The 120832-nt window shown below is 43.7% G+C and overlaps 1 pseudogene; it reads left to right on the top strand.

Moving 5' to 3' along the window:
- Window positions 1-17737: 17737 nt before the first annotated feature.
- Window positions 17738-73562, top strand: LOC115475745 (annotated as a pseudogene).
- The last annotated feature ends 47270 nt before the right edge of the window (window positions 73563-120832 follow it).

Raw genomic sequence — 120832 nt, 5'->3', positions numbered from 1 at the left:
CTTCTGTGTTTATTGCGCTGTGGGTGTTCAGCCCTTCTGTGGTTATCGCTTTGTGGGTTTCCAGCCCTTCTGTGTTTATTGCGCTGTGGGTTTTCAGCCCTTCTGTGTTTATCGCTTTGTGGGTTTCCAGCCCTTCTGTGTTTATTGCTCTGTAGGTTCCCTGCCCTTCTGTGTTCTTGCTTTGTGGGTTTCCAGCCCTTCTGTGACCATAGCTTTGAACCTGCCTACTGCCAGAACCCGGACTTTCCCTGCCTGTCTGCCTTGCCTGCGCCTAGGGGCCAGGGGGCACTCCTGGACCTTCATTCCTGCGGTTCCTGTAAGTCCTACCGGCTGCCAGAACCTGAGGGCTCAACCCGAGGGGGAAGGCAGTCAAGTGTAGGTGAAGCCTAGGTCCAGTCCGGGTTCCAGTCCAGTGTGTTCCGGTCCGGTGTGTGTTCCAGTCTGGTGTGCTCCAGTCCAGTGTTCCAGTCCTGTGTCCTCCAGTCCGGGGGATTCCAGTCCAGGTGTTCCGGTTCGCTGGGCAGTGCCTGCAGTCCCTGCCGTTGTGCTTACCCAGTGTTGGTTGGTGGGTTTTGCCTGCTGCTGTCGCTCCTCGTCAGCAGCCCAAGGGCTCACGTTTGCTCCAGAGCCCGGTCCCGCGGGCTCAGAACCTGACAGAACCTGACAGAATCTATTAATTTACACACCACTGAGGTCAGACTAACTGGCCTGAAGCTCCCAGCTTTCTCCTTGCATCCCGTTTTGTGAAGAAGAACTATATCCACATCTGTAAACCTGTAAGACAACTCAAAATGCTAAAAGAATGTTGTAAAGGTCAGAATCACCAAATTTCCTCAAGTTCCTTTAATACCCTCAGATGTATCCCCTCTGGTCCCATCACCTTGTCTAATTTTAGTTTAGCAGCTCCTCACAGTCTTCTGAACATAGAGGGACATAGTCGAACGGGGCACCCAAGTTTTCCTGAGGACGTCCTCGCAGGACGTCACGGCGAAGGGGTAGGGAAACCCGTATTATCAAAACAATATGGGCGGTCATCTTTCGTTTCGATAATACAGTCGGGAACGCCCAAATCTCAACATTTAGGTTGTCCTTAGAGATGGTCATCCCCAGTTTTCGGCAATAATGGAAACAGAGGACGACCATCTCAGAAACGACCAAATCCAAGGACCAGCATTCATAGTGCACTGGTCTCCCTCACATGCCAGGACCAACCGGGCACCCTAGGGGGCATTGCAGTGGACTTCAGAAATTGCTCCCAGGTGCATAGCTCCCTTAACTTGGGTGCTGAGCCCCCCAACCCCCCCCCCAAACCCACTCCCCACAACTGTACAACACTACCATAGCCCTAAGGGGTGAAGGGGGGCACCTACATGTGGGTACAGTGGGTTTCTGGTGGGTTTTGAAGGGCTCACATTTACCACCACAAGTGTAACAGGTAGGGGGGATGGGCCTGGTTCCACCTGCCTGAAGTGCACTGCACCCACTAAAACTGCTCCAGGGACCTGCATACTGCTGTCAGGGAGCTGGGAATGACATTTGAGGCTGGCATAGAGGCTGGCAAAAACTATTTTTAAAGGGTTTTTTTGAGGGTGGAAGGGAGTTAGTGACCACTAGGGGAGTAAGGGGAGGTCATCCCCGATTCCCTCCGGTGGTCATCTGGTCAGTGTGGGCACCTTTTTGAGGCTTGGTCGTGAAAAAAAAGGGACCAAGTCGGCCAAATGCTCATCAGAGACGCCCTTCTTTTTTCCATTATCGGCCGAGGACACCCATCTCTTAACCACGCCCCCGTCCCGCCTTCAGTACACTGCTGATAGGTCCCCGTGAACTTTGGTCGTCCCCGCGACGGAAAGCAGTTGAGGGTGCCCAAAATCGGCTTTCAATTATGCCGATTTGGGCGACCCTGGGAAAAGGATGCCCATCTCCCGATTTGTGTGGAAAGATGGGCGCCCTTCTCTTTTGAAAATGAGCCCAATAGTCATCTAAAAATCATTTGAGGTCTACCTCACTTCTGTTCTTACTTGTGTCTCTCTTCTGAAGTCCTAATCCCAGCTCTTCTTTAGTGAGAACTTGAACCAAAATATTTATTGAGCAATTCTGCTTACAACTCATCAGCATATTCCTGTCCTTCATCCTTGAGTTTCATAATGATGCTTTTTGTACTTCCTCCTGTCACTAAGATACTTTTTTAAAAAAGCCTTGTCCCCCCCCCCCCCCCCACCACCACCACCACCACCAATTTACTGTATTATAGCTATAGTATATTAGGTATTTGATATACAGCCATTACAAAAGAATCTAGTCATATCAGTTAAAAATAAAAAACAATCAGCAATATAAAAGAAAGCCATTTATAGACAGGAAAGCCAAGCAATCACACAGGAAGGTGGTGGGGGGGGGGGGGGGGGGGTTAACCAGAGGAATCTGTTAGCTAGGATCTTAATGTGGAGAGTAGCAAGGTCAGGAGTCTCCAAGCTCAGTACCAAAGGCCATTCGAAAGAAATGGGTCTTCATAAACACCTTAAATTTAGAGAAGACAACTGGGGGAAGGTCATTCCACAGTTTAGGGGCAAGGAAATAAAAAGCTGAGGAACGGGTAGCCTTGTATTAGCTATTTTCTCTTCCATTTGCATCTTCATTGTCCTACTTTCCCAGCTTCTCTTATTTTTTCCAGATATTGTTGTCTTTTACTCTTTCTGGGATCTCTTGATTTTCTATTTTCGGCATTAATGGCCAGACAAAATGTTAAACCATACAAAAGAAAAGATCCTCTAAACTGTAAGCAATAGGAAAAAGTCTCAAAAACCAGTGAAAATAAAACAGGGAAGAAAAACCTTCAAGCAGCTCCCAGCTAATAGCTGACAGAACAGGACTTCTTCATCATTGGCAAAAAACCTTCCTGATCAACATGATCTCAAAATTAGGAGCTGAACAGACATTAACCCAAAAGCAAACAAACAGCTTAATTACTTAGCTGTGGAATCTCTTTCTCCCAACTATAGCACAGACCATGACCAACGATAGCCAGCGTCAGGGTCAATTGGTCAGAAAATTTAAACTCCATTCAAAAAACTGACGGAAGGATGCCATGAGTGCTTGGGCCCTTACCACCATCCATTTTGTAGGCAGTAAGGGCTCATGCACCAATCACGCGCTCATCAGTAAGCATGTGGCAATATGGCTGCGCTAACTGATTAGCACAGACATGCCTGCTCTCTAGCTCCAGCACATCCCCTCAGCCAAAAAATAAAATTTATTTTGTAGCACGTGCACATCAGGATTTTACCATGGGAATGGGGACACCTCGGCGCACCCCGCAATAAATTTGCGGTAAGCACATATTATTGCTTCCTACAGCTTGATAAAAGGACCCCATAGAAAATGATGGGAAATAAGACCTTGGAGCCTTTTTTCTTAACTGTGTTAGTGGTTCTTCTGCCCACAGAACATCAAGTAACCATAGATCAAAAACCTCCTATAAAACTTATATTGAGCAAAACCTTTTTTTATATATTTACATTTTAGAATTTTTATATTATGTTGTATTTTTCAACGACACCTCACAAGCACTACTCAACACTGCCACATTTCTTCCAGTGCTAACAATAGCACACAAAAATGATCAAAACTAGAAACATTTGAGTAGTGCAGTTTGTGTGATCAGTGTTTTATAGGAGGTTTTTGATCTATGATTACTTCTACTGTGGGCAGAAGAACAGCTAAAAAGAGCGGTGTTTTTATTTGATTGCCACAGCTTTATGAGATCTTTTTTCCTCCTTGAAACATTAGTTCTTCACTGGTTTTGTTTGGTATTGTAATGTAGCATACTATCAGGCTCATTTTCAAAGCACTTATGCCATACTTGTATTGTTGTTTGAATAATTTACTGCTGTAATTGTCTATTGCTTATGTTTGACTTATTCTTGCTATACACCGCCTTGACTGAATTCCTTCAAAACGGTGGTAAATAAATCATAATAAATAAATTTCTATTACTGAACTTCAGCCAGATTTTATGTCCTACCCAGAATTTCTTTTACTAAAAATGTGCCTACCCATACCTTTTCAAATTCTTCCCATTTATTTTCCTCCTTCTTTCAACTATGATTTCTGGTCCAGCCTTACTCAGTCCTTATCGGAAACAGTAACCAGGTTCTCTAATCTTATTGTTTTGGAAGATTTTAACTTTCACATCAACAATCCCTCATGATATTATGATAAAGCATTTATCTCTCTTTTATTAGACCTTAGTCTTAATCAACATACATGCTTTCCTACTCATATCGCAAGGCACACTTTGGACTTCATACACTCTTCTTTTTCAGATCCTCAGTTCTTATTACACAATTTCTCCTCTATTGATGTACCTTGGTCCGACCATTTTCTCATACTTTTCAATATTATCTGTCCCTCTTCTATTTCTGAGCCTTTACCCGGTCCCTTTGCTCCCTCTCTTTATACTGACCCTGTACGACTAACTCCACTTTGTTTCAAGTTCCATCGTAACTTTGGTACTTTGCATATTGAAGACTAAGCTTTGGGACATTTACAAGTGCCAAATGCAAACGTTTGATGCTCCACTAATTGTTCGTCCTCTCACAAAAAGAAACCCTGGTTCTCTACTCACTTTTTACTCTGCTATCAAACCCCGCAGTCTGAATGAAAATGGAGGAAACATTGTACCCCCCCCCCCACCTTCTTGTTCTTTACAAATCTCATTACACTTATTACCATCAACAAATATTACACTACCTTGGTAAATAATGCGGCCAACAGACTGCAGAAATTGTTCTGTGTCCTATCAGACCTTTCCAATACTAGATTGAAAAAAGCCCCTCCTACTAGTATTACTGCTACTGATTTATCAAATTTCTTTATGACCAACGTGACCAAATCACACCATTTTTGCAAAAACGTCATTGTCTACCAGTACAATACAGGGCTAAATTTAAAACTCCATGTCTGATCTTCGAGGCCCTGAAAGGAAATGGCCCCGAGTATCTGAAGAATAGGATGATCCGCCACACATCGCCAAGGACACTAAGGTCCTTCCAAGGACTTTCACTAACTACACCCTCTTCAAAAGACATTACACGATGTGATCTCCAATTCGACATGTCGCGCGGATTCGATATGATAAAACCACAGTATACTCTTACGTTTACTTGATCACCTTGGGACTGGAGGTAAAATACTTAAGTGGATCAAAGGTTTCTTAACCACAAGAACATACCAAGTTATATTTAAGTCATTTTTATTGATGTGACAAGTAGTTATAAACAAAATTGTACAACATTTACAACTGTTCACCATCCATTTTCTTTTTATCCCCTCAACAAAACCCTCCCCCCAACTCCCTTCCCTCCCCTTTCCCTTGTTCTTGACAGTCTGCCTTCTGAGTTTATGTGTTCATTAAAAGTTTAAAAGATGACTACGTGCTTGAGGAGTTAGAGTGTTCCAAAAGGGGGTCCACCGTTGTTGTAATTGTTCTCCAATTTGTGAATTGATGTCTGTTACTCCCGTCCTTTCTGTGCGTAGTGTTTGTAGCATTTGCGTCCTCCACTATTGCAATGTCAGACCCCCCGTTGACAACCATTCTGTCAATATAACATGTTTGCCCACAATTACTGCGCGCTGGGTAAATGCTGTAAAGCCTTTTACTGTGGGTCGACTATTTATTAGTTGTCCAAACAGAAGGGACGAGTGATAAGTCCAGCCCTGCTTCCAGATTGAGTTTACGTATTGGATTATTTCTTTCCAGAATTTCTCCACTGCTTTGCATAGCCAGAACATATGTCCCAAATCTGCTCCTTCTGCTCTACACTTCGGGCACTCTCCCCAGGGGGAAAGGCCCATGTAGAATGCTCTTTTGGGGGGTACATGTAAGCGCAGTGCAAATTTATATTGTAATTCCCAGTGCTTGGATTGATATGTAATTCGTCTGATTGCCAACACATGGGTCTTGATCTGGCCTGCACTAATCTCCGTGTGCAAGTCTGTTGTCCATTGCCTGGATAAACGTACATAGTCCGGTTCCTCCACTGTGTCTTTTATATGACGGTGATGATAAGATAAAGGCACTTTTTGTTGAGCCCCCAGGGAGAATGCCGCAGACAGCTCTTCCTGGACATCCTCCGCCAAGGACTCCCAGGGCAACAAGGTCACATAATGTTTCAATTGTTCATAAAAGAACTGCTCTTTTTGGGGTATCCCATATTCTGCCTGCAAATCAGGAAAGGATTTTATACGCCCCTCATTGTTAAGTACTTGCAATAAATACACTATTCCACGTCTCTTCCACCTGTGGAACACTGCATACATCTGTCCTGGGACAAAAGTTATGTTATCACATATCGAAAGGTATGGAGTTACTTTTGAAGAAAAGTGGTGTAGTCGGCAAATCCATTTCCAGACCAACACTGCATATGGCATGATTTTTGTGGTTTTCAAAATGTTAGGCATCGGGGTCCCTGCAGAATGCAAGTAATTGCTAAAGTGTATCTCCCCAGTGAGTTCTAACTCCGTTGAAGTGTCTGTGAAGTCTTGCGTGCCTCGAAACCAATCACTAATGGTTCTCATCCCGCTTGCAATATTTAGGTATCGTATATTCAATAGTCCCAGTCCACCATGTTCCACTGGTATACTGAGCGTAGCAAAAGCAAGGCGGGCTTTCTTACCCCGCCAGAGGAATTTCTGTATCATGGACTGCAGCTTTTGCATAGTATTACTTTTCAAATATAAGGGGAGCATTTGTAAAACATACAGCCATTTAGGTGCTACAAACATATTAAATAAGGCAATACGGCCTAGTAATGAAAGAGGGAGACCGGCCCATGCTTCTAAAGTATGCTTTGTCTCTCGCAAAAGTTTATGAACATTGCGGTCATATAAATTATCTAGATCTGCTGTAATTTCAACTCCCAGGTATCTGATATGCTCTTCAGCTCTCTGAAAGGGGAACCTTTCTCCCCATTTTCCCCCTCTGCTTGGGCCAATCTCCATCACAGTAGATTTAGTCAAATTTAATTTAAAACCCGAGAGCTGTCCAAATTCTTTAATTCTTTCTAACAGTACCTTTATGGACCGCTCTGGATTCGTCAGGGTTAACAGGAGGTCATCTGCGTACGACAGCACCTTGATATTTCGGGCCCCCAGGAGAATGCCACTAATTTCGTTCTCTTTCTTCAACTTTCGCAGCAATGGCTCTAAGGATAGTACAAAAAGCAGAGGGGAGAGAGGGCAGCCCTGTCTTGTGCCTCTCTCTATCACGAACCTTCTCTCTCGGACTCCATTAACTAATACACTTGCCTCAGGGCGACAATATAATGTTTTAAGTGCTTGTAGATACCATCCTGAAAAGCCCACGTATTCTAGAGTACCAAATAGATAATCCCACCGTACTTGGTCAAACGCTTTCTCTGCATCTAGTGCTACTACCACAGCGGGATACATGTTTTCTGAACAGGTTGCCATGGCCATTAATAACCTCCGTACGTTTTGTGTTGCCTGTCTATGTCGCACAAATCCTACTTGCTCCTGCCCTATCAAGTTAGGTAAAATACCTGCTAAACGTTCTGCAAGTATTTTAGCTAGCAGCTTGGTGTCTACATTTAGTAACAATATTGGCCGGTAAGACTCTACTTTATCTGGTGCCTTCCCAGGCTTAGGGATCAGTGTAATCAATGCCTCATTGGCGTATTTAGGGAACTGGCCCTGGTTAATCACGTCTTCATAGTAGTCTAATAGTGCCAGTAATGCGTTTGGTGGTAATAGTTTATAGTATTCCCCTGTAAACCCATCCGGGCCAGGCGCTGATCTGAGTTTTTGGGTTTTGATGGCCTGTTGTAACTCTAGCACAGTTATTGGGGCGTTTAGCTTTTCCATCTCCACCTCTTTTAATTTGTCTAAACCTAGTCCCTCTAAGTATGTGTGTATTTGTTGTTTAGTCACCTGTGGCTGGGCTGCATATAATCTAGCAAAATATTCAGTGAACAGATGTCCTATGTCCTCTCCACAGTTAGTTAGTCTTCCTTGTGTGTCCTGTAAAATAGGTATCACCCGGGGTCCTCCCCAGTTTTAATGACTTTGGCCAGTAGAGCTCCCGTTTTATTTCCAAATCTCTGCAGTCGGTATTTATAATACAGAGAGGACCGGGTTTCTCGCTCATGTAATAACGTGTTTAGTGTGGTCTGGATCGCTTTCAACTCATCCAGCGTTGTTTGGCCAGGTCTACTTGCATACTTCCTTTTTGCTTTTTGCATCTGCTTCTCTAAGTTTATGATACTTAACATTCTGTGTTTGTTCCTCATATTGTTGTATGCAATAATGTCTCCTCTTATCACTGCCTTTGAGGCCGCCCAAAATAAACTGGGTTGGTTCTCTGCATGTTCTTTGTTATTTTCAGTGTACTCCTCCCATTTGCTACACAGGTATGCCCTGAAATGGTGGTCATTGTATAGATATGTCGGAAATCTCCAGCCCCCTCCGCTTTGCCTATCTGCCGGTATCTCCAGGTCCAGCCAGATTATGGTGTGGTCCGAGATCTCCTCAGGTCCTACCTCTGCTGTTTTAACCTTATCTATTAAAGAACTTTCTACCAATGTGTAGTCTAAACGGGCTAGTGTCCCGTGGGCTCTAGATCTGTGGGTATATTCGCGTTCGCTTGGGTGTAAGACTCTCCATGCGTCAACAAGGTTTAACATTCTTTGGAATGCAATAAATTCTTTATGTCTCTGCCCTGTATAGTGAGGGGAGGCCGTACTCGTGGTATCCTGTCTTGGGTCAGAGACTAAATTGAAATCTCCCACCACTGTTACTTTTAAGGCCTTGTATTGCAAGCAAATATTAACTAGTTCATTAAAGAAACCTGGGATATGCTCATTTGGGCCATATAAATTTACTATCATGAATTCTAGGCCCTGCAACCATATTTTTGCGATGATATATCTTCCCTGCGTTCCTTGCGCGAGCACTTTAACGTTACATGACAGCCCTTTCCTTACTAGTATTGCTAGGCCCCCTCTCCGCCCCCGTGCTGCTATTGAGTGGCATTCCCCTACCCAGTTCCTACACAATTTGGCATGTTCAATATCATTCAGGCGTGTTTCCTGCAAGCAGGCAACGTCCGCTTTGTGCCTTTTTAAAGCTCTCAGTATCTTTGCCCTTTTTATGGGAGTACTAATACCTCCCACATTCCATGATATTATCCGGGCTGGCATGTTACAATCTCATCGCTATCACCCGAACCTCCCAGAACCATCTGTACCAATTAGTATGCGGGGCACCTGAATCTTCCCCCTGGGCACTCCACTCCTCAATTCTAGTCTGTCCTCATTTGCATATCGTGAAACTCCCCACAACTTATATAAAATTATTGAACTTTGGGATTCCCTTACCCCACCCCAACTTTCCCCCCCTTCTTATTAACCCACTCCGTCCCCTTGGTCCTCAGGGGAAGGAGTAAGGCCACCCGTCGTGCCTGGGGTCCCCATCCCGCCTGTAAACATTAACAGTTATCTACCTAGGAAATTACATTCATATACCAAACCTCTTGGCGTTTCGCTTAATTCACTGGTCACAAACAGGAGGTTTCTATAAGTCAATTATCTTATGTTCCAATAAATGGTGCTTAGCTTCCGCCATCGTGTTGAATGTCTGCCAAGTGTCTTGTATCTGTACTCTCAGCTTTGCTGGGTATTGCATTGCGAAGTGTATCTTCTTTGCAACTAAAGCTGCACAAAGTGGATGATATTGTCTCTGCCGCTCCTGCACTTCAGTTGAGAAGTCCTGAAAAATTAAAATGTTTTTCCCATTGTATTTGAGTGAGTCTCTCTTGAGTCTAAATCCTTGCAATACTTCTACTTTATGTCTGTAATTTAGAATTTTCGCCACCACAACGCGCGGTCTGTTTTGATTCTCCATTTTCCGACCTACGCGGTGAGCCCTTTCTATTATCAAGGCGCCCATGGTATCCGTTGTAGCTAGTTCTTTAGATAGCCAATTTTCCAGCCATATTTCCAAGTTTCGTTCGGGAAGGGATTCATCCAAACCCACAATGCGTATGTTGTTCCGGCGAGCGCGGTTTTCAAGATCTTCTAACTTGCTCGCCTGCTCGTTTAACTGTTGTTTTGTTGCGGCGATGTCTGGGCCATAACTTTGGGTATCATCCTCTAATGCTGATATTCGGACCTCTGCATCCGCCACTCGCGTTTGTAATCCTTCGAGCCGCGAGTTAAAGCCCTCCAGTTTGCGGTCTAAAGCCGCCCACTTGGGTTCCCAGGCCTTTGCGATGGCTGAGGTTAGTTGGTCTAGCTGTGCGTCAGTGAATTCTTTTGGCGCCGTCTCCCCCTCGTCGGCCATCTTGGGCTCACCTCCACTCGATTTTGTTTTGTCTTTTTTAGCGGTTCTCTGCGCCATTCCTGTTGGGGTACTTCTCAAATATTTGTCCATATGGGTGAGTTAATTTGAGCCAGCGATAAAGTAAGGTAGATTTCAAAGTTTTCCCCATGTGGCGGGATGGGGGCTCCGGAGCTCTCGCCAGCTGCTGCTATCTAGCTCATGGCACCCACGTGACCCCTCAGAACATACCAAGTTAAATCAAATACAAATATTTTATCACCGTGGAATGCACATTGTGGAGTACCCCAAGGTTCCCCATTATCACCAATTCTTTTCAATATAATGATGTCCCCATTGGCCAACTTTTTATCCAGACAGTGCTTCCAATCGTTCATTTATGCTAATGATGTACAATTTATATCCCCTTCAGACATGATCTCTCTGATATATCCAATGACATCGCTCATTGCGTGAACATCATGGATTCATGGGCTAACTCATTTCAACTGAAATTAAACACTGAAAAAACACATTGTCTTATCCTCTCATCCCCATACAATAATTACAAGCCTACAACCCTAATCACTCCTGCTTATTCTCTCCCTATTTCTGATAGCCTTAAAATCTTAGGAGTTATTATTGATAGCCATCTTACACTAGAGAGCCAAGTTAATGCCATTATAAAGAAGATGTTTTATTCTATGTGGAAACTTAAACGTATAAGACCTTACTTTCCGAGGGAAATATTCCGTAACTTGACACAATCAATGGTATTGAGCCAAACAGATTATTGTAATGGAATATATGCGGGTTGTAAAGTACAGCTTATGAAAAAACTTCAGACAGCCCAAAACACAGCTGCCAGACTGATATTCAACAAAAAAAAGATTTGATAGCGCTAAACCTCTTCGATTGAAACTACACTGGCTCCCTATCAAGGACCGCATTACCTTCAAAATTTGCTCTCTGGTCCACAAGATAATCTACGGTGATGCCTCAAGATATATGATTGATTTAATAGATCTTCCAGCCAGAAACAGAATCAGTTCATCACATACCCATCTGAACCTTCACTATCCAAGCTGCATTGGACTCAGATACAAATCAACCTATGCATCCAATTTTTCTTACTTAAGTACGCAAATGTGGAATGCGCTACCAAAGAGTGTGAAAATGATACATGACCATCAAAACTTCAGGCGATCTTTAAAGACCTATCTGTTTTGCAAGGCCTACCCTACAGATTCTACTTATTTGCCTCAACTCTACAATGCATCTATACATACATTGCAATGGGTAGTTTTATTTATTATTTCCTTGACCCTTATTGTACCCATTTACCCCTACCTTACCTGACCCTTTTTCTAATTGTATTTAATACCTACCGTAGTTGGCATTCACCATTACGGTATTTTGTAAGCCACATTGAGCCTGCTAATATGTGGGAAAATGTGGGATACAAATGTTATAAATAAATAAATACCTGCAAGCGAGCCTTCTCCGGAGTAGCCCCCACACTCTGGAATGAATTGCCTGAAAGGCTCCACTTAACACAAGACTACCTCTACTTCAGGAAGCAAGTGAAAGCTTGGCTCTTCAACCAAGCCTTTAATGGAAGAAGTAACTAACTTAGTCTCACTCACACACAAGGATTGACTCGGGCTGCACATACTGCAGCGGGACATGTTTATCCACTCCTACCCTAGCTGAAATAATATTTAACCATCTCTCTGACCTCACGTGCAACTTTCTTCAAATCAATCACCTTACTTTCTTACTCATCTACATGTTACAACTTTGCCTTACCCTTCACTACTAATTATAATGTTCTAGTACATATTGTGTTGTCATTGCAAGTAGTATACCATGCCATATTTTGTATTGTTGTTCGAATATTTTTACTGCTGTAATTGCCTCCTACTCATGTTTGATCTATTCTTACTGTACACCGCCTTGAGTGAATTCCTTCAAAAAGGCGGTAAATAAATCCTAATAAATAAATAAATAAAATACACAGTTCTGTGTTTCGCTCTGTGCATCTTCAGGGGTTTAACTTATAGTTCTGAAACCTATTCTCGGCCACGATACCGGATCGAACCTCTATCAGGTAGCAGGAATAATGGCGCCACTTCACTCCAAAACAACCTCACTTGGAGAGAAATTTGATCTGGTATAAATATCCCAGTCCTGTCTTTAGCTAAAGCTGCCATGTACCACAAGGGAGGAGTAAAGGTCATAGGCTAACCCAGCCTTTGAACCAGCACAGCAGGTAGTGATCGGGCAGTTTAGGCCACTGCTCTATAGAAATACGTAGAAGAACTTAAGAAGTTGCTCAACAAAACAGAGCCTCTGAAGGTCAAGAAAGAAAAGGATGCCACTGTTCCTGGACCCAGTAGAGGACTCTTGAGACTGAGGCAAGGAAGTCCAGGTTCCACAGGAGTGCATTGTGCCTGCGATTACATCTGAATCCAGGCTCCAGTTCCTAAAGGTCTTCATGGGGTAAACGAGAAAAGGGGCTTCCCAATACAAGAGAGAATCCCGAACTTGTCTGTACATTCTTATACTCTGCAGAATCACTGAATTTTTTTTTATTTAGTCCACTGCATGTTAAACATACAGTCCAACAATGAATAACAGTTCGCTCCTCAATCCTAAAATCCCCCCATGCCCCTCCTCCCCAGCCTCCTCAACTCCTCCTCTCCTTGCCCCAGCAACAACTTACTCAACTACTTGTTCAAGCAAGTAGCAATTCATCTGCAGTCATTTAGGGGTTAATATTCAAAGCAATTTAATGAGAAGCTCCTGCCTAGTTAAATTGCTTTTGTGGGGCTATCCCCTGATATTCAGCGGCACTTAACCTGATAGTGCCACTGAATACCAGAACTAACCGCTAAACTCTTAGCCAGCGATATTGTGGGCAGTCGGGGGGGTGGGGGTGGAGTCAGCACTTATGCTGATAAGGGCCAATATTCAACACTTAACCTCATAAGTTAACCGAACAAATAGGACCGTATAAACATAAGGGCCGATATTCAAACCACGGGAGTTAGACCAAATATTCAATGACAGGCTGTTTCCAGTAACCGGCATTGAATATCCAGTTTATTTTTGGCTGGTTTAAAGATAACCAACTAAATCGATATTCAGACTTAGCCGGTTACCTTTAAATCAGCCAGTTATATCGGGCAATATAACTGGCTAGCTGCTAACAGGGGATATTCAGCGGGGGATAACCAATTATCCCCCAGCTAATATCGGCCAATTAAACACTAATTAACTGGTCAGCAGCCGTTCTGGCCGGTTAAATAGCGTTGAATATTGGAGGGATGGTCCTATCTTTGTCCGGTTTCACTTATGCAGTTAAATGCTGAATATTGCCCTTAGGGGTCCTTTTATTAAGGTGCACTGAAAAACGGCCTGTGGTAGTGTAGGTTTTGGGTGTGCGCCGATCCATTTTTAAGCATGCCTGTAAAAAAAGGCCTTTTTGATAAAATTTTTGCCGAAAATGGATGTGCGGCAAAATCAAAATTGCCGCGCGTCCATTTTGGGTCTGAAACCTTACTGCCAGCCATTGACCTAGCGGTAAAGATTCACGCAGTAACCGGGCGGTAATGACCTACGCGCAAGTGCCATGCGGTAACTCCATTTTGACACGTAGACGCATACGCAGCTTAGTAAAAGGGCCCCCAAGCCAGGTAAGTTTTAGCCAGTTGCATATTCCCAGATATTCCAACCCCCAAAATAGCTGACTTCTACCCCAAGAAACCCTAATCCACTCTGATAAAATACAATCCATTCTGTATGCTCTAGCACTATTATGATTTTTAAATCGGTGGATGAGTAATAAGTCGTTGACAATCTCAGGATGCAGTCTAGCTCTCTCGTCTTCCACAGTCCTTCCTGCAATAGAAACTGTCTTCTCAGAACATGTGCTGGTAACAGAAATGCCCAAGATCCCCTGTGCAAATTTTGTCAGTTTTGGCCAGCACTTTTGCTTGTTTCTCCAAAAAATGAAAACATCGTCGTCTGCATCACTCAAACATAAATGTCTAATTCATTAGCAACCTTCAAAGTAGACAAAGTTTGTCCCTCCCCCGTGTCATTTTCTAGTCTAAAGATCATATAATCAACAGGAAAATGTGGATATCATTCACATCGTTATATGTGAGACAGGGGCGTAGCCAGACAACAGATTTTGGGTGGGCCTAGGCAAGAATTGGGTGGGCACCAAGTGTTCCCCCCCCCCCCCCAAAAAAAATCTCAGCTGCTGGGAAAACGCTTCTTTCCACCTTGGCAGCAGGAATGCACTGAAAACTGAGCATGCGCAGGTGCTGGTGTTGTGAAGAGTAGCGTTTTCATTAGCATCAGGGGAAATATTCAGCTGGCAGAGCATGGGACTCCCACCAGTTACCACTAAACATGTGCTACTGTTGGGTGGGCCTGAGCCATAAATCAAGCCCACCTGTGGCTACGCCACTGATGTGAGAACCCAAGATTTCCAATGATGGTCCCCAAAGGTAAAGGCAGATATTAAACAGGATTATAGTGTCCTATTAAGGAACATATTTTTTGAAGATGTATATAGAATGATGAATTATATTGTACAACCTATCCTTTGAAATCTCCTTTCCTGTGTCCCTCTTTCTCTTTCCATCGCTCTTCCTTTTTACTCTCCGTGGCTCCTTGTCTTTTTCTCTTCCTGTTATTATCTCTCCATAACCCCCTCCTATCTTGTTCTCGCTCTCTCATTTTTATCATCTTCCAGCGATCTGTCTTCCTCTCATTCTCTTTATGGGGCTCATTATCAAAAGAGAAAAACATCCAAAAAGTATCATAAAGCACCAATTGGATGGGTTTCTTCTCTAAATGTCCAAATCGGTATTTTCAAAACCTGTTTTACAGACGTTTATCTGGGGCAGACTGACCATTCGAGCAATAAGGCAGTGCTCAAGGGACCAGAGGCTCTGCCCAGATGCCCCGAGTGCTGCTGGTGATCTAGTGGCCTCAGCAGGGGGGAAACATGTCGTTTTCTGCCCGGCCCGCTGGGCTGCCACTATTCTCCCCCCCCCCCTCCCGCCACCACCGTATTTTAAAAATTGCGGCTGAGACTCCATGTGGAAGTCTCGCGAGACTGTCGAGACCCATGAGACTACCGCAGAAAGTCTCGGCTGACATTTTGAAAACATGGCGGCACCGGCAGGCAGGGGAATAGTGGTAGCACAGCGGGCAGGAAAGCACATGCCCCCCTCCCCACAGAGGCCACCAGACTACCAGGACCCCTCAAATAGACTGGGGCAGCGGGAGCGGCGGCTGTGGTGGCAGGGGTGGTGTTGGGCAGCAGCCGGGCAGGGGGCCTGACCACCCTCAGTCCCCGGGGGCCCAGACCACCCTCAGTCCCCAGGGGCCCAGACCACCCTTAGTCCACCCCTGCATCTATCTAAGCATTTTGTCTGCAGTGCATCCAAATCACAAGGGGGGTGTCAGGGGCATTTCGAAGGGTGGGCTTAGGGCGTGTCTAACACCTGGGCGTTTTACAGCCATAATGGAACAAAACAAAAATGACGAACGAAAACAACATTTTGGTCTGGACCTGTTTTCAGAATGAATAAGGCACAAAAAGGTGCCTTCAAAGACCAGACCATTGGAAGGAATCGGGGATGACCCCCCTTATTCCCCCAGTGGTCACTGACCCCCTCCTACCCCCCACAAAATGTGAATAAAAATATTACTCACCAACCTCTATGAAAGCCTCAGATGTTATAGCCAGGTCCATTACAGCAACATGCAGGTCCCCTCTAAAACTCATCAGAAATCCACTGTACCCACATATAGGTGCCCCCTTCATCCATAAGGGCTGTTGTGGTGTACAGTTGGGGGTAGTGGATTTTGTAGGGCTCAGCAGACAAGATAAGGGAGCAACAGTGAGATGTGTACCTCACAGCATCTATATGAAGTCACAGCAGTGCCCCCTAGTGTGCCCCATTGCTCTCCTGGGATGTCTGGGGGACCAGTCTGCTAACAATGTTGGCCCCTCCTACATCCTAATGGCTTGATTTTCTACATTTTCACTTGTGTAGCTTTTTTTTTTTTTTTTTTTTTTTTCAAAAATGGCCTGAAAAGATAAATGCACAGAGCACAAAAATCTTGTTACAAACAGTATTTTTTGAAAAAAAGGAAAACAAGATAGTTTGCTTTTTCAAAAATGGTTACATTCGCTATTCGGATTTGGGACATTTAGCACAAAACGTCCAAAGTCCAACTTAGATATCATATCGAAAATGCCCCTCCATGTATTTATTTATTTATTTTGATTTATGAACTACCTTTTTGGAGAAACTCACCCAAGGCAGTGAACAGCAAGAATAAACCAAACACAGGCAATAGACAATTACAGCAATCAAAATCTTCAAATAACAGTACGTCTGTGGCATAGTATGAGGAAAGGCTAAAGAGGTTAGGGCTCTTCAGCTTGGAAAAGAGGCGGATGAGGGGAGATATGATTAGGGTCTACAAAATCCTAAGTGGTGTAGAACGCGTAGAAGTAAATCGATTTTTTTACTCGTTCCAAAAGTACAAAGACTAGGGGATACTCGAGAATGTTACATGGAAATACTTTTAAAACAAATAGGAGGAAATATTCTTTCACTCACCGAATAGTTAAGCTCTGGAACTCTTTGCCGGAGGATGTGGTAACAGTAGTTAGTGTATCTGGGTTTAAAAAAAGGTTTGGACAGATTCCTGGAGGAAAAGTCCATAGCCTGCTATTGAGACAGACATGGGAAGCAACTGCTTGCCCTGGGATTTGTAGTATGGAGTGTTGCCACGATTTGGGTTTCTGCCAGGTACTTGTAACCTGGCTTGTCCACTGTTTGGAAAACAGGATACTGGGCTAGATGGACTATTGGTCTGACCCAGTATGGCTACTCTTATGTTTTTATGTTACATAAAAATTGTTTAATTTTTGCAAGGAATTTCTGTTTAAAGTATGGACATAATGCATTTACTCTTAATTGGTTATGGACTGGATGATTGGTGTTTGTTTCAATTGTATGTTTTTATTATAATCTGCTGTGGTTTTATGTAGAATATAAAAGATGAAAACTAAATAAATAAATACCCATTAGAATATCATAACAGACACCATGTTAAGCGGAGGTGGAACATATAGACACTTTCAGTCTGCTAGTGTCGGAAAATAAGGATGACTAATCCAAGGAAAAAATTGAAAAAGTACATTAAACTGATCTCAGCTAGAGAAGGAAGGAGTGGATAAGCAAGTCTTGCTACAGTCTGTGTAGCTGTGTCTCCTCCTGTCTCTCTCTCTCTCTCAAATGACCTCACCCTGTTGCCCGCAGGCTCAGCCATTCAATCAGGAAGTGGTTTGGTAGCACTGACTGTCAGTATGGCCTCAGCAGGTAGACAGCAGCCACGGATCTCTCAGGTGAGAAAGGTTTCAATAACCCCCACGCCCATGGTGGACAGGAGGCCCCTGGAGAAGGCCCTCAAACAGATGGACAAACTGAAGAAGCTGTGTCTGAATCAAAGGCTTCAGCTGCGGAACAGTCCTCCTTACCTGCTAGAGCTGATGCCTGAGACCTACCATAAGCTGCGCCTTATTCAGAGCTGCCATGAACCTTACCTGGACTGCCTGTTGGAGAATGACTACTTCAAAATCTTCTTAGAAAACGTGCTGGCTAAAACCAAGCAAGCCACTGGGCTCTTCAAAGAAGCCAGAGAGAAAATCTATGAAGAAAGCTCCATAGCCAGGTAAAAAAAAAAAAGGGGGGGGGGGGTGGATAAGTGAATGCTGAAGAAACTGAAGCTCAGGAGGGAAAAGGGAAGAGAGGAAGGTAGACGGAAGAGACAGAGCAGGGGGTCTTGGTTGTGAAGGATCTCTAATTCCCCTCCCTTGTCTCAGGTGAGGAGCCGGGATACAGGAAGTAGGAAGAACTGAGAGCAAGTAAACACTGCAGGCATGAGACAGGTTCTGTTCTGCAAACCCTCCCGAGTCAAAGCTGAAGTTACTTGATTGTAAAATGAAAACACAACACAGTAGCTGCCTGCCTGCCCATGTCTTGGTTCTCTGGATCTTTGTCTTTTTTTTTTCATGTTTACTGGAGATTTTATTGTTAGTGTAGTAGTGTTCACAGCATTCATTATGGCACTTTCCTGTCTGTTCACCCTCATTGGGGTCCCTTTCCAGTTCATGCTGAATTCATGCTTTACATGCATGGGGTCATGAGAAAGCTCTGCCGTCCAGCTGCCTGTGCTGTACTCATGCTTTAGTAACTTAGTAGATGACGGCAGAGAAAGGCCTGGATGGTCCATCCAGTCTGCCCAAGAAGATAAACTCATATGTGCTACTTTTTGTGTATACCTGACCATGATTTGCATCTGCCATTTTCAGGGCACAGACCATAGAAGTCTGCCCAACCATTAGCCCCGCCTCCCACCACCGGCTTTGCCACCCAATCTCCGCTAAGCTTTTGAGGATCCATTTCTTCTGAACAGGATTCCTTTATGTTTATCCCACGCATTTTTTGATTCTGTTACCGTTTTCATCTCCACCACCTTCCGCGGGAGGGCATTCCAAGTAGCCACCACTCTCTCCGTGAAAAAATACTTCCTAACATTTTTCTTGAGTCTGTCCCCCTTCAATCTCATTTCATGTCCTCTAGTTTTACCGCCTTTACTTATCTTAATGTGTTTGCCTGCATGGGGTGCCTATGAATGTTTGGTTTTCCACTGTCCGTGCTGTATTCATGCTTTATATATTTCAATATGACCATCTCTATAAGCCTGTCTGTAAATCCACTCTAAAGCTGTCTGTGCTGTACTCATGCCTTACTTATATTAATGTGTGCCTGCATGGGGCACTGATGAACATTTGGTCTTCTGCTGTCTGTGCTTTATTTGTGCTATATATGTATCAGTGTAACATCTCTATAAGCCTCATGTAAATCCACTTTCAGCTGCCTGTGCTGTATTCGTGCTATATATGTATGTGTGACATCTCTATAAGCCTCATGTAAATCCACTTTCAGCTGCCTGTGCTGTATTCGTGCTTTATATGTATCAGTGTGATATTTCTATAAGTTGTTGATATAGATCCACTCTTCAGCTGTCTGTGCTGTATTCACACTTTATATGTATCAGTGTGACCATCTCTGTGAACCTCTCATGTAAATCTATTCTGCTGTCTGTGCTGTATTCACACTTTATATGTATCAGTGTGACCATCTCTGTGAACCTCTCATGTAAATCTATTCTGCTGTCTGTGCTGTATTCACGCTTTATATGTATCAGTGTGACCACCTCTGTGAACCTCTCATGTAAATCTGTTCTGCTGTCTGTGTTGTATTCATGCTTTTAATGCATCAGTGTAACGAATGTCTGCGGGTTCTGTTCTGATAACCAGCACAGAAACAAAATGGATACACCCTATGTTTTTTTATTAAGATACTGTAATGTATATTTTGTTAACGCTGTAGGTAGCATACTATGCTATCGTGTACTGTTGTTTGAATAGTTTTACTTCTGCTGCCTGTACCTGACTTATTCTTGCTGTACACTGCCTTGGGTGAATTTCTTGGGTGAAAAGGCAGTGAGTATATAGTAATAAATAAATATATTTCATCCCATAATGTTGGCAGTAGTAGGTAAGCCCTTCAAACACTTTTAAACAAGGCTCTTTGCTAGGATGAGTTAAAATTAGGAGAATAAACTGGATGTTAATAATTTATTGGGTTCGTATTCCAGATTATTCCTAATTAACTCTGCTACATGTGGTAGGGGAGTGCAACAGCAGTTTTTTTCAATCTAAGCTATCATTTGGGATCTAGCTACTGAGCTTGAGCTTTGATCTGGGTGTGTTAGAGACCAAGGCCAGAGGGCTAGGAAATTTCTCCCTGAATGAGAGGGTGGGTTAGCAAAAATTGGGTGGGTTTTGGGATGTAATATTCATGAGCCTTCTATGCTGTTTCATAAATCACTGGCAGCAGAATTGGGGGGGGGGGGGCACTGAAGCCACAGCCTGACTAATGCTTTGCCCAAAGAACCAAAAATTAGAGAGCTTAGGGGCAGGGAAGGAGATTGATTTGCTTAGGGGTGCCCCTCCAATGAAAAAGGTATTCTGCTGCCCCTGCTATATATGGCTGTCTTATTATGTATTTCTTACATTTTTATGTGATTTTTTTTTTTTAATTTATAATTCGAACATTTAAAAAAATGTAGGAAATAGATCAACAGTAAAAGTGACATAAAAAGGAATGAATATCAGTACTTAAATGAAAAACAGTTTACAATTGTTATTTGCAGTGTCTTATGGAGGAAGGATGTTTGTATAGAGTTTTTAATGCATTTTATTTTATTGTTGTATGCCACTTTGAGTAACCTTAAGAAAAGCTGTATATTAAAGAGAGAGAGGGAGAAAATGAATTAGACCAATAGTAAAGGTAACATGAGATTATCATGTATAAAATTTAAAAATATATTAATCACATTCGCCCACCACAGAACTGGTACAACGCAGGCAGCAACACTGCAAACTATCAACACATACACACACACTGCCCTACTAGAGACCAGGCAGTAGCAGTATAATCCTCCCTAATGCAATATGAGTGAGTCTGTGAACACATGATTTTGAGGTTATTTGGTAAATAAATTAAATAAATAAATTTGTGTTTAGTGCCCTGAGACTATGGAAACTTTACTAACCACAGAGCAGCTCGGACAAAAGGATGTAGTTAGAATTCACTTCCTACACTTTGCATTTCAGACTGCAGCTGTCAGCACTGCCAGAGTTCAGTTTTTTAGTAAATAATATAAATCAACTTTTGATTACTGGGCTTACAAGACTCAAATTCTGTGGTGTACTAATTTATTGCACTGCCAAATTGTATATCAAAAGAAGTGGAATGGGATGGGTTGCTTGGGCCATGGTCCAATCTTTATTTTGTCCCAGGGTCACCGAGAGACTGAGCTGGGCCCAGGGCAAGGTCGCCCCTGGGCCTCCCCCCGCCGCAGTCCCCAATCGCTACTGCTGTCTCCTCCCTCTCCTACTTCCAGGCCGCCAGTGCCGCAGTCCCAGGTCTCCACCTGCCTACCCTCAGCTCCCTCAACAGCCTCCTCCTGTCTGCCACCGGGCCCCCTGCATTAAAAAAAAAAAAATCTCTAAATTGGCAAAGCAGTGTCTCGTGTCTGTGTGAAAGCGGCAGATAGCTTTGGGCCTTCCTTCACTGTGTCCCGCCCTCATCTGATGTAACTTCCTATTTCCACGAGGGTGGAGCACAGTGAGGGAAGGCCCAAGGTGATGCTGCTTTTACACAGACGTGAGGTGCTTTTCACTGGCACTGCGCTTCCAATTTAGAGATTTTTTTTAATGCAGGGGGCCCAGTGGCAGACTGAAGGGGGCTATCAAGGGAGCTTGAGGATAGGCAGGTGGAGACTGGGGAATGCAGCGCCGGCGGCCTGGGTGCAGGAAAGGGAGAGAGACCCCAGTGCCAGGCCCCCCCTTGGAGGCCCAGGCCCGGGGAATATTGCCCTCCCTGCCCCCCTCTCGGCGGCCCTGTTTTGTCCAACACAGCATTAGGAATTAGCTTGGAGATGGGGCCAGAGAGATGTTACCTGCTCTGTGGTTCATTTCCAAAGTACACAGACTTTGGTATAAGTCTAAGGCCCCGATGCTCAGAAGCACTAATCACATGCAAATGTAGGCAATTGGATTTTAATGAGGTCATTTCGATTCCTTCTGATACATAGAAAACAGCACCCTGAAGGAGGGCGCCCTTACAGCACAAAACCCAGTGCCAGCTTGGAGCAGTGTTACTCACTTGTCCAGCAAGATGACGGGGTGGAGGTCCCCTTTCTTACCATGTAGCTAGTGTTTTTCTGCACAGAGGAACACGTGAGGCACAGATGCAGAGTTTTCGAGGAGTTTGAAGATGTTTCAGTTTTGAAGGAGGCAAGGGAATCCTCTTCCTCCATGGCAACCAGCCTGCGTGCACTGGGAATGTGAGGGAGCCACGGGGAGGATGTGCGAGAGGAGCGAGGACGCGCAGGCTGCTGCACTCTCCTTCACCCGTTCCACTACCCCCTCACTCTCGGGCTGGTTCCCTCTGCCTTTGCCGCAGTGCCTCTCCCCCTGTTGGGCTGGGCATGAGCACAGGAGTTTTGCTTATGCACAGCTCTCGTGTGCATGCCCCTGGCACAGTCCTGCCACTGCCAGCATGCATATCATTTGCATACTATTAGCATCAAGCATTAAGGAGTTATTTTTGGTCGCAGTTGTGGCAGTATTTTCCGGCGCTACTCTGTACGTTGCTGGAGTTTTGAGCATTGGGGCCTCGGTGCTTTGAAAATGAGCCCCATAGTAACCTATGTGTAAGTCTGTGTTCTTTGAAAATGAGCTTCTGTAGCACTAAGTAATTTATTATTGAATCTGTGTTGTAGTGTCTAGTTTTGAATTGTGTATTTTTACATTCTGGATCATATTTGATACTAAGCTGAACATTATTATATTGCTTATGAGTTTGCTGTTTAGGCAGCCAGTAGTCATTACCATTACAAGACAGCTAGAACCGTTGCAGTGCCCCCTGCTGGCTTAAGGAACAGGTGCTAGGGTCTGGGACTCAATGCCAGATCTCGAGCATGGCAGCAAGGTATCCTGCCACTGGGATGTGTCACCAGCTTTATACAGTACCTGCCTTGGGTATCACAAGTCTAACAAGCCTGGACACAAGTCCTGTGAGCAGCGAGAGTAATCCACAAAATGTCTCTCTTCTTCTGCAGGAGGAACCTTACCAAGCTGTCTCTCATTCTTAGCCACATGCTGGCAGAATTAAAGGCCATTTATCCCAACGGTCAGTATCAGGGAGACACTTACCGCTTCACCAAGGTGGAGGCTGCAAACTTCTGGACACAAGCCTTTGGGAACCGGTAAGGAGACATTTGTTTGAATTCAGAGGAGCCCTTGTATGAATCCCAGAGAAGACTTCAACTGATTTACACATCTGGGAAGTTTGGAGTTTAGTGCACACTAAGGATGGCAGATAGGAAGATATTTATTCAGCATTTTCTGCAACTTATCCACTCCTACCCTAGCTAAGATAATGTTCAAGCACCTTTCTGACCTCATTTGCAACTTTCTTTAAATTAGTCCCTTATTTTCTTTCTCCTGTTACTCTATGTTATCTATCTATATGTTCCATCTTTGCTTACACCCTATGCTATCTATTAAAATGCTTTATTGTGTATTATGTTGGCATAGTAATGTAGCAAACTATATCATACTCTATTGTTTGAATAGTTTTACTGCTATAATTGTCTATTGTTTATGTTTGATTTCTTCTTACTGTACACCACCTTGAGTGAATTCCTTCAGAAAGGCAGTAAATAAATCCTAATAAATAAACATATGATAGAGGCCGAAATCACTATAGTGGTGCTAGCGCACAACTATGGAACGCACTACCAAAAGTAGTAAAAACTACGCTCAACCACACAAATTTCCGGAAAGTACTAAAGACAGACCTGTTCAGAAAAGCATACCCCATTGACCCAACATATAAACCTAGATACCTGCGACACAACGTAACCAAAGACCGTAATGGACATATCCTAACTCTTCCCCTCCCTCTCTAAGTTCCTCCAATTGTATTTACCATACATGTAACCCATTCTACCACAATTTCACCTTGTATTGTTCATACCTGTATTTGTTCAAACCGGAATCGGCTAACGCCGTTTACGGTACTATTTAAGCCACATTAAGCCTGCAAAAAGGTGGGGAAATGTGGGATACAAATGCAACAAATAAATAAATAATCTTCTTATCTTCCTTTGTCTCTTAATTTTTCTTCTGCTGCTCCCGTTCTACCTACTGTCTTTTTTATCTCAGTCAACTCTATACTCCTTTTCCCCCATTCCTTGTGCAGAACCACAACTTTCCTTCCCTTTGCTTCTCTATCCATCTCCCAGGGCCAGCCCAAGGGTACCTGATTCCCTAGGAGAATCTTCAGCTGCTTGCCACTCCTCTCTACCCCACTTCCTTCCTGCTTACTCTTCTGTCCTTCTACTCCTTCTCTTCTGATCTTCCTCCCCCCCCCAACTCCATGTTCCCTTGCAGAGCTGTGACTAGATGGAGATGACCATGGCTCCAATCTCAGGCTAAGTCTGATCTGATGGGAGATACAGAGCTGACCCACTGCTGCTACAGTCCCTCTCCTAAAGCAGCTGGTCCCTTGGATCTGCAAGACCAAACCTTACATCACTACATTAATGCACTGGGGGCACAAAAACACTATACTCACCCCTTCCACTACCAGTATCACTGTTTCTAGCCTTGAGTGTGGCATGTGAACAGAAGGGAGTACTATGAGGACAACAGGGAGATATGACAGGAATGGGGCAAGCAACTCCGTCAATATCCTCTTTGTGAGATTCAGCTTCTTTCAGTCTTTCAGAGGACTGAGACTCTCAGGAAGGCTAAAAGGGGATCTGGGAGATCCCAGATCGAGTAAGAGAGTCAGAAAGGAGGGGATGAAGGTCTGATAGAAAGGGGGAGTAGCCAGATGGGAAGAGGGTATCATTCATTCTGACTCCAGAGCTCAAGCTCCCATAGGCTTGACCGAGCTGTCAAGGATTCTACCCATCTATCTCCCTGTGGAAGTCTGAATCATTGACACTTCTTCAGGTTCTTCTATAACTGGGCATCTCCTTTTAAAGCACTCTGATGCCACACAGTGACAGCCTATCTTATAATGGCATTTGCCCCCTCCAGATCTGTCCCTCAGCTGCTCTGTCCCAGTTGATGACAGTTTCAAAGCTTGTGACCTGGCAGAGTGCAGAGAGTTGGCAGTGAGTCATCAGTAGTGGCAGGGATGTGTTTCCTTTGCTCTGGTGGGGGGGGGGGGGGGGCGGGGTGAGGGGAGAGATTTAGGAGAGCTCGCAGCACAAGTCTCCTTGTTCTTCTGAAAGGCTTCCAGATTGTCTTCTGTCCCTCCCAAATCCAGAAATAAGGCTCCTATCACAGGATCCCAGCAACCTGCCATGTCCCTTACCAAAGGTCACTACTCCATCCTCATCCTCCTTGACCTATCCGGTGCTTTTGACACTGTCAATCATAATTTACTTCTTGATACACTATCCTCATTTGGGTTCCAGGGCTCTGTCTTCTCCTGGTTCTCCTCTTATCTCTCCTACCGTACCTTCAGAGTACACTCTCATGGATCTTCCTCCACTCCCATCCCGCTCTCTGTTGGGGTTCCTCAGGGATCTGTCCTTGGACCCCTTCTTTCTCAATCTACACCTCTTCCCTGGGCTCACTGATCTCATCTCATGGTTTCCAATATCACCTTTATGCTGACGATTCCCAGCTCTATCTCTCTACACCAAACATCACTGCGGAAACCCAGGCCAAAGTATCGGCCTGCTTATCCGACATTGCTGCCTGGATGTCCAACCGCCACCTGAAACTGAACATGGCCAAGACTGAGCTCATTGTCTTTCCACCCAAACCCACTTCTCCTCTCCCTCCACTCTCTATCTCAGTTGATAACACCCTCATCCTCCCCGTCTCATCTGCCCGCAACCTCAGAGTCATCTTCGACTCCTCCCTCTCCTTCTCTGCCCATATCCAGCAGACAGCCAAGACCTGTCGCTTCTTTCTCTACAACATCAGCAAAATTCGCCCTTTCCTCTCTGAGCACACCACCCGAACTCTCGTCCACTCTCTCATTACCTCTCGCCTTGACTACTGCAACCTACTCCTCACTGGCCTCCCACGTAACCATCTATCCCCCCTTCAATCCGTTCAGAACTCGGCTGCGCATCTTATCTTTTGGCAAGACCGATAAGCTCATATCACCCCTCTCCTCAAGTCACTTCACTGGCTTCCGATCAGGTACCGCATACAATTCAAGCTTCTCCTACTAACCTACAAATGCACTAAATCTGCAGCCCCTCACTACCTCTCTCCCCTTACGCCCCTACCTGTAACTTCCGCTCACAGGACAAATCCCTCCTCTCAGTACCCTTCTCCTCCACCGCCAACTCCAGGCTCCGCCCTTTCTGCCTCGCCTCACCCTATCCCTTGAATAAACTCCCTGAGCCCATACGCCAAGCCCCCTCCCTATCCATCTTCAAATCCTTACTCAAAGCCCACCTCTTCAATGTCGCTTTCGGCACCTAACCATTGTACCTCTACCCAAGAAATCTAGACTATCCCAATTTTTGATTGACTGCACTTTTGTCCTTTTTGTCCTTCTTGTCCTTTAGATTATAAGCTCCTTTGAGCAGAGACTATCCTTCTTTGTTTTTTGTACAGCACTGCGTAACCCTGATAGTGCTCTAGAAATGTTAAATAGTAGTAGTAGTAGTTACTAAAGCCAAACCATTGCAGGAGCAGACTGGATAGGAGGGGAATAAAGAGAAGTACATAAGAATATAAGCATCACCATACTGGGACAGGCCAATGGTCCATCAAGCCCAGTATCCTTTTTCCAACAGTGGCCAATCCAGGTCACAAGTACCTGGCAAGTTCCCAAAAGAGAAAAACAGATTTTATGCTGTTTATCCCAGGAATAAGCAGATTTTCCCAAGCCCACCTTAATAACAATTTATGGACTTTTCTTTTAGGAATTTGTCCTAATATTTTTTAAACTTTGCTATGCTAACTGCTTTTACCACATTCAATGGCAGTGAATTCCAGAGCTTGATTACACATTGAGGAGCCGATGCATAAAAGCTCGCAGTAGAGCCATGTGCAGATGTCTGAGTGCCTGGCTTCTACTGCAAGTGTAATATTGCACCTTGCCAAAAGCTGATAGCATATAAATTTTATGTGTAGAAAACTTGCAAGTAATGGGGAGGAGCGCACCTGACACATGTGCACAAAGGTTTTGTGTTAAGTGCAACTTTTGTGCGATGTTCAAACAAAACAGAAAGTATCCTCACACATCAATGCCTGTTCTTCTGCACCTAAATATGTGTAGCAAAAATTACTCACACACAAAATTTTTGTGAAGCTCATATTTAGGCCAGAACAACAGACACCAATAGGTGCTTTCAAATTCAGTTTTGTTTAGACACACGCACCTGTTTGTTACCTCCCCTCTGTCTATGAACTTTGCAGGGGCTTCCTTCTGGTTGCAAAAGGATCCAAAACTGGCATGAAATCCTTTCCGCAAAACCGTGAACACTGCTCCAGTTCTAATGAAAAAATTGCACATTAAAGGCTCCTGTTTACCTTTCTGCACTGCCACGGACTTCTCAATGGTCTCATTAGCAATCCTTTTAATGCAATGAGCGGCCAAAGTTAACACCCATGGTCAATCCCTCTGAGCACTGTCACCTCTTGAACCCTTTTTATAAATTGGAGGGTAGCCAATGTAACACCAATCTTCCAGTACCTCACTTTAAAAAAATAAATAAATTTACAAATCAAGCATAACTACTATACTTGATTTTAAAGATAAATTACAGTGGTGGAAATAAGTATTTGATCCCTTGCTGATTTTGTAAGTTTGCCCACTGACAAAGACATGAGCAGCCCATAATTGAAGGGTAGGTTATTGGTAACAGTGAGAGATAGCACATCACAAATTAAATCCGGAAAATCACATTGTGGAAAGTATATGAATTTATTTGCATTCTGCAGAGGGAAATAAGTATTTAATCCCTCTGGCAAACAAGACCTAATACTTGGTGGCAAAACCCTTGTTGGCAAGCACAGCGGTCAGACGTCTTCTGTAGTTGATGATGAGGTTTGCACACATGTCAGGAGGAATTTTGGTCCACTCCTCTTTGCAGATCATCTCTAAATCATTAAGAGTTCTGGGCTGTCGCTTGGCAACTCGCAGCTTCAGCTCCCTCCATAAGTTTTCAATGGGATTAAGGTCTGGTGACTGGCTAGGCCACTCCATGACCCTAATGTGCTTCTTCCTGAGCCACTCCTTTGTTGCCTTGGCTGTATGTTTTGGGTCATTGTCGTGCTGGAAGACCCAGCCACGACCCATTTTTAAGGCCCTGGCGGAGGGAAGGAGGTTGTCACTCAGAATTGTACGGTACATGGCCCCATCCATTCTCCCATTGATGCGGTGAAGTAGTCCTGTGCCCTTAGCAGAGAAACACCCCCAAAACATAACATTTCCACCTCCATGCTTGACAGTGGGGACGGTGTTCTTTGGGTCATAGGCAGCATTTCTCTTCCTCCAAACACGGCGAGTTGAGTTCATGCCAAAGAGCTCAATTTTTGTCTCATCTGACCACAGCACCTTCTCCCAATCACTCTCGGCATCATCCAGGTGTTCACTGGCAAACTTCAGACGGGCCGTCACATGTGCCTTCCGGAGCAGGGGGACCTTGCGGGCACTGCAGGATTGCAATCCGTTATGTCGTAATGTGTTACCAATGGTTTTCGTGGTGACAGTGGTCCCAGCTGCCTTGAGATCATTGACAAGTTCCCCCCTTGTAGTTGTAGGCTGATTTCTAACCTTCCTCATGATCAAGGATACCCCACGAGGTGAGATTTTGCGTGGAGCCCCAGATCTTTGTCGATTGACAGTCATTTTGTACTTCTTCCATTTTCTTACTATGGCACCAACAGTTGTCTCCTTCTCGCCCAGCATCTTACTGATGGTTTTGTAGCCCATTCCAGCCTTGTGCAGGAGTATGATCTTGTCCCTGACATCCTTAGACAGCTCCTTGCTCTTGGCCATTTTGTAGAGGTTAGAGTCTGACTGATTCACTGAGTCTGTGGACAGGTGTCTTTCATACAGGTGACCATTGCCGACAGCTGTCTGTCATGCAGGTAACGAGTTGATTTGGAGCATCTACCTGGTCTGTAGGGGCCAGATCTCTTACTGGTTGGTGGGGGATCAAATACTTATTTCCCTCTGCAGAATGCAAATAAATTCATATACTTTCCACAATGTGATTTTCCGGATTTAATTTGTGATGTGCTATCTCTCACTGTTACCAATAACCTACCCTTCAATTATGGGCTGCTCATGTCTTTGTCAGTGGGCAAACTTACAAAATCAGCAAGGGATCAAATACTTATTTCCACCACTGTACATATTACTAATAAGAGGTCTGGATTAACAGTACAATAACATGCCTCAATGGTAGCCCATGTAGATAACTACTCCCCTTCGCTGGATAAATTGCTCTGAAAATTGCCTTAGAGCAGAACAATTTTCTAAGCAGCTCACCTGGGTAAAAAGTTTACCTTCCTAAATAGGTCATCTGAAAATTCCACCCACCCAGTGTAGCTAAAACTGCATGCACTCCTAGGGGTGTCCTTTGGTTGGAGGGAGGTGGACGGAAAATTAGTGCACATGATTGTATTTACAAAACTCTGCATGTTGGAGTAGATATTCAGCCAGCAGTGGTGAGCGTTTTATAGCTGCTGCTGTTATTCCCAGATATTCAATACTGAGCCATCTTCAGGCACCAGCATTGGATATTTGGGATTATGCAGCTGGTTATCTCTTATCTGGTGCAATATTCCACACTTAGCCGCCTAAGTGACACCTCATGAAGACAGGACTGACTTTTATGCGGTCTGATTTGGCCGCTTAACTTAGGCAGTTAAAGGGCCCTTTTACAATGCTGCGGTAGAGCTATCACAGCATTGTCGTATGCCAATCCGGCACTACCGCTGGTCTTCCGCAGGAGCCGGTGGTATTGCCACCCTCAGCGCACGCCATTTCTGGCACGACAGGAAGTTTTTCGTTTTTTTACCACCGGGTTAGTGCGGGAGCCCTTACTACCTCCTAAATAGGTGGTAGTAAGCACTCCCCCTGGAAATGGCCTCATGGGACGTCTGCACTTACTGCAGAGCCATTTCCTTTTTTTTTTTTAGCCTTTTACCCGTTGTGGTAAAAGAGGCCTCAGCACATGGCACATGTTGATGCTACCGCAGGGCCCCTTTTACCGCAGCTTGGTAAAAGGTGGCCTTAGTGCTGACTCTGCCCCAGATTACCCACAAAATAGCTGGCTCTCAGGTTAGCAGTTATAGAAAGTATATAAATTTTGAGAAAATAAAATACATTGTCTCACACAGGATCAGTAAAATTGGTCTCTTTATTAGAGTTTCTTTAAAACGAGGAAAAGACCTCAAAACACCCAAACGCTTACTTTAATTTCAACGTCTTTAGCTGGAGTTGTGGTATTCATCATTGGTCAGAAAAACCTTGTGACTTTTTCTTTATTTTAATTAATATAGTTTGTCATATTTTATTCATCCTTTGTTATAATATCTATTTCTTTTTTTTGTTTTTGAAAAAAAGGTCTAACTTATTTGACCATACATTCACAATTGTCTTACACAATAATTCATAAGACAATTCATAAAGCAGAAGAAGTCGAGCAATTAACTGACACCCGACGGCAGCTAGACCCATTTCACTCTGTTTTTGTCGAGCAAACCATCAGCAGGATAGAATGTGATCATTAAAGGAATAATACTGTCTTTTTTGTTATAAATGTCGATGCACAACCCCTGAAGAAGCCAACAGAGTTAAATGGGTCTGGCCGCCGTCGGGTGTCAGTTAAGTGCTCGACTTTCTTTTAACAAAGGATGAATAAAATATGACAAAACTAGTAAAAGAGGCCTGTTTCTGGAGCAAATGAAACGGGCGCTAGCAAGGTTTTCCTCCCCAACACCCCCCCTACCTACCTACCTGCCGACCCCTTCGTCATTCTGACGCCATTGCTCCACACCTCCTGAACGCACCATACGCCATTGCTCCGCCCTCGGTGTGTGACGTCATCACGTTTGATGCGAGGGCAGGGCCCCGAGACTTGTTGATTTCGGTGGCTTCACCACCATGAACCCTTCAAACCCGTCTTGAAGGAAGTGACGTCAGTGGCTTGGCTTCACTGATGTCAGTGTCTTCAGAACGTTGAGGATGAGTTTTATTATATAGGATATATTAATTAAAATAAAGAAAAAGTCATGAGGTTTTTCTGACCAATGATGAATACCACAACCCCAGTTAAAGACGCTGAAATTAAAGTAAGCGCTTGGGTGTTTTGAGGTCTTTTCCTTGTTTTTAAAGAAGTATTGTGTACTGTTAAAAAAATCACCACTGGACTCTTCATTATATTTTTTGGTTAATCATGGCTATAGAGTTTCAATTTGTTTCCACTTTTTGGATTTACACTTTATTAGAGCTGCATAATATATCTTATTGCAATAAGGAGGAAAAACTGAGAGAGAAGGCTCTCTCCTTCTAAGTCTCCCAGAAGTATGACAATCCAGTGCTTACATTTATACCCTTAAACACATATGAGGTAATTGTTTCATCTATACAGACTTCCATAGCATCAGCAAAACATCTTTTTAGAAGGCTGAACTTAATCTAAGCACTGGGCCGGTGCTAGGGTTTCTGGCACCCTCCTGCAGCCTATTAGTCGGCGCCCCCTACCCATCCAGGGGCGGGATCACTATGCCTCTGCCCCTACAGTAGTCACACCCACAGTAGCCACACCCCTTTTACCAGCCATGGCACATATAAACAGGCATCATTGAAAATATTACACCAGTATAGGAGAAGAAAAATAACTTGTGTTATTTGTTTCATTATAAATAATTTCTGTAAGCTGTTACAACTCCAGTATACCCAAAATGACACAAAACAAATTAGCAAACAGACCAGGAATTAGGAGAACAGTCTTGCCAAATCTGAAACAATATGTTACCAAAATCTCAGAACCTAACAAACAGATCCCTATTCAGACACTTGGCCTTGCAGTCACACATGCAAAACAGATATAGCCCCTCTTCAAATTCTTCAAAAAGTAACCTGAAAACCTAAGAAGTTAAACTCTGCATGCAGCACAATACCAGAAAAACAGAAAGAAACACATTGCTATACATTGAAAATAAGACAGCAGATGTAAATTCTCAAATTGGACATATTCCAAACACTAAAATGAAAATAAAATGATTTTTTTTTCTACTTTTATTGTCTGGTGACTTTGTTTTTTCTGATCATGTTGGTCCCAGTATCTTATGCTGCTGCTCTCTATCTGTTCTCTTAACTCTGTTTCCAGGGCTTCCTTTCCATTTATTTCTTTACTTTCCTCCTTTCTTCTTCATTTCTTGCCCTACATCCATAAGTAAAAGCTGGGTCCTTCGCAGACTTGACTAGAGGAGGTATAGAGTGGATCCAGCTTCTACCTATTTTCTCCATCCATGTGCAGTTTCTCTCCTCTCTTCCTTTTTCCCTCATCTTCATCAGTATGCATCTCTTTCCTCTCTCTTCCCTCCCCTTCATCCATATGCATCTCCTTCCTCTCTCTTCCCTCTCCTTCATGTCCATCATTTTCCTCTCCTCCTTCCATCCATGTCCAGCACTTCTCCTCTCTCCCCTCCATTCATGTTCATCTCACTTCCTCTGTCTTCCCTCCCCTCCATCTATGTCCAGCATTTCTCCTTTCTCCCCTCCCCTCCCCTCCCCTCCATGTGCATCTCCTTCCTGTCTTCCCTCCCTTCCATCCATGTCCAGAATTTCTCCTGCCCTCCCCTCCACCCATGTCCAGCAACTCTCCTCTCTCCCCTGCCCTCCCCTCCATCCATCCATGTCCAACAGCTCTCCTTTCTCCCCTGCCCTCCCCTCCATCCATCTATCCATCCACGTCCAGAGATTTTCTCTTCTATTCCCTGCCCTCCCCTCCCATCCATGTCCAACGATTCTCCTCTGCCCTCCCCTCCCATCGATGTCCAGTGTTTTCTCCTCTCTCCCCTGCCCTCGCCTCCCATCCATGTCCAGTTACTCACCCTAGCCCCCACCTGCTCCCCTTTTCAGCCCCTGAGTTCCGGTTACAACCCCAGCCCCACCTGCCCGCCCTCTTCTCTTGCAACATCCCCCTTTTCATTCCTGCCACCCTGGGGGGTTTAAATCTTTTATTTTTCCTCTAGTCACAGCGGCGGCAGTAAAAACAGCAGGCTCGTTTCCAGCCTTCCCTTTCCTTTTAGTGTCCCGCCCTCGCAGAAACAGGAAAATACATCACATGAAGGCGGGACACTGAGAGTCTGAGAGGGAAGGGAAGGCTAGAGGTGAGCCTGCTGGTTTCACTACCACCACACCGCTGCGACTTGAGGTAAAATAAAAGGTTTAAACCTCCCAGGGCGGCAGGACTGAAGGGAGGGCTGTCGGGGAGCTGAGGGCGGGCAGGTGGGATCCAAGAGCTACCTGCAGCTGGGCTGGAACTGTGAGCCGCCCAGGCGGCAGTAAGCATGACCTGTGGTGCCCTCCAGAGGTCGGCGCCCCCCTGCCATGCTTACCACGCTTACTGGGTTCGTCCAGCCCTGTCTAAGCAAGTATGCTAAAAGTCTAAAGTATAAGGGCATAGGTCAATGGAAAACCTATTGCATAGCATTTCTCAACTACCTTTAATTAGAATAACATTTATTACCTGTTTTTATACAGAATGTGCTTTACCTTTATCACAAATACTGGTCAGTTCAGACCTTCTTTTAATCTTATCAAATGACCTTTCTTTGTCAATATAGATAAAGAGGTCTGTGTTAAATATCTCTATTTGTGCTTATTTAGCCTTACCCTAGGTCTGCTAAGACAGCATTTGTAAATAACTCACAAGACAATTTCTTACATTAATTTTAAAGACATAAGTTTAACTTTCTTTCCCAGTTCCACAAAGTCTGTGGTAATGTTCAGAGGCATAACTGGTTAAGTGCCACTGAATATCAGCGGATAGCCCCAAACAAGGGATTTAATCAGCCAGGAGCCATTTCTAGCTGGTTAAATTTGCTTTGAATATCAACCCTGTTATTTTCATTCAGAATGTACTAGTACAGAATGCAAGTGAAGATTTCCACAATTTTCAATGTATAATTAGACACATACTCCAGGTAGTATTGGGGGGGGGAGGGGGATGTCTTTTTTTATTAAACTATTTTATGAAAAAATGTGACAAAATGTTAAGTTGCTGTCACAGGGGTGTGAGTAACAGTCACAAATTTAAGCTTGCCATGACACTGTTCCCATGTCCTTTGCCCAACTGAAAATCCTGGTGGCAGTCACTCATACTGGGTTTGAGAGAAGGGGAGGGTGGACAGGAGGCCTATAGTCTCATCCTACTGCTCTGCTATTCTCAGGGCTTAATTTGTAGACAAATGGGGGAGTAGAACTATGGAGCCTGAGGCAGGAGCAACGGAAGAGGGTCTGAAATAGGGAGACAGGATTGTTCTCTGCTCCACTCCTGGTTCATCCCCTCCTCTTCCCTGAAAACTGCTTGGATGGAAAGAGCTGTATCAAAACTTTCATGCTCTGGAGTCATTGATTATTAGAAATAATAATAAAAAGTGGGGGGAGGGGAGTTGGTTGAGCTAGGATGATATTTACAGGTACAGAAAATATTGCTTTTTAAAGTATTGGCACATTAAAAACAACTGTTATTTTTAAGCTCAACCTTTTTTTTTCACCTTTTCTTTTTAATCAGTAGAATCTGGCATTTTATACATATGAATAAGCGGGGGAAGTATTTATTTATTTATTTATTGAATTTGTATCCCACATTTTCCCACCTATTTGCAGGCTCAATGTGGCTTACATGGTACCGTAGTGGCGTTCGCCAACTCCGGTGGAGAGACAAATACAAAGTGATGATATGGTCGAATAAGGTTCATGTGTTACAGACACATTGGGGAATCATGGAGAAGAAAGGTTATGTAAAGTTCAAGTACGGGCTATGGTTTCATTGTGTTGCAGAGTTCAGGCACTTAATTTGTGTCAATAGGGTATGCCTTTTTGAACAGGTAGGTCTTTAGTGATTTCCGGAAGTTGAGGTGGTCGTACGTTGTTTTCACGGCTTTTGGTAGTGCGTTCCACATTTGTGTGCTTGTGTAGGAGAAACTGGATGTGTAAGTTGATTTGTATTTGAGTCCTTTACAGCTTGGGTAGTGGAGGGTTTAAGTATGTTCGTGTTGATCTGGTTGTATTTCTGGTTGGCAGGTCTATGAGGTCTGTCATGTATCCCGAGGCTTCGCCGTAGATAATTTTATGAACCAGGGTGCAGATTTTGAAAGCAATACGTTCTTTGATTGGGAGCTAGTGCAGTTTTTCACGGAGAGGTTTAGCACTTTCGAATCGCGTTTTTCCAAAAATGAGCCTGGCTGCTGTGTTTTGAGCGGTCTGGAGTTTCTTTATGAGTTGTTCTTTGCATCCCGCATATATTCCATTGCAGTAGTCTGCATGGCTTAGTACCATTGATTGTATCAGGTTTCGAAATGTTTCTCTCGGGAAGAAAGGTTTCACACGTTTAAGTTCCCACATTGAGTGGAACATTTTCTTGGTTGCAGAGTTCACTTGACTCTCAAGTGTGAGGTTGCGGTTGACTGTAACACCGAGGATTTTCAAGCTATCTGAGATAGGGAGGGTGTAATCTGGGGTGTTTAAGTTTGTGGGTTTGTACGTATTGTGTTGGGATGAGAGGATGAGACAGTGTGGTTTTTTTCTGTGTTGAGTTTTAGTTGGAATGCATTTGCCCATGAGTTCATGGTGTTCAAGCTGAGCTTGATTTCGTTGGTAATTTCTGTCAGATCATTTATACAGACCTTCCAAGTTACTCAGTTCTAGGAGGGAGATTTTAGGCTAGTCTTGGATTTCTGCCAGCCTCATCTTGATGTATTAAGGGGCCTGCAGCACTGATTTTATCCTAAACTGTTTTGCGATGTAACTTTCAAACCTGAAATAACCAAGAAGTCTCCCTCCTGGAACTGGGTAACTTGGCAGCTCTGTTGATATATAAATAATTCTAACTGAAATAAAAGGTGGATTGAGGATGTTTTAAATTTATATATCTGAACTTTTGAATGCATGAGGGAATATAAACTGCTGAACGATTTCTATAATTTAAATCATATGTATATATTGTCTGAAAAGAAGTGGCAGAACTGTGTTCCAGGCCATTTCCTGAGAAACTATGTCCTGGCAGTTTAATTCATTTCTTTTTTTTTTCTTTTTAAAGTCCCTAGATCTGGGAACGCTACTTAAGAGTCACAGGTGACAATATTGAAAAAGAGGGCTTATTGAAGAGATTGATCCGTCCTTGAGAAATATGCAGAGCAGGCTCTGAGGAATGATTGGTGTGGTGCTTGATCATATGAAACTGTAGGGGAACAATGAAGGAAAGCCATTAGACGTGGAGCCGACAGGGCAGGAGCAGAAGGGTGACCACTTCAGGCCTGTCCCAGTAGACACTAGGGAGCTTCCCTCAGCAAGCCCTGGGATGAAGGGGATTCTGAGGAGATCTGGAGAGTGGGTAGGAAGGGGTAGAGCGTAACATTGTGGAGGGACTTCTGCTTTAAAGATGGATTGGAGTGGGGTTTGACGATCAGGGGAGTCATGGTGAGAAGATCAGGAGGGCGATCAGACTGGCATGGTGCCTTCTGTGGGTCCCAGCCAATGTTCATCCGGAACCCACATAAGTTAAAGTGGCACATTCTTGGCCTGTCATGCCCCAGTATTTATTGTCAATATCCAGACATGGCCCAGCACTTAATATCGGGGCCTAATGCTGACTACTGCCAGCTGAATATTAACTGATAAAATGTAAAAGTATAATACCAGTTATGTGTTGTTAGAGTGTCATTACTGCTTTATCCTGTTGCTGTGGATCACCAGGCATGTCAAATAGCTGATCTGAATTTTGAACCCTATGGACATAAGAGACACCAGTAGCAGGATGAGCAGGTCGGAGAAGTACTGGGCCTGTTGTACCACCAGCTGCACTTTCTGTCAGCTGGGACTGGACCATTGGTGAAAGGCACAGATAAGGGCTAGCGAACATGTAAACATTGGTCCCTAAGTGCTGGAGACCACAGTACACCACTGACGTCTTTGGTTTGGGGTGATGGGCACCTACAGTAGCCTACTGGTGCAGGTGATAGACTGGAACTGTGATGGAGTTTGGGCTGGTGTTGTGGTGTTGCTTGGGAGATATATAGATGGCAGTTTCACAGGGTGAAGAATAGGAGGCTACCGATAGAGGAAGAGCTGTGTCTTGTACTGTGTAGTGAATCTGACCGGGATCTATCTTCTGCTGTTTTCTCTCAGTGCCTGGTGACAGTGTTCAGCTCTTCTGCAGGGACATTGCTGGCTCCACCCCCGGTGACATCATTGGGTGTGTTGGGCAAGGAACAAGACGCTGATGCTGGAGACAGCATGCCAACTTTGTCGTGCCGACAAAGGAGTGCGGCTAAGGAGCTTCTTAGAGTGCGACTAAGAAGCTTCTTAGAGTGTCCCTTGGGTGGACTTTGAGCACTTTGGACCTTGTGATTCTGGAAGAACTGTTGGTGACTGGGTAGAATATCTGTCATCAATGGGCGGTATGATGAGTTGCCATTTTGGCGGCCTACTATGTTTGAAAGAGGTCAGAGCACTTTAAGGACTGCTCCTGTTGTTGCTTTGAGTGCCAAGAGGACCCCTGCTCCTCTGCAGATAGTCTTGTTCCACACAGATCATGCGTTAAAAGTTCTATGTTAATTCATGACATTAATACTCAGCATGCAGTTAACATGCTCGCAATTACAGAATCATGGTTAGAATCCTCTGATACAGCTCTTGTTAAATCATGTTGCCTGAAGGGCTATATCTGGGAGTGAGTATGTAGAGATGTTGGGCGACGGGAGAGGTGTTGATGATATGTCATGACTGTTTGTTTTAAAAAAAGGTGTATGTAGATAATATTGATTTATTGTTGATGAAGAATGTTCAAATGGGTATTTGTTTACTTTATTGGCCCCCACTGGCATTGCAACATGACTGTTCACCTCTGTGGAATAGTTTGTTTGCTTTGCCAGTGAAGTTATCAAAACTAGAGACTGTAGGTGATTTCCGGTTACCTATAGCCCCTGGGGTTGGATGCTCATGTATACTGTTTGATGTTTTAACTGTGTTAGGTTTAACCCAGATTGTGACATTTGCGAACTCGGCAGGGCATGCACTGGGTCTTATTTTTGTGCCTAGTGAATGTTCCTTTGCTGTAGCAGTGAATGCATTACCATTGATTTGGACTGATTATTGTTTTCATTGCCATCAACTGATTTAGAGAGGAATATTCAAAGAACTGTGGCTACTAAATGTGTGAGGGGGATGATTGATGCACAGCTATTAATGAATATGTGGGCACCAGCATTAGGTAATGTTTCTGACCTGCCAGTGACAAAGGTTGCTAAACACTGGAATGTCACTTTGAACTTTGCGCTAGATCTGATAGCAACTTCAGGGATTGTTAAAATTAGAAATACATCTGACCAGATGCCTTTTTTTTATTTCAAGTCTGAGGCAATTGCGGTGTGAATTACATCAAGTTGAGTGTGAGTGGAGAAAGAATAGAGACACTGATGTTAAGGAAAGCTATTCTATCAAACTGCAAGAATATAAGTTGGTGATAGATAGGGAATAGGGGAGTTATTACCAAAAAAGAATTTGTGACTCATTGAATTGTCCCAAAAAATTGTTTTCAGTGGTTCATTCATTAACACAATTAACTAATTCGTTGGACTCCGGATGAGTTTGCTGATTTTTTTTTCTTTTTGAGTTAAAAGTGTCAAATCTGGTAGGTGCTTTTCCACAATATCCAGATATGGATGGGGCTGTTGTAGATTGCCCTGATTGTTGGGATAGATTTGAATTGGTGAGACAGAATTGATGTCTTATTTGAAATTATGTCATCCAACAGGATCAATTAAGGATCCTAGTAGTCCATATTTATTGAGAAACATGTCTAGTTTAGTTGTTCCAACAGTGACTGTTATGACTAATAAGTTCTTAGAAAGTGGACATGTTCCTGATGTTCTAAAGGTATCTACAGTTTGCCCTAGAGTTAAAAATCCTGTATTTAGTAGTTTCTCCCCTGTGGCCTCATTATGAATGTTGGCGAAGGTCATGGAAAGGGCTGTTTTTAGACAGCTTAATGATTATCTGTTAAAGATAAAGCACTTCAACCCAATCCAGTACAGATTTTGCAAGGCTCACTGCACTGAAGGATTAATAGCTGCCATATTGAATAAGATACACAATTCACAATCTTCATTCCCTTCGACCTTCATGGTGCCTGACACACACCTACTTCATTCGACCACAATTCAACTTTGTATTTGTTATTCAACCGACTGGCGAACGCCTTTACGGTACCATGTAAGCCACATTGAGCCTGCAAATAGGTGGGAAAATGTGGGGTACAAATGTAACAAATAAATAAAATAAAGATATATCAGGCTTTTGATCAACATACTGATTATTTTATGGTGTTCCTTGATGTCTCAGCAGCATTTGATAATCTTGATCATCAGAGTCTGTTGTGGTGATTAGAAGGGTGTAGTATTGCGGGATCTGTACTGGAGTGGTTCAGATCTTATCTTTTGTGTAAGAAAGTACAAGTACGCATGGGTAGTTTACTTTCCTCACTGAGAGAAATAAATACTGAAGTGCCACATGGATCAGCTATGTCTGGGATACTATTTAATGTGTATTTATCACCTGTTTCTCAAGTTTTGAAATTGTTTGGATTGTCGTACTGTACTTATGCGGACGATATCCAGGTTTTTCTGCCATTGACAAAGTCTGTTCCTGTTATGGTGACTTGGTTGTAGACTGCATTTGATGAGATAAATCAATGAATGACTGAGAACCAATTGACTCGTAATGTGTCCAAAACTGAATTATTGTTCGTGATAGCAGATTCCGTTGCTCAATTTCCATTGAAATTGTGTTGTCTGATACTATGATTACAGTTTCTCATGTGGTAAAAAAATTTTTAGGGAAAATCTTTGATTCTGCAATGTCTTTTAAGTCACAGATATAATCTGTTGTGAAGAACCCATTTTTCAAGTTGCAATTATTAAGTAATTTACATCCCTTGATCTTTTAAATGGATTTCCAAAAAGTGTTGCAAATTTGATATTGGCTGGTTTACATTACTGTAACATTGGGTAAGTTGGATTGCCTGCTATGTTTATCCATTCTTTGCAGGTTGTACAAAATTGCACAGTTCATCTTTAGTATGTTTTGTCTAAATGTGATCATATTACTACTTTCCTTAAGAAATTACACTGGTTACCCTTCACAGAACGGATCAGATTTAAACAGCTTGTTCTGGTTCATCAGAGTTTATACCAGGAATCGTCTCAATACCTGGCTGACTGTCTTCACTGGTATAGACCACGACAAGTTCTCTGCTCTGAGGACTCCTGTATGCTGGAAGTGCCTAATTTTCGGCTCTCTCAACTTGAATACACGCAGAAGAGGATTTATTCCATTGCCGGTCCAACGGAATGGAATAAGTTACCGGTTGCTCTTAGGAAGCAGAAGAATTTGACAGTGTTTTAGTTCAAATTTGTTTATTGAGGTTTTTATAAAATTATACACAAAAGGAAATGGCTAATACATAATAAGACCTGTGACACTATATTTTGACAGTGTTTTAAAACATTACTACAACAGCATTTTGTTGTCGCAGTCTGGTTTTGAATTATGATTGTAATGACTGTAGAATCACTGATTGCCTTTTGTTTTGTTTGTAGTGTTGTCTGTGGTCTGATTTTGTGTGGAACATGTTTTATTATGTATGTTATTTTGTACTTCACTTTGGACAAAAGCAGATTGAAATAAATGAAAAAGAAATGATGAAAAACAGGGTTGGTAGGTTGGAAAACTAAGATTTGGCAACCTGGTATTTTGTTTAAGTATTGTTATCTATATGCATTTCTAGCCAAATTTCTAGAAAGAGAGAATGAAAACTCAGTTCATCCTTACCTAACGTTACTATCCACCTTATAATTGAAAGAGAAAAACGCCTAGATTTCGACCCAAATCGGGAGATAGACGTTTATCTCACAAAAACAAATAAATCGGTATAATGGAAAGCCGATTTTGGACGTTTTCAACTGCACTCCATCGCGGAAGCGTACAAAGTTGACGGGGGCGTGTCGGAGGCGTGGCGACAGTGGAACTGGGGCGTGGTTATCGGCCGAGGAGAGATGGACGCCTTTCACCGATAATGGGAAAAAGGTGTGCGTTTGTAGCTAGAATTTAGGGCACTTTTCCTGGACCCTGTTTTTTTCCACGAATAAGGCCCCAAAAAGTGCCCTAAATGACCAGATTACCCCCAGGGGGAATCGGGGATGACCTCCCCTGACTCCCCCAGTGGTCACTAACCCCCTCCCACCACAAAAAATGATGTTTCACAACTTTTTATTTTCACCCTCAAATGTCATACTCACCTCCCTGGCAGCAGTATGCAGGTCCCTGGAGCAGTTGTTAGGGGGTGCAGTGGACTTCAGGCAGGTGGACCCAGGCCCATACCCCCCTACCTGTTACAATTGTGCTGCTTAATGCTTAGTCGTCCAACCCCCCCAAACCCACTGTACCCACATATAGGTGCCCCCTCTTCACCCCTTAGGGCTATAGTAATGGTGTAGACTTGTGGGCAGTGGGTTTTGAGGGGGATTTGGGGGGCTCAACACACAAGGGAAGGGTGCTATGCACCTGGGAGCTTTTTTACCTTTTTTTTTTTTTTGTAAAAGTGCCCCCTAGGGTGCCCGGTTGGTGTCCTGGCATGTGAGGGGGACCAGTGCACTACGAATCCTGGCCCCTCCCACGAACAAATGCCTTGGATTTATTCATTTTTGAGCTGGGCACTTTCATTTTCCATAATCACTGAAAAACAAAAACGCCCAGCTCACAAATTGTCGAATAAAACATGGACGTCTATTTTTTTCGAAAATACGGTTCGGTCCGCCCCTTCACGGACCCGTTCTCGGAGATAAGCGCCCATGGAGATAGACGTTTTCGTTCAATTATGCCCCTCCACGACATCTATCCATGTATTGTAACAAGATGTAGATAATAAACACAGTTATGCACCCTGGAGTAGAGTCAATGGGCAAAGGCTATAAATCGTGAGGCCCAGGAACAGGCCTGGGAAAGGAGGAAGAGTAAACAAACATGGGTATATATTTTAGCAGGTGAGAGAAACCAGATAGGTTTGAAAGAAGACCAGATGATCCCAAGTAAGATAACTGGCTGAAGGCTTGTAAATCATTGTTAACCACAAGTGTATAAAAATAGCTGTTTCAGTCCAGTATGTTGGAGCGATAGATACAGCCAGCATATTTATGCAGTAGTTTTATCCTCCCATGAGAAAATATTAATTGTATCAATATACTTGGTAAGTGAATAAAAATACTTTCTCATAAGCATGTAGCCTTGGTCTTTTATCTCTACAAATCGTGGGTAACTGATATATGGAGATTTGGAGAGGTGGTAAAAAGACCTAAAGATTTACAGTATCCTTGACTGTTCACACCTTCTCTTTTAGATGCATTGTGCAGTGGGATGAGTTCCAGGAGAAGTTGAGCCATGTGCATCAGGTGGAACCTGGACCCATGTCCATTGCTCTGAAGTCCACCATTGACCTGACATGCAACAACCATGTGTCTGTCTTTGAGTTTGACATCTTCACAAGACTCTTTCAGGTATGGGGATGCAGTTCATCCTAAAATAGAATTACAGGGTTAATGACACAATACTATAATCTCCCAATTAATCTGTTTAAAGATGCTCTTATGTTGGGGGTGGGCGAAGAGTGATCTCTTAGTGATTAGATCATGGGTTTAACAGGACAAGCAACATTATTCCAGATGGGAGCTTCAAGGTGAAATGATGATTTTAAATGTGACCGAAATTAGCTCATAGAACTACTATCAACCTCAAAATAATGTTCAAGGAACAAGCAACTAACTTCTGAGTCAGACTGTGGGGAATGATTAAAAAAAAAGGATGAGAAGAGGTGTAGGTGGGAAAGTCTGCCAGAAAGTGGTGGAAGAGATAGAGAGGAAGAGGGTAAAAGGAGGGAAAGACTAGGAGACAGAGTAAGAGGAACAGGAATAAATCAGTGGTAATTTGAGCAGGGTGGTGGATAACACATGAGTAATAATTCAGGATAATCTGGAATTATATAAGGTGAGGATAGGTTGGTGATGGATTATGTTACATTTAGATATGGTCCCATTACCTGCCCTATTATCCCATAGCCCTGGCCAACACTACTGAAGAACTGGACGAGCTTGGCGGTGACACATCCAGGGTACATGGCATTCCTGACCTATGATGAGGTAAAAGCACGGCTCCAGACTTACAGCAACAAACCTGGCAGGTAGGGACCAGAAGACAAGAGTCAGCATTCATGGGCGATTGTTTGTGAGATTTTATTGTATTCAACTGCATTTTGCTTTCTTTAGTGAATCCTTTTGAGCTCTGTTTCTTTCTGCTTCTCTCCCACTCCCACCTTCCCTTATTTTCACCTACCAGTTACATTTTTCGGTTGAGCTGTACCAGGCTAGGCCAGTGGGCCATTGGCTATGTAACCCATGATGGCAACATCCTGCAAACCATCCCACAGAACAAGCCCCTCTTCCAAGCTCTGATCGATGGCTACAGGGAGAGATTGTGAGTAATACAGCATTTTAAGTTATCCTGCAAAAATAGTATAAGTAAACCACTTTGTATCTACAGAAAAGTGGTATGTGAAACAAACATCTTATAGAGAAAATAGCACAGATTCTCGACTGATAACTGAACATGAAAACTAATTTTATGTTTGCAGTCTGTAAACAACATGCCCTTGTGAATACATCACAAGTTCTTAGCCTGAGCCAATCTGGGTGGTTGGTAATAAGACTGGTTGGCTATAGTGATGTTGGTTGAGAGATGGATTGAGTTTGGTGACTCTTGTTGAAGATAATGTTGAGTTTGGTGGTCCTTATTGAAGTGTGGATTTGAGTTAGTGTGTGGTTGAGAACTGGATTAAGATGTAGCTCACATTGATAGATGGATTGTATTTAGTTGTTCTAGTTAGATTAATTCTTCTTAAAGTAAGAATTGAGTTTGGTGGTTCTGTTGAAAGGTTAGGTTAGGTTTACTAATTCTGACTTAAGCTGAACGGAGTTTAGTGATCATTGTCAAAATGAAAGTTGCACTTTCTGGTTATAGTTGAAGGGTCGAGTTAATTGTTTTGGTTGTCAAGAGAGACAAATTGATCTAATCCTGGTTTTACCTCCTTGATGATGTTTGGCCTCAAGTTTTTGGTTGTTATTTTTTTAATATAATAATAACACTAATTGGATTCCCAGAATAGTTGGAAATTTTTGAATTTAAAAGACATAACCTCATCAATTTTGCATTTAAAAAACCCAAAACAAACTACACTACTTGGAACAGTATACACAGCATACATTTTGTGTCTATATCTTTAAGATTCCCAAGTCCTTGATTAGGACCCAAATTAGTGGCATAAAAACCAGTCAAAATTGGCTCTGATGTGCCACACATGAAAACATAATAATAACAATAATAATGATTGTAAGGGGACTGTCCCAATATGGGGTGGTCCATCTATGGATTCACATGCCAAATCCCTCGCAGAACATTTATTTATCCTGATTTTCTCGCCTTTTCACCCAAAGCATGCACACACTTATCCACAGAAGCAAGGTCTTTCTGGGGGGATAAGAGTTCTTTTCAAGGCCCTGTAGTATAGGTCTCTTCCAACAATCACTCAGGGGGTCCTTTTACAAAGGTGTGCTAGCAGTTTTAGGGTGAGTAATCTTTAGCGCACACTAAACGCTAGTGACGTCCATAGAAATATATGGGTGGCTAATGTTTAGTGCATGCTTATTTTTAACATGCACTAAAAACGTTAGCGCACCTTTGTAAAAGGATCCCTCAGAGACAAATATGAGGTGCTCCAACTCTCTTTACTGAAAAAAGACAAAATAATCAGAGATGGGTAATAACAAAGCACTTGTACTTTGTTACAGGACTTAAGTAGAATTGGCAGTACTTTTACTTGAAATGAGTTGGGGGGTTTTTGTTTGTTTGTTTTTTTTGCTTACTCGTTACAAGTAAGCTGCGTGTTTGTACTTAGTAATGAAGTACAAATTTGGAGAGTATTTTTTTTAAGTATTTTCCATCTCTCTGCTTCTCCCCCTCTACAAGGCTTTCCAAGCGATGTCAGATGCGGCTTGCAGCTGATTGGGCTCAAACTTCTGGTCCCAAACACAGCTGAGCTGGGACCAGAAGTTTGGGCCCAATCAGATGTAAGCCAGCATCTGACATCACTTGGAAACCCTATACACCTGCCCAGAACAGCTGTTGATTGGCTATTACTTTGTTGTTCTCAGACTTAGCTGCCTCCCCAGTCTGAAATATTAATAAACACCAGATTTTATTATATAGAAGGGAGCTCACAGTCAAACTCTTATATATATATATATATATATATATATACTAGTAAAAAAAGCCCCGTTTCTGATGCAAATGAAACGGGGGCTAGCAAGGTTTTCTTCAGAGTGTGCATGTGGGAGTGTGTGTTCCCTGCCCTCTGCCCCTCCCCCCCTTCTAGTCCAGTCCTTCAGTGTTAAGTTTCCTGCTGTTCGGTGTTTGTGTTACAGAGAGAGTGAGGGCATCTCTCTCCCCTCCCCCTCTGAGTCCTTCACTGTTACAGAGAGAGGGATTTCGTGCTGTGGCTGTTTTCCTTCACTCATGGGGAAACCGGATATCTCTGGCGCTTCACACTTCCGGCTGGAGGCTTCATAGAACGTTGGTGGTGCCTTTTATATATATAGATATGCTGTTCTTCAATCTATTTCTTTTCACCAGTGTACAATTTATCTCTAGGATCCCCTGAATCAGGAAGTCAAAATAGCTCCGGTCCCACCCTCATTTCTTCTTTCCGCAATGAGGGTGGGACCAGAGCTAACACAGAGAGAAGGACCGAGGATGCATATCTTTAAACGCTGCTTTCCTGTGAAGATGATTTTTAAAACTTGCAGTGAGTGCGACTGGAACTGGGAGGGACGGAGGGAGGAAGGGAGGGACGACGACCCTAGAACTGGGAGGGAGGGAGGGGGGACCCTGAAACTAGGAGGGAGGGGGGAGGAGCGGGGAGGGGGTGGGAGGGGCGGGGCAACCCTGGAACGGAGGTAGGGAGGGGTGGCGACCCTGGAACTCGGAGGGAGGGACGCGACCTTGGAACTTGGAGGGAGGGACAACCTTGGAACTCGGAGGGGGGGCGACCCTGGAACTCGGAGGGAGGGGGCGACCCTGCAACTCGGAGGAAGGGGGCGACCCTGCAACTCGGAGGGAGGGAGGGGGGCCAAACTGGAACTCGGAGGGAGGAGGAAGACCCTGGAACTTGGAGGGAGGGGGAGGGAGGGGTACGACCCTGGAACTCGGATGGAGGGATGGGCCGACCCTGGAACTCGAAGGGGAGGGAGGGGGGCCGACCCTGGAACTGGGAGGGAGGGGGCCCGTGGCACACACTCTGGGTGCGAGTGTGTCTGTGAGAGAGTGTGTGTGTGTGTGAGAATGAGAGTGTCACACACACACACTCACACATTCACTCTCTCTCTCTCTCACACACACAGTCAGTCTCACACACACTCTCGCAAACATACACACTCCGAGGACAACCTTGCTAGCGCCCGTTTCATTTCTGTCAGAAACGGGCCTGTTTTATACTAGTAATGTAATAAGTTAGTCCAATAAGAAGGTATCACCTTATTTTCTGTTTTGTTTTATTTGTTAATTTTTAATATAGCAATTGGAATATGTAAGTTTTTGAAATTTGCATCTGCTCTTTATTTTGCACAGTACAAAGGGACATGTAACTGTTTCTGTTTCATTGGTTTTGCACTGTATGCAGAGTATGGCTTCTTGAAGGTTCAGTTTAATTTTGTCTACATAGTTCTATTTTTAGTTTGTGGGTTCTTATTTTGTACTTCATGAGGGGCTACCTCTGTTCATGTGTGAAAAAGACCAGGTATTCTTTTAGCATCAAGTGTCTGTGTAGGACTGATCTGTACTAATCCAGCTTGTTTTGTTTTCCAATAGGTCTATCAATGTTCTTCTGCCCATTGCAATGCTCAGGGTGTTGTTTTTTTTCTAGGAAGGACCTTGTGTGACCCCCCTGGAAGTTAGCTTGTAAACGTAGTAGATTCTGTGGTCCAACTTGTTAGAATACTTTTACTTTGTAGTAAAAAACAATGTAGGTTTAAGAGCTGTACTTTATTACTTGTACTTGAGTGCTTTTTTTTTTTTTCTTGGATAAGACTTTCAACTTTTACTTCACTACTTTTGAAGCAGTACTTGTACTTTTTATTTAATTTTTATTTATTTATTTGGATTTTGCTCACACCTTTTTCAGTAGTAGCTCAAAGTGAGTTACATTCAGGTACTCTGGATATTTCTCTGTCCTAGACAGGCTCACAATCTAAGTTTGTACCTGAGGCAATGGAGGATTAAGTGACTTGCCCAAGATCACAAGGAACAGCAGTGGGATTTGAACCAGCCACCTATGAATTTTCAAAACCAGTGCTCTAACCACTAGGCCACTCCTCAACTATTTAAGTACTGTACTTTTAAAAAGTAACAACCCCATCTCTGAACAATAAGTACTGCTTTGAGGCAGCCTTTCTGTCCTGAGGTTGCATGTTAATACTCCACACTCTTCCTTATTCTGTGTCTGTACCCTTTCAAAAATAAGTAACTAGTCTTTGGTATAAGGGTTTCCAGTGTACCAGTGCAAACCCATTCCCTTCTGAATCAAACACACAATCTCTTCTTTCTGGGATCCATTTCTACACAGATTCTACTCAGTAGGAATAATCTTGTACACAGCACCTTCTCCTTGTCCCTTCAACTGAAGATCAAACTGCTACTCCACTCTTTACTTAAACAGCAGGCAAAAGGGTGGGTAAAACCTCTGCCCTTCACATTCAGTTCATACTGGATGTTCTGTCCTCCGACAGCCTCGCACTAGTTTATAACGTGATCCTAAAATGTGTGTGATGCTTTTACTGTTATTCTCAGTCTAAGGACTATAATTGCTGCAGTTTCTCACTGCAAAGATACATGAGCAATGCACTGTGGGTAATGTAGTTCACAGGCAGTGCAACCACACTTGCTTGGCTGAGTAAGAACTGTTACCACTGGTTGTGGAGGCTGCCCAGACCTCCTCTCTCTCTCTCCTCTGCCAAGCTTGGCTCTTTCGTCTTCCTGCTATCATTTCCTGGTCATTCTCACTATCTCTGTCCTGGGAGGTCAGCCAGGTATGACCTTTCCCTCCAATCGAGAGCTGTCCTCTAGGACCACCCCTTGCTACCCGATGGCAGGCTCTGTCCCCATTGGTCTCTATCTGCTCCTCCCTGAACCCACATGAAGCCTCAACACCTCTTTGGTCCTGTCAGCCATGAGGCATTCCCACCACCTAGCCAGAGACATGGAGCAAGTACCATCTTATTCCAGACAGCTCTGTCCTGCTGAAACTCCCTGTAACGAACCTGGTTTTTTTACCTTGAAAATATCTCCTCCCTAATGAGATATCGCACATTCCAGTCACCCAGCTTTGAACCATTTCTACCTGTTCAACTATCCTTCCCCCCCTGCAATATAGCTACCTCTCTTCAGATCTCCACCCCCAACAGCTCTCAGATTAAGGAGTCTCTGTGTCCTGGAGCAGCACCTCTGAACATCTATCTGTGAGTAAATTATTTGTGATTTATTCAATAAAAGAGACTTCATAAAAATAATAGAGACTTCAGGTGATTGGTGTGCCAAGGTTATACTCAAGATATTGGGGCCTCAAGTTATCAAGCCTCAAGAGTCTTGTCACTGGACACAAACTCAAAAGTAAGGGAGACTTCACACAAGACAGAAATTCCACAGTTGCATCCAGTGGCGTAGCCACAGGTGGGCTTGGTGGGCCAGGGCCCACTCATTTATGGCTGAGGCCCACCCAACAGTAGCACATGTTTAGTGGTAACTGGTGGGAATCCCAAGCTCCGCCAGCTGAAGATTTCCCCCTGATGGTAATGAAAACACTACTCTCCACAACATCAGCACCTGCGCATGCTCAGTTTTCAGTGCATTCTTGCTGCCAAGGTGGAAAGAAGCATTTTCCCACCAGCTGAGATTTTGGGGGGGGGGGGGAGAGAACACTTGGTGCCCACCCAATTCTTGGCCTAGCCCACCCAAAATCTGTTGTCTGGCTACGCCCCTTTTTGCATCATTAAACTTGGACAAGCAGAAGAAATGTGTAAAATCCATCAGTACTGAAAGGGAAAGAAGCAGCAGAATTTGTGAAAGAAAAGAAAAAAAAACTTCAAGGAATTAGATCAGCAAATGAGGAATAACAGGCAGCAAATGCATAAATACAGTGGGAAATACATGTTACTTCAAGAACCATACGTTGATCAAAACCGGACACATGAATGGTTAAGGAGAGGTGAATTGAAACCTAAGGATGAGCAATTGATAGCTGCTGCCCAGGACAGTGGATTATGACAAGATGGTTTACAGCAAGCACTGGAAATACTGCTGCAACAGTCATCTGTAGATTCAGTACAAAAGAGCTAGAAACAGTTACTCATCTCGTGGCTGGCTGGGAAGTGCTGATGATGGGAAATTTTATACAGAAAGGCATAATAAGGTGGTGTGTCTCATTCATTGGAAACTCTGTAAGCCTTACAACATCAGTGTACCGGAAAAGCATTGAAATCATGACCCAAAGAGAATTGTGAAATCAAAGAGGTTATGATCACCTATTTTGACTGATAAAAGCTGGATGCAAGGAAACTGCATATAGTGGTAAAGAGGAAAAAAACATCAGAATGGCATTGATTATAGAAATGTTGGCACCAAGCGATTGCTCGGTGAATCGAATGGAGAGAGAGAAAATCCTTAAGTACCAAGAACTGCAGTCTGAGACCAAGAAAATATGACAGAAATATTTCCCATCATTTTTAGAGTTACAGGCTTGATCAAAAACAAATTCCAAGCATGCCTGGATAAATTGCCTATCCATGTTACATCTTAACGCCAGAAGGATGCTCTCTTTGCACAATACAGGTACTACAGTGAGCATTAGCAGTAAATTTGAGAGACTGGGATCATTTGGAGACATTGCCCCGAGACAAAATCTGGGTAGGCACAAAGGCTGAGCTTTAAGCAAAAGTACTACTTCTTACCCAATAACGTTTAAATCCACCAAAAAAATCCACAAATTCTCTGGGAGTCTCTGACTATATAACAAAAGGTAGTAGCATTGCAGCCATCCCAGAAAGAGGATGCTGTAGTCAAATGGTATATACCGCCTCTCAATTTGATTTGGTATCACCATCGATGCAGGAGCATACTGTGCTAGTGAGGGTCCTAGAAAGAGCCTTAAATAATAATAATAATAATAATTGCATGGGGATTTTTTTTTATAAAGCTCAACTACATCTGCATGCATGCATATGATAAAGCCAGAGCTGGCTCATCTTATCCCCGTGACATGAGCTATATCGTTACCCTAGTCCTGGATAACAGTTGGCTTGGGTTCCATTATTTTTAAAAGGTAGGCTGGGGTTTGATGCTGTGCTTTGACTTCCCAATGGGCTTTGATGATTCTGACTCAAGGTTATATTGGATTTAGGTGCCTCTCACTGAGAGCAATGTTGAATTTGGTAGTTTAAGTTGACAGGTGGATTTGGTTTAATGGTTCTGGCTGAAATCTGTATTGCACTGATGATGCTGGTTGGAAGCTGAGGTTGGGGTAATTCTGATTAATTAATTGAATCTAGGTTTCTTATTTTATTGTTCTGTTTTATGCTTTCCCACTACCTTTTTCCTGATGGAAGAAACATAACCCTGACCTGACTGAACTCTGAGACCTTCACTCCAGAAACATATTGAAGTGTCCAAGGTCAGTACTTACTTGCTGAGCTCTCTGTGTCATTTCTCACTCCTTCTGCATGACCGTTCTGCTCTAATTTCTTTTAGCTTATCTTGTTTCTTTCCAGAAGGTCAGGTTTGCTCTCTGATTCTCAGTGTTTCTTCCCTCTGGTCTCCCTCCAGGATCTCTATCCAGGGGTTGGTGTTACTCTTTGAGACTCAGTATCTTCCCCTACCCTTGTTCCCCTTGTCAGCGCTGTTCTCCGTTCTCAATGTCCTCTTTCCTATGTCCGTCTCAAAGGACTAGGGCTGGTCTTCGAGTCTCATCCTGTGTCCTCTTTGACGATGTTCTCCCTGAAAATCCCTAGGAACAGTACCAGCTGTATTGTGAGATGGATCCACCTTCCAGCTTTGCAAGATCTGTGCTGAGAATGACAAAAATGTGAAGATTGAGCCCTGTGGACACCTCAATGTGCAACAGCTGCCTGATTACCTGGCAGGTAAGGAATTAAATCCTGCAAGATCTCCTTACCTAGAAGGTAAGAGGTTAAATTCCACAGGGTCTTTTCATCTAATAGGTAAAAGAGTCACAGCGGGACAGACAAGTCTCAGACAGAAAACCAATGTATTTAAAGAACAGTGGACAGACTGGCTGTGGGACTCCTCCAGCTCACTTATAGACCTCTTTTCTCTCCCTCTCTCTCTCTCGTTAACAGCAATCAGATGGCCAGACCTGCCCCTTCTGCCGCTGTGAGATTAAGGGTCGGCAAGAAAGTATTCATTGACCACCTTTGGTTGCCACAGTATACCAGCAGAACAGACAGCTGAGAGCAAGGCTCATACTGTTCCACCCCAAGAGCAAGAGGATGATTACCTGGAGGATATGGAGATGGTAAAGAAGCAGTTTGCAGCTATGATGAAGGTTAGAAACATTGACACCATTGCTTAATGCGAGTCTGTTCCTGACCTCTTGCAATAGATCGCTGCACAGATGGAATGGAAAAGAAGTGAGAGATGTGGAGTGTGCAGTGGGGCTGAAAGGGATGTGCACAATAGAAAAAAAAAGGGGGGGTTCATTTTCATATTTTCCAAATTTTCCTGATTTTCATGTGGTTTTTGTTTCTTGTCATGCATTTATTTTAATTGCATGCTTTATATGCAGGCTAAAACCTTTTTACACACAAATGACAATTGTCCATGTGTTAACTCATATTTCATTTTTCATTTGTTGATGCTTGTATCCCAAATTATCCAAACAATGTTTCATTCAGTGTGGCTCACAGTGAAACAGTAGCAGGTTTACAATGAAGCAATATTAGGGTTACAGTGAAACAATTAACAGTAACAGGCATGCAGAGAAACAATACAGGTTTGCATGAAACATTAACAGTAAACAGTAAAGGAGCAATAGCTGGATTGCAGTAAAACATTAACATTGGCAAACAGTCATTTTAACAAGAATCTTGTTCTCTTAAGGGTGAATTTAATTAGGAATATTAAGTGCCCTATTGTTTTTTTTTTATCTAGTATTATGCATATGGTCAGTAGTTACCCTTTTTCTAGTAGGAAAATCTTGTTACGTGAGCTTTTGCATTTTGCAAAATCTTAGGTATTTGGTTATCTGCTGATGTCTCTAGGTATTAAGTTTCATATCTTTGTGGCCTGATGGGAGAATCCTATTGAGTGAATATATTTGAATCCGACCCCCTTGTTGCTGTGGAGCTGTAGTAGAAGAAATTGTCTGGTGTTTTTTTCAGTGCAAAGGAACTCAGATAGTCTTGGGCCAATCCGTACAGTATTTGGATATTGTTACAGAAATTTTGAGGTAGACTCTGGCTTCACAGAGAGCCAGCGCAGGGGTGACTCTATGGTAACGTGACCTCTTGTAAATCAGACATGCAGCTGGTTTTGGGCAGTCTATAGTTTCTTATATTAGATTCCTTTGCACCCAGCTTAGATCCTGTTACAGCAATCAGTCTGTGATAATATGTGGGATTGATCTAGGATTCGGAATGTATTCATGGAGAAGAGGTTTCTAATTCTTCTCAGTTGCAGAGTGTCCTAATTACCTTTATGGTGACTGTTGATACCTGTTCATCAAGTGTTAAGTGTTGATCTGTGATGACCCCTAGTCTGCTTTCAAGTGGATAGCTGGTGTTTCCTATCATAATTGCCTTTCTTCTGCAGTTGGATGGTATAAGTTGTTGAACACAAGCAGTTTAGTCTTTTCTCTATTTAGTTTTCATCGGAAGGTGGATGCCCAGGTATCCATGGTGTCCCAGGCCTTGCTTTGTATATTTGTGATGTCTCCTGAGTAGGAGAGGTAGATCATGATGTCATCTGCACATATGTGGGGGTTGAAGCCATCTTTCTCTAACTCTCTACCCAGAGGTACCATTAGGATGTTAAATAGTATCGGTGGGGAGCCTTGTGGTACTCCACATGTAGGTGACCAAAGTAGGCCATCTTGACCTTATATGATCTGGTGCTGAAGAATCCTTTGAATCATCTCATTATTGCTCCTCCTATGCCAATGCTGTCTAATATGTAGAGTAGAGTATTGTGATCCACCACATTGAAGGTGCTAGACATGTCAAACTGATGTACGTGGATATTTTTCCCTGTACTAAGTTACCTTCTGATATTACCCAGAAATGATAGTTGTGTGGATTCTGTGCTGTGGTGTGGTCTGAATCCTGATTGGGAGTGGTGTAGGATTGAATGGCATGACAGGTATTCCATCAGGTGTTGGGATACCAGCACTTCCATTTTCTTAACCAGTAGTGGAATGGAGGCCATTGGTCTGTACTTTGTGGTGTTGCTGATCTCAGTTGTCATGTTCTTAGAAATTGAGGTTAGTATTATGTTAATCTTGTTAAGGAAAGGTTCCTTCGCATAGCAGGTTGGATATGTGTTCAGCTGTTAGCTCCAAGAACCAGTTGGATGCTTCCCTCATGATGTCATTGGGGGCAGGCATGAAGTGAGCAGTGTGATTCGCATATTTGTGTATTAGGGTTCCAGTGTGGTTGGCTGTTTGAATGAGACCCAGGATCTATCTGCTTGTATAGACTAGTGGTCATTGTCATTGATGTCTAGGTAGTTGTCGATAGGAATCTTTGGTTGAGGTAGTTCTGCCTTAATTTTGGTGATTTTTTCAATCAGCAATGGCTATATACAAATATCTATATACAGGAAACCCACAGACAAATGAAGCTACCTCCACAACTCAGCTTCCACCCTTCACATACAAAACAAATCCATTATTCACAGCCAACCCACAAGATAACACCATATCTGCTCTGACACAGAGGACAGAGATAGACACCTCAAAATCCTGACTGAATAATTCAAACAAAAAGGCTACAACCCCAAAATAATCTCCAAGAATGTTGCTGCCTCCCTCAAAACACTCAGAGAAAATCTACAGTACAAAGAAAAGAAAGCCACAGACAGAATCCCCCTTGTAGTGACATACAACCCAGAGCTAGAAAAATTGAGAAAAATCATAAAAGATCTACAGCCACTACTCCAAGAGGATGAATTACTGAAAGAGATATTCCCATCATCACCAGTGCTGGCCTTCCGACAGCCACCCAACTTAAAACACAAGCTAGTGAGAAGCAAGCTCCCAACAGAGACTCAAAAAGAAAAGAGTGGAACACATCCTTGCAATATATGCAGCTGCAAACTATGCCAGAACATTTCACAGGATCCCATAGAGGGGCATAATTGAACGCGAACGCCCATCTCCATGGGCATCTATGTCCGAGAACGGGTACGTGAAGGGGCGGGACAGACCATATTTTCAAAAATATGGGTGGGCCATCTTTTTTCGATAATACGGTTTGTGCCAGGCAAATGCATCGGATGTGTGCAGATTTGAGCTGGGCGGTTTCGTTTTTCAGCGATAATGGGAAACCAAAGGCGCCCAGCTCAAAAACGAACAAATCCAAGGCATTGGCTCATGGGAGGGGCCAGGATTCGTAGTGCACTGGTCCCCCTCACATGCCAGGACACCAGCCGAGCACCCTAGGGGGCACTTGTAACAATTTAAAAAAAAAGGTTTCATACCTCCCAAGTCCATAGCTCCCATCCCTTGGGTGCTGAGCCCCCTCAAAATCCCCCGCAAAACCCACTGCCCACAAGTCTACACCATTAACCATAGCCCTTATGGCCTGAAGGGGCGGCACCTACATGTGGGTACAGTGGGGTTTTGGGGGCGGTTTGGAGGGGCTCCCATTTACCAGTACAAGTGTAACAGGTAGGGGGGGATGGGCCTGGGTCCACCTGCCTGAAGTCCCACTGCAACCACCTAACAACTGCTCACCAGGGGACCTGCATACTGCGTGATGGGAGGCCTGGGTATGACATTTGGAGGCGGGGCATACAGGCTGGGGAAAAAGAAAATTTAAAGTTCTTTTTTTTTGTGGGGAGAGGGTTAGTGAACCACTGGGGGAGTCAGGGGTGGTCATCCCCAATTCTCTCTGGTGGTCATCTGGCAATTTAGGGCATTTTTGGGACTTGTTTGTTGAAAAAAAGGGTCCCAAAAAAATGAACCCAAATTTGCACTAAAAACGCCTTTTCTTTTTTCGATTATCGGTCGAAGGCGCCATCTCTCCTCAGCTGATTACCACGCCCCAGTCCCCGCCTTCACCACGCTCCGACATGCCCCCATCAATTTGCCTGTTTCCGCAACAGATTGCAGTTGAAGACGCCCAACATCAACTTTCGATTATACCGATGTGGTGCCTTGCAAGATGGGCGCCCATCTCCCGGTTTGGGTCTAAATATGGGCGCCCAACACTTTCGAAAATAAGGCTGATAGTCATTCACAAGGAAATATTCAACATAAGGAATCCTTCACATGCTCCTCTTCCAATGTGGTATATATCATTCAAGTGTAAAAGTGTGGACAAAGGGTGCTATATTGGAGAAACAAACCAATGCTAAAGAAGAGATTTCATAGACATCATATGAAAAAATGCCAGGCCAATCAGATGTCACCTCTGTGGGTCAGCACTTTACAAAACGAAAACACTGTAGCAAGTTTTATGGTTAGAAGTACTAAAATGGAAAACCTTTAAGACAATACAGGAACAGAAGACCTTTGAAGACCAGTAATTTTGACACCTACCAGACAGGACTTAACAAAGATCTGAGGTTTTTTTAGCCAATTACAAACCATAAATTCTACTGCCATTGTCATCCTCTTATCACCATGCATATCTCCCTGGCCCTCATCCATTCCATCTCTCCCCTGTCTCTCCACCTAACCCACCCCACATTCTTTTTGTGAGACTGTCATTGGAATGCTTTGATGTTTCACTTGATATTACTGTTATTTATCAACATTTGCTTATTTCTGATTTGATGAAGAATGGCTATCTTGAAAGCTAATCATGTGGAGGGGTATTTTTGATAGGACGTCTAAGTCTGACTTTGGATGTTTTGCAAAAAATGTCCAAACTTGAATAGGAAAAGAAGGTCATTTTCAAAAAAGAAAAACGTCATCTTTTGTTTTTGAAAATACTGTTTTGAACAAGGTTTTGTGATTTGGACGTTTTGTTTTTTGGTCCATTTAAACAAAAAACATCCCAAGTGCAAAACTCACAAAATCAAGCCATTGGGATGTAGGAGGAACCAGCATTTTTAGTAAACTGGTCCCCCCAGACATCCCAGGAAAGCAATAGGGCACCCTATTGCTTTCCTGGGACTTCATAAAATGGACTTCATAAAATGCACCAAGGTACACATCTCACCATTGCTCCCTTATCTTGTCTGCTGAGCCCCCTAAAACCCACTACCCCCAACTGTACACCACTACCCTAGCCCTTACGGGTGAAGGGGCCACCTATATGTGGGTACAGTGGGTTTCTGGTGAGTTTTGGAAGGCTCACAGTTTCCTCCACAAGTGTAACAAGTAGGGAGAGCTATGGGCCTGGGTCCACCTGTCTGCAGTGCACTGCACCCACCACTAGACTATTCCAGGGACCTGCATGCTGTTCTAATGGATCTGAGTATAACATCTAAGGTTGGCATAGAGACTGGCAAGTAATGTTTTTAATCACATTTTTGGGAGTGGGAGGGAGTTAGTGGCCACTAGGGGAGTAAGGGGAAGTCACTTTGATTCCCTCCAGTGGTCATCTGGTCATTTAGGGCACCGTTTTGTGCCTTATTCGTTATGAAAACAAGTCTAGCTCAAAACGTCTTAGTGTTAGTCTTGGACAGTTTTGTTCTGTTCCATTATGGCTGAAAAATGTCTAAGTGTTAGGAACACCCAAATCCCATCCTTAACATGCCCCTGATATGCCCCCTCGTGATTTGAACGCACTTCTGATGGACTTCATTGAAAAATGTCTAACAATTGGTTTTAAAAATACCAATTTGGACGTTTTTATGAGAAAACGTCCAAATGCAGATTTATGTCACTTTTTGTACGTTTTTCTCTTTTGACAGTGAGCCCAAAAATGTATTTAGTCCAATAAAAAAAAATATCTTATTATTTTCTTTTCTATGTTTTATTTTATTTTATTACTATTGATCAGTTTTTTTGTGTGAAATAAGTGGCTATTTACTGCATGGATGGTGGTTTCTTGGTTGTGGACATCACTTTCTGGATATCTAACATATTCACTAAACCATGTGGAGGGGCATAATCGAAGCCCCGCCCAAGTTTTCCTGAAGGCATCCTCGCAGGACCTGAGTATGATATTTGAGGCTGGCAAAAAAAAGTTTTTAAAGTTGTTTTTTCAGGGTGGGAGGGGGTTAGTCACCACTGGGGGAGTCAGGGGAGGTCATCCCAGATTCCCTCCGGTGGTCATTTTGTCAGTTTGGGCACCTTTTTGAGGCTTGGTCGTAAGAAAAATGGACCAAGTAAAGATAGCCAAGTGCTCGTCAGTGACGCCCTTCTTTTTTCCATTATCGCTCAAAGACGCCCATCTGTTAGGCATGCCCCAGTCCCGCCTTCGCTATGCCTCCAATGCCCCCGTGAACTTTGGTCGTCCCCGCGACTGGAAGCAGTTGGGGATGCCAAAATCGGCTTTCAATTATGCCGATTTGGGCGACCCTGAGAGAAGGATGCCCATCTCCCGATTTGTGTCGAAAGATGGGCGCCCTTCTCTTTCAAAAATAAGCCTGATAGTTTTTTAATGTTAGGTTGACCAGATCCGATGTATGATTCTTAGAATTTCATCTTTGTTTGCTTCGTCTCATTCTTGTATGCCCGTATTGCATTTCTCCAAATAGTAAGGTTTTCTTCTGTTATTTCTTTATTCCACTTTCTTTCTAGTCTCCTGCAATGCTGTTTGACGGTCAGTAGTTCTTGATTGAACCAGGGTGATGGTCTTCTATTGTTTCCTTCTGGGTCCCTCGGGTGCTATTATATCAAGGATGGTTTTGCTGTGTGTGTCCCATTGACCCATGAAGTCAGTTGAGTCTGAATGTAGATCATCTTGGATATTTAAGATCTGCTCCCAAAATTCTGTGGTTGTTATCTTTCCCCTGGTGTATACAGTGGTGGGTGCATCTTGCAATCTTTTGTTTTGTTTGGACTCTCTCCAATTTAATATGAAAGACAGACAGTTTTTTGTGGTCAGACCTTGGGATGGGGGACCCGCTGTTTATTGAGATATCGGCTTCCTCGTGGATCTTTGTCAGTAGGCAAACAGATCTAGGAGATGGACTTTCATTGAGTTGATGTTCCTCTTGTCTGGTAAGGTTCCAGAATTCCAGAAAGTCATATGCATCCTTTGCAATCTGGTGGTTGTCTCGGGACTCCATGTGGATGTTAATGTCACCCAGTAAGATCACGTTCAAGTAGGATGTGCAGATGTTTGAAATGAAGTTGAAGAAATCTTCTTGGGCTTTAGGCCAGGTGCCTGGGGGATGGTAGAACAGGATTCTGCATATTTGACACTGAAGGATGGGGGTCGTTGATAGTGCATGCCAGGATTTCTATAGAAGGATTTATGTATTCTGATATTTGTTTTAACTTGACAAAGGTTTTGTAGATAACAGCTATTCCTCCTCCGCTTTTTTCTTCCATGTGGGCATATTTTCATTCAGCATTGGATCATCTTCGCTGTGTACCCATGTTCCTGTTATAAAGAGGATGCTTGGTTGCTCCTCTTACAGCCATGCTCATATTTGCTCTGTTTGTTACTACCAATCTTACATTTATGTATCCCACTGGTATTGGTACGTATGATTCAGGGCCTCTCTCCCTCATAGTTGTTGTTGATTAGTTGCAGTTGTCGTTTATTCTGGCTTCTGTTTGATTTTTTTGGGTGGTTTTGTTGTTTTCCTGGAGAATATGTTTTTTCTGAGGGCAGAGATTGCTGGAAGCCCAACCCTTCTTATATCGTTGTGTTTGTTCTCTGTGACTTTTGTATTCTCCCATACGATGGCTAGTGGTGGGGAGCACTGGTATATTGCATTCTAGTCCATGGTACCAGACTTGCTCGTTTATTGTCCACATTAGTAATAAGGAGTATACACACATGCAAGTGATTTCTACACACAATTTTTAGGTGCCCAATCAACTGACTGCATGCTAAAGAATGCACACCACTAAATCGAAGGGCATTATTGTCACAGATTGATATGTCAGCATAGTTGCTGAATGTCTTTAAGGATCACACAGCACCTCTGAAATATAGGAGAATTACGCTAGATTTCTCTACAAAAACCTGAAAAGATTTCTATGTATATGGGAGTAATATGCAAGCATCTAGCACAGAGAGATGATGTCAGGATGGTGCACCAAGGGGAGGCCCTGCTTGGGGGTGACTCTGTCTCTTAGCTGTGGACTGGAGTCTACCTCTTGGAGCTTCAGCCAGGAGTGGATAAGTCTTGGATGCCATGTAAAGAGCAGTTATTTATAACTGCAATGGTATTCCACTTTTTTGTACTGTATAATTCCTGTGTTTAGCTTTTTTGGTGTGCTCATTACAGTGGGCTACAATATGGCCTTTGATGCTGGTGCATTGATAACCGTATACAAGATTGTCCAGCAAACCAGCCAGTTTTTGTCTAGGCAGACAGTTGTTAATTGAGTGAGGGACTGGTGAAGCAACAAGACTTAAGAAAGGGATGATCAACAATGGGGTACATTAGAACTTGATGCTAGTACTGGTTCCTTTCTACTTCTTAAATGGCATTGCAGAGGGAGTTGAGGGAAAATCTGTTGGATAATGACATAAAACATGTAATGGGATAGGCACAGCTTGGGCCTTCTTACACTATTTTTTTTCCCCAAAGACATAGATGGAAAAGAAAACCTTAGTAAATCAGACCCCAAGAGAGATGGTCTGCCCTCCAGCCCCTTTCACTTCCTCCTGTACTAATGCTCCCTAGCACTGTCCCCTCACTTTCATTCCTTATTTTGTAAGTTGGGTTTTGATTGATGGTTGTACCCTTTCAGTTTCCTATGAGCTTAAGAATATAGGTGTAATGTTTGATTCTGGTTTAATATTAATAACGCAACTCAATTTTATATATTTATTTATTTGTTACATTTGTACCCCACATTTTCCCACCTATTTGCAGGCTCAGTGTGGCTTACATAGTACCGTAGAGGCGTTTGCCAATTCAGTTGATAGCAAATACAAAGTTATATTGGGAAAAGTGATCTTTCACAAGTAACATACACTTAGACATTTGAAACCTTACTTAAGTAAAAATAAAGTTTTGAACAGTTCGTCAGTCAATAGTATTATTACAGTTGGACCATTGTTACCATTTATTTTTGGGTCTATCTGAACAGTATTAAGGTCGCTACAGGTTGCTCAAATTGATTTGCATAAACTGCTTCCATTGTATTAGCGGTAACAACTGAATCTCAGAATATAACTCCTATTTTAGTTTTTTTGCACTAGTTGCATGGTGTATAAAATTTAAGATTCTATCGTTACGTTTATAAGGCCTTTAACAATGAAGTGCCAGTTTCTATTGCTACATTGTTGAAAATTCACTTTCTGCCACTTTCAGCATGCCAGGGTTCATTAGATGTCATCTATCATGCAATGACAGATATAATAGGGTACAGGAGAGAGGGTCCATATTTCCTAGCATAAGAAGCCAACTGACTTGAGTACCCTTCCTAGCAAGAGAAAACAATAAGGAGAAGCTTGTGTGGCTGACAGCTGAGTGACATCCTTTGCTGAGCAGTGTAGGCAGAGACAACTGGGAAGAATATATGGGTCAACTTTAGGTACTAGTACTGCCAAAATGAGAAGAAGGCTAGTGGACTATAGGATTACTTAGCTCTACATTGCTTAAATTAAAACCAGAGTTAGTGGGTTTGGGAGGAGGTAAGTGGGATGCATTGAGTGCAGTTTTCTCATAGGCACAAGGAGTAGGGAATGTGATCATCTTTGGGGGGTTTTTGTTTTGTTTTGTTTTTTAAGATCTCGTAAATTTGGCTGGATACATTTTAGGCCTATGTTTGCAGTTTGTAAATTTTTCCGATCCTATGTAGCCAGTTAGCTGGTTAAATCTTGTAAAACTTGACTTCTGTGTTCCTAAGAGTAAGCAGAAGTCCTGGTGCTGGCAGTCTCCATCTCCATACATTCACAAAATCCTACACAGAAAACAGAGGAACAAACAGATCAACCTTTTGCCAGAAATAGGGCTGAGGAATTCTTGCGGATATGGACACCGTTGCAAAGTGTGAACAGAGATTCATAAGCATAAAACTGTCATCACCAAACACATGCAACCTCTTTCTTCTTCCTCACATCTCCTCTTCCATTCCAGCTTGAATCAACTGGCACTCTCTCAGATCCAACTCCTTCTTTTTCTTTGCCTCCTGTACCTCCTCGCCTGGACTTAATCCAACCATGCTCATCAGATTCGGCTCCAGCCTTTAGCCCACCAACACCACTCAAAGTAAGTGCCTTACCCTTCTCTCCAACAGATGTGTGTCATGTCTCTCTTAATTTTCATGCACAATGTATGTGTCCTTGTCAGGCAGGTAGATCTCTGTGTGCTTCCATCCTGACAAGGCTGCGTATCCTTTTTTTGGCATGCTGTCAAAGAGTAAGTGATTAGTTTCTGTTCACAGGCTTCAGGTTCCTTTGACACCTCTCCAGTCACTCAGAATCCATCCAGCTGCGTAGCAACACAGCGACTCTCTGCTCAACAGTCAGATGCCTGGGTTCGAAACCGGCCCCTGCCCAGTATCCCTGGGAGCTGTGCCTCAAGGTCAGAAGTCTCTGCAGTTCAGTCCACCAACACCTCTTCAACAGTGACATGCCGGGGCCACACCAAAGTGAGGCTGAAAGCATCTGATCTTATTAATGGGAATCTGAGTCTAGATGCAGTCCGAGGGCAGCATTCAACAGGCAACCCATCACCAGCTGGAACTCCACCCAAAGTAAGCAGCCCACCTCTGGCCAGGAGTGCTCAGGTGAGTGACTAGAATAGACTGAGACACCTTACAAAGGGGAAGCAAGAAATCTAATGGTCAGTTCTGAAATGCTCTAAGCATGTCACCTCAGGAATTAGAGGGTCAATATTCAAAGCAGTTTAACCAGGCAAGAAGGTGCTTGATATTCAGTGGCACTTAACCAGACAATGTCGCTGAATCCAGCACTAACCGTCTAAACCAAAACCAGCTATTTAGTGAGGCAATCGGCATTTAACCAGTTAAGTGCCGATATTCAGCCTTAACTGGTTAAGTTAAAGTAACCAAATAGGGCCATATAAATAGCTGTCCTATCTTTAGCTAGTTTAACTTTGCCAGTTAAAGGTGAATATCAGCACTTAACCAGTTAAGTGCCAGCTGGCCACACATTCCCGGATATTCAATGCTGGTGCCTGGACATTGCCCAGTATTGAATATATGGGCATATTATCTGGTGATGAAAAATCGCTGACCACCACCAGACGAATATTTACCTCTAGGTTCCTAAATTGGTACCTTTGAAAACTGACTAGGGCTGAGTGCTTAAATTTAGGCCACTAAAAAGTGGGTGACTGCGATGGAAGGGTTAGGGCAGGGGTGAAAGGTCAGATGTTGATTTTCAGCACCAGCCTTCTGACTTAGAGTCCCATTTTAGACTGGAATTGAGATGTCCATGTTGGGATGTGCTCAGTTCCGATGGTATTTAGGAAAGGATCTGCCCTACGTAGAGCCTTTTTTAAGATACCATCTGGAGGGCATGTGTATGTGCCGGAACTTGAAGCAGAAGCAGCCATTTTACGAAGATACACATTGAAAAATGATCAACGCAGATTCGGCAGCTTCCATGTGGAGGTGGTGGCACATTTACATATACAAGTGTCAATTTCACAGCTTCTACATGAAGTTATACTACTTCCTCACATAACTGCCCCATTTTACAAACCTACAAATGTAAATGCCAAAAACAAAGTAGAAAGCTACAATTTTAGCTTAGTTTCAAGTTTATTAGGGATTTACTATCCCACCCATCATTCAATAATATCTGGGTGGCTTACAGTCTAAATAGAAAAAGAAAGAGAGACGTAGGGGTGACCAGACATGACATGTAGGATAGGAAGAGGATGAACTACAATTCTGATACAATAAAGGGGTATGGGTTAGTACATGGGGGAGGGGAATTAAAATACTTCAGGTTTGTCTCGGAACCGAATGGCACTCAGGTAGCAAAGCAGTAGGCATCTGTAAATAGAAAAGTTTTTAGTTCTGATTTAAAGGTTTCTGATGATGTCTGGTGACGGAATGATAGTGGTAATTTGTTCCAATGTCGTGGACATTGAATAGAAAAGATTGCACTCCTAGTGTGTTCATGGAAGATTTCTGAAAGTGCTTTTGAGTAGAGGATCTTGGAGCTCTTGAAGTAGAGTATGGGATTAACATTTGTGAGAAGTATATGGAGTTTGCCACTATGATGAATCTTATATACCAGGAGTACTGTCTTATAGATGATATGATGGGACAGAGGTAGCCAGTGAGCTGACTTCAAGAAGGGTGTTACATGGTCAAACTTTCTTGCCCCATGATCAGTTTTATGACCATGTTTTGGAAAAGGAAGTAAACTACATGGGATGAAGGAGAATGATCCTCTCAATCTCTCAGGTAAAGCTCTGGCCAAAATGAGCACGTTTTAGAAAACTGATGTGTTTCTTTAACAGGTGTGAATTCTGGTGTGGGAATTTTCCCCATACAGATGTATTCTCTTTGAAACTGGGGAATACACATGTAGATTTTAGGCCTACCCAAACCACACCCTGTTGAAATCTGTGTTATGGATATCTACATGTTAATAGCAGCTTTCTGAAATCATTATATACACATCTATGTGATATCCATGTATAAATTCCACAGGCATATATGAGTATTTGCTGGTATGTACAGCAGGAACAGCTATTTTACAAAACGCATAATCAAATCTAGCTTCCCAAATCTAGGAGACTGAATTACTAGGATATTTATGTATTTATTTTATTTATTTATAAAAATGCCTAATGTACTGCCTATCACTGCTAAGGGACTTAAACCTAAGCACATTTTCAGCAGAAAATCCCCCTAAATATTGGAGCCTGAATGAAGCGCTGAGCATTCTTTGAAAATGTGCTTCTCATTGGTTACGATAGTGGACTAGAATCCTGGAGATGTGAGCACAGGCCTTGTTTCTGCCACTGATACTGACTATGACTTTACACTTGTTTATTTATCTTTGTGTTGTAGGTACCCCTTAAACTGTAAGCTCTTATGGACAGCTGTGTGGAATTTGTTGCATGTGCATTTGTTTCATTGAGGTATATTTAGAAAGAGTAAATGTCACGGAATGCCTAGCACCCACCTGGGGCTAACCCTGTGGCCACCTGGAGGGTCTGTCCTCAGCACTGCTCAGGTCTACCTGCACCTGCCGCTTGTGCTCTATACTACTACTACTACTACTGCTACTTAACATTTCTAAAGCGCTACTAGGGTTACGCAGCGCTGTACAATTTACATAGAGGGACAGTCCCCTGCTCAAAGAGCTTACAATCTAGAAGACAAGTGAATGGTCAGTCCGATAGGGGCAGTCAAATTGGGGCAGTCTGGATTTACTGAACGGTAAGAGTTAGGTGCCGAACGCAGCAATGAAGAGGTGGGTTTTAACACCCTCCTCCCACCGACTGGGTCTCACTTGTCCCTGGGCAAGTCTCCCACTCTCAAGTTATTCACTGGTGATTTCTAGGTTACCAGGGCCACACTCTTAGGGGTCCCACAGTTCCAAATATGCCTGTGAAAACCCGCAGTAGTAATACAGCAGAAAAATCCAAAGAAACGGTTTTTGCAAGGCATGTTTGGATACACTCCTACAGTCTTTTTAAATAATATTTTATCTCACTGCTCAGTTTTGCTTGGATATACATTATAGGACTTCTTTCCACCATCGTTCATTTTACAAGACTCCTGAGGCAGGCATCATTGCTGAAACACGGTGTCATGTCGAGTCTTTTACATAATAAAGTTTCCTGATTGAACAAACACCGTCCTCCTGTTGTCTTTGGAAGTGTCTTGTTGGTCACACTACTCCTCTTGCTGGTGTTGTGTCTGTTGTGGTCCACGTTCCTCCACTTTGTGCGTTTCTAGACTGTGTCGCTTTTTCTGGAGAAGCACTAAGGGCCAATATTCAAAGGAAGCAGATGCTGCTAAAAAGATAAGTGCTGTTGAGAGACCTTGGAACTATCCAGACAGTTCTAGGGTGGTCCATGGACAGAACTTGGTCAAAGCCAAGTTTCAATGCTGACCGGTATCCAGATACTGGTATTGAATATTCAGTCCCATCCCGTCCCATTCCCCCCCCCCCCCCCCCCCCCCCCAATATTCAAAATTTATGTAACTGTCCAGGAATGGCTCCTGGCCAGTTAAATAGGGTTTAAGCGCCTAACTGCAGATTTTCAGCAGGAGATAACCGGGCGGTTATTTCCAGCTGAATATTCCAGTTAGCAACATAGCCGGTTAGGCATTGATATTCAGCACCTAACCGGGTATGTTGAGCTGTCAACAAAGGCCCCTTAAATAACAGGCTTATCTTTGACCACTACAAAGTTAGCCGGTTACTGCTGGATTCTATATATCATTCCGAGATTTCCAAGCGGAAATCGAAGCATATTCCATAACAATGCACATAATCTAATTGGATAACAAGCTAATCAATGTTGTTAATTTCCAAGTAACAATCAATAATTGACACTAATTGGCATTGATCAGAATTTACATGCAGATCTGTCTAGGCGTATTCTAGAATGTGCTGCATGTAAATTCTAAGTTGCATAGTTGAAAAAATCATGGACATGGGCAGGTCATGGGTGTTTCTAAAATCTACGCGTGTTATAGAATACACCCGGTCCATGCCCAATTTAGGCATACTTTATAGAATATACCTAGGCATATTTTTTGGAGCTGATTTTTTAGGCATTATATATAGAATCTAGTCCTATGCCACTTACACGCACCCTTACAGAACAAGGCTTAGGCACCCTGCTATCACTTTCACAAGTAATTGTGCACTTAGCATTCCATAATTGTGTGCACATAAAGGGCACATAAATGGGGGGGCCCTTCATGTGATTTGTGCAAAGTCACAGTGAGTGGCGCTGGGAGAAATGGAATTTGAACAATGGCAGCCATGGATGACAGCTCACTGCTCCAGCTACTGGGCTGCTTTTCCACTCCAAGTGAGCTGCTTTAATTAGGCTATTGTGAAACACAAGCTACAAGGGAGGTGACATGGGAAAACCCCTGGGAAGCTTATATTAATAAATTCCTGATGGATCTTAAACAAGGGTAGTTAGGGCAATGTACAGAGACTTAGTATGGGATTTCATTTGTATAAATATTTGCATAAGTCACTCACTAGTAGCCAGAAAGCAAGGTCATGTGTGAAAGGCACAGCCACTCATGCATAGGTCTACTCTTGATCTTAGTTTAAGAATGCCTCCCTCTTTAAATAAAAAGTAGAGACAGCAGTTCAGCAGCAGGATAAGGCTCTCCAGGCGTTTGTACCGATTGCCATATGTACAATTATCTTGTATTTGCACAATTGAAGAGAAAAGATCCTCAATTTCAGAGAATGAGACTCAGTACAGTCCAGAGGTAATGTTCACAGCCCCAGGTGAGAGGCGGGAGTCCCAATCATTGTGCAACACCACCACCTAGAGGCTGCATTTAGGACTGATGATTACAGAATTCCAGAAGGAGCCTTTAGCCCCTACCAAGGGCTGTCACCAGAATGACTAGATCAAGTGTATTGCAAGTGGATATTAAAACAAGTGGGGGGAAAAAAGGAGGGGGAGAGGAGGGTAGTGTTGGGTATTGGGTGGAGAGGGAGGAAGGAAAGAAAATATGAAAGATGTAATTGAAAGTTAAAGGTTTGTTATTGTAATGGCTTACTGTTTTGATGTTGTTGAATATAGCCTTGATTCTAATAAAAGAAAAATATAAAAAAGATGGGAAATTCCTGGATAATTGCAGATGAAGGCTGGCAGTGCCATAGCACAAAACAGGCTAGTTCCTGCTGAGCTGGAAGTCCAAAGGTGCACAAGGAAACTGGCCAGTAAAAAAAAAGCCAGTCCAGTCTCTGGAGGTCAGAGTGACAACGCAGAAGGAACTAAGAGATTTATAGAGGAATCTTTCAGGACACAGTAAAGCAATTCCACCTCCATTCTATCAGCTGGTATGCAAGGTCTCCAGGAAGGACAATTTTAGCAGTGTGCAAGTACTCCTGGTATTCTCTTGCACCAAGGCACTAACTTCGGGGGAGGGAGGCCAAGAACATGGGACTTGTACAACAGTAGTTACTGGTGACTGTCATTAGTAATATGGCTGTTGGCTGAGAGGATCACTCCATAACTTCCTTAATGCAAAGGTGTCAGATCTCTAGGCATCTTCTCAAGGCTGTCATGGTACATGTAGGAATATGTAGGAGGAAGATTCTGGAAGCTAATATTAGGTTTCAGTGTAGGAGACTGTAGCATATAGGCAAGGCTGGAGAACAGTGGGGAGAAGGAGGTTCCCCCCCCCCCCCCCCCCCAGAGATCTTCACTATTTTTTAAGTAGGACCTAAATTGTTAAGCCAAGTCCAACACCCAACAAAGCAGCAGATACCCTGTCAACTTCCACTATCCTGTCTCCTCCATGATTTTCAATCTCTGCTTGTACTTTCTCTGGAGACTTGTTTGTGGTGCTACCTTTTGACAGCTCTTCTCTTTTCTTCCAGCACCACATAAGCTGAGAGTGACTTTGAAATGTATGATGTTTTCTCAATGAGAACAGAGTAGGATTTTGGGCAGTTCATAGCTCAAACTCACTAAGAGTTGTGTGGTACAGATATTATACAGAATAACTGTTATGGAGGTATGCCAGCAGCAACTCTAAGGAAAAGGTGGAGAGAGAAAATGTCCTGGAGAGTCATGGGGCCTTCGTTGCAACTATCCCTGTATATTCAGTGCATAGCCAGCTATTGTAAGCGGCCACATTGGGCCACTTCAATAGCTTTGGCCGGTTTAAACTTAACTGGCTATGTCTGAATACCACCGTAGCCGGTGAAGTTTAAACCACCCAAACATAAACTGGATATTCAAAACCAGTCACTGGAAATGGTCCAGCACTGAATATCCGGGCTGACCACCGACCGCGGGAGTTAGCTGGGCTCCCTCCCGTGGTCTGAATATCGGCCCCAGTTATTCTTGACCCCTTATGTTGAACTATTTCCAACATTCCAATGAGTTGGAAAGAATAAAAGTAAGATTGGAGAATTATTATGTATGGCAGCAAATGAAGATATAAATGTAGTCTAGCATTCCGATTCTTAATTCTTTGATTCCTCTAACAGGAAATGATATCATCAGAATTAAAGATTTCTGAAGCAGTTTGTTGATTTATCTGTTTTTGTCTTGGGTTTTTTTTTTTTGTTTTTTTACCTGGACATTTGGGGATAATTTGCAGTCCTTTTAATTACAGGCTGGCTAGGTACTAAAATATTTCTATATTCTCTTATTCTTTTTAGGTCCAGGAAGAGGAAATGTTTCCAGTCACCCAGTCACAGCCCCTCAGATGGCAGAGCCCTGTCGGGATGCAGTAGTGGCACAGCTACTGCGGGAAGGTTACACTCGACATGACATCTAGTGCGCCTGATCATGCCTGATAATATCCAGCTCATGCATCTGATCCTGCGCTCTTTCATTCCTTCTTCACCAGCCTCCCCTTGTAACAAGTGCTAGTGGCTCTTTCAGCACTGAGCCCAGAATCAAGCCACAGTTCTTCAGGGCACCGTTCTTGTGACCACAGGTGAACAAGCCTTAGACTGGGCTGTGATTCTTCCGTATGAGCCGATTACGAACAAGAATGAACATGTCTAAGCCTGGGACCATGCCAGATGCTACAGGACAGACTCTGTGAAAATGCATGAACATGCCTGGACCTATACATAGGACAGAAATATGGAAGATGTTTCAGAGTGGAATGGATCTTTTGGCGTGGAGAAGACACAGGGCAGACAAACCCATACACAGGAAAGTAGGCATGAACAAATAATTGTGTTGAGGTGTTGCAGGTGTTCCAACTCTCTCTCTCTCTCTTCAGGATTCTAGCTTACCCCTGCCCAGCAGTTTGCCTGCTTTTTTTCATCCCTTATGAGTTCTTTAATCTGGGCAGAAAAACTCTCTCTTTAAATCTACCTTTTTGAAAGTCTTCAAATGTTCTTTTATGTGGCCCTTATCCCTCCTCACTAAATATAACATTGAAGGAGAGAGACAGACTGAGCCGCCCATCATGGCCTTCAGTATCACTCTCAGCTTTTGGGATAAGATCCAAATGTAGGGTCTGAGTTATGGCACACAGGCGGTGAACTCTTTTTTTTTTTTTTTTTTCAAAAGGACAAGGGATCTCACACTCCAGGGTAAAATCAGGAGAAATAACAGGAATTATGGTTTCAAGGAGCAGGTATGTGTTAGATGTGTGAAATGTCCAGCTGGAATGATCTGTGGATGATTAATAAGCACAGAGGGCCTTTAGCAAAGAGAGAGCAGAAGTAGGACCTAGTGACACATGACTCAGTAATTAGTACTGAGGCTGTCGTGCTGCATAACAAAACAAGTAATAGGAAATGTTGAATGCACAGCAAAAACACAAGCAACCATGCAGCCAGGTTTGTCTGGCAGGCTACAAACACAGTAATAACTACTAGAAGACCTTGTGGAAACAGCCTTATAACTAGAAAGCAGGATAGCAACATAGCAAATGATAGTAGATCAAAACCAAAATTCAGGGGGGAGGTCATCAATATAGGCTACTATTAAGAATGGGTTATTTTACCAGAAATTATTCTGTTTTAGCACAGGATCTTATTTTACACAATGAGTCTCTGTGCTAAAATGACACAAATTGTGGTAAAATAATCCGTCTTAACAGTAGCCCAGGTTGTTGATATTTCCCCCCGTAAGTCTGCACAATAGGATTCCCCCTACCCACCCATGCCATCCAGTCTCCTCCATTGCAGGCATAGGTGGCAACTTTTCAGAATAGCACACAGCCAGTTGCACATGCAAATTCTAATTGAAGCCAATTAATTGCAATAATTGTTAGCACCCAATTATCGCTAGTTAAGAGCTCGCTAAATAAGTTGTATGCGCATTTTGGGCACCATATATAGAATCTGGGGGATCATGAGAGCAGTATTTACCGAAGACAACTTAACGACATCAAGGACAAACTTTTCTGAGGCTTGGTTATACCTGTACTGTCTAAGCCTCCTTTGTGGTTAGATGTAGGAAAGGTGGGGTGGTATCTTATGTTTAAAATCTTTTATTGATTTTTCACAAACAATCCAACACAAATATCTTATGGTAGTTAGTGAAAATATATGGATAAATTTTATAATGGGCACCATGTTTTCCATGTTTTATTTTGTTTGATTTCTATTGATAATGGGCACCAAAAATTTGGCACTCAATATGCCCTTTATAGAACAGCATTATCTTTATATGCCATCCACCTTTTCTGACCAGAGTGGTTTACAAAACAAATTCAAATATAAAAATTTAATTAAAATAAAAGGGAGCTCCATTTTTATAGGAAAGACCTAACTCATGCTCACCAAAGAATCGCTCAGTCAGACATACACATCACATTGCTACTACTAACAAATTAAAATCAGTGCAAGTCAAACCTCCTACTCCATGCAACTACAGACCAAAGGATGAGTACTCTTACTAGAATGGCATTGAGTGCCAAATTCAGTGCTCAACTCTGAGCGTGAAGACTTATGCCAGCTGAAACCTGGTGTAAATCCTGGCATGCAAATTGCGCATGGATCCCTGCTATTCTGTAACACTGCGTGCATCTTTTATGAATGCCCCTTACTCACCTTTGCCCCTCTCATGGCCACGCCCCCTTTTCAGTTGCATTCAGTCCAATGTAGGCGTCCATTGTTACAGAATATCACGTAGCCAGATTGGCGCCCAAAACATAATTAGTGTCAATTAAGTGTTTGTTAGTGCAATAATTAAATCATTGGAGCCTTTTAACTAATTATTTTAGGCACTAATCTGGGATCCATGCTATGATGAGGCAGTCCCAGAGACCTCCTTTGGAGAGCAGGTTTTTAGTAAAACAACCCCTAGCTATGAGACTAGCAACTTTAAAGCAAATGAAGAAAAGGAAAAAACTGAGGTGTATTCCAGAAGAGAGGATCAGGGCTCATCCCACTGTGTCAAGGACCGATTTACCCATTTGGTAAAGAGGGGGTGTTAGAGAGAGGAAGCCCAATTTCCCCAGCTAAGGAAACAGTATGCCATGCCTCAAAGGGGAAGCTGGGGAAGAGGCCATCCCCAGGGCAGCTCCAAACAGATATAGCTGAGCCATTGAAAGGGGTGCCGCAGAAGCAGGGCAAGGAGCTCCTCAAAGAACCAGAAGCCATGGAGTATCTGGAGGAAGGAATACCCAGTCCAGAAGCAGGTATGGAGATGGAATGAGAAACCCATAAATAGACAACATAAAATGGTGTTGGGTAGCACAGTTCAAAAGGAACTGTGGAGTGAGAGGTGAGCTACCTGCCTCACAGGAGTGGGAGCTGTAGCAGTAGAACTGTTTAAAGCTGGAGGGCTAAACTTTACAATCCTTGTGGACTGGACAAGGTATTTCGACCAAGGATTTCACATTTCTGTTGGAGTTATTGCTTTGCTTTAGTAAAAATAAATGCAGAAAACCTGGACTGGCAATTTAGAGCCATGGACAAGCACCTAGAGGGACCATACACTTCAAACTGCACTACAGTATCTGAGGGGATACTTTTACAGCGCCCAATTTGGGTAACCTTTAGAGAATCCAGGGGATAATGTCAAAGCATAAAGAACAAAATGCCCCACTAGCATATTGTAACACATTATAATAATTAGTTATCAAGGGACTGATATTCTGACCAAGGGAGTTAGCTGAATTGCCTCCCACAATCTACGCTGACCCCGGATATTCAATGCCAGGCCATTTCCGGTGTATTTTTGGCCAGTTTCAACTTAATCAGCCAAGTCCGTATTCAGTACTGGCCGGTTAAGTTGAAACCAGCTAAAAATAGGCCTGATATTTTGGTGGCAGATAGCCGGCTATATTGCGCTAAGCACTGACCACGAATATTTGGCAGGGGATAACCAGTTATCCAGATAAATATTTGTAGGTAACTGGTTAAGCACTATTTAACTGGCCAGGAGCCGTTCCTGGCTGGTTAAATAGCACTGGATATCAGGCGGCAAACGCCTTCTCCCCTATCCATTATGATCCTTTCAGTCAAACTCATTCTATATCCACACACTCCCCCCTGATATTTTTAACCTGATTACACTTCCAGATTGTTTAATAAAGCAGCGCATATCCTAGGTGCAAGTGTTATCAGAAAGGTAGAAACATTTCTTTACCACCCACCCTGCTGTTTCTGCCGATTTTACACTCCATTCTCAGCAGCTCATGCATTTGGTTTTACCAAAGTGTTATATTAGAGGGGTAAGCACTGATGCACTGAATTAACAAACACCGTTTTGCAAGCAGAAAAGCTTTATGAACAAACAACACATTGATGCTGGTGCAGACTAGTAAATCCTTATCATGATCAAGGAACCACACCGCTGGATTTTTCTGCAGTCGTACTTCAAGCATTGGACCAGATTCAGTAAATGTCACCCAAATTTAGGCACTGAAAAAAATGAGCGCTGAGCGCTATTCTATACACGGTGCTCCAAGTTGAGCGCATTTATAGAACAGCGCATCTCACTGGGATCCACACCCAACTTTGGGCGAAAGGATTTACACCAACTGAAACATGGTGCAAATTTTCATGCGTAAATTAGACGCGGATCCTCCGACTTCTATAATACTGCATGCATCTTTGATAAATACCCTGATCCGGCCATGTCCATCCTATGGCCATGCCCCCTTTTCATTTATATGATAAAAAATTTGCACACACATCTTTATACAATAGTATCTAGCAAGATATGCATGCTAGAGTGGAGGAGTGGCCTAGTGGTTAGAGCACTGGTCTTGCAATCCAGAGGTGGCCGGTTCAAATCCCACTGCTGCTCCTTGTGATCTTGGGCAAGTCACTTAACCCTCCATTGTCTCAGGTACAAACTTAGATTGTGAGCCCTCCTGGGACAGAGAAATATCCAGAGTACCTGAATGTAACTCACCTTGAGCTACTACTGAAAAAGGTGTGAGCAAAATCTAAATAAAATAATAATCCAAATTATTACCAATTAACACCTATAATTGATTGTCAGCACCCAATTATTGGTGCTAATGGCTTGTCACTCAATTAAGTTGTGTGCGCAAATGTGTGCATGGAATTTTGAATGCCATTTATAGAATCCAGGGAATAGTGCTTAACTGTTCCAACAGAGTGTCCTATATTATGGGGGCAGTTCTATATTATATGCTTATATTTCCCTTCTTCCTCTGCACAATTGGGGCACGCTCCTGAGGTGGCATGTGATATGCTCCATCTGGCCAAGACAGAGCAATAAAATGAGGATGATGACAAAATAAGAAGTACATTACAAGCAGTTGTGCTCTATGTTGGCAGCAGGATGTACCCTTGTGTGGACAGAAATAACTGAGATGACTGATGGCACATAAAGACATGCATGGTTCATCCATTCTGCCCTGCATAACATGTGTTTTCATTTTGTTATATAGTTTGCATTTATAATTCAGTTCTGTCTGTGCCATTTTCAGGACACAAACTGTAGAAATATGCCCGGCAATGTCCGTCCTTCACAACTACTGGAATTGTTGTGTAAGCATTGTTGAGCTTTTTCTGATTCCGTTCTCTTTCCATATAGGAATCATTTTTGTTTATCCCATGTATTTTTTAATCCGGCACAATTTTTGTTTCCACTATCTCTCCCAGGAGGATATTCCAGGCATCCACCACCCTGTCTTTGAAAAAGTACTTCCTGATGTTATTCCTAAGTTGACACCCCTGCATCCTCAATTTTGTCCTCTTGTTCTTCCGCTTCCTCATCTCTGGGAAAGATGTGTTTTTATATTAATATCTTTCAAATATTTATATGTCTTATCATATCATCGCTATCCCTCCTTTCCTCTAGCATATACATATTAAGGTCATCAAGCCTCTTCTCATACATCTTTTGGAACAAATCCCATACCACTTTGATTTTTTATGTCCTTAGCAAGATATGACCTCCAAAACCGAATGCACTATTTCAAATGGGGCCTCACCAACGACTTGTACAGGAACATCAACTCCTCTTTTCTTCTGCTGGTTATACTTCTCTCTTACAGCTGAGCATACTTCTGGCTATGGCCACTGCCTTGTCACATTGTTTTGCCATTTTGAGATGCTCAAACACTATCACTCCAAGGCAGTGGCGTAGCCAGACTGCCAATTTTGGGTGGGCCTGAACCCAAAGTGGGTGGGCACAAAATTTTCTCTCTACCCCCCTCCCCCAGCAAAATTTAGTCACACTTTTCAGTGAGCTTTCATGAGGCCAAAACCTCCTGCCTCAGGTCAGTATAATGCTGTTACGGTATCCTCTCCTGACCTAAGGAAGGAAGTATTGGTCTCTGAAACTTTATTAACACAGGTACCATATTACTTTATCCTAAATTAAAAATAAAATTATTTTCTTTACCTTTGTTGTATGGCCATTTACTTTTTCTCATTGTGTTGCTCCCAGTCTCTAGATTCTGCTTTCCTTCATCTTTCTCTTGCCAGGGTTTCCTGTCCATTCATCACCTATGGCTTTTCATCTTTTCCTCACCCTTCTTCGCCACATGCCCCTTCCTCTTATTCTCCAGTCTTTCCCTACTCTGTCCTCTCCCTCTTTCCATCCAGCAGCTTCCCTCTTTCTCTCCCCATCCTTCCAGTGTCTCCCCTCTTTCTTTTGCATCCAGCGTCTCCTTTTTCTCCCTACCCTTCCATCCAGTGTCTTCCCTCTTTCTCTCCTTATCCTTCCACTCATCTACCCTCTCTCCTGATCCTTCCATCTAGTGTCTCTATCTCCCCTCTCCTTCTATCCAGTGCCTATCTCTCTACCCTTTTCTGTTCAGTCTCCTCCCTCTCTCCACATCCTTCTAGTTTCTCCCCTTTCTCTCTGCATCCTTTCATCCATCTCCCCTCTTTCTCTCCCTATCCTCCCATGTCCAGCAGCTCTCTTCCCTCTAGTCCCTTCTTCCTCTTCCTTCCTTGTCCAGCAGCTCTCCAGCCCCTTCCTCCTCTCCCTCCCATGTCCAGCAGCCCTCTCCCTTCCATCCAATCCCCTCCTCCTCTCCATCCCATGTCCAGCAGCTCTCTCCCTTCCCTCTAGTCCCTTCTTCCTCCCTTGTCCAGCAGCTCTCCAGTCCCTTCCTCCTCTCCCTCCCATGTCCAGTAGCTCTCTCCCTTCCCGCCAGTCCCTCCCATGTCCCAGCAGCTCTTCCTTCCCATCAGTCCCTTCTTCCTCTCCCTCCCATGTCCCAGACGCTCTCTCCCTTCCCTCCAGTCCCTTCTTCCTCTCCCTCCCATGTCCCAGCAGCTTCTCCCTTCCCTCCAGTCCCTTCTTCCTCTCCCTCCCATGTCCCAGCAGCTTCTCCCTTCCCTTAAGTCCGTTCCTCCTCTCCCTCCTATGTCCCAGCAGCTCAGCCACTTCCCCCCCAGGCCAGCGAATCCACATCCTTCCCGCGCTGTCGCTGCCCTTTTGTCCCGCGGAGGCAGCATTCAGCGTTTCCTTCCTGCCCTGTCTTCTCCCCAGGCTCCGCTGCATCGTCCCAGTGGAATCCTTTTCCTTTTCGGCCGTCGCGCTGCGCTGCCATATACACAGGCAGCTTCGCTCCTCCCCCGCCGCATCCATTCTGGCCCTCTCTGATGCACTTCCTGTTAGGGCCGGATGATCGCGGTGGGGGAGGAACGAAGCGGCCTGTGTGTATGGCAGCGCAGCGCGACGGCCGAAAAGGAAAAGGATTCCACTGGGACGATGCAGCGGAGCCTGGGGAGAACACAGTACAGGAAGTAAACGCTGAACGCTGCCTCCGCCGGACAAAAGGGCAGCGACAGTGTACGAAGGATGGGCGGGCCTGGAGGGAAAATGGGTGGGCCTGGGCCCGTCCAGGCCCACCCGTGGCTACGCCCCTGCTCCAAGGTCCTTCTCATGAGCCTTTCTTATCAGTCTCTCATTCTCTATCTCGTACATCTCCTTTAGATTCCTAACCTCAAGTGCATCACTCTGGACTTCTTTGCATTAAATTTTAACTGCCAGACTTTGGTCATTCTTCTAATTTTCATATATCTCTTCTCGTGGTTTCTATTTCCTCTGGAGTGTCCATTCTGTTTGATAATCTTTGTGTCATTCACAAAAAAGGTAAACTTTTCTTTCTAACCCTTTGGCACTGTCACTCACAAATATATTAAATAAAATCATTCTGTCTTGTGAGCAGATTCCATTTATGACCACCCTCTATTGTTTCTCAGTCAACCAGTTTCCAATCCAGTTCACAGCTTTGGGTCCTAACCTCATCCCGCTCGGCTTATTCATGAGTCTCCTGGTTCATGAGGAGCCGTATTAAAGGCTTTGCTGAAATCCAAGTACATTACATCAAACAGATGTCCTTTATCCACCCCTCATCTCCCAGTCAAAGAAATCAATCAGATTTGTTTGGCAGGATTTTCCTTTGGTAAAACTGTATTTCCTCAGATCATGCAACCCCTTGGATTCCAGAAAGTTTTCTATCCTTTCCTTCAGCCGCAACTCCATTACTTTTCCAATCACCAAAGTGAGGCTTACCGGCCTGTCCCCGCTTTTGTGATGAAGGACTACATCTATTCATCTCAAATCCTGCAGAACCTCTCCCATCTCCAAGGAGCTATTAAATAAATCTTTAAGAGGTCCCTTCAGGCAAAGCTTTGTCCGTTTTCAGTCTATCAAGTTTTTCATAAACACTTTCTTTCCCATATATATCCTTGGCAGTTGACTGTGGTCCTTTTCCAGGATGTTCCTCCGTTAACACAGAAAGCATGGTTGCTTACCTGTAACAGGTGTTCTCTGAGGTCATAAAAATAATGCAAACACATGGTAGCCTTTTCTCTGGCTGCCTTCCGGGATGTGCCCTCCCCAGCTTGTTAGTACAAGAGTTGCGTGTGGGAATCCCCTTCCCACTCTGTGCATGTCACCTAGTTCAACAGTTCTATGAGTAGCCAGGAAGAATATAGATGTGCAAGAACATATAATCCGGTTATATCGGGCGGTTATATCGCCCAATATAACTGGCTATCCACCAGTTTTTAAAGCTGGTTTAGCAGCCATATTTGGCCACATGAAAATGTGGGATATCTTTGGCCAGTTTGAAGATAACCGGCTAAGTCTGAAGATCGACTTATCCAGTTATCTTTAAACTGGCCAAAAATAAACCGGATATTCATTGCTGGTCACCAGAAACGGCCCTGAATATCCAGGCTGTATGCCAACCGCGGGAGTTAAACATATAGTAAACATAGTAAATGATGTCAGATAAAGACCTGAACGGTCCATCCAGTCTGCCCAACAAGATAAACTCATTTTACATGCTATGTGATATTTTATATGTATACCCCCGAGTTTGAATTGTCCTTGCCATTCTCAGGGCAAGGACACATTCTCAGAGTTATTCGGTCTTACTCCTGTGATCTGAATATCAGCCCCTATATTTAAATCCCAAGATGGTGATGGGGCTATGATTGGAGGATGGAAGTGAAGTAGTCCCTTCAGAAATCAGCAAATTAAAGGATGAGATGAAAAAGATGATCATTGTGAGTTTGAGTGGTAAATTGAAATCTCTGCAATATGCACTCTGATGGAGGATAGTTTAAGGCCTTTGTTAGAGAGATGGAGTAAGTAGTCCAAAAGAATTTCAATAGAACAGGAAGTGGGATCAAAATTATGCTCTGCTCGCCAAGTGGTTAATCTCTTCCATTTGAGAGAATATGATTTTTGAGTAGATGGTTTGTTAGCAGCCTTCAGAACATCTTGAACTGTTAATGATGTTGAGTGAAGAGTGGCCCATTGATCCTCCATTCTATCAGTGCTAATTTTTTGATATCTGGGTAGAGAAGACAACCGTTGTGCTGAATTAAATAATGTGGGTGTGTTCCCAGATATATGGGGCTATCTGTTGAAAGTTCGCAAAGCCAAGGGTGCCATGGTTGGTGAGGCCAGATGGGAGCCACTAGCATGATGTTTGCTGAGTTCTGAATAATGTTTTGAACGGCTTTCGAAATTAGTGGAATGGGAGGAAAAACATATAGCGGTCCTTGGTCTACGGAAGTTCGAAGGCATCCACCTGAAAACTGTGGATGGATGGGATAGAAGTCTGCAACAAAATTGCTGGCATTTGAAATTCTGAAGCAAATAGATTGAATAGTGGAGCTTTCCCCATCATTGAAAGATCTGTTGTACTGCTGGTGCAGCAAAGGACCACTTGTGTGGGAGTAGTATTGTGCTTAGGTTATCTGCTAAGGTATTGGAAAGTCCTGGAAGCTTGAAGAGACACTCGGAGCTTGAGAAGGGTGGTCCAAATGCAGTAAGCCTCTAGACATAAGTGTAAGGATCCTGTGCCCCCCCTGTTTGTTCAAATAAAACATTGTAATCTGATTGTTCTTCGGAGGATGTTCTTCCCTTTAATGAGATATGCAGATGTTAAGATTGCACAATATACTGCTCAAACTTTGAGATTGATTGATTGATATGAAGGGTAGTTTTTGTGGTGTACCAACAGCTGTGGGTGCGAAAACTTTGGAGATGAGATCTGTGGTAAGTACAATATCATTGGGAGGAAGATGAAAGGGTGCTCCTGTTGTCAAGTTGAGAACATGAAGCCACCTAGTGAGACCTCTTGATTTGTGGGGTCAATGTAATCTTTTGGTATAATTTGTGCTTACTTTGGTCCCACTGCATTTTTAATCCCCATTGAATAGGTCTCATGTGAAGTTTTGCTGTGGTAACAACAATAGATGTCACTGGCATGTGGCCTAGGAGTCTCAAGATGAATCTGGCAGAACATATATGTATGTCAAGAAATTGCTTGGTAAGGACAGTGATAGGCTGAATGCATTCTTGCGGAAGAAAGGCATGTTGTCATAGTGGTGTGCAGAGCTTATAATAAATCCTGTTTAGAGATGCCTACATATGAGCCAGTTATGCAAGCAGGGAAAGACAAAAGTCCCTTTCTGTCTGAGAAAAGCTGCTGTTTCAGCGAGAGTTTTTGTAAACACTCTGGGTGGAGCTGAAAGACCAAATGGGAGGACCTTGTACTAAAAATGGAGATTTTGTAATGAGAAGTGAAGGTATTTCCAATGTGTTGGATGTATCGGGATGTGTGCATATGCATCTATTACGTTCAAAGTAGCGATCCAACTGTTTTGTGAAATTAAGGAAAGTATCATTTGTAATGAATGCATTCTGAATTTTTCCCTTTGGTCATATTTGTTTAGTTCTCTAATGTCGAATATAGGTCTGCAGCCTACAGTTTTTTTTCAGAATCCAAAAATAACGGAAGTAAAACCACTTGAGGGTTTCAGAGGAGGTACTGGTTCTATTGACTGTGTGGCAAGAAGGTCTTGTATCTCCTGAAACAAAAGGGTTGACTAAGCCATCAAATAAGTGCAGGTAGGGGGAGGAGATGTAGGAAGAATATGATGAAAATTTATTCTGTATCCGTATCTTACTAGATTGAGGACCCATTGGTCTGTGGTAATCACTTTCCAGTTGTTGAAAAAGTATTTGATGTGACCTCCTAAGTGTAAAGTGTCAAAACCTAGAAGTGGACTTTGTCAGTAGAAGAAGACTGTGATTTTCTTTCCCTTGATCTTGAAAATAGGAAAGACACTTGTTGGGATGGTCTAGATTAAGGCTTTCGTGAGTAGGGCTGAAATCTGCGATGAGTAGGATGGTATTGGTAATTTTTTCTTAAGGATGAATAATTCCATCTTCTGTAAGATGATGAGGCTTCAAAAGATGGGTTAGAGAGCTCTTTAAAACTAGAGCAGTCATCTTTAATTTGGGGTATTGCATCTTTGACTTTATTTTCAAAGAGTTTATCCCCTAAGCAGGGGGCATCTGTGAGCCTGTCATGGAGGTCATCCCACAGGTCCGAAGCCCTGAGCCATGCTAATCTTCTTGCTGCAATGGAAACTGCTCCTGGACGTAATGTTGTATCATAGAGAACATAGGTGTTCGTAATTAAATGGAAAGTAATTTCTTCCATAGTCTTCAGAATATATTTTACAGGTTCAGGGACTTCAGTAGAAATTGCTTCTGAAGGAGCATAAGTTTAGAATGCTGATATTGTGGTATTTGGAGTTAGTGCTGGCAATTCTTGAAGCCAACATTGCCCCCGAAAAAACTATCCTTCCTATTGCATCAAGAGTCTTCGGGTTTTTTCCCTGGAGGGAAAAGATGGTTAGACTTCAATGACTTGATTTGTTAATAACTGCTTCAAAAACCATTGAATGGTGTGGAAGCTGTGAATTTTCATGTCCTGGAGATGGCTGAACCTTGTATTTAGCATTTAGGCGTTTAGAGATAGGTTGTTGGGTGTATAGATTTTGCCAGATCTTTGTTTGGAGACCTTGCAATATAGAGTGGATGGGAACTGCAATTGGTCCAGAAGGAGAATCTACTGATTTTAATGTGCTCCAGAAGTCTTTTTTTTCTATTCAGGATTGTAACTTCTGCTCCTAGCGCTAGTTCCTTAAGGAGTTTCTGAATGCATTTATTATAATTTGCATCTTTTGGAATAGTGTCTGATTTTGTAGTTTGGTTCTCCTGTGAAGATGTTGAAGGCTGGTCAGAATGTAAAACAGTCTTCTCCAACTGAGGAAAAAAGCTCAATAGGAACTGGAGGGGGGAGGGGTTGGTGCCATTGCAGTGAAGAGGGCAGCGTCTCCTTTGTCTGATTGATGGTGCTGGAGATGGTCTGTGCGGTATTGATAATGGCGCTGGCCCCGAGTAACAACGTAGAAAATATGTCTGCTGCAGCGGTGGTTGTGAAGAACTTTTTGAAAAAGTTGTAGAAGGAGTGAAGCTGCATCCTGAGAAGAGTGAGAGCATGGGTACTGTGGAGTGTACCTGGTGCTCCTGTGTTCTGTGAGGGAGAGGTGTGAGGAATAATAGTAGACGGCTGAGTCATTTCATGTTCAATATGTTTTGTTTTACTTATCTGTTTGACTTTATTTCAGCCTTGGTTGAATGCAGCGAAGATGTAGAGTCTCGAGGCCACTTAGCAGAACTGGTTGTTTGAACTGTATGTAAATGCTTTTCCCCTTTCGTGGGCTTTGAAGGAACTGCCATAGCCATATGAGATAGTTTTGACTGCTTGGCAAGTCTGTCCGAAACAGAGGAATTATCTTTTGATGGTTTAGCTTCACTGGTGACTGACGGCAATATAGACCCCTGAGGGGAATGTGCAGTGGTATAGTGACCCTTATGTACTGCAACTGAGCCCATCGTGTCTGAAGGAGACAAGGCAGACTGGTTATGTAAACCCGCCAGTACCTTGGTTAGGTTCTTTGGGTCAGCATAATAGAAGTGGGATATAAGCTTTTCCTTTCCTCTGAGAGAGATACCGTAGCAAATTGTGGAAAGAAAGAAAGAACTGTTGAACCAGGTGATGTGCACAGAGAAGGAAGGGGACCCCCACACACAATTGGCAAAAACTCTTGCACTAACAAGCTGGAGAGAGAGCGTCCAGGAAGGCAGCCCGCGGAGAAGGCTACCAAGTGTGTCTGCATTATCCTGTGACAGAAAAGTATTACAATTCCATTTCTAGCTTTCCTCCTTTCCCCAATATATCTGAAAAAAGTTTAGTCCTCTCACTTTATATCTTTAGCTATTTTTTCTTCCATCTGTGCTTGCAATTTGTACCTTTGTTATATGATTAATGATCCAGGTGGTTGTAGTAGTGATTAAGAAATGTAAGCTATACATAAATATGGAGGAGAGGAGAGGAGAGTCTTCCCCAGAATAGACTACAGAGACATGGGTGGCACAGGGACTTCCCCTTCCATGTCAGTACTTCCATGACTAATCAGAGGAGAGCTATCACCAGTAGCAGCCTCTGCCCTGTAACATACGTAAAATATTGCATTATTGTAGACGAATATTTCACCAGTATAATATTTCAAAACATTTTTATAAAGGTTTCTGTTAAAGTGATCTGTTCCTCTTGGAACAAATTTTGTAAATTGTTGTTTTACAAAAAACATAATTTAAGCACTGATTGGAAAGACCTCATTGCTGTCTATTAAAGGACTTGTGAACTACCATGCCTACCTGTAATCTGTGTGTGGAGAAGCCCTTACACTCTGCATGCACTTTACTGCATTGTCACAATGTGAAGGGAGCCCCTAACCTGTGCACATCCCTACCATCACAAGGGCATTTCAAATCAGTGTATGCTGGGACTGTAGAAACAGATTATACTTATAGGGCCTGATAAGCAAAGTGATTTAGGAAGGCAGGAAATGCTCCTGCCTGCTTATATAACACTGGGAGGTCCAGCCGCCAGTATTCAGTGGCACTTATGGCACTTAACTGAGCAGTGCTGCTGAATCTCAGCAATAAGCAGCCATCTTAAGTCCCAGCATGAGAGGGGCTGGGAGATATGTGGTGCTGACAATATTCAGTGCTGGTACCTGCATAGCCAATTGGGCATGTCGGACCAAATAAATAGCAGTCCTAACTTATCTGGTTACCTATGTGGGTGCCAGCACTGAATATCAGTCGGCACCCACATAACTTCTGGGTAGCAGCTTAAGTGCTGCAATCTCCCTTCTCACCAATCCACTCTCCTAAAGAGCATTGCCATCCTGTACCCCCTCCCTGTGGAAAAGTATCTGCCCCTGACTACTGTCCCTCCCCCACCGCCTTCAGGAAGAGCAACTGACCCCCTCCCCCCCCCACCGATTCCTCTAGCAGCAGCCTTGTGGTACTTCAAATACTGCAAGTTTTTCAGGTATCGCAGTATTTAAAGTACTATGAGGCTCCCACTAATGATTACTTTAGCCATTTTGATGAGTAGGCCATGCCAGGTAGGAGCGAGTGGGCTTCCTAGTTCACCAGGGACCCACAAAGGTAAGCCCAAGGAGGCCTATAGGGATGGGAATGGAGCCACCTTGAATTTTCTTTGGAGGGGTTAGAAAGGGGGGCACCAACTGATATTCAGACTGGTGCCTGGGTTACCTCACTGCATAAAATTAGGACACTTTTTTTCTGTCCTAACTTTATGCAGTTCCCTAGCCAGTTACAGGGCCGCCGAGAGACTGGGCCGGGCTGCGCCCCCCTCCGTCCGCCACCGGGCTGGGCCCCCTGCATTGAAATCACAGCGCCTCTCACCTCCATGTGAAAGCGCTGCAGGCAGCAGGGCAGCAGATCGCCTCCCTTCGGCCCTCCTTCCCTCGTGTCACGCCCTTGCAGAAGTTACATCAGACGAGGGCGGGACACGGAGGGAAGGAGGCCCGAAGGGAGGCGATCTGCTGCCTTGCTGCCTGCAGCGCTTTTACACGGAAGTGAGAGGCGATGTGATTTCAATGCAGGGGGCCCGGCCCGGTGGCAGACAGTCGACGACGGAGGGCAGGTGGGACTGGGGCGCCGGGCCTGGGGAATTTTGTCCCTCCTGCCCCCACCTCTCGGCGGCTATGGACAGTTAGCAGACTGAATATTGCTGTTACTAGCTAGGTCGTTACTCTGCCCAAACTCTAACCCAGGCCCACCCTTAACCATGCCAGTTAGGGGATAGCCAAGTAATGGGAATATTCAGCAGCATTAAGTGCCAACAATTTAAATGGCCAGAAGCCTCTCCTGGCTGCTTACATTTCTTTGACTATCTACTCCTTTGTAAACATTACAAAATTGCTGTACCAGAAAAGCGCTGGGATCATGACCCTACATTCTGATCACCTGGAACATTCCCATTCCAACCGATAAAAACCTTGGTGCAAGAAAATTGGACATAGTGGAGAATAAAAAAAAACACAAAAAACAGCCCTGGTAACAGAAGTGTCAGTGCAAAATATTATTCTATGCATCAAGTGGAGAGAGAGAAGATCCTCAGGTACCAAGAAATGCAGTTGAAGATCAAGAAAATGTATCAGTAAAATATAGAAATATTTGTATTGTATTCTGCTTAAAATAATTGCCAAGCATACCTTGAACCTTAATAGATTGTATGTATGTATGTATGTATGTATGTATATATATATATATATAACCCAGTACCATGGTTCAACGATGAACTGAAAAAACTAAAAACACAAACCAGAATGCTTGAACGAGCATGGACAAAAATAAACGACAATCACACAGTTACCGCTTGGAAGCAAACACAAAGAAAGTACAAATATGCAATAAGACAAACCAAAAAGTAATACTATAAAACCAAAATAGGACCAGATCACAAAGACACGAAAAAAACTATACCAACTCGTACATAAACTATTGGACATTACCTCGGTCACCACAACCAACTCAGACATCCCATCGGCAGACAAACTTGCCAAATACTTCAATGAAAAAATTGTAAAACTATGTAACAATCTTCCTCAGAACACTACCGATATCGAAGACTTCGTCAATGGCTTGGACCCAACCCCAGGAGAATACCCAGCTGGTCAAAATTCGCTCTCCTCACTGCCGAAACAATGGCCCATGGGATTAATAGAGCCTCTGACACTCACTGCAAATTGGACACCTGCCCCAGCTACCTAATAAAATCCACCCCCGATTGCTTCACAACAGATCTCACAGCCCACCTAAACTTCATGCTCCAACAAGGTCTCTTCCCTAAGGAAAATGGCAACATCCTACTCACCCCCCATACCAAAAGATACCAAGAAAAAAACAAACAAACTCACCAATTACTGCCCAGTAGCATCTATCCCACTAGCAGTCAAACTGATGGAAAGCATGGGAACCAAGCAACTTACCAATTACATACACAAATTCTCAATACTACATGAATCATAATCAGGATTTCGCCCCCGCCACAGCACCGAAACAGTGCTAACCACCCTACTGGCCAAATTCAAGCAGGAAATAGCAACAGGTAAAAGCATACTTCTCCTCCAATTTGACATGTCTAGTGCATTCGACATGGTAAACCATAATATACTACTAAGATTCCTAGACTACTTCGGGATTAGTGGAAATATACTCAGTTGGATCAAGGGTTTCCTAACCACCCCAGAACATACCAAGTGAAATCAAACTCAAATATATCATCACCGTACCTCAAGGATCACCACTATCACCAATCCTATTCAACTTAATGATGACCCTACTAGCCAAGTCCTTATCCACCCAAGGCCTCAACCCATTCATCTATGCAGACGTTACACTATACAGTACATCCCTTTCAAACATGATCTGACAGAAATCACCAACGAAATCAACCTCGGCTTGCACACCATAAACTCATGGGCAAATGCATTCCAACTAAAACTCAATACAGAAAAAACACACAGTCTCATCTTCTCATCCCAATACAATACAAACACACCCACAAGCTTAAACACCCCAGATTACACCCTCCCTATCTCAGATAGCCTTAAAATCCTCGGTGTTACAATCGACTGTAGTCTGACACTTGAGACCCAAGTTAACTCTACAATCAAGAAAATTTTCCACTCAATGTGGAAACTCAAACGCGTGAAACCATTCTTCCCGAGGGCAACGTTCCGCAACCTGATACAATCAATGGTACTAAGCCATGCTGACTACTGCAATGGAATTTATGCAGGATGCGGGATGCAAAGAGCAACTCATAAAGAAATTACAGACCACTCAAAACACAGCAGCCAGGCTTATATTTGGAAAATCGCGAATTGAAAGCCCCAAACCCCTTTGAGAAAAACTGCATTGGCTCCCAATCAAAGAACTTATTGCTTTCAAAATCTGCACCCTGGTCCACAAAATTATCTATGGCAAAGCCCCAGGATATATGACTGTCTGACCTCATATACCTGCCACCCAGCAACACAATCGGATCATCACGAACATACTTAAATCTTTACTTCCCTAGCTGCAAAGGTCTCAAGTACAAATCAGTTTATTCAACCAGCTTCTCCTATATAAGCACGCAACTGTGGAATGCACTACCAAAAGCAATGAAAACAACATACGACCACCTTAACTTCCTGAAATCACTAAAGACCAACCTGTTCGAAAAGGCATACCCTACTGACCCAACTTAAGTGTGTGAACCCTGCAACACAACGAAACCAAAGCATGTAATGAACACTATATAACTCTTCTTCCCTACAATTCTAATGTGTCTGTAACACATGAATCTCATTCGACCATAACATCACTTTGTATTTGTTTTATCACCGGAGGTGGCTAACGCCTCACGGTACTATGTAAGCCACATTAAGCCTGCAAAAATATGGGAAAATGTGGGGTACAAATGTAATTAATATATAGATAGATAGATATAAGCTACAGTGGGGAGCTTTATTTGGCATGATGCTAGTACTATGGCAAGTGTTGACAGTAAATCTGAGAGACTGAGATCACATTCCACATACCCTGTCTTAGAAGTAAGGTTCATTACTATCTGTTGTGGTATGTACAAAACTAACCCCCAAAGCACAAACAATTATCTGCAACTCCTCTGTGCCCTTGCATGTCAACAAAATCCAATTGATACTCCATGTGACCTTCAACAAGTCTCCCTTTCAGCTGCCTCAGGTGCAAAGTTAGATTGTAAACCCTCCAGGGATAGAGAGATACCTGTTAAGTTGCACTGAACTACTTTTGAAAAGATGTGAGCTAAATCCTAAGGACACCTCATCCTGCCATTCCTAGCAAGTTGCTCTCATTCATCCTCTACTATCTATGCTCTTTCCTTCAGCTGTGAGAGTACCTATCTTTTTAGCCTCAATAACAAACAAGCTGCTGTTCTTATCCTTACTTTAACCCAGATGTTTTTATCTGTAACTAATTTTACATTTCAATATGGAAATGGCCACCAGGTGCTGCTGTTGCCCCACAAATAGCAAACAGCAGCTCCTAAAATGATGCCGGAGAGAGAGCAAGCTCAGATGGCAAAGGTAAGGGCATACAGAAAATATATAACTAGAACTATTAGCCAGGAGGAAAATAAGATCAAAACTTACATGGCCGCTGTTTTAACAGTCAACTGCTTAGTCCTGTTACAGATCTTTAAAAAAAACTCCTTACAAGTATACAGATCATTAGAGTTCAACAAAAATGTATTGTATTTAGCTCAATATTTAATCAGATGATCCCTGAGAGGGCCTCATTTTGCCAATCCTGCTTTAAGGGAGATACAGTCTGTAAAATTCCTTCACAAGCTGGGTGAAAGCAGTAGCAGTCTTGTTTTGAGAGATTATCAAACTGCACAGTCTCCATTCCCTGTCTGAATCAGAAAGCCAGCTTGGAGATATGGAACTAATGTGATTGCTCATGGTCTATAGAACACCTCCCAAAAACACATCATCTGTGCAAGAACTCCTGGATCTGGTGACAGAAGTAACCCTGAGCTTCCCTACACATTGAAACTCCAAATACCACCACTTCTGCGTTCCTTGATATGATGGTAGCTCTGCTTGAGGGTTCACTCAGCTAATCAAGGGGGCTTGTTTTCAAAGCACTCAGATTTTAGATTTAGATTTTTTGCTCACACCTTTTTCAGTAGTAGCTCAAGGTGAGTTACATTCAGGTACTCCGGATATTTCTCTGTCCCAGGAGGGCTCACAATCTAAGTTTGTACCTGAGGCAATGGAGGGTTGACTTGCCTTAGACTTACAAAGTTCCATAGGTTACTCACGTAACTTTGTAAGTCTAAGTGCTTTGAAAATATGCCTCATAGCCCATCTCCAACCCATGCAAAGGGTCATATACTAGACTTGGTATTCTGCAAAGGGGGTTGACATCTTAGAACACAAGGCTAGTGGCATTGAAATAATACCCCTATCATGAACAAATCACTTTCTAGTCAAATTTTCTATAAAGGACTACCCAAAACAGATGGACAACCAAAGTTTGGAAGGAAATTCAAGACATGAGAAATCTGACTGCTGAGAACTTCCTAACAGTCTTGCACACTTAGTGACGGCCTTAGAAAAAATGTCCCCTCCAAAAAAGGTCCTATGTTATATTCACAACCGCTCCCCGTGGTTCTGCCCAGAGCTACGTCCTTAAGCGTCAAGGACATAAACTTGAAAGAAAATGGCAAAACTCTCACCTAGATGAAGATATGCTCAACTGTAAGAAACATATGGCAATGTACTGCCAAAAAATATTTCTCTCAACACATTGAACAAGCTTCAAATTCAATGAAGCAGCTACTTAAAATAGTAAAAAAAAGCTTACTGCAAACCCCACAACAGAACCAGCCTTCCCATTCACAACTAATCAGCAATCATTTTGATGCATACTTTGCCAGCAAAATTAAAGGTCTCTATCTGGACCTACAGACAGTCCCATGGCCTCCCACCAACTATTGAGAACATTCAGTTTTCCCCACCATGCACAGCTATCTGAGACTCATTCAACCAGGTCACATAGGAAGCTCTTGAAAAAAATCCTGAAAGGTCTGCAGGCGCCAACCTACCCTATCGACCCATGTACTTCAGACACAGATATGAAATGGACAGAGTTCTTGTGTTCCTTCTTCATGATCTCCACAGGAATCATGATGGAGAGAGCTGCCTCAATGCCAGTGTTGATGGATTTCTCGCAGTCTTCAACACTGTGGCTCATAATATCATGCTTACAAGGCTGGCAGAAAAGGTATCAATGGCACAATATTTACATAAGAACATAAGCGTTGCCATACTGGGACAGACTGAAGGTCCATCAAGCCCAGTATCCTGTTTCCAATAGTGGCCAATCCAGGTTACAAGTGCACGGCAGGATCCCAAAACAGTACAATATATTTTATGCTGCCTATCCTAGACATAATCAGTGGATTTTCCCCATCTTAATAATAGCTTATGGACTTTTCTTTTAGGAAGTTATCCAAACCTTTTTTAAACCCCGCTAACTGCTTTTACCACATTCTCTGACAATGAATTCCAGAGGTTAATTACAAGTTGAGTGAATAAATATTTTATCAGATTTGTTTTGTTTACTACTTAGTAGCTTCATTGCGTGCCCCCTAGTCCTAGTGTTTTTGGAAAGAGTAAACAAGCGATTCACGTCTACCCATTCCGCTCCACTCATTATTTTATAGACCTCTATCATATCTCCCCTCAGCCATCTCTTCTCCAAGCTGGAAAGCCCTAGCCACTTTAGCCTTCCTCATAGGGAAGTCATTCCATCCCCTTTATCATTTTCGCCACCCTTCTTTGTACCTTTTCTAATTCCACTATATCTTTTTTGAGATGCGTTGACAAGAATTGCACACAGTATTCAAGGTGCGGTCGCACCATGGGGCGATACAAAGACATTATAACGTCCTCATTTTTGTTTTCCATTCCTTTCCTTATAATACCTAACATTCTATTTGCTTTCTTAGCCACCGCCGCACACTCAGCACCCTGCAATTCAGTGCTGAAGGTGATGATGTGCTCAAGGTGGTGATGTGCCGTGGTTGAATTAGAACTGATTGTTTGTCAGACAGCAATCAGTTCTATTCAGCCACAGCACATCATCACCTTCAGCAATAAATTGCGGGTCGCCACAGGGATTCATAGTCACCTATTTTACTTAATAAACATCTCAAGCCTTTAGCTGAGCTGCTTTGATCGATGAACACAAAATTCTATACCTGTTCTGATGATATGCAACTACTGATATCCACTGAACCAGATCTACCCACAACAGTGAGTAAACTGACTGCCTGTCTAGCAACTCAGGAATAAGCAAACAACAGTAAACTCTGCCTGAACCCAAGCAAAACAGAGATTCTGTGGGTTCCTAACACAAGTGGACAAGTGCCTGACTTCAAAATACCTTTTTGGAAGTATGAACTCCCCCTAAAATACAGGCTAGATTCATCTTTTAGTTTGATCCTTAACATTCAAACAACTTTAAAAATTTATTTCTATCACCTGCAGCAACTACAAAATCTTTCTCCACATAATGAAAAGAGAAGTATGACCACAGTGGTCCATGCCATGATAACATCATGATTGGACTACTGTAATGCTCTGTACACTGGTCAAACCAAAAAGAGTTTGCACCAGCTCCAGCTCATTCAGAATACTGCATCACAACTGACAGAAGGCTGCAAGCTCCATGACTACATCACACCCTTGCTGCAAAAACTGCACTGGCAACCAGTACTTTACAGGGCTAAATTTAAAACTCTATGATTTTCAAGGTCCTCAGACAAAATGGACCAGAGTACACTTGAAGACTAAGTTAGCCCCCTACACACCTTTGAGACCACTAAGGTCATCTCAAGGAGCATCACTGTCTATATCCCCACCAAAAGAAATTGTACAATGTGATACCTGCCAGTGAGCCTTCTCAGGAGTTGTCCCCATACTCTACAACTTACCCCCAGAGGGGCTAAGTCTAAATCATGACTACCTCTACTTCAGAAAGCAAACAAAAGCCTGGCTCTTCTACCAAACCTTTAATACATATGGTAACTGACTATCCACTGACTCCGTTCCTTGACTAGCTTCTAGCACATTGTAACTTAGACCAGTCCCTCATATCTTATTCAACTGTACATATAATTTGCCTTCAGTTTAGACACCCATCTACTTATATTAACATAGTAAATGATGGCAGATAAAGACCTGTATGGTCCATCCAGTCTGCCCAACAAGATAAACTCATTATACATGGTATTCGATACTTTATTTGTATACCCATGTTTGATTTGTCCTTGCCATTTTCAGGGCACAGACCATAGAAATCTGCCCAGCATTGTTCTTGAACTAAAAGTTCTGAAGCTAACGTCGAAGCCCCTTAAAATTTACACTCCAGCCCATCTATATCTATTCAGTTATGATCAGGGCATAGCCTGTAGAAGTCTGCCCAGCACTGGTTTTGCTTCCCAATTACTGGTGTTGCCACCCAATCTCCGCTAAGATTCCGTAGATCTATTCCTTCTAAACAAGATTCCTTTGTGTTTATCCCACGCATGTTTGAATTCCATTACTGTTTTCTAAATCACCTCCCATGGGAGGGCATTCCACATAGCCACCACCCTTTACTACCCTTGTCCCTGTCTATATATCTGCCCTTGGCCCCTGGCTACATAGTAAGGTGTCTCATTGTATTGTAGGAATAGTAATAGCATCATATCTATGTTATTTGAATATTCTAATGTGTGCTTAGGTGTTTCATTGGTACTATGCTGACATTACACTATATCTATGTTATTTGAATATTCCTCCATGCTGTCTATTATGGTTTCATTTGTATTGTACTGACATTTATTGTATTTCTGTTATATGATTGTTCTTCAGTGCTGTTAAATGTGTATATCTCTGATACTGTTTCAAGTTAGTTCTATTACTAGGTTTTTAATTTGCCATTTCCAAGTTTACCTCATTGATTGTATTTATGTTTATATTTGGTCATTTTACTATTATTATATTGTTAACCAAATTGCAAGTTTTATGTTCAGCTATACATGCTGTACACAGTCTTGGGTGAATTGCTTCATAAAGGCATTTAACAAATCCCAATACATAAATAAACAAGCTCACAAAGTCATGTTGTTTCCTCAACTCCAACATCCAGAGTCTATTAAAGTTGTGGAACGCTGGAGTTGGGGAATGCCATGATTGTGAGCTTGTGAAGGAATGTTACAGATTGTATCTCTCTTGGAGCAGGGTTGGGAAAATGAGGCCCTCATCAGAGATCATCTGATTGAATATTGAGCTACAAATAATATATTTTTGTTGAACTCTACTCTGATAATCTGTATACTTGTAAGGAGTATTTTTTTAAGATCTATGCTTGGACTGAGCTGCTGATTTGTAAAGTTACCGCCATATAAGTTGGAGATCTTTTTCTCCTTTCTAATAGTCCCAGCTATATAAGTATTTTATCTTTAGTTAAGAGTGTGACAACCCTTCTGTAGAAGAATAAGGGATGTGAGAATATGAAAAACTCCCTCCAAGGGGAACAAGGGCATGTGTAGCATCTCTCCCTACCTCCTGTGTTCATCAACTCCCCTTCCATATCCCCTACCATAGTAAAGCATCTCTCCTTCCCTTCACCTACCCATGTACAGCATCTCTCCCTCCCTACCTCCCTGGGTCATCATTTCCCCTTCCTTGCCCCCTAACCCCCATAATACAGTGTTTCCCCTCCTTTTTGTCTCCCAGGTGTTCAGCATCTCCCCCACCTCTTTATCCCACTCTGTCCAGCATCTCCTTCATCTTCCCTTCTCCAACCTGCTTCCTGCCTTTGTCCTCTGCCAACACCCCATCATACTCCTCTATGGTAAATAAATCCTAATAACTAAATAAATAATGTACACTCACTCTTTCTCTCTCCCTCCCTCTTTCTTTCACCCCTTTCTCCAGGCCTGACAACCACCATATCAATTTTCCTCTTCTCTCCTACTTCCCACTTCCCTGTTCCTCAACCTCACTCTCTTTTCACCCAACCTCAACACTCTTTGCTGCCTTCTAAATCTCTCTGACTTGTGCACCAGGGTATCTTCTTCTTCTACTCTCAACTGATTCTGAGTCCTGGAATCTCAAATAGCTGCAGGTTGTTCTGTGCCTGCAGAGCCTGACTCTTCTGTTTCTTCTTACATGCTGCCTGTTGCCACAGGAATGGACAGAAGAGGAGGTGGTGAGGCTGGAGTAGACAGCAGTGTTGGAAATAGAGATGTGCATGGGGACAGGGACAACAAGAAATCCATGGGGATGGTAGCAATGTGAAGGGAATAGGGTAGGGTTGGAAAAGAATTGGCTGGGGATGGGGTGGGGACCAGATTATGATGTAATTTCTCTACTCTGTAGTCCAAACACCCCACCACCACCTACCATGTTTACATGGTTCTTGCAAGGGAGCCGGAACAGAAAGCAGAAGAACAGCATAGTCTGCTGTTACATCTTTCTCTGTTCCTCCCTTCCCTTCCCCCCACCCCCACCCCCACCCATCTTGGAGATTTGGCAGAGTTCTGTTCATCAGTAAATTTTCATTTCATTGGACAACGCTCTAGTACATGAGGAGCTTTACTGGCTGAACTACTATTAAGTGATGGCTTTCCCCCCATCCTAAAGAATCACAGGGGCTATGCTTAGTCTTGTTTGGTCTCAGCAGCACCACGATATTACTCCCCCACCTAGGGCAGCCAAGTGACTTCATGTCATAAAGAAAAGGCTAGTCTAGTCCACGTTTTACCCTGTTGCATGCATAGAATTGTAGTTCTGATTGTCCCATTGAGTTTCCCAATAAAATCAAAACTATGATTTAATTATTTATTGGTATTTATTAACCGCCTTTATGATGAGATTCACCCAAGATGGTGTACAGCAGGTTGATATATGCAATACTGTAAAACCAGGTCTGAATTTGTCTGTTCCTTATGACATGGAAAATCAACAAAAAGAAGGTCCAGGTCTCCCGCAAAACACATAAAACAACAAAGAAAGCAGGAGAAAAACCACCTTATGACATGGAACCCTATCTGCACCTCCACCAGGAAGGTTGGAAAATGGGGTTATATAAAGATGAATGAAACAGAATGAGTGTGGACATTTAAATTTCCCAGAATACATTGTGGATGATCACACATCACAGAGTTGGAGAAAACAGTTTATAGGCGATCCCTAAATCAGTGACCGAGGACAACCCATAGATGCATGGGTGGTGGTTGTAAAATCAGCACTGGCTTATCTGTTCCAAATGATCTGCTTGCATACCATGTAAGGCAGAATTTCCCAAACCTGCCCTGATGACCCCAGAGCCAGTCAGGCATTTAGAATATTCATAATGAATAGGCACTGAGTCTCCAACACACCTAGGTAGAATTATCAAGACCATTTTGGAAGTCTCAATGTGTTAGGAACAGCCTTTTATCCTTTGAACTGGGTATACAGGCTTATTCCCCCTCTATCCCTAGTAAAATCCTCCCCTCCAGCAGCTGCTGAAAATACAGATTTAGTGCATTTGAACTAGTGCCAATGCTGGAAGCTGATAGTTGTTTTTTTTCCACACAACCCATGCTTATGTTTTATGAGGTATTTCTCAGGCTCCGTGATTTCTCTCTGCTTCTCCCCATGTATCCCTCACCCTCCTTTACTGCCGCCAGTATATCCAGCAGCTGTAAGGATACACTCAAACCTGTCTATCTCTAGACTGGAACAGGGAGGCGAGGGATGGGGCTAGGGCTAGGGGGTAGAATAGAGGATCCTGGCTGTATCAGTGTGTTCTTGGGTGAGAAGTATGCAGAAGACTGTGCTGAGAATGAGTAGCATTTCAGTCACAGAAGCATAATTCAATCTGAAGAAACTTTATTTTGTATAACAATTGTGGAGCATGGTTCATGGAATTTAGTCTAGTTCCTCTGTATGTGTACATGTGCCCATACACATGCATGTATGTTTGTATCTGTATTGCTTCTGTATGAGCATGTGTGTGGATCCGTGTGGACCTTTAATATGGGGAGAAGAGGGAAGGGGTAGGTACATTTTGAATGGAGCAGTTCACAAACATTGTTGGTTCGGAAAGAATAATAAAATGAAACCAAGTGTGATAATAATATCTAACCAGTAGATGTCACTGGCAAGAGATTTCATAAAATGCAGTGTACATTTAAACCACAGGGTGTCACTGTACTAATGCAACAGGATGGCCATTCCTCCCCAGCACCAGAAGACTGTAAAAGTGGTAGTAACTATACAGTTCAGCCACTAGGTGTCATCAGAAAGGATAGAGGGAAGCAGTGCTGAGCAGCAAAGAAACAATGAGTGACAAACAAAAGAACAAATAAGGTTCTGAATAAATAAATAAATACATAGGTCCTTTGTTTCCTTTTAAGAAATTTCCAGAGAGCAAAGACAATACATTGCTACAATACAATCGACATGAGTAGAAAAAATAATTTCAGATATATACAATAATACAGTGGGGGAAATAAGTATTTGATCCCTTGCTGATTTTGTAAGTTTGCCCACTGACAAAGACATGAGCAGCCCATAATTGAAGGGTAGGTTATTGGTAACAGTGAGAGATAGCACATCACAAATTAAATCCGGAAAATCACATTGTGGAAAGTATATGAATTTATTTGCATTCTGCAGAGGGAAATAAGTATTTGATCCCTCTGGCAAACAAGACCTAATACTTGGTGGCAAAACCCTTGTTGGCAAGCACAGCGGTCAGACGTCTTCTGTAGTTGATGATGAGGTTTGCACACATGTCAGGAGGAATTTTGGTCCACTCCTCTTTGCAGATCATCTCTAATCATTAAGAGTTCTGGGCTGTCGCTTGGCAACTCGCAGCTTCAGCTCCCTCCATAAGTTTTCAATGGGATTAAGGTCTGGTGACTGGCTAGGCCACTCCATGACCCTAATGTGCTTCTTCCTGAGCCACTCCTTTGTTGCCTTGGCTGTATGTTTTGGGTCATTGTCGTGCTGGAAGACCCAGCCACGACCCATTTTTAAGGCCCTGGCGGAGGGAAGGAGGTTGTCACTCAGAATTGTACGGTACATGGCCCCATCCATTCTCCCATTGATGCGGTGAAGTAGTCCTGTGCCCTTAGCAGAGAAACACCCCCAAAACATAACATTTCCACCTCCATGCTTGACAGTGGGGACGGTGTTCTTTGGGTCATAGGCAGCATTTCTCTTCCTCCAAACACGGCGAGTTGAGTTCATGCCAAAGAGCTCAATTTTTGTCTCATCTGACCACAGCACCTTCTCCCAATCACTCTCAGCATCATCCAGGTGTTCACTGGCAAACTTCAGACGGGCCGTCACATGTGCCTTCCGGAGCAGGGGGACCTTGCGGGCACTGCAGGATTGCAATCCGTTATGTCGTAATGTGTTACCAATGGTTTTCGTGGTGACAGTGGTCCCAGCTGCCTTGAGATCATTGACAAGTTCCCCCCTTGTAGTTGTAGGCTGATTTCTAACCTTCCTCATGATCAAGGATACCCCACGAGGTGAGATTTTGCGTGGAGCCCCAGATCTTTGTCGATTGACAGTCATTTTGTACTTCTTCCATTTTCTTACTATGGCACCAACAGTTGTCTCCTTCTCGCCCAGCGTCTTACTGATGGTTTTGTAGCCCATTCCAGCCTTGTGCAGGTGTATGATCTTGTCCCTGACATCCTTAGACAGCTCCTTGCTCTTGGCCATTTTGTAGAGGTTAGAGTCTGACTGATTCACTGAGTCTGTGGACAGGTGTCTTTCATACAGGTGACCATTGCCGACAGCTGTCTGTCATGCAGGTAACGAGTTGATTTGGAGCATCTACCTGGTCTGTAGGGGCCAGATCTCTTACTGGTTGGTGGGGGATCAAATACTTATTTCCCTCTGCAGAATGCAAATAAATTCATATACTTTCCACAATGTGATTTTCCGGATTTAATTTGTGATGTGCTATCTCTCACTGTTACCAATAACCTACCCTTCAATTATGGGCTGCTCATGTCTTTGTCAGTGGGCAAACTTACAAAATCAGCAAGGGATCAAATACTTATTTCCCCCACTGTATATAACCAACCCAGAAAATGTAATCATGGTTTAATCAATCTATCCTTCTTTTGAAAAGGAAATGCAGAAAACTAGAAAGAAAATGGGCTAAAGACAAATCAAATGAAAACAAATCAACTTGGAAAACTGCCATCAAAACACCTGTCTGCAGTGCACTGTACCCACCACTAGAGTACCCCAGGGACCTGCATTCTGCTCTAATGGACCTGAGTATAACATCTGAGGCTGGCAAGTAATGTTTTTAATCACATCTTGGGGTGGGGGGGGATTAGTGACCACTGGGGAGTAAGGGGAGATCATCCTTGATTCCCTCCAGTGGTCATCTGGTCATTTAGGACACTTTTTTGTGGATTATTTGTTAACTAGTAAAAAAAGGCCCATTTCTGTTTTAAAGGAAATGGGCGCTAGCAAGGTTTTCCTCGGAGTGTGTATGTTTGAGAGAGTCTGTGTGAGAGTGACTTGTGAAAGAGAGTGAATGTGCGAGAGTGTGTGTGTGTGTGTGACAGAGAGAGAGTGAGACTGGGTGCGAGTGTGTGTGTGAGAATGAGAGTATGTGCCAGGGTCCCCCCTCCCCTCCCATCTATCTCCCAGTTGCAGGGTCCCCCCCTCCCTCCCAGTTGCAGGTGGGTCCCCCCTCCCTCCCTCCCTCCCTTCCTTCCTTCCTCCCTCCCTTTTTCCCAGTTGCAGGTTCCCCCCTCCCTTTTTCCCAGTTTCAGGGTCCCCCTCCCTCCCACCCAGTTGCAGGGTCGGTCGCCCTCCCTCCCTCCCTCCCAGTTGCAGGGTCTGTGTGTCTCCCCTCTCCTTTTGTCCTCCACGTTTTAAGGCACTGTCTATCCAGTTGAAACAGCTTTAGACTTGTTTCAGATGGAACATCAATTTAAAAACGACAATGTGAAGCAGCAGCTCCTAGATTTGATTGTTTTTGAGTGTATACCAATGACGGCTGTGTAGGGGAGTGGAAAAAGAGATTAACCAATGGGCTTCCTTGCTTACCATAGACTTGCTTTGCTCACTTCCACTCCTGTCTATTAAATGTCCTGCAGCATCTCATAGGTTTGCTTGCTTTGTGACTTCACCCGAGGCGCAGCCAATCAGTGGGATTCATGACGTCACTTTGATCTACAGCACCTAGCAGACCACGGTTCCAGGCAGCCTCAGAATGTTGGAGGTGAGAATTATTAAATAGGATAAAACAAGTCTAGACCAAAATGTCCAACTTATAGCCCTGGATGTTTATGTTTCATTCCATTATGGCAGAAAAATGTCCAAGTGTTAGGAACACCCAGATTCCACCCTTAACATGCCCCCTTGTGATTTGAACGCACTTCTGATGGACTTCATAGAAAAACGTCTATAAATTGGTTTCAAAAATACCAATTTGGACGTTTTTGTGAGAAAAAGTCCAAATGCAGATTTATGCCACTTTTTGGACATTTTTTTCTCTCTTGAAAATGAGACCCAAAATCAATAGCGAGATATTATACTAACGACAGGCAGGTCCTATAAGAGAGGAAATAGCAAGGGAAACTGAAGCAACTCTAGCATCAAGAAAATGTTGTAAACGTAACGGATCAACAAACACATAAGTATTACCCTGCTATCTCACTATACATTTGCAAGGAAACAGTAGGAAATGCACTGGGGTAAATATGCAGCCAGCAATGGTCAGCGTTTGGGGGGGGGGGGGCTGCTGGTGGCATTATGCCCAGATATTCAATACTGGGCTATATCTAGGCATTGGCATTAAATATCTGAGTTTGTGCGGCTGGCTATCCCTTATCCAGTTAAGTGCAATATTCAGCCTAAATGAAACCGGACACAGAAAGGACTCAGTTATTTGTGACCCAATTTGTCCAGTAAACCTAGGTGAATAGATGCTGAATATCGCACTTAACCACAAAAGTGCAGACTCTGCCCCTGGACCAGCTATGGCTTTAACCAGTTTAGTTCCTCTGAATATCCGCAACTAGCCCTGCAAAGGCAATTTAACTGGGCAGAAGCCTCGCCTGCAATTAAATTGCTTTGAATATCAACCTTCTTCTTAGAGCCAACACCTGAGCGAGCTTAGTCAAAAAGGCCTTATGTCTACCTTGTGTGGCCCTAGACAAATCAGGAAATACTAATATATTTGTACCACAAAAATCATTTTGCTTATAGTGAAAATGCAGACAAAGGATCTAGCTTCTATCAGGTTCAAAAGCAAAAGTTAACATCAAGGTAGCCTCTGATTAAATAATAAACTGAGAGGTTTGCAAAAAGCTCATCACATCTCCTTTCCTCCTTCTAAGTTCTGAACAGAGCCAGTTGCAACATCAAAAGCTCTTGTTAGTGGAGGAAGGGATTCTTTACACATCTGAAGCACGCCTTCAAAATATTTCTTCACCATATCCATAGCTGATATCATAGAAAAGCTAATAAATCTTAAATTTAAACAGCAGTTGAAATTCTCAACCACTTCTAACTTTTGATGAACCATATCTTTTACGAGTCTCAACTGAGATGCCTGAATTTCACCCAACTTCTTTTCTACGCCCTCCAGGCTTCCTTGTTAGTAACTCAAAAGCTATTCATGCTGTTTCATATGGGCCTGCAGAGAACTAGAACCTTTCACCGTTTTATCCAACCTTTCTAAAATCTTTCAAGTTCATCAATCATTTCCCTTGCCAACCCCAGGAGTTAGCACAGCACCTTGAGCAGCATCCTAGATGATGTCCTAATCAGTTACTTTAATTACAGCAAACTGACCTTCCATTAGCTGCCTTTGCTTCCTCACCAGCCTCAATCCAACCAGGAAATGGAAGACCAGACCCAGGAATCAAACTCATGTTGTTCCATAAGGTACCGTGCAGAACTGCCGCTCAGCTTTAAGGCCAACACAGCAATGCAGAGCAAACTATTGGTCAGATCTTGAGTAGTCTGTGACTGGAAACTCTGGGTACTGAGAATTTTCCTGCTCATTCTTTTGTGGGAATTCTTTGATTTTCTCTCTCAGCTTTGCAAAATTTGAATGTTCTAATGAATGGCTATTTGGCGTTTCATTGGTATTATGCTGACATTGTATTTTATCTATGTTATTTGAATGTTCTTCCATGATGTCTACTATGGTATCGTTTGTATTGTACTGACATTTATCATGTTTTTGTTATATGATGGTTTTTCAGTGCTGTTAAATGTGTATGTCTCTGATACTGTTTCATTTTAGTCCTATTACTAGGTTTTCAATCAGCCATTTCCAAGTTTACCTCATTGATTGTATTTATGTTTATATTTGGTCATTTTACTATTATTATATTGTTAACAAAATTGCAAGGTTTATGTTCAAGTATACCTGCTGTACATGGCCTTGGGTGAATTGTTTCATAAAGGCAGTTAATAAGTCCCTCTCTCTTTGTATTTTGCACAGAATAGGAGAGGAAATGCATCTCTCACTTCATGTAGTGCTGGGCTTCTTGAGGTTAGGGGGGTCCACTTCATCATTTCATTTGTACATTTCTATTTCTCACTTAGAACCAGTAGCTATATCAGCAAAATATATCACATCCTGCCACCAAGCCAAAAATATGAAAAACACAGAGACAAAACGGTATGATCACCAGAATTATCCTATTATTGTCAGTTTGGTGCACTGTAATTCTTTCCTTTCACTATTTTATGTCTTACTCTTTGGCAGGAGGTGTAAAACTTACAATGCCAACAGTTTCTTAAATGTAGTGTTCTGTGTGTGAGGGAGGAGAACAGCTCTGCTGATTATGGGATGGCTGTTAGACAGATCCCTGGCTCTCTCACATTCCTCGCATTCCTCTCCTCACTAGTCGGACTGGGATGAATGAGTGTTTGGAACAGGACTGGGCTCTTATCAGCACTCAAGGCCCAACCCTGACAGCAGAGTAGGTGCAAGGTACTCAGCAGATCTCTCTCCCCTTCAGAAAGGTGCTTCGTAGGCCAAATTATTCCGTTCAGTTCAAATAAACACTATTGGAATGGTATTTCTACATGTACTACCTGCCACTGCTGAAGTAATACAAGAAGAGGGAAGTTTTCAAAAGCAATATAGCTGCTTTAAAATGGGCAGCATACCTAGAATATCCTATCTGAAAACTGCTTCCCTGTGCCTGCTTAAAAAACAGCAGACATGCCAAGTCACACGCATTTGGTGTGTGACACATGCAATCGGGTCCCTTCTCCAGTTTACACACTTAAGGGGCCTGATCCCACACATTGGCATCTTCCCCCAGCCCCTGCCTGATGTAGCATCTTTCTCTCTTTCCTTTCTTCCTCTCCTCGCCTCTTCTCTTTCTCTGCTCGTCTCTTCCACAGTTCTGATGTCTCTCTCCTCTCCCCGAGTCCAGCACTTCTCCTATTTGACCCTTGCAGATGCAGCCCTCTTCCACCCTCATTGACCCTTGTCCTTAGGCTTCAAGCTTTTCTTCTTTGCTGGTAAAAAGTAGAGAAAATGTAGCTTGGGCTGGCTGTGGCTTCTTCCCTCTGCCGTGGCCCGTCCAAGCGTAAAACAGGAAGTTGCATCAGAGAGATGGGTCGCGGCAGAGAAAGGAAGCTGGGGATAGCTCTGACTGCGTTTTCAGTACCTTTTACCAGCAAAGAAGAAAAGCTTGAAGCCTAAGAACGAGAGTCGCTGAGAGAGGAAGGAGGGTCGCTGAGAGGAAAAGAGGGAGGAGGGCTGCACCTGTGGGGGTCAGAAGGGATACACTGTAGAATCACAGGGAGATGAAAGGATTGGTGTTGGACTCATAAGTAAGTACATAATGTGAGAAGGAAGAGGCTGTCCTACCCTGGTTAGGCCCCTAGAGGGCGCTGTTCCCCTAAAATGTCCAGGGAGAAGGGCTGGGTGAGTCAGTAAGGGGATGTATAGCAGGAGGTCGCTAGGACCGAGGAGAGTCCTGGAGGAGGAAACAGGTGCAGCAGGTTATGGGCTGGGTCCTGTTTGGCCATTAAGCACTTAATACCCCACCTGAGTTGTGAGGGAGGGGGGAGAGCTAGCCGCTGCAGAAGAGAGCTGGTAGCTGAAGCAGAAAGATCCCCATGGGAAGTACTGGCTGAGCCCTTTGGACTGGTGGTGAACTGTGTGCAAAGCAAGGAAGCTGGCTGGGGTAAGAAGGCCCTAGAGCAGTGATGGGCAACCTTTTGAGCTTGATGTGTCAAAATTCGCCAAAAAACCGAGCATAACTCGGGTGGTGTGTCACTTCGAGAAAAATCACTGCTACTAGGACCGCCCCCGGGCCCCCCCTACCCGAGATCGCTGCCCCCTACCCGAGATCGCTGCCCACCCGAGGTCGCTGGGCCCCCCCCTCCACCCGCTACCGGGCCCAGAACTAACCTTAAAGCCTCCTTTCACGTCGCAGCAAGCAGCAACAGGGCAGACCTCTCCTCCTTCCTTCTGTGCTCCGCCCTCGCGGACATTACGTCAGGTGAGGGCGGGACACGGAAGGAAGGAGTGGCCTGCCCTGCTGCTGCTTGCTGCGATGTGAAAGGAGGCTTTAAGGTTAGTTTCCGGGAGCGAGGAGGGAGGGCGGACCCAGTGCATTTTTTGTAGAAAAAAAGGTGCCGGTACTCATTATGGGTGGGGTCACCACATATGGCTCCACCCCTATGATAGCCACACCCACATTAGCCACACCCCTTATATCAGCCACACCCCTTATATCAGCCATGGCGCATATAAACAGACATCATTGAAAATATACTAGTATAGGAGAAAAACAATAACTTGTGATTTTTTTTCATTATAAATCATTTCTGTAAGATGTTACAGCTCCAGTATACCCAGTACAAAATAAGACAACAGATGTAAATTCTGAAATTGGACAAATTCCAAACACTAAAATGAAAATAAAATAATTTTTTTCTACCTTTGTTGTCTGGTGACTGTTTTCTATCCATACTGGTCCAAGTGTCTGATTCTGCTGCTCTCTATCTGTTCTCTTAACTCCGTTTCCAGGGCTTCCTTTCCATTTATTTCTTTACTTTCCTCCTTTCTTCTTCCATGTCCAGCATTTCTCCTCTCTCCCCGCCAACCCCTCCATCCATCCATGTCCAGCAATTCTCCTCTATCTCCTGCTCTGCTCTCCTCGCCATCCATTTCCAGCATTTCTCCTTCCTCTCCTGCCATCCCATCCATGTGCATCTCCTTCCTATCTTCCCTCCCCTCCATCCATGTCCAGCATGTCTCCTCTCCCCTCCCCTCCCATGTCCAGTGATTCTCCTCTCTCCCCTGCCCTCCTCTCCTCTCCAAGTCCAGCAATTCTCTCTTCCCTGCCTTCCCCTTCCATCCATGTCCAGCAATTCTCCATTCTCCTCTGCCCTACTATCCCATCCCCTCCATGTCCAGCGATTCTCTTTTGCCCCCTATCCTCCCCCTCCCTTCAATGTCCAGTGACTCACCCCAGCCTCCACCTGCCCCTGAGATCATTCAAACCCCAGCCCCACTTGCCCAGCCCCCCAGCCCCACTTGCCCATACACACATACCCCCAGCCCTACTTGCCCACACACACACCACCAGCCCCACTTGCCCACACGCACACACACCCCAGCCCCACTTGCCCACACACACCCCCAGCTCCACTTGCCCCCACACACACACCCCCAGCCCCACTTGCCCACACACACACACCCTCAGCCCTACTTGCCCACACACACCCCCAGCCCCACTTGCCCACACACACACACCCCCAGCCCTACTTGCCCACACACACACCCCAGCCCCAATTGGCCACACACCCCCCAAGCCTCAATTGGCCACACAACCCAGCCCCACTTGCCCACACACACACACACACCCAGCCCTACTTGCCCACACACACCCCCCAGCCCCAATTGGCCACACAACCCCCCCCCCAGACCCACTTGTCCACACACCCCCCAGCCCCACTTGCTCACCCTCCCATGCTCGCTCCCTGCTGTTTGCACCGATCCCTGCCTCGTAAAACTTATTTTTTCGCGAACCGGCAGACTGAAGAAATAAAACAAACAGCTGACAGGCTTGCCTCCTTCGATCGCGTCGGCCGCTTCCTTTCCCTGCATTCTGAGCGCGTCCCGCCCTCCTCTGATGTCATTTCCTTTCCTCGAGGGCGGGACACGCTGAGAATGCAGGGAAAGGAAGCGGCCGACGCGATCGAAGGAGGCAAGCCTGTCAGCTGTTTGTTTTATTTCTTCAGTCTGCCGGTTCGCAAAAAATAAGTTTTACGAGGCAGGGATCGGTGCAAACAGCAGGGAGCGAGCAGGGGAGCACTGGGCGGACCACACTGCGGCGGCGCCGAGTGTCATCGAAAATGACTACGCGTGTCAGTGCTGACACGCGTGTCATAGGTTCGCCATCAGGGCCCTAGAGTGTCAGGTATAAGAACTGTGTGTTACAAGGAAGGACTGTGTGTCCAGGTTACACGGAAGGACTGGGTGTCCATGTTACAAGGAGGGACTGTGTGTCCAGGTGCTTAAGCTGGAAGATTGAACTAAGTTCTGAGGCATTGCCCATCCAGGGAATGCTGGTGGGAACGGCCAAATTCATGAAGCGGCTGCATCTTGTCTCCCCTTGGCTTTCTTTTTCTTGTCTTTCTTGGCCGCTATGGCGTCTTCGGTGGCAGCTGCTTTCTTGTTCGCTTGCTTCTTTTTGTCTGCAGTGCTCGGTGGTGGCGTCTCAGATGCATCGTACCCTGTCTGCTCGTCTTCCCGCGTGGGTGACGCGCTGTGTCGGTCCTCCGCTCTGCCTTCCTGTGCGGGACGGGTTTCAGTTGCTTCTGTATCTGCTTCCATTCTGATGGGGGAGGGAATGCAAGGTGTCGACAGACAAGGATCTAGATAGACTTAAAAGATAACAAGTTAATATCTGCCTCACTGGGGAATTATATAATTGCCCAGAGCCCCTGATAAATATTATGGCCAATGTCCTACGCCACACCATTAGCTATGTACCATACTTATAGTTTCTTATATCTTTATATTATTATTTTATTTTATATTATTGTTATTATTTTCCTTTATTTATTTTTTTTTTTTTGACCGGCAAACTTCCGCCGCCTCTGATATGGACTATACCGACTCTACTATATTGATTAGCCCTTCATAGGGCTCACCAATATGGCCGCCCCCAGATCCATGCATTGTTCCTTATCCAAGATGGCTGCCTACAGGGGCAGGAGCTTGACTGACCAATATGGCCGCCCCCAAGAGCCATGCATGCACTAATCAATATGGCCGCCCCTCTCCTGCCAAAAGGCCACGTTTTTCTTTAAAAGGGGAAGGAACCTGGCTGACCAATATGGCCGCTCCCAGAGCCATGCCTGACTAACCAATATGGCTGCCCCCATGGCCATGCCTGACTAACCAATATGGCCACCCCTCTCCTGCCTGGAGGCCACGTTTTCCTCACTCGCTTGGTTTTTTTTTTGGTTTTTTTTTTAACTTACATTTGCTTGTAGAAGAGGGGGAGGATCGCCAAAGCACAGGATCTGGGATCGGTCTGTTCTTTCCTTCTTTTGCACGCCGGCAAACAGCTGGCACAGGATCTGGGATCGGATCTGGGATCAGTCAGTCCTTTCCTTCTTTTGCACGCCGGCAAACAGCTGGCAGACAACTACGGGCCCAGATATCGCTCCGGATTCCTCTGACACTTCTTCTTTGGGCTCCCGCCGCTCGGAAACTTCTCCTAGGCTCGTCCCGGTGGGGGAGGGGGTCGTCGCTGGAAGCACGGCCTGGAGTGCCGCTGGTCCGTGTACCTGGGGACAGTGTGCACTGGGGACAGCCCAACCACACGCACCTGGAGCCCAGACGCGAAAGAGGCTGTCCGGGCTCCTCCCCGGGGCTTTTAAGCCCCGTTTCCTCTCCTCCCTCTCGCAGCGGGGTGCCCATCTCACGACGGGATCGAGCACACCTTGCCCCTCCCAGGGCGCCCCGCTGTCATGAACGCGCATGCCCCCTCGGTGCACGGCGCCATGTTATCTTCAGCTCCGTGCACCCGAGGGGGCACTACACCTCTCTTGAAGAAATGTTTAAGCTGGAAGAACTGTTTAAGCTTGTAAAAGTGTTCTAAGCTGGAAGAAGTGTGCCCCAGGAAGGGGGAATAAAAGATTTGTATGAGAAATATCCTGTTGGTGAGACCTGACTGTGTTTGCCTTTTGAGAAGCAGGTCACCCTGAGCAGAAAGGGGTAGTAGAATAATTTGCATAAAATCTGCATACTGAGAACCAGCTCACCCTGAGTGAAAGAGGGACGTGGGATCCTGAGGTGGGAGCTTCATCTTCACAATAGCTTTATCTTCACAATTGGTGGCAGTGGTGGGATCTGCACTGAACATCCACGTGGGAGCAGTCGGATTCCAGATCAGACCAGATGAGGGGTTGGTGTGAGATGGAGGTGCCCTTGGAGGTTCCAGAAGCCTGTTGAGGGGGCCAACACTAGCAAAAGCGCTTTGCTCACCTACCCCAGGTAAAGGGTACCTAGGTGGGAGTGGATACTAAAGTGAGAACTGGAGGCTTGGGAGTGGCTGTAGGGGATGGAGGAGGCCACAAGCCCCCTCCCAGGAGGGGGGGGACCACAAGACCCTCCCCTGGGAGGGGGGCGGACACACAGCGAGGTGCAGCACAAGTGAGGGGGCCAGGAGAGTAAACAGGCCACACTTGGATCTTGTTTTGTGTGATTGCAGGCTGCACCCCATCGGACGGCCAGGAAGGATGGAGGCCTGAGGAGCCAGAGAGGAGAAGGCCAGAGCACTCACCTAAGTCAATTACCGCTGGAGAGGATCTATTAAAGCTGGACATTAAGAACCAGATTTGGGGACTTGCAGGGAATAAGGATCAGATAGAACCAGCTGTAAAAAAAAAAAAAAAGCCCAAAACAGTCGCCAGGTGACCCCTTTCTCGGAGGGATCATGGTATAGGTGGGTGCCCATGGAAAGGGTAGGGCCCAAGCCATGTGAGGTGCTAAGAGAAAGATAAGGGACCTGGGCGAGCTAGGTGACCCCTCCCTCAGAGGGATCATGGTATTGCCGGGCGCCCAGGAGGTAGGAGGGGGCTGCAGGAGAAGAGGGTCAGGTAGCACCCGCTGCAGTGAGAGCCCCTCAAGGTCTAGTGAAGGGGAAGGGCCCGGGCCGTGTGATGTGCTAAGAGGGGGATGAGGAGCCTAGATGGGGGGTTGGTGAGGCCCAGGGATAGAACAGGGATGAGCCTGGAAAAGTGTATGCCCTCTTGGAGGAATGGCTGCTCCTCAGTGGAAAAAGCTTAAAGAGTTGCTGAGGTTGAGCAGCAATTATCTTAAGGGTGGGGGTATGTGAGAAGGAAGAGGCTGTCCTACCCTAGTTAGGCCCCTAGAGGGCGCTGTTCCCCTAAAATGTCCAGGGAGAAGGGCTGGGTGAGTCAGTAAGGGGATGTATAGCAGGAGGTCGCTAGGACCGAGGAGAGTCCTGGAGGAGGAAACAGGTGCAGCAGGTTATGGGCTGGGTCCTGTTTGGCCATTAAGCACTTAATACCCCACCTGAGTTGTGAGGGAGGGGGGAGAGCTAGCCGCTGCAGAAGAGAGCTGGTAGCTGAAGCAGAAAGATCCCCATGGGAAGTACTGGCTGAGCCCTTTGGACTGGTGGTGAACTGTGTGCAAAGCAAGGAAGCTGGCTGGGGTAAGAAGGCCCTAGAGTGTCAGGTATAAGAACTGTGTGTTACAAGGAAGGACTGTGTGTCCAGGTTACACGGAAGGACTGGGTGTCCAGGTGCTTAAGCTGGAAGATTGAACTGAGTAGGAAGAAATGTTTAAGCTGGAAGAACTGTTTAAGCTTGTAAAAGTGTTCTAAGCTGGAAGAAGTGTGCCCCAGGAAGGGGGAATAAAAGATTTGTATGAGAAATATCCTGTTGGTGAGACCTGACTGTGTTTGCCTTTTGAGAAGCAGGTCACCCTGAGCAGAAAGGGGTAGTAGAATAATTTGCATAAAATCTGCATACTGAGAACCAGCTCACCCTGAGTGAAGAGGGACGTGGGATCCTGAGGTGGGAGCTTCATCTTCACAATAAGTATTGCCATCCTGGGGCAGTCCATCAAGCCCAGCATCCTGTTTCCAATAGTGGCCAATCCAGGTCATAAATACCTGGCAAGATCCCCAAAAAGTACAAAACATATACTGCTTATCACAGAAACAGTGGATTTTTCCTGAATCCAATTTAATAATGGTCTATGAACATTTCCTTAGGAAGCCATCCAAACCTTTTTTAAACTCTGCTAAACTAGCTGTCTTTGCCACATTCTCTGGCAATGAATTCCAGAGTTTAATTATACGTTGAGTGAAGAAAAATGTTCTCCAATTCATTTTAAATTTACTCACCGGGGATAAAGGGGGAGGGTGGAAGAGGTGCTGGACTTACTGGTGAGAGTGGGAGTGCTGGACTCACTGAGAGGGGGCAGAAGGAGAGGTTAAGGTTTTGGACCTATGGGAAGAGGAGGAGAGGAGAGATCATGCTGGACTATGGGTGAGGAAACAGGGGAGAGAGGATGCAGATGCTGGACTGAGGAGAGGGGGAGGAGACAGTCTGTGGTGAATGTATGGAAGAGAAGAGATGCTGGAGGTGGAGTGGGTGAAATAGGCCAGAGAGAGACGATGTTGGGCAGGAAGGACAGACAGCGAGGAGCATTGGGACATGGACACAGATGGGATGTTGAATGGAGTGAGTATGCAGAAGGACAATGCTGGATGAAGAAGGGGTATGAATAGATACACAGAAGTGATGTTAGACACTGGGAGGGATAAGGACACAAAGGGGTAATAATGCTGAACATAGGAGGACAAGGAAACAGGGACCATCTCTGAACAAGGGGAGGGGGACAGTTACACAGAGGGCAATGCTGAACATAGGGGGAGGAATATAGCCATTCAGAAGAGAGTTGCTGGATAGGGGAAGATAGGGCAGGATCAAAGCAGACCAAAAGAATCTTGTCCAAAAGGACCCAAATAGTCTTTATTCAAAAGGACCTGACGTGCCACGTTTCTCCAAAAATGCCGCATCAGGAGTAAATTAAAGCACTAAGAAAAATAAAAACATATGCAAATGAATAAAACATAAAAACATACACATCATTCAAAAAATGCAATGAAGTTGAATGCTTTGTAACCAGGGAAAGCAATGTGTATATCCCTGGCTGGGTATGTATTTTTTGTTTTAGTACAGAGTCATGAACTGTTAACTTAGAACAGCACTGATATGTATGCAACTTTTTCACATTGCATTTTTTAAAATAAGTTATGTAATAATTTAATTTTATCATTTTTTTATTGCTGGGTTTTGTTCTCCTATTTGATTATTATTGATATGTATGTTTTATTCATTTGCATATATTTTTATTTTTTATTTTTGTTAGTGCTTTAATTTACCCAAATTGCTCCCCACATTGTCTGTATTCTTTCAGAGGCTCCAAAGAATAGCCAACACCATTTAGTGCTGCATTGATTCATTTGCAAAGTAATACCACACTTAAATCATTCTAGATTTATAACTTTGGATGTACTGTCTGAAAATTCTCACTCTTTGGCCTTCAATCTCACTCCTTGGCATGGTAACTCTCACCCTTGGCATCTCTGAAAACATGGGCTTCCACAGTACATGAAGAAGTGTCAGGGCCGTTGAGAGACATAGCCGGACCCGGAGCAGAACTGGACCGCCGCAAGCCGGAGCAGGGGAGGACAGGCAGCAAGAAGAAGCGTGCCGTTGCTAGGCCAGGACCCCCCTTAGAGGCTAGGCCCGTTGAATATTCCCCCCCCCCCCCCCCTCGGCAGCCCTGAGAAGTGTTTCTGGAGAGGTCAGTGGCAGTGGGAGGAAATTAGTGCACATGTTTTACATTTTCAAAGGTACTGCACTAGTTAACCTTCAGCTACCCACACAAACTAGCAGTTATAACTGCTTTCAAGAAAGATATTTCGTGTTCATTTTCAAAGCGGAATAGTGTGGGTAGTATCTCTATGAAAATGACTCTCAAGTACAGAAGCTGAAAGAATGGTAGCACACTGGCCTCTCAGAACCTAATTCCCTAATATTTTACGCCCCCACCCCATTGTTAGGGCAATTCTATAAGGAGCGGCCTAGATTTAGATGGCAAGAAAGCATGTTAATTCCTAGTATTCTTGTCATTTACATGCATATGTGAACACGTGAGCAGTTTCTAGCTATGCACTATTCTGTACATATGTGCTGATATTCACTGGTGCATCCTTTGCAGGTGGGCAGAGTTTGGGCATGGTGCACAGTTACACACATCTAGGTGTAAGCATTTACATCAGCTGTATGGCAGCAGTATGTGCTTGCACCAAAAAATATAGGCACATATTTGACCTGTTAACCTAGTATTCTACAAAAAGAAATAGGTGCCTTCTTGTTTTTAGAGTTCAGGCACCAAATAAGTACATTCTTGACATCTAGTGACAGTGGTGACCTACTTTAGTGGCCAACCGGGTGGAGTACTCCCCCTCCTCCAAGCAGAGTGGCTATTGACTCTGCAGGTCCTCTGCCCCGGAACAGGAAGTTAACATCATAGGGGGCAGGGGACCAGCAGAGTCAACAGCCTCGTGTCTACTCACTGTACCCCCTTGCTGACTGCACTTGGGGCGGACCTCCCCCACCACCCCACCCTTGGTACACTAGAGCCTAATGATAAATGCAATGTTATAAAAACATAAGAATAGCCATACCGGGTCAGACCAATGGTCCATCTAGCCCAATATGCTGCTTCCAACAGTGGCCAATCCAGGTTACAAGTACCTGGCAGAATCCCAAGGAGTAGCAACATTCTATGATACCATCCCAGAGATAAGTAGTGGCTTTCTCCATGGCTACCTCAATAGCAGATTATGAACTTTTCCTCCAGGAACTTAGCCAAACATTTTTTTAAACCCACATAAGCTAACCGCTGTTACCACATCCTCTGGCAATGAGCAGTTGCTACAGATTAGCGTGCGGTAAGCCTGAGTTGAGTTTACTGCTGCTTTGTAAAAGGGCCTCCTAGTGCTGTATATAAAAGGAGCAGGAGGATTACCCAAAGACTGGGCCAAGCTGCAATAATGAATATTGCTCAGCTGTGATTGGGGGTCAAAGAGTGGTAATAGGCTGGACTTAACCCTGTGGATCAGTTGACACCATGCATAGTGCCAGGAGCTGGCTGGCTCATATTTCTCTCCGAGTTGTTCAAAAGACATGAAACAAAAATTCTCTAAAAGATTATTTCAGGTTCAAATGCTTTTTGACTGCCAGCGAGGCCAGTGCAGAAATTTGTTGTTCATTTTAACATTATTGGAAATAGGAATGTATTTATGTTTATCCCACTGTTACAAGAAATGATTTATCTTGGGGGAAAGAGCTCTAGAGCATTCGCTACTGTTTATAATTTAAGAGCAGGTGCTGTATTTATAAGTTTTAGGATATTCATTTCTCCACCAATCACCAAAGGTGATAATTGCAATAAATTAAAGAAATTAAGTATATATAAAAGATACCATATACTCAGAACACAAAGAGACCGTATTTTTAGCTTCAAAAAGGTTGATTTAATATACAATTGCACACGAGAGGTAGGTTTTTAAAAGGATCTTAGAACAGAGAATTTGTGCATAAAATAGAACAAAGTAGCAGGTAGGTTAACTTACAAGTCCTTGTTACAAGCATGCTGTGGTCCAGCTGATTGATGAGCACATGTTTCAGGAGCAAGGTATCAGCGGACCCCAAAGAGAGCAGCAGGTCCCAAGAGGAGGCAGGTCCCAAGAGAGCGAGCTGAGCTGTTTCCAGGCCTTTTATAATGTTAGCAGAGAAGCATGGTGTGTGCATGTCCTGGATATTTTGCAAGGCATTATGGTTAATGTAGTCTGTTCACATGACCACATTATAAGTCCTTCTTTCTGCAGCTGTCTGAAAGCTGATGGGAGGGGCAGGTATACCTTTGACAAGCAAATGTCCTGTTTATGCTTTTCCTCTGAGTTCTTTGTCTTCAATGGCTTCTCCAGACTTTCTGTCTCTTGGGTCTTTGGTTTTCAGAGATGTCCTGATGAGCATCCAGGTACCCACCTTAGTCAAGCTTTTGTTCAGTCTTTTTAGGTGGGAGGGCAGAGAGAGTTATATATCTCTCTTTTGTTTTTGTTAAGTGTTTGTAATTGACTATCCCTGCTATCAGAAGCTCCCAGAAAAAGGGATAGGGAGAGAGGGGCTTGAAATGAAACTATTCTCTCTGCTGCAGTGTCAAATATATAAAAGCTGCACAAATATATTGGTGTATATATAATCCAGCAAATATGCTACATATTTTAGTAATAAACTGATACCATTACACCACGAAACAATAGATGTTTTATCTCTTTCACAAAGAGCAACGTGACTTGAAACAATTGCCAAATGATCTGTGAAGCATTTAAGTAAATGAGTCTTATTTCCTGAGCTACCGTAATTTCTGCAGGCTAAATGCCTGAGTCAGGTCCATCACAGAGGGTTATGAAGAAGGATTCCAGTGACGTGCAACTAATTGCCTGGCTGTTATTAATGAGGGATTCAGTAATGGAATACCTCTCTCTGGTTTCTCAGAGGACTCTACTCCCCAAGAGAAATACGATCAGATCCATTGGCAGTAGGTGATCACTAATTTCCCTAGTTTAGAACAACAACTGCCTTTATTTACTTTTGGGGCAGACACAGGGAACAGTGGTGTAGGAGGTTGGGCTGTACCAAATATTCATATTCAGTTCAGCCCCGAATAGTGCCCCGAATACATTATTCATATTCAGCTGAATAGTCATTTCAATTCAAATATGAATAATCCAGGGCTCTACTGTGCTAAATTCTACTGAAATCTGAAATAAACACTTGATCTCTGATTTCACGTTGTTTCTTTTATTATTTGTTGTGTTAAAACTCAGTACCTATTATTTGTATGCAGTATTCATATTCAGCCATATAATATTTTTCATTATTTGTAAATATGCTATTCGGTACAGCTCTAGTTGGAAGTGTCAGATGCTTAAGGTTCTGTACTGGGCATGCTCAGACAAAACTGGGTTATTTATTATGCCTGAGCAACATACTAATTAAGGTCTGGATGCATCAAAGTCCTGGTAAAGCACCGATCACTATTTCTACCTCGGCAAAAATTACCATGTTGGAAATAGCGAGGGATGCTCAAAAGAATCAGCATGCAAATGAGCTGCTTTTGTGAAGACAATGCATAAATCAAATTAAGTAATGAAAAATAACTTGTCTTACTACAATACAGAGATATTTTCTGCTCCTTATGAGGGTCCTTTTACCAATTTGCGGGAAAAAGGGCCCTGCGGTAGCAGTGGGGGCCGTTTTTCCTGCATACCAGGGCTCTTTTTACCGCAGTGGGTAAAGAGAGCCCAGGTACACATGGCCATGCGGTAAGAGAACTTTTACTGCCTGGCCATGCGATGGGGAGCCCTTACTGCCACCCACTGAGATGGCGATAAAGGCTCCCGTGTTGACCTGGTGGTAACGGGGCAGCAAACGGTGATGCTGATTACCACCGGGTTACTGCCGTGCAAGTCATTTCCAGGGGTTTTCTTTTTCCCCCAGAAATGGCATGCAGTCAGGGTGGGACTACCACCAGTGGCCAAATTGGTCCAGCAGTAGTCCCGGTAGAGCGAGCGGTAAGCCCGCATTGGGCTTACTGCCGCACTGTAAAAGAGCTCCTATGTCATTTCCTGTACTGTTTTCTGCAATAAAGGTGGGTTTAGTATTACAAAGGGCTTATACATTTAGGGGTGAATTCTATAAATCATGCCTACAGCATCGGCGCTGAGAAAAACCCGCTTAATCAGTATTCTATGAGCCATGCCTAAAGTTCAGCGTGGTTTATAGAATAATGCTTAAGTGGAGAGGTTGTGTATAAATTTAGGTGCTGCCATTTGCACCAACAAAAATGTGGTCCAAATGCCCACGCCTATTTCCAAATTTCCATACAGAGCCCCCATGTTCTATAATTATGCATGTAACTCAAAACCATGCCCCTGATCTGTCCCAAAACACCCATGGCCCTCCCATTTCAGGACATGCCTAAATTTATGCACTTAAGTTCCAATTAAATCTGGCAGCATTCTGTGCACAACCTTTTTGAACACCCCTGGCCACACACCCTATGTGGTATTTATTTTATTTATTTAGATTTTGCTCACACCTTTTTCAGTAGTAGCTCAAGGTGAGTTACATTCAGGTACTTTGGATATTTCTCTGTCCCAGGAGGGCTGTTTGTACCTGAGGCAATGGAAGGTTAAGTGACTTGCCCAAGATCACAAGGAGCAGCAGTGGGATTTGAACCTGCCACTTCTGGATTGCAAGACCGGTGCTCTAACCACTAGGCCACTCCTCCACTATGGGAGCTAGGTGCTGTGCCTTATAGAATAGTGCGCATCGAGATGCACAAGCACATTTTAAAGAGGGCTATTTAACATCAATAATTGGTTGTTAGCATCCAATTACAGAAGGTTCAGAACTCATTATCCAATTTATTTGTGCACGCACCTCAGAAGCACATCCAAAGTTAGGCCTCATCTATAGAATCTGAGGGATACCGTAAGCGGCAGAAATCACATCCACCTTGCAGGTGCAAATGCTTACACCTGTTCATGAGCGGATGTAAATATCCATGCCTAGATTATTCATGTAGACACGTAGATTAGCATATTCTATAATCTATGTAGAGACCTGTGAACTCCGCACATACTGCACCCAAAATCCACTCCATAAAAATTATGCAACAACATATCATGGCACCCACTTTTACACCTGTCATTATTTTTTTTTAGTTCAAATCTTTTTATTATTTTCAACAATAACAAAAGAAAACCCCAACAAGTCAACACCAGACTGTACAATACCCTCCCATCTACTTCCCCTCCCAGCCCCTCCCCCGATCCAGAGCACAACAAACACAGTTACAGAGCTGAAAAATAAACCAGAATGGTGTATCAGAACAATACATTATAGATGAATGGGGTAACAACTCTACATATTCCTTCAGCATGGCCCATATCTTCAAGAAGTTATCAATGTGGCCCAGTTTTTCCACTAAAATATATTCATATTTATAGATCAAACAGAGTAAATTCCACCAGAAACACAAATTTAACTGAAAGGCATGCTTCCAACATTTCTTAACAGTCTGACAGGCAATTACAATCGTATAGTCATACAGCCGTTACTGTGCTGTCTCCTCTCTGCCCTGAAAAAAGCCATGGGGTTAAAAGACCAGCCTAGGTCAAAGGGCCAGGAAAATGTAACACCTCAATAATTTGTTGCCATAGCTGGTATCAGAACTGGAGTATAGGGGGACAATAGAAAATCAGATGATCCAAGGTTCTAATGTCTGTCATTATTTTATGAGGGCATTTATGCGCATAAATCAGCATTGTACTTATAAAAATGGTTTCTAAAACTAACCTCATAGCAGCAATACTCAACCACTTATCCATATAGCTCAGCAGTTTAATTTAGGACAGAAAAAAAGTGGCCCAGATTAAACTGCTTAGCTATATGTATAGAGACTGGCAGCAAGCACTTTCCATTCAGTATCACTGCCTATACAGACAGTGGTACTAAATATATGTATTTTTTTTTTAATGCTGCAGCCAGAGGTTAAAAAAAAGCACACTCAGCATCTCAGCCCAATATAGAACTGGACAGCTTTAGCGTGTCTTATTTTTGCATACACATGGGAGAGCAGGATAATACAGAGCAGGAACGATCCCTTATGTGTGTTTAGCATTACAGGTATTTGATTTGACTCTGCGCTATCCTTCAAAAGACACATAGAAGTTGTCAAATCCGGCTTTGCTACCTTACGCACTCTTCGGTACCTACGTGACTTTTTTTGGACTTCTCTGCACTTCAAACAGCCTGCCATACCCTCTTGATTTTTCATCTGGACTACTGCAATTCTGTCTATACCAGTTTGCCAGCCTCACAGATCAAACGTCTTCAAACCCTCCAGAATACAGCTGCTAGATTACTCTTTAGGGCCAGAAAACCTGATCATATTATTCCACTTCTCTCTCGGCTTCACTGGCTCCCTGTTCACCATCAAATTTGATTTAAAGTCTTGTTTCTAACACATAAAGCCTTCTCTCCTAGACAACCTTCATACCTGGCCTCCTTAATTATCTCCTACACGTCCTCACGTCCACTTCATTCACTTGATTAAAATTGTCCTGTCCTTTCTAGTCCCAAACTGGCACACTACGAATCAACTCGTCATTCAGCTTTCTTTCTTCTTTCTTCCACCCAAATTTTGGAGTGACCTCCCCTCCCCCCTTCTAAATCTGCAAAGTGATGCATGTGGGAAAGAGGAACCCAAACTATAACTACATCATGCAAGGTTCAGCGTTGGGAGTCACGGACCGAGAAAGGGATCTAGGTGTCATCATTGATGATATGTTGAAAACTTCTGCTCAATGTGCTGCTGCGGCTAGTGAAGCAAACAGAATGTTGGGTATCATTAGGAAAGGGATTGAAAACAAAAATAAGGATATTATTCTGCCATTGTATCGCTCCATGTTGCGACCGCACCTCAAGTATTGTGTTCAATTCTGGTCACCGCACCTCAAAAAAGGCATAGTGGAATTGGAAAAGGTGCAGAGAAGGGTGACAACTGACAAAGATGATACAGGGGATGGGACAACTTCCCTATCAGGATAGGCTGAAGAGGCTGGGGCTCTTCAGCTTGGAGGAAAGGCGGCTGAGGGGAGATAGGATAGAGGTCTATAAGAAAATGAGTGGAATGGAACGGGTCGATGTGGGGCGTCTGTTTACGCTTTCCAAAAATACTAGGACAAGGGGGCATGCGATGAAGCTGCAGTGTAGTAAATTTAAAATGAATCGGAGGAAATTTTTCTTCACTCAACGCATAGTTAAACTCTGGAATTCGCTGCCGGGAAAGGTGGTTAAGGCGGTTAACTTAACGGACTTCAAAAAAGGGTTGGCCGGCTTCCTGGAGGAAAAAGCCATAGAATGTTATTGAATGGACAAGGGAATGATACAGTATTTCTAGGATGGGTGGGACAAATTGCTTGTTCTTTTGGCCGCTGTCTGTCCCAGCATGGCGATGCTTATGTACTTATGTACCTTAAGTTTATCTGGCATGGGTAGCCAGCTACATTGCATTGATCGTTTTTTGTTTTATTAAGTGTTTTGCTTGCTCTTGTGTGTTTGTTGTTCACTTCCCTCTTTTACATATGGCATTCCTTTCCTGTTTTTAATGTTTTATACTTAGAATTGTGTATCGCCTAGATCTGCCAGATAGTATTGGTGGTTTAACAAATTAACATCTAGTAGCACTATGGAAATGATAAGTAGTAGTAGCAGTAACAATGAGATTTTAGGACACGATATAGATGGCCAATTTCATATAATGTTTATCCACTTTTATCGCAGTGTAGTTCATGAGCCACTAAGAAGTAAAGGAAAGAAATACATTGTAGACCTAATATAACATGGGTATTGGGGTCCAGGATATTTCACTGTGTTATAAGTGAATCCATGTTATATTGCTTATACCCATTTACAATTACAATACACAGAGTTACCATTCACTTCTATTCCAACAAACAACAGGGCTCTCACCAAGTCCATACAGTATAGAAGGAATACGCAGGGAGCAGGACACACTGACAGCCCCAAAAGTTAAGCCACCTATGGGCCCTGTCACTCCAGGGCAAGGCAAGAGAGCACCCCACCCTACTGGCCACCTGTGCACCGGGTCTTCTTGCCAGCCATAGACGTACATTGTCCACTATTTACCTCAGTCAGACTCGTGGTCAGCCTGCACAATCATGCCACACTCAGGCAAATGGTTCAGCTGCCCAAAACTCATTTCCATTACAGTGCCAGTGACCAGTGCAGCCAAGCTACCCATAGCTTCAGTACATCAGACATGTAGACAGGGCAGGCCACAGACTAAATCCTATTAGAAGGCTTCACGTCTCCTGATTATCAACCTACTGACCGCCCTAATTTATTTCTGCATTTCTACTTACATCCAACCCACTGACTCATGATTATACACAAGCAATTAGAGCCATTCCCTCACCATCCCTTTCTCCTGGGTACTACAACTCCCAGAAAGCAGTTCTTGGAAGGTTAGCAGTCAGAGAGCATAGCACTGACATTGCACCTGTTGCTTGGCTAGTTTACAGAAGCAAAATGATGCACAAATCAAGAAATACACAGTATACCCTGATATAGAGCTGAATCACTTATAACAAAATGAAAAACATGGGATCTAACCCTGGGCCACATTATAAGTGATCCATCATTATACTTAGTCGTGTTATATCAGGTTTACAGTGTATTTTGATCTCTGTCTCTTTCACTCTGTTTGTCTTGCTGTCTCCTTACTGTCTCTTCAAGCTCATCTTTTCTCCCTCTCTTTTTCTCCTTCTGGTCTGCTGTGTGCTGGCCAACCTTCTTATTTATTCATACACAAACAGCCCATCAGCAGTGGAGCTGTGTCCCAGTTCCTGGTGTTGCTCATTACTTTAAGATATGTCTTACTTAGGTCTCTGCTTGTCCTTGAATCAGTTCCAAGACTTATACCAGCCAAAAGACACCCTGAGAGAGCCCAGAGCCTGCTCCCTGATGGATGATATCTGTGGGGTGGGGAGGGCTGGGCTCTCTCTCCTCTCTCCACCCCACCCCCTCCTGCCAACATCAAGCTCTGTTATCCCCTCGTCTCTGCCCCTTTGTTAATGCTCTTGTCCTGGGTGGACCCTTCTCTCCCTTCCCTCGGCCAGTGGCACACAGAGGATTCTTTGCCTCTTGTTCTTATGGTGCATGCTGGGATGATGTCACCACCACTGCCTCTGTTCCTGGAAGCGCTCTGTACATTTTAGAAAAGAACAGTATTAATAATCGTAAATATGCTATATTATCTCACCCTAATAACCAGAAGCACTGATGGATACTGGATCCTTGGGGAGATATCATGTGAGGAAGGCATAAAAGGTGAGAGATGAAACAGAGCTGTGTCACTCACCCTGCTCCAGTCATGAGATAACAATCCTGCTCCAAAGTGACCCCCCCTCACTCACACCACCCCAATCATGAGACCCCAGTCCTTCCCCAAAGGAACTCCTTTACTCCAGTTCTTCTTTCCCAAAGAGAATCCCTCGCTTTTACCATCCTAATCATAAAATTCCAACTTTAGCCCAAAAATCCCACCTTTGCTCATAGTATCCCAGCCATGAGACCCCCAGAGAAACCCCATCACTCCAGTCATGAGTCTCCCTCAGACCCCAGCTATGCCCCAGAGGAATGCTATGCTCTGTATTCAGTCTGCTCCAATACTTTGAGCCTAGAGTGACTCCTTGGATCTATGTCATATGGGGGTCAGTCCTGGTTTTCCAGCTTCCATTTCAAAGTTTTCATATTGAGAAATTCCCATATCTTGAAAGAGGATTTGAAATACCAGGAACAGAGCTGGCTTGACATGCTAAATGGGACCCCAGGATTCTGCCCTGCCCCTCCCTCCTACTCTGGAAGTCATTTTCCCCATATTTCTATTCAGGTCAAGAAGGACTTTATGATTAGCAGTTCTGTTTGTAAAGTGTTTATACATTGCAGATTTAAGTGTTAATTTTCCAGTTAATTGGGGGTTCCTTGGAGTACAAAAAAAAATCAGTGTTCATTGGTGTTTTTCACAGCACAGCTGCTATTGCTGGGTATCTATTCCATGGAAAAAAATATATAACATTTGTGCCGCTGAGATTCCATCAGTGTGGAAAAGGCATAAAAACAGAGTGAAGGATGTAAAGCAGGCCAGTGGAGGGTGATGGAAAGTGGTGTTTTTCCAATGTTTGTGCAGTAGATACTTATTAAAAATTTATTTATTATTTATTATTTATTTTTGCTCTGGGGACGTTTTATAGATGTTAAAATGAGAAGTCCTGCTTATAATATTGTAAATAGCACCAACAATACTTCAGAAAATAGTGCAATAGATGGCAGTTAAAGATACTAGAGACACAGGTAATTTAATTTAATTTAATTTACAGAATCACGTAATGAATGCTGCAGGAGAGAGTGTCACCTGGGCTAATAAACAGCCTGAGCTGCTGAGTCACGATTCTCTCTGGTTAAACTTATAATGCTAAAGATTTTTGGTTTGCTGTATGTCTATCTCTGTCTCCTCTCCTCTCTATCCTTTCCTCCTCCTTGTCTCTCTCTTTCCCTTCCCTCTCTGTCTATTCTTAGGTTTTCCCTCTGCAGCCTTCTCTCTTTAGGAGAGAGAGAACAAATCAATGCAACATCATCCCTTATTAAAACCACCAACATCCAAACCCTTCTGCCAACAGATGCCATTAAATTAGAATGACTCACCAGTTTCATAGAGAAATGACCATGACTAATTGTGAGACATCCCCCCACCACCCCACCACCCATCCTCTCCCTTTCCCCACACCATGAACCCTTTCAGCTACTCGGAGACAAAGCCCCTCCCACAGGGCAACTGCATTCCCCCCCCCCCCCCCCCCCCCCCCCCGAGACACAGTCCTCCATTCCCCATGGATACCGCAGACATGTTAAGTCTCATGCATGTGTAGAGAGAGAGCCATGGGTTCTGCTGCAGTGACACCCAGAGACTCTACTAAATTACTATGGCAGCAATTGTGTAAATCG

The sequence above is a fragment of the Microcaecilia unicolor genome, chromosome 8, assembly GCF_901765095.1.
Source record: "Microcaecilia unicolor chromosome 8, aMicUni1.1, whole genome shotgun sequence".
Lineage (NCBI taxonomy): Eukaryota > Metazoa > Chordata > Amphibia > Gymnophiona > Siphonopidae > Microcaecilia > Microcaecilia unicolor.
This window is presented reverse-complemented; position numbering and strand designations above follow the sequence as displayed.